General features: G+C 38.9%; 4 protein-coding genes across 6 annotated transcripts in view; 2 read left to right on the top strand and 2 right to left on the bottom strand.

Annotated features, from left to right (window-relative positions):
- Positions 1-64148, top strand: part of STX18 (syntaxin 18) — a 69482-nt gene extending 5334 nt beyond the window's left edge. Inside the window, exons 2-11 of the mRNA XM_075709143.1 lie at positions 30731-30798; positions 42142-42257; positions 43368-43445; positions 43549-43615; positions 47454-47569; positions 52740-52828; positions 60646-60704; positions 61543-61612; positions 62169-62249; positions 64001-64148. Of these exons, the coding sequence (XP_075565258.1) occupies positions 30731-30798; positions 42142-42257; positions 43368-43445; positions 43549-43615; positions 47454-47569; positions 52740-52828; positions 60646-60704; positions 61543-61612; positions 62169-62249; positions 64001-64096 (840 nt within the window). The 3' untranslated portion in view covers positions 64097-64148. The remainder of the gene's footprint in view (positions 1-30730; positions 30799-42141; positions 42258-43367; positions 43446-43548; positions 43616-47453; positions 47570-52739; positions 52829-60645; positions 60705-61542; positions 61613-62168; positions 62250-64000) is intronic.
- A 2798-nt stretch (positions 64149-66946) lies between these two features.
- NSG1 (neuronal vesicle trafficking associated 1) lies at positions 66947-91389 on the bottom strand. 2 transcript variants are annotated; one of them, XM_075709633.1, is made up of 4 exons: positions 91261-91389; positions 87659-87775; positions 72504-72614; positions 66947-67147 (listed from the first exon to the last, which is right to left on the bottom strand). In XM_075709633.1, the coding sequence occupies exons 1-4, from the start codon at positions 91387-91389 to the stop codon at positions 66947-66949; spliced, it is 558 nt and encodes a 185-aa protein (XP_075565748.1). The 2 variants fall into 2 exon arrangements, with proteins under 2 accessions (XP_075565748.1, XP_075565749.1); XM_075709634.1 differs by lacking the exon at positions 87659-87775.
- A 20493-nt stretch (positions 91390-111882) lies between these two features.
- Positions 111883-132086, bottom strand: ZBTB49 (zinc finger and BTB domain containing 49). 2 transcript variants are annotated; one of them, XM_075708913.1, is made up of 8 exons: positions 130691-131309; positions 127440-128545; positions 120730-120776; positions 116841-116914; positions 116008-116090; positions 115756-115917; positions 113029-113747; positions 111883-111936 (listed from the first exon to the last, which is right to left on the bottom strand). In XM_075708913.1, exons 1-7 carry the CDS (start codon positions 130840-130842, stop codon positions 113077-113079), a joined length of 2295 nt encoding a protein of 764 aa, XP_075565028.1. In that variant the 5' UTR covers positions 130843-131309; the 3' UTR covers positions 111883-111936; positions 113029-113076. The 2 variants fall into 2 exon arrangements, with proteins under 2 accessions (XP_075565028.1, XP_075565027.1); XM_075708912.1 differs by lacking the exon at positions 111883-111936 and adding an exon at positions 131877-132086 and having other exon boundaries at positions 112401-113747; positions 130691-130864.
- Positions 132087-133091: 1005 nt separating this feature from the next.
- Positions 133092-142082, top strand: LYAR (Ly1 antibody reactive). Its single transcript, XM_009479133.2, has 8 exons — positions 133092-133275; positions 134098-134212; positions 135218-135325; positions 136790-136873; positions 138772-139108; positions 139375-139479; positions 140399-140484; positions 140801-142082. Exons 1-8 carry the CDS (start codon positions 133154-133156, stop codon positions 140933-140935), a joined length of 1092 nt encoding a protein of 363 aa, XP_009477408.1. The 5' UTR covers positions 133092-133153; the 3' UTR covers positions 140936-142082.
- Positions 142083-144179: the final 2097 nt, after the last annotated feature.

Raw genomic sequence — 144179 nt, 5'->3', positions numbered from 1 at the left:
CACTTGAACTTCTGTCTCAGGACAGTCTTAGGAAATCTCACTATTTAAGCCTTTCCTGTTGCTTTTGTTTATGGCAAGTATGAGCTATTGAGAATATCATCTGTCAAATACGCTTTTCTCTTAGTTATTTGAAAACATTGAAGGAGTGAGAACTTTTTATCATTGCTGACTTAAATATGTGTTGGAAAAATGGTATCAGGGCTCATACAGCCTATTAACAGAAATAAAGATAAATTAATGGTCAAGCAGAATTTCATGGTGGGCTTGATTGCAGCTGTGAATGAAATTTTGTGTTGTGCTAGAGAGATTCTCCTCTTCTTTAAGGTTTTGCAAAAAGTTAAAAAATGAAGTGCTGGAGCATGAATTCTTCAAAAGCAATACCAGACATATCTGAAAACATATCCTTGAGAATGGAAAATTTGAAACGTTAAATGTTTTTAAGTCTTTAAATGCAAAATTTCAGAATGATCAAATGTCTGTGTTTGAAGTTGTTGAACGCATAAGGATGCCAGATTCATGAGGCTACAACATCTGTTATTCATATAACTTCTGTGTATGGATTCTGTAGGATGATTAACTGATTCTTCAAAAAAATTGGTATGATAGGCCAATATTCACGTCAAGAATATGTTCACTTGCTCTGTACAAATATGTAATGAGGAGGAAAAATCCCCACATAAAACTTGCCTACAAAGCTAGTTCTTGTGAAAGCCAGAGCAAATGACATCAAATATAAATTTTGAGCAAACCTTTTAATTACAAGGCCACCTGACTTTTGTAGTATACTGCTCTGGCTACACATATGTTAGTGGTGTCTTGTTTGTTTGTTTGATTTTTAGTTTTCTATACTCTGAGTAAAACAGCCTTCTCATGCATACCTGCATAAGTCCAACATATCTCGTTGTTTGGATGCAGCCCATGGGATAATTCAAAGTAGCATTGCTATTAGAAGAGATGCAAATCTGATGTTTTCTCCTTGGTCTCAAACATAGGATCTTCCTGTGCATCTTTTCACTCTTTGGTATTCAGAGCATTCTCGTAGGAGAAAAAAGGTGTAGGGGTGTTTGTATATGGTGTTTACAATGGCTTAATCTTTGCCACTGTCACTGCATTAATAAAGCCTAAAAAAGCACGGGGAATGCCGAAACCAGTAGCCAGATTGACCATATAGGACCACCTTGAATTGCATGACATAATTATTGACGCAGCACAATTACAAGTGAGTGTTTTTAAACGTATATACTTTCTGATTCCTTTCAGACTATTCAGGATTGTTTGAAGAGGTACCAAGAATAAAATTCAGCCACCAAAATTGTGTAATGGGTCTGGTTATAGTATATAATCAGTAGCCAGTATGTAGCGTTAATAGAGAAAGACAAGTCTGCACTCTCACTGGGAAATTTTTAGGTGTTTACAAATAAAAAAAAAGTTTGAAAAACATTAGGAGATGATTAGATCTAGGTTTCAAATGAAGGATTCCTTGTGCTTAGTACCATTTTAGTATCATAAGAAAAAAGATTTGGCTTGCAGACTGGTCCACAGGCTTTTCCACTGCCTACTTTCAGATATATAGCAGATTCAGTTGTAGGCAGGTACCAATCTGCTGATGCAGGGAGTAACACTGTCCCTGTTCTAAAAGTAAAAGGTATATGAAAATAAAAATGCCAAGTACTAAATGTTTTGTTGGAATATGACAGTAATTATTATGCTGCTGGTTCTGAGTCCAGTTCAGGTGGGTGTCTGCAGAATGTATCAAATTACATCTAAGCTTTTTAAAAGACCAAGAAATATCCAAAATAATGAAGTAACCAGCTTGCTATATTAACGTTTTATAGGATGGGACATGTATTTGCCAGATCTAGAATAGGTCTGAATGGGGCTTAATCCTGAAAACTTCCATATCTGAGAGTGATACCATTAAAGTCCATGGCAGAACACAGGCAGCACATCAAAGACTACATGGTCACATAGTGAACTGCTTCTGTTGTAGTTGAATAGCTGATGCTAACTAGTGCTATGAGGGAAATGTCCAAAAATGGTTAAAATGGTGTGCTTGCTTTTTTTTTTTTTTTTGTTTTATACTCAAACTAAAAAATTCTAACCTGATTTACTAAGGTTAGTTTATATGATCGTTTTGACTCTAATGATTACATAAGAATAATTCCCATGAGAGAATATTTGGATGCAAGGGAAATATATACCGCTTATGGTATAGCCAATTATAGTCTTTATTAGAAATTAATGACTGTGCCAAATTTTGGACAGCAAGTGGTATTTCAGTTCGCTTCTTAACTTTAATGAGAGGTAAGTTCTAATAAATTGGGACCATAGCTGAGGTCATTAGAATTCATTCTGACTTCTCCCAAATACAGTTATGAACAGTCACTTTTTTCCTCAGAGTTCACTGATGGTGCTGCATTTTGTACTCATTGACATGCACATGGGTTTCCCTCCCCCATCTTCTAGGCAGAAAATACGATTCTAAATTACTCTTTTTCAAATGGGGAGTTACAGTGTACTGCTTTCTAGTATTTCAGATTTATCTCTTTGCCTCTGCAAATTATGGTTAATGTTAGTTTTTTATTATGAGCATTTATTGTTTTCTACCTCTCACTTCCTTGTTAGAGAAGAAATTTAGCCTAAGAGATGGAAGGCAAAGAAGTTGATAATTTTAACTAGTGGAGGAGAAACACATAAGAAGCCTGTTAAGGAAATAGAGGAAAGTTTGTTTTTGTTTTTTTTTTTTTTTTTTTTTTTTTTTTTTAAATAGAGGAATGAAATACTGACCTTTTTTAATGCAATAGAATTAAATGCCAAATCACCAGTGTTCCCCATGTGATGCTTCTGGTTTTAGCAAAACTCACATCAGTAACAGCAGTGAGGGTATAGGTTGGCCTTGGAGGAAGAGTTACGAACTTTTATATTTCGGGAAATGTCTGTGCAACTGTCTGTTGTTGTCCTCCCCTGCTTTGTTTCTTTGTTTTAAGTACATTCTTAACTCCATGGGAATTATTTTCTGAATATAACTGAACAGCAGGATTGAAAGTTGGCTTGGGAGACAACTTTTCTTAGTCACCTGTTAGTTTTGTTTTGACTAACTGGACCTCATGTGGTGCTGAGCAGTCCAAAAGTACCTAAGGCTGCAGTTCCCATTTTGAGGACGTTGTTTTTGTCGTCACCTCACCTCCTTCCATGGCCAGGTTGGTTGTGGGAGGTTCTTTCCTGACTCCTTGTTGGAGGAATTGTTATATCATGTAGCTGGTCACTATGAACTCTTTCCCAACTATGGTTGTCCGTTAAATTGACGCCTCCTGTGAATTCTTGATTTGTCATCTTGCCACAAATAAGGTTAAAGTTTATGGAAGTCTGTAGTATATCTGGAAGTGGAAGAAAGCTGATGATTATCATATGTAGCCTCCTCCTTTTCTCAAACACAGGTTACATTAGCATGACATCTGAAGAAGGAGAAGGGCAGGCTAGTGGCAGGGTGGTGGGTCCTGTGGCATCTGAAAAACTGGAGGCATACAATGGAAGGGAAAGTCAACAGAAAGTGAGCAGGGTTAGCTGGAAGAAAATAGAATGACATGGGTTGGGGAAGAGACAGTCTAACATAAGAGGTGGAAATACTGTTAAAAAGAAGAATGAATATCAGGAAATTATATGGAGGTTATAATACAGTACATCTAAATAGGAAAGCAAGGAAGGGAAATGAAAGAAGGAAGAGTGAGAATGAAACTTAATACTTACAGGTTAGTGAACGTAATTGATGCAGTTATGCTTTTTACTGTTTCTCTGAGTTTTATCAAAGATTTTGCAGGAAGAACGGCTCGTTATTTTGAGTACTTCAATACACTGTCACCTCTAGAAGCTTTGGGGTCTTTTTTAAAAAAAAATCTCATTAATTCTAAATTGCTTATTTCATTTCTGTAGTACAAGATGGAACTGACTGGTGTTTCCCATCTTTCTATCTCAGTTGGATAGCAAGTGTGAAATGGGTTTGAAGTGAATGTCGGTGGAGGTTCTATGAGGATATCCAGAAGCTCTTAAACATTATGTTTGTCTGTGGTTGAAAATAAGAGAAGGGGTCTTGGTTTGACTCATAAGTTTATTAGAGTTTTGTCCTGGTTTAGTTTATTTTTTTCTGTACATTTTTTTAAACTATAATCTCTTGTGTGGGACAGACATGAACTTAAAAATAAGCAGACCCAAAAGAATGTCATTGTGATTTGTTAGAGATTTAACTGTTGGGTTTTATTTTTCCAGGTATTAGGAGTGAGGCCAAAATAATGCTAATTTCTCTGGAAGTTAGTAACTTTAAGATTCAGGTTCCCTTCCTCCTCCTCTTTTTTAAAAATAGGACAAATTTTGTGGATAGTAGCCTGGAGAAGAACTTACCTGTGACTCTTCCAGCAACCTGCAGTTCTCATTTTCTGTGTGCAGAAATGCTTGTTAAGTTAGGTAGAGAGGTAGTCCTTACATCTTGGACATTTGAAAAGTACTACTTTTGTTAGCTTCTGCTAAATCTTAGACTTGGACTAAGGAGTTTTCTTCTCTGTGACAATTAGCAAACAGAATTTCTCACTCATCACACATGTTAATTGCTTTGAACTCTGAAGTATATTGAAATATTAGTAAGATGGGGAGATGTTGTAATTTAGGATGCTAGCTGTGCTTCACGCGTGTGATCAGCAAAAAAACCCCAATGTTTAAACCCTCTTAATCTCAGGGAACAGCTATTTCAAAGCATAAAGATTTTTCAGCTTCTCACAAAAATTGGTTACAAATCATTGCTTTCAACAAGTAGTACTGACACTGCATTTTTGCTAATTGGAGCTGGTTTGGTCATCAGGATTAGTTACTGCTGTAATGCTGAGCTGATTCCTTGTGATTTTTGGTCATGAGTGGATTAAGTTTTGTGTGTTTCACGATAGACAAAAAGATACGATTTTTCAGTGACAGATTGTGTAATTATATGCTCTGTCTTTGAAACTTCAGACCACTATGCTTGAAAATATTTTTCAGACTGGCAAATACTAAAACTTGATACGATAGCTTCAGCAGTGAAAGCAATTAAAGGGTGAAAATTTGAGGTATGAATTGTTTCCAGCAATTTTGGGAAAATGTTCTTTAGTGTTGAAAGTATTACAGTCTGATATAATTGCATAGAATTTTAAGTGATGGGTACTTTCTTGAAAATGTGAGTTTCCTGACTTTCAGGGTGGTGTGTCAAAGCTTTCCATCTGCCAAAAAACGACATTTTATTGTGATCAGGTACCAGCCTTGAGGTGTTTGTTGTCCCTTTTTACCCTTTCATTCTGACTCTGCCTTTCCTTTTGATGGAGGGTGGTGAGAGCAATAGAAAAGCAGATGTACTGCATCTGCTCAAATTTAAATCTATTCCATTTTCATAGGTATTGTCCAGCATTTGAAAAACAAACCAAAAACCAGATACAGTTAAATGTAATCCAGCTTCCTTTCAATCTTTGTTTTTCCACTATTAATAGATTGCTTGACATATCCCACTGGGTATTTCCTTTTTTTGGTTGACACTTAAATGGTTTTGAATGTGGATTTAATCTCACTAATTCTAAATTGATTATTTCATTTCTGTAGTACAAGATGGAACTGACTGGTGTTTCCCATCTTTCTATCTCAGTTGGATAGCAAGTGTGAAATGGGTTTGAAGTGAATGTCGGTGGAGGTTCTATGAGGATATCCAGAAGCTCTTAAACATTATGTTTGTCTGTGGTTGAAAATAAGAGAAGGGGTCTTGGTTTGACTCATAAGTTTATTAGAGCTCTAATATGGGGTAATATTCTGATTAGAATTCTAATATGGTCACTCAATGATTTTTTTTAATGGGGGGGGGGGGGGGAAGTAAGGCCTCAAATGTTTAGTACAGGTGAAAGTAAAATATCACTACATTTCGAAGACCAGAAATAATCTTGCTGCGGGACTTCTGGGGGTTTCTGGAACAAAATACCTGGCAGGTAAAAGAGGTGCTGAGAACTGAGCGCTGGGTTCTACGGCAGCCCGCCATGAGTGCGGTGGAGGTTCTGGGCACTGGCTCCGTGGTGGCAGCGTGCTGGGGAGCACAGAACACCCAGCGTCCTGTCCTCAAGCAGTCTCTAGGGAAGCGGAAAGTTGATTAAAGGAGGAGGAAGACAGGGAAGTTCATCAGCAATGTGTTGAAGCCAAGGTGTTCTACAGAGCGTTGGTATTTTGAGGAGGAAAATCATGCTTTTGGAGTTCTGAATTGTTCTAGAAGCATTGTATCATCTTACTGTTTTTCAGACTGATATGTGTAAAATACAGATGTAATTGTGTTATGGGATTTTTTTCAGGTGGTTTGGATGTTCTTACAAAGTAGAAGCAATTTTGCATTCCCAGGCTTTTTGAGATCTCTCTTTCTTAAAGAAATTCCAGCTTTCCTTTCAAAGTTTTTGGCTGAGCTAATGGTCTCATTTTCCCATGTACCTTATCTCCAGTTTAGCAGTGTGGTGTGTTGTGGGTTTTTTTTTTTTGTTGTTTTTTTTTTTTTTTTTCTCTTGCTTTTACTCTTGCTCTTTCCTGGAAAAGAAGCAAAACATTGTGTAGGCTGCAGAGGAACGTACTTCTTAGTCTTACGGTGCTTTATGTATAACATAAGCATGTTATATATTATATCTGTCTTTTTTATAACTAGTTCACTTTTAACAAAAGTAAATGGTGATAGCACACTGACATGTGAAAGACAAACATGTACTGGTGATGAAAACCATTTAATGATTAGTAGGGAAACAAATATTTATTGAAAATAAAAACCATGTCTAAAGGCTCTAATGCTGACTTTTGGAAACACTACGATGTTGTGGTATTTGCAATACCGTATGTCCTGTACAGTAGATATTGTTTAAAATTGCTTGGGAACTGGAGCTTGCAATTGTGAGCTTGGAATGTCCTGCAGATAATTAAGTTGTGGTCAGGCTTTAGAAAAATAAAAAGTTCTCGAACTATGATTTTATAAACATGCTACAATAACATTTCTTTATATTTAACAGTTTCTTATAGAAAGCTGATACTCTCAGAAGGCATTGACTAAAGGTAAAACATCAAGAAAGAAAAAATATTAAATTAAAACTTCACTTAGGATGTTGACAGTTGGCTTGTAATATTAAACAGATGTGCATGTTCTTGGGATATTCTTCTTTCAGAACCTTGTTGCATACCCGTTTTCAAGTGACAGCTACAAATTTTTGATTAATTTAAAATTCTCCTTTCTTCAGTTGTCTTTGTTGTGTATTATTTTCTTTGGGACAATTCAGCTGGACAGTGATGCATACTGTAGTTTCTGCTGTGATAGTCAAGGGAAAGGGTTCCTTTAGGCTTAAATTGAGGCATGGGTCATTCAACTGTATAGAAAAATTATTACACATGCAAAGGTAATACCACACCCAAGAATCTTTGCATACATGTAAGTAGGGCATTTATCGATTCTGGCTGTGGATATGGTAGGGCATATTTGGTCTCTTCGGCTTCTAGTCAATGCTGCACATAGGAGTCAATACCAAAATAAAAAAAATTAAGTTTTTAAAAGATTTAAGTTTAGTGAAACAGAGAGGGAATTATCAATTAAAGGAAAAGAGACAAAATGTTGTGACCAGTTCTGATGTCAGCCTTTTTCAGAAATATGGTGGTGGGAGATTGTTTTGCTTTGCTTTTTACAGAGGAGAGGTACAAAAATGATCTAAAGCCTGAAAAATCTACTTCGTGGTAAGAGATTTTCTCGTCCTATTTTGTTAGGGGACATGATCACAAGGGAAAAAAATCTCTGAGCGTTCATGGATCTTATGAAAAAGCAAAAATAAAAAAAAAAAACCCACAGTATTTGTGGTGTGATTCTGCTGACCCTTGATTTGGTAGATCACTTGAAATCTCAAAGTCAAATGCATATATTGCAAAATACATACGGTACTCAACAAGTAATGCAGGAGTTAATGCATAGGCATGGCTCAGGAATTCCTTTTTACATATGGGACACTGCTTTGTACCAAAGCAAAGAATTGGATACTGGTTTCCCAAATCCCAGACTACTGCTCCAGTGACCTATGACTCTGATCAGTCTGACCTTAGACTGTGCGAATGTATGAATGTTCTGTCTTCATTTTTAATAATAAATGAACTTACAGGAAACAACGTGTTAAAGTATTTCTAAAATAAAACAGCGGTATTAGGCTTAACGGGGTGCTTAATCTAGTTATCTACTACAGAAGTTACTTACTGCAAAATAAGTGACCTCTTTGTACATACGGGGGGGAAAAAATCATTAAAAAGACAGTTAAATGATTTTCTTTTTTTAAAATAATAAAAGAAGCATAACCAGTGTGAGGTATTCATTGGTTAAATAATACTACATTTCTGTAGTCTTCATACCAAATCAGTTTCATGTATATGATTGGATATCGCCTTTCTTTGTTTTTTAAAGATTTGTGTAAAGACACAATGATACACCACAACATGAGCATTACTGTAAGAATACACTTTATTTCTCTTAATGATGTTGTTTCTAATTCCTAAGATTTTTAGCTCACTGTGGAACCCATTAAAGTATAGATGGGAAATACTCAGATACTGTTTCTTATGTTTTTGAACATGATGTAAAGGAGCATACAGCAAATACAGGAAAATACATCTTAGAGATAATCAAAATGTGAAGGAGAAGAAAAAAGGAAAAAATATTGAAGAGTTAATTAGTTGGTCTAAAATGTGACCTAGAATAACTTTTTATGTCATATTTATTTTCTTCTGTGTTATGGCATAGAGAATCCATGGTGCTGTGGTCTGGCTATAACTTTACCATTGCTTCACAGTTTATTGTCTGAAAAATTACAGTAGTTTCAGGAGTGGTTTGTGGGTTCACACAATACACTTTAAATACTTATTATAATTCTATTCTGTAAGGAAAATAAGGCATGTACGTTTTCTGAAGGAAACTTTTTTTTTTGCTTACAATGAATGAAAAGAAGGCTTTTCTATATAGCTCTTAAATAAAGATCGATTTTTATTTTATTGAATTAAGCATATGTACCCTATGTAAACTCTAATCTGAGTATTATTCCAATTTTAAGAAATACATTTAAAAGCATCCATTAGAGATATGGGAAGGAAGATAATGCAAATATTACATGGATTTTATCTTTTGAGTCAATTTGCGTGCTTGTTTTTGACACTAATAAGAAACAGAAGTTTACTTCAAAGAACATTTTTTTATTTGTTTATACATGGTTGTTATTGATGCTTCTATGTTAAAAAAAGAGCTACTATTACAAAAACCCATCGTTTCTTTGCAGACATTTTATGGATTGAACTGTTTTGAACAAACTGATTTGTATCAATCAGTTCTTAAAATATAGTGGAAGAAGTTTCTTCTTTCAGTCAGACTTGTAGTGGGAATAGCCTGATGATGATAGGCACGATCTTCTGTCCTAGCAGGCGTACGAATAACTGTTACTATCATGCGTCTTTCTGTTGCGGCTTTGTGGTGGTTGGTTCTGACTTCAGGTTTTGTCCCTTACGTAGAGGACTTCGAATTAATATGAATAAAATGTTAATCATGAACTTTACATGAGGTAACTTGCTACGCTCTTAAGCCTTTTTCATTAGCACACTTGGAACCAGAGGGAGATTATATTAACATATTTCTTATTGTCCTTATTACCGGTGCTTAAATGCGAAATTTCTGGCATAACAACTCTATAGGTGTCTGATCCTACAAAGATAACTGTTTGATTGAGGCTCTCAGCAGTGGGATATTGTTGATTAAACACAAATGTATGTTGTAACAAAAAATACTTTCTTATTGGAAATTTATAAGCAAGAAGATTGTTGTAATGTAAATAAACTGAAACTCTTGAATAGTAGGTTGTTTGGAATTAAGTTTCCTACCTCTTTTAAGACTATGAACTGAACTATTATATTGCCTTCTGATTGCATGGTGTGTTTTCTGCTTTAAATTGCTCTTACGGTAGCTCTGAGAGTCCCTAACTGAGAGCAGAGCTAGCTATCCTTTGTGGAGCATTTGAACTCGTAACTAAGCAAGACATTTAAAAATGCAAGATGAAATCCTGGTTGTACTGAAACAGGCTGCAGAATTATGGATGATTTAATAGAAGAAAAGGTTTTGCAAAAAATTCTTAACAGAGTGAAAGTTTAATGCTCATTGGTTGTTCCACATTTTATCTTGTGAGTGAGAGTGGGGATGAAGGCTCAAATAATAGAGTGCTAAAAGAGAGGTGTTCTCAAGTGCTTTTTAGGATTCTTTATTAAGGTACATTCCTCACTTTTTTGGTTTGTAAGAAGTGAACTGAATATGTTGGGACTATTCATACATTGTTGAACTGGATCCTAAGAGAGCATTCTCAGAAACTTCTGACAAATAGGAAGGAATTACAAGTAAGGACATTTCTAATTTGTGTTATTTATTTGTATTTCCAAAGATATTCTGTACCCTAAACCAAAATAATTCTACAAATATTTATGTGTAACAGTTGTTGGGTAAAACTTGCAATTTTTCAAAAAAGTGTAGTTTTGAAAATATGTAAGAGTTGTAGCAATTAACCTACATGCACATTTATAATTCTAGAAAATGGACAGCGTATTACATTCAAAGACTGGATCTGATAGACCCAAATTGCTTAAAACATCAGTTATTGAAGATGTCCCCCTGGGACTTTGAGAAACCATTTAACAGATGAAAGTACATTTTGAAAAGTTTGACCTTACAGGCAATCATAAAATGAATCAAAACAGTTCTTTCCTCCCTGAAATGTACAGAGCCCATCTGTATCTAATCCAGTAATTATAGACTGAGTTCAATTACCTTTTCAAACTTGGAGCAGACTGGAGACTAGGCAGTGAACAAACATAGGGTTTTGTCTAGACCTCAATTGACCACAGTCTAAAACTTGAATTTATATCTAATTTTATTTTTAGCTTCATTTGATAGTTTTTAAAGGATTTATTTTGCTACCTAGTTGCTAGATCATGAAAGTTTTTCCTTCTTGACCTGGTGTTTACAGCTATGTTTTTATCCTAGTGAAGTTAATAAAATGACACTGAGTCCTAAGAGTTTACTGGATAAATAATTTTAAATGTAACAAAAATGGGTTAGCCAGCTCTTTTGAGTCTTTAATATTGCTACAATGAAACTATGAAAGAATCTGAACAAAATTATGTAATTTATTCTCTGTGCTTGTATCCATACTTTTAATACTCAGATTAAAAAAAAATTGATGATGTTTTTTGCTCTCTTAGAAAAATGAACCCCAAATCTACCTGACTGCAATACTGCCAATAGTTGACACAGATTAGAAACTGCGCTGAAAATACATTTTATTTAATTATTTCAGTTAGAGAAAACAGACTATCTGTTCAGCCATACAGACAGTGTTAAAAAATACATACACAGCTACAAGTTGTAACAGCTAGTATAGGTTATCCCTTTGACCACCAAGTTGAAGCCCAGGTATCTTTTGATATTATCCCACAAACAAAACAAACAACATAATATACATCTTATAGAGAAGTATCTTGCGCTGTGTTCACTGTCTCACATAATAATATTGCCAACGTGGTGTTCTCATTCCTTCTATGACTGTTTATGTGCAACCTTCACTTGAAGAGTGTTCTTTGCAATAAGGGTGTGTGTAGTTTGCGGACGCCAGCTGTGGTGTGTGAGACTTCTGTTGTTACAATAGTACATTTCCTATCTCTTGGGTAGCAGTGGAGGAGCAATGATTACGGACAGAATAAACACTATATTTTTAACTTGTGCGGTGTGCTTTTGATGGACTCTCTTGGCAAGTGAAGGCTGTGGTAATTGGTGCACTTAGTTTAACTTAACTGATTCTTAATAGTAATCAGTATTTTGTAGCAGTTGCTGTAATTAGTTAAGAATGTGGTTCGTGATGACTTCCAAGTCAACACGTATTTAGCGAGTAAGGCATACTGTTCCAACGAGTAGTAAATTTGATGTGACAAGTAGGAATCTTTTGATGTTTAATTGGTTTTCCTTGTAACACTTGAGGGAAAAAAGCTGATTTAATGAAATGCTGTGTAACTGTAAAGCTGAGAGGCGCAAGAGGTTGCATCGATTATTCTGATGTATTTTGTCTCTATATTTTATAAGCATGGGAAGGGTTCTCTAATGCTTGTCTTCTGGGGTTTTTTTTGTAGTGTATAGTAGTTTCCTGGATGAATTAGTGTTCTGAAAAGTAATATGGAAATATATAAAATTATTTTCATAATCGTAATTTTAAAGCAAGATTTGTAATAGTGTAGATGAGGAAACGTAGTAGTTTTTGGTATATAACATCCGTCTGTGTTTTATTCTTTCAAAAAAGAAGGACCGTCATGCACTCAGAAGTCAGGAAATCCAGTCTTCAGTTTCAGTCCATCAAAATCCTATTTACAACAGCACTGAGAACTTGTTGTTTCCTCCCTGCCTTAACTCCATGTCAGGAGCTAAGACAGCCTTTCAGCTGTTGCTAATGGTGAATGTCGTAACCTGTTGTACAATCGTATTTGTATTAGTAGGTTTATCATAGAAGATAGGACCATATGCTGTCTAAGAAAAGTGAGCTCTTCCAATAAGTCCCATAGCACTTTTTTTTTCTCCTCTTTACCATAATGGCCGTAAGAAATAAACAGTTCATCTGGAAATTCTGGTAAAGCTTATGCTGCCATTCAACATACCACCAGGCTTTGTAATTGAAAGTGAGGATGGTTGATAAAAATTTCTGCATTTTTAAATTTATGTAATAAAATTGTGTTTAGCTTCACAGGAGTAAGAAAAAGGCTGCTACATCCAGGATGCTGAATCTGTTGTGCTCCATTTACGTTTTATAGGGCTTCAGTGTTGCACAGTGTTTCAGAAACTAAAACGTTTCAGACCAACAGCTGAAATGAGTATGTTCTGAGAGTGAGCTAAGGCAATGCCTTTAGTCTGTAGGTTACCTGAAATGAGAAGTCTAGATTTTGCACTGTGTTTAGGTAATTTGAATTCTAAGATCTAGCGACACTCCTTTCACTCCAAATGCTAAGGCTACTAATGGTAATCATTAAAAGAGTAATGCCTGCTACAATAGGCAAAAATTGTGTTACAGTAAAAATGGAAAAATGACTGCTTCATAGTCTCGCTCAGGATTTTCATGACTTTATCAGCATTCTGTTTTTCCCAACTGAGGGTTGGTTGGTATGGTTCCACCTCTTTGCTCATTAACAAAAGGAGTTTGTTTGTCTTGTGACTGTTGCAAGAAAATACTGAATTTCAATTAGGAAGTTGGATTCCACTAACACTGCCTAATAGATTTTCTGCCGTGTGCATTGTGTACATTATATGTTTGTAATATAAGAGAAAAACAGTCAGTACTATATTTTTTAAAAAAAAATCAACCGTGTTTTCAGTTTCATGGAAAGGGAAATTTTAAAAGTGAAAGTATTTGTGCTTCAGTGGGTATTTTTGCGTTGACTGTTTCCAAACCAGATTACTTAAGTCAGGTCTTACAATTGCATGTACATCCTCTGCCTGGGAACACACACTCCAAGCCGGGTGGAGAGCATATGTCCTTCAACTGCCTCTGTTCAAGTAAATGCATTTAATTTTCCTTGTAGGATCATTTTTAAATCTGAAGGGAATATTAACTATATTATAGTCCCTGGACTTGACTTTGGCAAAAAACAGTGGCTCTTCAGGAGTCACCCCATTTTCTCCTGTTTCACTCATTTAAAAGGAGGAGTAGCTTTCTTTTGCTCACATAAGTTAATTCCAACCCGTACTTTTTTTTTTTGATGTGTGCTTTTATTTGTGGCTCTTGTGTGTCGTATTTCATCATAGCTCTCTGTTGAAATCTGTCTGTCTCAATTTTAGTGTCACTGAATTTCTTATTGTTGATAACTTCTTCATTTGCACTCCATTTGGTTCCTTTGTTACTCTATTTGTTTCCTGATTGATTTTCTACCGGCACATATTACAGAATTAATAGTTCCTTGTTTATCTAAATGGTAAGGAAGTTCTAGCTGCACGAAGGATAAATTGGTTGTCCATGAGTATCTAGTCAGTTGTTTTACTTTCTGCAGCAGAAGGCAGGCTTATTCTTTTAGTTGCTGTCTAATTTGTCTTATGAGACATATTAAAAGGAAAAGTGTAGTCCACGTGAAGCTCTGATATATACAATTATTCTTCTTTTGTCTCTCTTTCCCTCTCTTGTCCAGGTCTTGCTTTTTGGACTTTTTCCTTTTCTTGAGTCCATTCATATTAATTAGTATTAATACTGGCTACTAACTGAGCAATAAAAGGATGTATGCAGTCATTAAAGCTATGCTTTTTTATTTTCTAAAGTGCAAATTCCTCAGATCAGTTTAGATAAAGGAAAATTATGTTGAGTTACCTAAACTTCATACAGAGTCATAGTTCAGCTAATTTGATACAGTGCAACTAAATATAACTGAACAAAATTACATTAGTAAAACTTTCTATTTGGACAAGACTTTTTTATTTTCCTTCCCTGTTTTTCTATCATTAGTCATTTTTGTCTCTCTTCCATGCTTATTGATGCTGTAGTCATGTCAGACAGACGCTTGAGTTGTTTGTTGCAGAAACAGTGTTTGAATCATTATGAAAGGGACTGAAGAACATTCAGGACAAAAAAGAAAAAAATACCTTCAAACTGGTTTAGATATCATGGCTTTCAGTATCTGCCCAGCTGCTATACAGTTATACAGCTATACAGTGCATTCAACAATATGCTTTTCCATTGGTATAATATTAGAACTGCAGGCATTTGAAATTGTTTTGTGTTTCTGTGGGGAAAAAAATGATGCTTTTGAGATGCTCTCATTCTAATGCTGATGTGCAAAGGGGTAGAACATGCTATTAAAACCATGAGGTCATGTTAACCCTCTCTTTGCTAGCAGGTAATAACATACAGTGTTCTCTTTAGGCTATTTCAAACACTTTCAAGGAGAATATTTTACATCCTAATAGATTTAATTATTGGCTTTGGGGGTTTGTTTCTTCCCCCTATTAAGAGGGTTTTTTTGTTTTACTACACTAAATAAGGGCCCTATTCTTCCCAACTGCATGCTAGCTCTTGTGTCTCTGGTATCTGCCTCACATTTGCACTGAAAATATAATTATTGTTTTAGCCAGAACGTATCTTACGATGTTTGGGGTTTTTTCATTCTTTACCTCAGATCATGCCCTTCTGCTGCTGTTTTTAATCTCTCTTCCATCTTCAGTTCTTCCCTTCCTTCACTTTTCAGTGTTGCTCTTATTTTTTCACCTCTATGCCACAGTGAGCTTTACCAACTCCTGTTCTATCTATTCATACAGTTAGATATCTGCTTGACGTTTACCATGTAATCCTGACCAGTCTCCTTATGGTAAATTCTCTTCCCAATATTAAGCTTTCATGTTTTAATTCTGATTCCTAGCCTTTAAATTTTCATCTTAAAAGTTGCTAGTGAGATAGTTCCCCGGCAGAGAGGTGCCTCATGTTTACCTCTCTTCCTAAGTACATCATGCCTGTGCATGGGCAGAGTACTGAAATACTGATGAAATATTTTTCAGTAATACTGACTCATCTGTAGTGCAGAGCAGAATTGTGGAGCAGTGGTCTGACATCTGTAAATCAGGTGTTTGTAGCCCAAATAAAAACTGGAAAACATAGTATCACATCTGTCCTTGACACAAGAGACTGTTCACAGAATTCATATAAGAACTGTAAAACATGGGCGTGGCAAATTGCAGTAGCGTTTTACTCTAACCTTGAATGAAAATTTTATACAAACCAGTAATCATCTTACAATAGATACTCCTGTTTCTACATATTCATATCTGCTGAAACACAAGTATTTTCTATCCAGTTGTTTTGTTATTTCCCCCTGCAATGCAGTAGCATTTAGCTACTGCAGCCAAACCTGGGCAATCTAGTTGTTATGGCAAAAGACACAGAAGTAACATTGATTTTTTCACTGTGTACATGTTGGCGAGACACAATGAAACTGCTTGATGGACACTGAATCTTAACACAAAGCTTCTTAGTAACTCTTATGGCTTCATCTATAAGCACAATCATTTTCCTCCAACTGGAAGTTAACACGCTCTTATCTCGGTGTACTTAGGTGCTGGATAACTGAAATGTGCTTTCACTTCAAAGTGCTTGTGAACATAAATCTGTCAATAAATGTAAGCTGTGTCAGTGTGTGTTTCATCATCTTGCTTCCTAAGATAGTCTCATGCCTGGCTGGGCACTCAGTTGTATTTATGGTCAGTAATTTCAGAATGGAGACTGTGTTGCTTTCCTGAGGAACCATGAAGATCACTCCATAGTTTACAGCCCTTTCTTCTTGGAGGCCCTTTGGAGTTGACTACTGGCTGAAACCTCAGGCTCGATGCGGCAGTATACGGTGGTGGTACATCTCGGTGCAGATGCGGTTTCCTTTTATTTCAGCCAACCCTTTTCTTTCTGGTTCTTGTGTGTCCATGCTAACTTTTTGCCTTAGTTTTTTTTGGGCATGTTTCTGTGTTCTCTCCCTATTTGCACGCTGTGTATTTTCTTTTCTGTGGATACATACCATCAAAAAGCTACCCACTACATTAAGTTGTGGGTTCCTAGGAGTTTGAGGCTTTGTAGAGATAGACATAATGCTTTCAGAATTGAGTAATACATTGCAGGGAGAGATAGCCTATTACAGTAAACAGGTGAGTTAGCTAGGAGACAGGAATGGGCTGTTGTATTTTCAGGTGTCTTGTATGGTCTTGCAAAGCTCACTTCATTGAGTTTCTTTTTTCCCCTTTGTATTACAATCCAAGCGTTTGTATGTCCATGTGAGCTTTGAGTTTGGCTGAGTCTCCTAGATCATTCTCCATTACGGACTGGGCTAAGAGAAGGAGACCAGAAGCTTATATCTCCCATGTTAGCATTGGTTAGGATGATGCATATTCATGTGTCTTATTACACAGTTGTGTAGCTTGCCCCAATCACATCCAAGTTTCTTTTCTGCTGATTAATAATAGCGTCATTCCAAGAGCGAGCATCAGTTTGGGCCAGTATGCTCCGGGCCCTAAACATGTGCAATTTTGACATATTTTTGCCACTGCTGCTAAGGAGCATTGCTAGATACAGAGGTTTTCATAAATCTCTCTTTGAGGTGCTGGTAAGAGGAACAGATAGTGTGTTCATTGTCATCAGGCATTGGATGCAGCTGGAAGAAATAGAAATTTTTCCTGGGAAGGGTGCATATGTGTGAAGGAGAGAGTGGGGGAGCATAACAGGAGCATGCAATTTACCTTTCCTGCAAGACAGGAGAAGATTACTTTGCCTGGAATAGTTGCCTACGTTCTCTGTTTGAGAGATGACTTTGGAGGGAGCTCATGTTGAAACGTTGTCAGTGCGCCACTGTGTTACCTTTGGTTTCTTGACAGTAAAAGTTAAAGCTGTTTTAAGTAACACTTTGGTTTCTGGCTGTGAATGAAAAGCCAGGTTTGGGTTTTGCTCAAATGAGGCTTTACAGGGGGATGAGCAGACAAAAGTAGTTGGAGTAAACTAGTAACACTGCAGCTTGTAGTCTGGTTGGATTGATGGGGACATCCTAGAACTGTTCATACGTTGGGGTAGAGAATTTTGTTATTTTATGTATTGACAACAAAAACTTAGTCTTTCAAATCAGTGCTTTTGTAACAGTTGCCCCTCTATGTTCAGCTGTTCACTTCCTTCTTTAAAAGACCCTCAGTCAAGGAGGTAAGGGCAATGCAATTCTGGAAACTCATCTCTTTATCACAGGCAGTGAGAAAAAAATTAAAATTGGAATAAAGTTTTAAATTATGGTACACACTATATTTTTCAGCTGCAAGTATCGTAGCAGCTTGCTGGTTTTCAAATTGCAAAGCTAGACAGTGAGTCACCCGGTATAGAAGGGCTTCCTCAGGACTTCAGAGTTGTTACTGTGGCTTATGAACAGTTACTGTCTTTTTAGAAACTTCTGGCTTTTAAGCAGCTTACTTTTCTTTCTTTCTCTTCTTCAGTTATATATCTGTCGTTGTATAATAGAATAATCCTTTCCAACCTAAACGATTCTATGATTCTATTCTATGATTCTATAATTGGGTTTAGAGTATAGAGTTTAGCTTTCTAGTTGTAAATCGGGCTGAATTTTTTTTTTTTTTTCTGTTATGGTCTGACAATTTCCTATTGATATGATTGAGGGAGGCTTAGAAGAAGGCCTTATATACAGGTAATGTAACAGCTAGAAGTGCCACATAATAGTTTATCATAATCCATATGGGAATTAGAGGAATGATCTGTGAAGTTGTATTTCTTTTGATAAAGATTCCTTCTACTGTATACTTGTATATTTTTTCGCAACTTCTGTTAGATTTACGTGGCTCTTATGGGTGTTCCCACAGGAAACTATTTCAGTCTACTGCGATGTGAAAAAGATTCTAGGTTTTGGGCTATGATTTCTTGTTTTGATGTTATAATGCGAAGCATATCAGTGTTTCCTCATGTGAACTTCAAGTTCTTTTCCTTGCCAAATGCTGATGTTCTTTTAGCACTTACTTAACTGAGCTATAAATGTTTAATTATTTTAACCTTGTAGTTCTTTATGCATTATCATTGGTTTTGAGGGTCTGTATGCTGGAATGTTTCATGCAACCTTGTAAATACTCTTAGTCTATAGGAGAGACTGTTTTTTCTGAACATAATGTCATTTTTTCTAGCTATGCTGACATATAAAAATGTTTCCCAGTTTGTGCTTTTTTTTTCTTCTCTGCTATTCCCAAACTTTTTGTATGAAAAACTCATAAAAAATTTTTGTGTTGTCTTCTTGTTGGCCTCACAATGTCATAGCAGTTTCTCATGATTGTTCTTACCATTAAAAATTTCTTACATTTAACTTCAGCTTCTTTAATCTGAAAAGTCTTTAACTTTTTTCTTACTGATTGACATCTATCTTGAGCAAAATTTAAATACTCAGAAATCTGAATGCTTTGTTCGAATTGGTTGAGTGTGATTAAATTGTAAGAAGTAGCCCATCAAGTAAAATCTTACGACTGCATACAAAGCTGTCTGTTGAATTAAAAAAACAGAAACCCAACTTTCATTTGCAATAGCAGTGTTCTGATTTTCATTAAATAAATTATGTTTTACTCCATTTTGTTTAAACTCAAGATTAATTTCTATGGTTACAGGGGATAGAAAACTCTAGATTGCTTTTAAAAGGGATTGTTTATTCAGAACAGGGCTGACAGTCTCTTCTTAAGAGAAGCGATTACTTAATTTTATTTTCCTAAGTTTAAATGCTTAAAAAATATTTGTAATGATACCCCAAAGGCATCATAAAAATGTAAAAATAATTACACTCTAAAATTACCAAAATTACAGGAAACGGACATTTAAAAAAATCTTACTGAGATTCATGGCTGAGAAAAAGTGAGAAAGGAAGAGTGCCTTACTTCACAGCTTAAATACTTGTCAGGAGTTTCTGCTTTCAGTGATTAAAAATATACTTTTGAATTGTCAGCATTACTCAGATGCAAAAGAATAGCATTGATTTCCCTTTTAATTACAGCTAAAGCTTACTGCTCCCAAATTCTGCAAGCACTTTTCTCAGGAGAAATTTCTGTGTGACTCTCTACTAGAATTTTTTTCATGGAGAAATTATTCTCTCCCATGGCTGGAGGGGACCATTTTTTTTCACAGGCCAAACCAGTGGGCAAATACCCATAGGTAGATTAAAACCAGTATGACCAGCATTTTGTGGTGAACAAATGCAGGGGTCCAGAGATGCTTTTTCATGCCACATCATACGTTACCTTTGGGAAGCTAGTGGTCATTTGGTAGTTAACTTAAGAGAAATATGGAAGAGTGATGTACTCTAAAGGAAGGGATTTTTCTCAGACATTATGCCTGGACTTTGGTCATATCAGAAGATTTTTGAGCGGGGACAAAGTAAGGTGCCTTTGTTCTCAGTGACGCTTTTAGGCCAGCTTGCGCTGTGATAAATTTCTAGCCCTTGCTGTAGAGTTGAGAACCTGTCATGGTTTGCCTTAATTCCCATTTTATAAGACACTTCTATTTCTTAGAAAGGGGCAGGGTGGAGGGAAGAGGATAATATTAGCAGACTGGATTTCAGACTCACTCTGTTAGTATCCCTGTCCAGTCCCAGAGTTATTAAAAGGATTATCCTTTTTTTTTTTTTTTTTTTTTTGCTACTGTTGTTTTCCTCACCTCGGTTTAGCCAAAATTTTTGCTGTTACAAAGACTAGTGGAGAAGAGTTATTTTCCCCAGGGATGGAGGAGGGATTTTTTTTTTTTTTTTTTTCCTGCTAGGTGCTGTAACAGAGGAATAGTAGTTTGCTCGGAAAATGTGGCAAAGCAGTCCATTTGAAGTGGGGCAGTGGGGAAGATATCTGTGTGCCTGATTGAGAAACTTTGTCTAGGTTTCCCGAAGATGTGAATAGCCTCTATCAGTGCATCACTCTGCATCAGCCACATAAGGACTTACAGTGACCAGGTGGCCCAGTGAGTTCCTAAGATTTAGGGCAGATGATCCAGGTCTTGGGGTCTCCTGTTACATGAGGGGGGAAGGGCCCTTTGTCCTAATTCTTCTGCCGATGCCATAAAGCACTTGGAAGAAAATCTTAACGTGTACAGGATTAGCTTCTTTCCAGTATATTTATTTATTTGCTTTTGTGCCTGATCTGTACATGTTCTTTAGATAAAGAATCATAAACTTCTCATTTCTGGGCATTTTCTTGGCCCAGTCCAGTGTTTTAATGGGGGAGAGACTTAGTATTTGGCATAAATGCTAGAGCAACCACTAAAGTAGTGTTTCGTCTGCGTAACACAAATGAAAGCGTTGAAACGTAATGAAAGGATTTTTGCACTAAAACGCTATTGCACTGATGATGAAAATCCAGAAAAATGCTTGAACACTGAAACAGAATGGTGCTTGTCCCCCTGAATCGTGTTTGATGGAGTGGTAGGATTCTGAGACAGAGTAAGTGCTGTGTCAGTTCATGCTGCATCAGCGTATAGGTTTATTAGTGTAAATACACTGAAAATGTCGAACTCTGAGTGCAAAGGGCCTGGCAGAGGAGCTGGTGGGACTGCGCTGTGCGCGACGGAGGCTCCGGTCTGGCCGCGGCTCCAGCAGAGAGCAGGACGGCACAGCCGATGCCACTGGCTTAACTGCTCTGGTGCCCCTGACGGCTTCTGCTGAAGCGGATTCGCTTCGGTCCCAAAGTGAAGCACATGCACGTGGAACTCTCTCTGAATTGCACTGCAAAAACTTGCATTCTGAATTCCATAATGATCATCTGACAGAGTAACCTTTTATTGCTGTATGTCTGTTAAATGAGACTGGAAGTCTTTTTACATTGTAGAACATCTTTGAGTCAAGAAAACATAGCACTAAATGAGCTCGGGCCATGAGAATAAGGGACAAGAAAAACGTCTTGCGGAAAGACACAAGCAAAGCTGAATGGGGTTACTGAAGGGTTGTAAATGGAGCGTTTTGAACAGCAATGGTAAAGGCCAATTATTGCAAATATGCATTTTGACCAATTTACTTTTCTCTCTCAACCAAAACATTCCCCACAATTGTTGTGGGGTTTATATTTTAGTCAATGAGGTTTTGGATGATTGTGTAAAAATATAAATGTTAAAGCAAGTTATGATTAGAGTTGGACAATAAACAAGAAAAAGGGATATAGTAAGTTTTATTAAAATCAGATGTTGCTTTTTTTTTAATTGAAGGTATTCGTTGCCACAGAGAATAAATTAAGACTGGTTACTAAAAATATTTAGCATGATGTTACATTTTAGAAAGCCGATTGTTAATTTTTTCTGGAGGTCGCTTCATGTTCCTGTTGACCCTCTACAGTCCGTTTTCAGAATATTTAAATGTGCTTCTGTACGTGCAGGTATCAAACCAGATTGTTCCCACAAGACCTAAGAAAACGGTGACAAAATTAACACAGACCTCTTTATCTTAAATTCTACATGTATTGCAGTTTTCTGGTTCAGAATTGAAATTCAATGTTCATAAGTAATTATCCTATAAAATATTTCTTTTTCTGTATTTATAAATGGCTGAAATACAAAGCATTAAAAAAGCATAACACTTCAGGATAACTTCAATCTTAAAAAAAAAAAAATCAATGGCTTCAAAATAATTTTTCTATACAGTTCGAGTTTGCTATAGGTACCATATGCATTTTTAAAACATGCAGCAACCCCACCCCAAATAACACCACAGTAAAACCTAAGCCCAGTGATAATACTGGGTACTTTCAGTCTTTATTGTCGTCAGTGGGGAACTGGAGCTTACCCTTAGGTCTTAATTTTGCTTTACTCTTATTAGAAGAGTCTTGACTAAAAAATGGTTTGCAACTGTGTCACAAAATTCCAAAAATAATCTCTTCATCATGCGCTTGACCAAATCTTATACTAACTCTGGATTATTTTTAAGTAAAGCATGATAAGATGAAATGTGAGGCTTTTAGGCTGATAGTGAGTTATTTACTACCACATTTTCCACTTTGTATAATAAGCGGTGAAAAAAAAAGTCAAAATAACCAAGTGCAGATCTAAAGTGCACTTTAGAGGCTAGGTATTTAAGATGTGAACTGACAGTAGCAAAAATCAGTGAGAGACAATTTTTGAACCACAAGCAGTATTTATAAATATATGCTAAGTAAAGCAGGAATTAAAAAACAAACAATATTTCCTTTAAAAGCAAGCTGTTCTTTTTCTTTACTGTGCAAGACAGTGCTTTTTCACTCTTTCCTTTTTGCCAGTTTGATATTAAGCAAAAGGAAGCATTTTCTGGTCCAGACCAGGCATTAGGAAATTGGCTATGCTTCTTACTGCAGTTTAGAGGTTTCTTAATCAGTTTGTTAATGATCACTGAATACTGCCTGTGGTATTCTGCAAACAGGTTTTTTCTTCCAGTATCCCACAATGGCTAATGCAAAATTTTGCCGTGATTCCTTAAATTTTATTTTGGTTTTACAAAAAAAATTATATTATTCTAAATTGGAAAAAAACCTGATAATATTACACATTTTGTTTTTTAAGTATTTTCAAAATTTTGTACCATCTTTACCTTGAAGAGTCAAAATGCCTCAGTCTCCATTTTCCTGGCTTTTAATTCAATTAATTAAATTTTGAATATTCTTACCCCATGTGCCACACGCTAATACAACACCCCCATTCTTGGTTATGTTAATTCCTTTGCTCTGAATGCGAGACTACTAATATAACAAAATGCAGTTAAAATGTTGCCCTGCCCGTTGCTGCTGCTGTAACATATATGCTGATGTAAAGCAGAAACTGAACAAAGTCACAATTTTCCCGAGATTAGAGGTAGCCAGGCTGGCTGTCTCCTCGCCTCCTGCTACCCGCTTCCAGCGTCGGGCCACCCCCACACCACAGTTTAGATACTATTTGCTCTTTTGAGTTTCAGATTACGAGAGCAATTGATCTGTGTGACCTATTTTAGAAACTTTCACGTTTGCTGGGGAAACCTAAACCAAATGTATCCCCTCAAGAGACAAATCAGCTGAAAACTGGCCAGTTGATATTTGGAGGCAGCCTGTGCTCCTCTGCAATGAATCCTGGTAGGACAGCACCACCTCATGGCCTACTAATAAGTCACCATTCAGACCCCTTTAAATTAACAGTTTTTACACTATTTTAATCTTTGGTTTAAATGAATTTTGCATGTCGCTGTAGCAGGGAATTATCTCACTTTGTCTTCTGAAGGTTCCAGTTTCTGAAATGTAGAATCCAGGTAATAGTGTTTAAAAACAAAATCTCGTTTGTTCTTAGGCAGCATCCTGCAGGAGCCCGTGTGAATTCAGGGGGCTGACAGTGCTTAAAATACAACCTAGAAGGAAGCTGTGTGGGACCTAGCCTTTCATGTGTTGTAGTTTTAAACAGTTCATAACTCTATCCAATCAAAGGTGGTTTGTAGTGGAAAACTTCTCCATAGGAGTCGTTTCTCCGTCAAAACTTTTCTAACTAGTCTTCCCAACTGTAATTGTTTAGGTAAGAGCCCAAGCTCTTAATTATTAAATAAATTTTAAAATTATGAATGGGTTTCTGTTTATAGTATCTATTCTGCTTGGGTTTTATTCCAGATATCTGAAAATGCCTGCCTTCATTACATGCACTAACCACGGAAAATTTCCTCTTTTTATATGGTTTAGACATTGGAAACAATTTTTTTGTAATAAAAACAAGTTTATGTTCATACACCAATTACTGTATCTCCTCCTAGTACTGAGACTGTACTTTTTTTGGTCGGAAACATGCAGTGCCTGTACATCACCTAATGTCTTACTGAAATTTTTAATTTCTTCTGAAATAGGCAGTGGGTATGTTGGGGTTGACTGCATGTTTGGAATCAAAAACATGATACGTGTTCAGATATTAACATTATAACAATCTTAAATTTTCTGCTCTTTGCAGAGGGGCTTGTAGAATATAGTCACCTCTTCATGAATCTGTAGATGGGATCTATTTAGCTAAGATATCCGAAGATCAGGCTTTTTGGACATATCGAAAAATTAAATATAAAACTACTTTATTTATTTAAGGGTTTGGTTTTTTTATTTACATTTTTATGGTTAATAAGACACTTCCATCAGCAGTGCTTGTCAGTGCTGCTGAATCAACAGTAAATGTGTCTCATGACTTTTGCAAGAGCCTTTCTCTTATGTTTTGGTTTTAATTATTTTTAAAGTTTTCTTTAACAAAGTACATCTTTTAAAAATTCAGAATGGCAGTATAGTGCGAAGTGTAACAGTCAATTTTAAATGGTAGTAAATAGTTGCTTATTGTTCTGTCAGAAGAGTAAACTTGATAAAATGCTATGTTTGTTCAATGAAAATGACTATTCAATGCTGTCGAATTCTCCCTACAATATGTCACGGGAACCTACTCCAATCATTTTAATCGTAAACAATGCTGCTGCTTCTTGCAGTGGGTTAAACGTATGCAAATTGGAACCTACTGTTTCATGAGTGATCAATTCTTTGTTGGGAGTGGAAAGACATGTTGTATGTATCGCTAAGATACTGAAGGAAGCAGAGTCAGCGTCTTTGTTCTAAAGTATATGCGTCTTTTCAAGATGCTGCTTTGGAAGGAATGCTTTCCTGTTTTCTTATTTAAAAATAAAGCCTGCTCTAAAATCATAAGAAAAATCTCCAAATAGAAGAACATCTACCATTTCTAGTGAAGGCCCCAAGTATAAATAGAGCTGTGCATGCCACCTGTGGTAGCAGATGGCAGCCATTCACAACTTCCTTTTGTGTTGGACCTGCATTATATGCAATATTTGCTTTTATGTTTTAATAAGAGTTGTTTAAAAAAATCAACAGTGGCAACAAACCACAGATATGTGTGTTAAAGAGGTAGTTTACAAAGAAGATAAACTTTTTGAAGTGCAAACTGGAACCTGAATTAAGTTTAAAAAAAGTTACATTACAGGCTTTAATGTGAATTTATAGAGTGGTTTTTTTTCACTTGTGTGATGCTGACACTTTTGTTGCCACCCAGTGGAAAATTGCTGCTGCTTCACTGTAGAAAATCAATTGTTTTATCATGATCAGAACTACACTTTGGAGTTTTTAAATAACACCTGGAGTCTCTAGCTTTGGTAGCTGAGCTTAGGAGCTTATAATTTCAAGATTCTTAAGTTGTAACTGAATATACCTCCTTTCACGCGTCTTTTAGGAAGTTCCCTACTGGTGCTGTCGAGCTTCTGCTCTCCTTGTGCTGATACAGGTATTTGCGGAGCTGAAATGAAAGAAACCGATTCTTTGTATTTGGTTTTAAGCATTATTAACCCCCATTTCCAGAAGAGTAATTTTTTTTTTTTTTTTAAAAAGTCATTTCAGTGTTTTGGTGTGTGGTTATTGACCCTCAAGGAAGTGCCAGTGGGAATGGGAAGAGAAGAGGGAGAGCCTGGAGTTTCGTAAAGCGCTCTTTGTTGTCAGAAAGAAAGTAACCCTCTGTATTCTGGTAGTGAACAGAAGCTCGAGAACATGCTGTTAGTATAACAATATAACTGATGTTAGCAATATTGGGAGGAAAGGTATTTTTTTCCCATGATTCTCATAAAAATGTGAGTTATAGCTGGAAATTCAGTAGAGTTCTTTCCCATAAGGTAAGTTTAGTCTTAATGTAGTGCAAGAGTGCTGCAACTATGAAGGGCATTTCTCTAAGCCCTCCTATCCCTTCAGGGAAAAAAGGAAATAATTTCATTATTTCAAGGTTGAAGGAGAGGCTTTTTTCCCTGCTCCAGACGTTCAGAGAAGAAGAAAGCTAATTTCCAGAGGCAGAGAATGGGAACCATGACAAGAGGCCAACACTCAGATGTGTTTGTGCTTCGTCTTCAAATTGCTTTCATCTATCCTTTTGACGGCTGTGTCAACTGGTGGTATAATTGTTTTGAAAACAGGCATATAGAGCAAATAGGAAGTTGCAGTTATGATGGATGAGTAAATGGAGTGGAAAAAATTGATATGCTGAAATGCAAGTGGGATTTAAAATTGTTCTAGGTCTATTTGAAAGATTACTTAGAGAAGATACAAAAAATTAGCCCAGAGGCAGTAAAAAGGAGGGGGGAGAGAGGGAGACTGACTGGCCAAGAAAACTGTTGCAGAAGGGAAGACTTTGTAGAGATAAAGTCAGGGTCAGGTTTGGCAAAATTTACAATGAGTTAACTAATGGTATTAAAACCCCCCAAAGTTAAAATATTCTTTAGCTGTGTAAAGAAAAAGAGAATTAGCAAAAAAGTGGATTTGTCATACAGCTGGAGTATAGGTTAAGAATAATTTAGAGCAGGATCTCCAGGCTAAATTAATAAGGAAAAAAGCCATGGACCAGCAGGGTAAAAGCAAAATATGTTTTAGGAACCAGAACACAGAATTGGAAATTTGTACAAAATCTCAGACCTCTAATGCAGTCAAACTGTGGTTATCAGATAATCTCTGGGTTGAGTTCAGACACGATGGATTTAAAAAATCCCAGGTTCTGAAGGCAGCTATTTTTAATGAAAATACTTTGAATTGAAGATGGTACCCTTTGATCAGAGGGAAGCAAATTTAATGCCTATAATTAAGTCAGCAGAGGGAAGCTGATAATGGCATCAGCCAGGCCTGACCCAGAAGTGGTCCAGGATTCAGAAAGATTTTAAGGGGAAAAAGATAAATAGAAAGCAAGATACAAGCAGTATAATTTGCTATCTTACTAAAAATAGGATGTGCCCAACCAACTTGATGCTTTAAGAAAATCTACTTTCCCTTCATTAAGATGACCTGGTGTCTGATGGTAAAGTGTCTGATAAAGTGCTAATAGGAAGTCTAGAGGAGATTAGCAGAGAAAATATTAACTGAATAAGCCGAAGCAGTGCTTCTGTGTTGAAAGAAGTGTTGGGCTGAAGAGAGGTTAATAGTGGAATTACTTTTTGCATTTCCCAAAATAAGAACAGTACTAAACAAGATGAGTTTTAAAATCAATCTCAGAGTAAGATGAATTGGTAAAATTTACTGATGATGGAATGCGAGAGGGAGGAGCATGATACATTACAGCAAGTGCTGAATGACTGGGGTCGGGAGTTGTGGGGAGGAGAAAGAAATTCAGCAGTAGAATATGTATTTAGAGACCAAAACAAAGAGTAAGCTCAAAACTAATCAATGAAAACAGTGGAAGAAAAGATATTTGCAGCTGAGTTACAAAGTAACTAACAGCAGTGAATGCCCTTCTAGTCATCTGCACTGGAAAAGGATGGATACAAACTGGAGCAAATGGAAAGGAAATTTATGGGTTAGGCAACTTCAGAACTATCTTGTGAGAAGGAACTAAAGGCTTGGAGTCGTTTGTCCGGGGCTACAGAAGTTAGAGGGAGATAGGATTATTGATGGTTAACTCAAACACACATGCAGGGAAGCAGAGCTTTTAAGGGAAAGGACTGTTTTGAAGCAAGAACAGATGGATGGAAGTTGGTAATCAGCAAACCGGGAAATTTGATGGTTCTTATTCATAATAAGAGCAGTAGGATTCTAATCAAGCCATTCAGTTGGAATAGGGAGATGCTTTATTACCTTTAGGCTGGAGCTTGATAACTTTGTAAAGAGTGTATGGTGTGCCTCTGATAACCCCAGAACAATTGCATGTTGATGGCATTGGAGATATCTTCAAGATTTATATTTGTATAATCAGGGATTATTTTGTGTCTGCAGCAGATTAAGCATTGTACCAAAAAAAAAATTTTTTTTTTAAAAATTCACATTCCTTGTTATGCGAGCGAGACCTTCTTTTTTGTAAAAAAATTGTTTAATTTTGTTGATATGGTAATGAAAAACTGAATTAAAAACTATGCCAGTAGTACATGGTAAGAAAAGGCAGAAGAGAAATAGCAGCAGTGCAGGATCGCAGAAGATGCTGTTAGAATTTGAGGGAGAGTAGAACAAGAAGTCTCACTTCTGATGCAAATCTTGGGAACTAAGAGCTTGATGCAAGTATGGGCATAATGGTGTCATTCTAAATTCATGAAAATAGCTTTACAAATGAAGGAGAGGCAAAGTGGGGTCAGTGCAATTCAAACACATGATGACAATTTTAGCCTAAATAGAATGCTCTTTGTGACTAGATGAATTAATTACTGTAAGACAGTGTTCTTGCTTGTCATTCTGATTCTTTCTGCTTGTTAATCACTCCTAAATTGTAGCTATTGCAGTAATATTAAGATTTATTACTTATATAAACTTTTGCTAATCTCTTTTCTAGTTTAGTGTTTGTTCATATATTAATGTAAATGTTTTGAAATGTTTCTTACTTTACATTTCTACTCTTTGTCCTCTGTAGTACATTCTTTCTGCCTATTAAGTATTATTGTTCTACTGAAACACTGTATGACTGTTTTAAGCGTTTTGCTTTCATAGTCAAGCTTAATTTACCTATTCAGCAAATTTCACGACATACCAAGTCTGAGCTGAGAAGATTATTATACAAAAAATAAGTTCCAATGGTGATAAGAAGCAACGTCTGTAGAATGGTTTAGCGTATTCTTTGTGCCTCGCTGATCTTATAGTGATTTCAGTATTTCCCTTCTTGTTGCTTATGACGGTGCTGATGTGCTTTAGGAAACTTTGGATCTACTGGAGGTACTAACAGAACCCAGTTTGCTCTGTGAATGGGATGAAATTTCCCGTCCTGTTAATCACATGGAAAACTTTAAACACGAAAACTGGGAAAATTCTTATCCGATACGACGAGCTGTAGTAAAAGTGAAACGGAGCAACTACTAATAGGGAAATGTATGCATATTTATTTGCACAAGGAAGCACTTATTTTTAGTCGCACAAATCACTGCGGTCTTACTAAGTATATTTTTTCCTATTACTTTTTTCAAAGCGCTGCTGATCTTTTGAAGAATTGATTGGGGGAATTAATCTTCTATTTATCCAAACTATTCTGTGTTCTTTCTCTGTGTTTTTTTTGTTTGTTTAATTACAAGGAACATTTGCATGAAAATAGGATTTTAAGACCTGAACAGCTTCTGATGCTTTTTCCCAGATACATGGAGTAAACCACATTTATTGTATTTGTAAACTAAAACAATTATTGTTTTGTAAAATTCCTTGCATGCTTTTTTACAATGAATTATTAATGAATATTTGAGAATATGCTTTAGAAAGGTTCCCCCATCTCCCCCTTGAAAATATATACCACTATATAGGTAATGTATATAATTCTCCCCCCTCTTCTTCCCCCCCATCATGTCTCCTTCAAGACCTGCCAAGGAAGTCATATTGGTAGTCATCTCATTTCTGTGGCCAGTTAAACTCAGTTTCTGTAGTTCCTCCATTCTCTAAGATAAGCAGCATCTTATGCTACACCAAATCTTTTAAATCAGACTGAAGTTTGCAAAAGTTCTTTCAGATTTTTAGACTTTTTTTTCATCTTTTCAAAGGATCTTTGTAAAGATTTTTAATAAAGCAAATCAAGTGGATTTATAGCAAAATGTATTCACAGTGAAGTGGAAATCCATAAATAGAAATTTGATAGGGATGTATGCTCTGGCAAAACTTACTAATGATTATCAGATGATAGAGATACTACTTTACTTTGTGCACAAACTGGTCACTTCTGTTATGGCAGAAATAGAAAGGAGAGGGACAGCACCTTGCTCTACAAGTTCTAATAACTGAACTTGAATATTTATATCATGTCTTATCAGTAAAATGTTTAAAACTTTCTTGCGTGATCTTCTAAAATGAATTTATTTTCTAAAAGGTACATTATCTAAACTGGCAATCCAGAGACTAATGTTTCGTATTATTATCATGTTTTAATATTTTTAATGTTTAATATTGTAGTTATATTTAGTGTTCAGTAGTGTTTAGTGTTTAGCTTATGCTTTTTGGATAGAAGATGTATTTTCACTACTTTTCTCTGAGTTGTACTTTCATACAACACATCTTTTTTACATTTTTATGTATTGACTGCTTGCAAAATGTGAAAATTCTCCTACGGAAGAGTAAATGTTATGATTCTGTTTAATTACAGAATAAATAATTTTACAAATTCATGTTTGAAGTGTGGAATACTGAACTTTAAACATAAAAGTAATCAGTTATCTGACTGAAGTTTAATTATGATTTCTATTCATTTAGATTTCTCATATTGGAAAGCTGAAAGATTTTCTTCTGCAACACAGAAAGGATTACATTAATGCTTACAGGTAAGTGCGCATTCTGTTTAAATAGATTTATTTATTTATTTTCAAACGTATAAAGTGAACTGCTTAAAAATCTGTAGGCATAATGACTAAAAAGAAAATGTAGATTGCTTATTATCCTGTAAGCTACTTAAGATGAAGAATAGTGTTGTCGCAAGAAGAAAATGGTCCTAAATAAAATGAGACTCAGAATTTGAAGATTCCTGGCTCTTAGGAGTGAGTTCTGAAACAAAACAACCTGGCAGTCCAAACCCAACACCTTTTAAGGACCTGCAGTGTAGCTTTCTGAAATGGTTCCTGAGACAGCGGAATACTAGATTCAGTGATCCAGGTTTTCCCTTTCACTCTGTGACACTAAACCTACCTGTTGTCACTAAGTGCCCAGTCAGTAGCATCAGCAGGTCCTGGAGGAAAAAGCTGTGAACTCTTCAGACTTCAGACTCTGGAATGTGAATTCCAGATGAAGGACACCATTGAGAACACAGTGTCAAGGGACAGCAGTGCAGGATTTGCTTTTCTGTGACAAAAACTGTAGGCTTCAGTTCTAGTAGTTGTTATTGTGTGGAGAAAATTTTTATTCTCTTCAGCCATTAGGAAATATTCAGAAGTGCTGTATCTGCTTACTTGCTGATAGCTTTAGTAGTAGGATTTTTAGAAGATTAAGACACAAGTTCACAGGTTGGTGTTAGTAAGAAAAAATAAGAGTATCTTGTGATCTGCAGATTTAACATTCTTAATGAACTACTAAATCAAGTTATCCTAAGATCAAAATGTTACTGCAACTTGTATTTTGGTGAACTGAGTACAAATAATCATATCATGTGACAAATGGAAGACTTGCTTTTAATGAAACTCTTGTTACGTGCAAACTTAGTAGTCATGTTACAGGCTGCACAATATTTCATTCCAGAAATAGAAAATATTTCATAGGTATCTCCACCTAACTAACTTTGCTGTTGTAAATAGAAGTTTAACAGTTCCAGTTGAACTAATCACCAGTTTATTTTATTTCATATTGTAGAAGTGGGTTTGTGACACACTTAAAACTGCTATAAATATTTATTTGAAAAAAGTAGATATTCTCTGCATGTCTTCATAGTGCAGACCCCACAAAGTCTAACTAATCATTCCTTTCCTTTCTTCTCAGTATCTAGGTATGACTAAGATTAAAAAATGAACAGTGCGACGTAACATTCACTGTATGTTGTCTTTTGGGGAAATATATTTGTGTGGGAAAAAATGCTCACCAAAACTGCCTGGCCTTCGTCACACTGTCATTTAAAGCAGGTTGATCTCCCACCTTGGGTATGCCTAGGGAAAGAGGTGTTCTCCAGGGTTCTGGGACACCAATTTATTTGAAATTTGTGGTTCAAAAATAAAACTTTTAAAATTCCAACCAGATGTAAAATTGGAAGAAGGTAGTAGTGTGTGTGCAATACAGAATGCATCCCAACTGGGATGCTTTAAAGAACTGGGGTGCACTCTTTATAAAGAAGCCAATAAATTTCTACCAAGTGAAGTTTCCACTTTAAAGAGAATGTCAGCAAGTTGTTCTTGAGATGACGAAAGGTGTGGCAATGCCCCTCTTGGTGGGATGGGGGGGAAATACCACTTAAAACAACTAAATGGCTTTTTTCAGTCATCTGAGAAGCACACAACCCATTTGGTTGGGTTTTTTTTGGGGGGAGGGCGTTACGCCCAAATAAAACAGTGTAGGTAAGCTTTCCCTTTTAAAGGATCTTCTGAAACGCCACAGTTTCCTATGTTGTATTTCTCCAGTCCCTCAACATAACTGCAGTATTGCATGGGGCAAGTCAGCCCTGTCTGCATTCTGATTCTGCCACCACCCTGACTAAAGCTAAGCTGTTGCTGCAGTCGAGGTAGAGAAAATGCAGTCTAAAGTCATCTTGAGTTGAAGACGCTGAGTCCCAAGTCAGTGTAATAATACCTTTGTCCAAAAGGCTTCACAGGTACCAAATAGGAGCGTTATCCCAACAGGTATCCATCCTCCAGGAGAAGACAGTAGGAGCAGATGAGCCATCTGCTATTCCTTAGGCTTGGTCCATATTGGAGGAACAGTCTGAGAAACAACTTCTAGGCCTGAAAGGGTCTGTCACAGTAATAGCAATACTGTACAATCAGTGGTATCAAAATGTGTCCCTAAGTTGCCAGAAGATTTCTGGCATCTTTTTTAGTCTCTCTGAGATTTTAAAAGCAGTATTTTGTTGTTTCATTTTTGAAACAGCAGGAGAAAAAAAAAAAAAAAAAGATTATTTTGGCATGTTTCATAAGTGTAAGGCTGTGAGAGCTATTCGTAGTCGGTGCCAGTGAAAATGAAGCTCGGGGTGTGGGTGTCAGTTCTGTGTGCAAGGTGTGTGAGGAACTGCTTTTCCAAGTAGAAGGCAGAAGTAGTGTGTAGCTACATGTTACGACTAGCTCTCTGCTTTCCAATTTCTGTTGGAATAGGTCATGAACAACACTAGGTGGAGCTACCAATTTAATACTGAAATAGCCATTTTTACTGTGTGAAAACTTCATGTTGAATGCATAAGCTAAGAAAGTGCAAATAATTGCAGTAAGAGCAAACAGTCAGTAGCAGTTAAATTTTGGGTACTATTTGTATTTTATTAACAGTAGTGTGCATAAAATTGAAGTGCTAAGAGGAGTAAAAATTTGTCCAAGCTATTTTAGTTTCTAAAAGTTTTTTAATGTTCTTTTTGTAAACTCTCTTTTAACCAGTTATCATGGTAATTCTCAGTGATTTTCACCTCGCATATTCACCAAGGAGAGGGAAAAAAGAAGTGTCATTTCCTCCAAATCTCATCTGTGATTGCAGTTGATCCTGTCCATAATGGTCAAACTTAAAATAGATAGTACTGTCAACTTCCATACTACATTGCTTATGTTGTTCTACTTTGTGGATGCAAAGAGGATCATAGCATCCATACTGTCAGTCTCAGTCTTAGCAAATGCCTCACTCATGCAAGACAGCAGTTTTAATAACTTTTCAATACTTGAGCTATGGGGAAAAGTTTTAAACAATTTAATACCAAAAAGCTGTGCTGGAATTTACGTAGGAGGTTTAATTTTGTTAATTAAATTTGACTACTCTGTGTTTTGTCAATCCTGCTATTGATTTTTCAACTATAGCATGACGTGTTGGTGAAATTCGGCTTTTGAGTCACCAAGTTGAATTATTGTATGCCTTGTAAAACTTCTCCATAATGTGTTATGTCCAGGTCCTTGATTGCTTCTTTGACCTTACTTTTGCAGACTATAAATTCTTTAGTAATAGAGTTTTTATTTTTGGCATTCATAAAATATCCTGCTACAGAGGGGATGTCTTTAATTCATTTTTAGAGGAAGATTTTTAGCAGTGCGAAAGAGAAATGGAAGAAGGGTTAATTGAAACTAAGGCCCTGACCCATTTTATCAAACTTCAAATATTTAACTGAAGTACCTAAATTGAGTCCAGAAAGCTCAAGAATTAGTAATTGCTTATTCACCTTCTTTCTTCTTGATTTGACTGTTAGCTATAAAACCCCTTTGGCCATAAACTGTTTCCAGCAGAACAAGTTGATCACTCTTCCTGGAAAGGAGAAGGCAGGGACTCTTGGTTCCTGAAGATGTTAACAAGATGTGGATGCTTTTTTATTTTTGCTTATTAAGAAAACTGTGATCACTCCTTTCAGATAAGGGTTGTTACCTGTCTTCTCATTTTTAGTGTATGACTATACATCTATATATTCTTCTCGGTCCATTTGCTATAATGCATTCCTACATTGCTTTCTACACTGTGCTGTGTGAGATCCTGCCTTCGGTCTTTGGTAAATTGTCTAATGTTTCATCTGTGAACAACTTGTGCCTTTGCTTTTTATCATCGGCTCCTTCATGATTTTGATCACTGAACCACCAAGACAGTTTGTACGTTTGTGTTAAATATAGTTCAAGGAACTAGCTTCAAGGAACTAACACTTGGGGAATTTGGTCCTCTTGGGATTCTTTCACAGCCTTCCAGTTTCTCTGAAGGATCTTTCAAGGTTTAAACAGTTTAAAGACCAGTAGTTATTCCTACTGTTTTAATCAGATATTGGACAGGAATTGAGAGAATTCTGGATTTTGACCACAGAACACCTCATACTTAAAAGGAAAATCTTTGGGAGAAGAGCTTTCCATCTGGGCTTATTAGACATCTAATTTATTGTCTTTTGCAACTACAGAGATGCTTTTGTAGTTCATCAGTGTAGCATAGATTGGTTCTGCGTAGAAATGATGCTTTTTCCACAGGAAAGGCTGGATGGGTGGCTTTTGATGTGTCTTCATTACATGCTTCTGTGGTCCCTCTGTACAGTTAAGTGTTGGAAGATTTCATATGTTGTTAATTGCAAATAATATACTTTGAAAAAATTCTTAACAAAGTATCTTTCTGTCTAAAAAATAATGTTGGTGCCCAGTAATTATGCCTCTTGCCCTAGCATTTATCTACCTAGTAAAGCTGGGGGGGTGGCGGGGAAGAAGCAATAAATCTGTTAAATGTTTGCCACCTAATAGAAAATCGTTGAATGCTTACCCTATGTTTTGTGGAGAGTGTTCTCTTGGCTTAACCAATAAAAGAAAAAAAGTAGGCATTAAAGGATAGTGTCTTACTGGCTCCTGTACAATGCCAGACTACTTTCTTGTCTTGACTTAACCACATTTTTACAAGAAGCAAGGTGTTGTTTATTGTACTAAGATAGTAAAACATGTAGATGATCTGTAAGGACTTTCTTCATGGAGGGGTATATAGTATTTTCCCTGTTCTCCAGGGAATTGTTTTCAAATTATTTCTCTAATTTTTTGGTTGTACTAAGTTCATATATCACATTTTAGAAATAGTGATTCTTCATAGCAGCATTCTGGAATTTCTCAGCAATATTTTACAAAACCGAAAATACTAATTTAGGTATGCCTGTACTGCCTGTTCTAGTAGCTGAAGTTTCCCCACAGACTTTAAAAAAAAAAAAAAAAAAGTTTTAAATATTTTGTTGTGGAATGTTTTGTCATTTGAGTAGACAAGTTTTTACCTTGGATTTATGTCAGACAGCATTTGGATGGAAAAAGGCAGTAAATTAAAAGGCACAAAACATAATAAATAATGTTTAAATTTAGTAGTTAAATAAGAAATACCCCCCCACAATAGATGCCCAAAGGGAAGAAGTTTAAAAATGTCTGCTGTATTTACAACTAAGGTTATACATACATGTACATATGTGCATATACCCACACACTTACGTGTGTGTGGGAATATTTATGTACATGTTTGTAAGGCAATATCTGCAGCTGGTAAAATGGGCCTATCTCTGCTAAAACAGTACATATCAGTATTTTAGAGCTGGTTTATTTCAGCATATTGCTTCTCTCTCTTTTGTAATATGTTTTTGGAGGAAAATCAAGTTTTTCTGCTTGATCTGGCGTCTTTATTGAATCAGTAAGCAGAAAATATTTTATGCACCAGCAGAAAGAGTTACTAATTTCAAAAGCTGGTGTAATACCTCCATCAGTTCTGGTTCCTCATGCTTTGCCAGCAAAATAGCATCATAGAAATGATAGGATGGAAGGAGCATGGCTGACACATTCAAAAAAAGAATGACTATGTCATTCTACCACCATGGATTTGCTTGCTTTTAAATATTTATTTCAGTGGAGATCCCATATCCTTCCTCTGCTTTTTCCTGTTTCCTTATCCATGCTACTAGAATTTTTTTTTACACTAACTTATTTTGGTTTCTTCTCAGTCTCTTCTGGAATCAAGAATTACAGTATATATGGGTTTTCATACATGTTCTCTTCGACCTTTGATCATACTTTTTCCTCTCCTTTGGACACTGTCCCAGTTGGTGTTGCAGTGAGGGGCTGAAATGAAACAAAACTCTAGCTGAGGCCTTGCCCAAAGCTAAGGATAGCAAAAAGATTACCTTTCATTCATAATGGATTATACTGCGTTTATGCATCCAGTTGTAATGATGACTTTTTATGCAACAACATGTTGTTGTTCAGTCTGTGAACCAATATGATCCCAGATGACTTTCTGAAGAACTGTTCCCTAATCAGTTGTTCCCCAATCTCTGTGGGTTCAGATAACTGTTCCTGCTGCAACAAAGAGCCTCTGACCATTCCTTATTCAAATTCTTCATGTCATTTCTCCAAGTTGGCAGTACTGTTTTGAATTGAAGTCTTGTTCTCTTGATACAGTTTTAATTCACTTAGCTTTATGCCTCTGCAAATTTAATAAGTGTGTACTCCACTCTACTGTCTGAGTTGTTAATGAAAGTATTAAATAGCGTCAAATTCAGGACAAACCCCTGCGGAACACAACTCAATGTGTCCTTCTGTTTTGGTATATAACTACTCCAAGTTCAGCTTTTCAGTTTCACATCCATATGGTGCTTGTTTCTTCTAACTCATTTATTTGCTGGTAGCTTATGAGAATGTCATGTGAGATGGTAACAAAAGCCACGCTAAAGAGAAGATATATAGCAGTGATTGCTTTTCATCCATTCATGAGACCTGTTACTGCATCCCACAAGTAACTAACACTGCGTATGACTTATTCTTGATACATCTTGGCTACTGGTTATCTTTTTGTTCTTTCCTAAGCACTTAAAAATTGTTTGATTATTTGTTTCTATGTTTTCTTAGGCTGAGTGGTCTGTAAGTCCTCTGCTTTTTTGTCTCCTTAACCCTATTTTTTAAAGTTGCTACACTTCATCTTTTCATAGACCTAGCACTCACTTATTCTCCCCTAGTTTTTGGCAGTGAGGATACATCCTTTCATTTGACGCATTTCCTATTTTAGGTGTTTCTCTTAGTGATATTTGCAAAGTAATCTCTTGTTATCATTGGCATCCCTTGCCAGTTTTGTCTCATCCTGCACTTGACCCTTTTCTGATTGTGTCCCTACACATTGTGTTCCTGTAGGCTTGTCAGTAGCAATCAGAACTACTTTGTACTTTGTGTTCTGCTTTTTGTGTTTGAGCTCAATGAAGAGCTCATGAAGTAGCTAAGTTGATCTCTTACTGCATTGCCTATTCTTCCCTTTCATCAAGGGTAGAATTGCAAATTATTGTAATGTCATTTCTGTATGAAAACTACTGGTTCACCTGAATTCTTTTCTTAAAAATCACAAGTAACCCAAGTTGCCTTCTAGCCTAAGTTTCTCATGAAGCTTTCTCCTATTGATTAGGATAAAAATCTAGAAGAATTTCTTTTAACCTTTTCTCCCATCTTTATCTACATGCACTAGCCAGTGTGTGTCTTGGCTAATGCTTCTGATTGCTTCTGAAAACACTGGTACGTTTGACCTTTCTTGATTTGGTGAGGTATCAGCCCATTGCTATGATACTGCCACTGCACTTCTGAGCAAGTATTTGTGTCTTAGACGTACAGGACACGGCTGGATTTTTTATTTTTTTGGTTCAGTTGGGTTTTGGGGGTTTTTTGTGGTTTTGTTTTTCCTTGGCCTGTTCTTTTTAAATGAATGGTTCTTTTATGGTAAGGCTAGAGGATGGTGATTAGATGGATTTTCAGTATAATTTCCATGTGCAGATTTTTTGGGGAGTGGAATGGGGACTTCAGTACCCTGTTAATACTAGTGGATGCCATATGTGTTTTGACATAATGGGATGTGATTGTATGACTCCATTCTTGCCTTCCCAAGGAGGCTGGGTTTCAGGTATCCTTGCCTCCGAGTGGCTTGACCAGCTCTTGTTCAAAAGTGCTGGTACCAGACACTATGTAAGATGTAAGCAGTTATAAAAGGAAAAGTATTCTGTTTCTTTTTTACTGGATTAAGCTGCATTTTGCTGCCTTTGAAGCTGTGAAACTATTTAAGAATTTGATCTACCATGTTTTTGTATTAGCAACTTTGAAAAGTAACCGAACAACTTGTTTCTCAATGTTAAAGCTGTTACAGTTATCCTCAGTGTATCACTATATTACTACTAGTTACACTGTTAGTAAAAAATAAAGCGTGCCTGAGGCAGGTTTTTTCATACATAAGTCTGATTTAAAAGAAAATTCTGGTTTGCGTTTTGTAATCTTTATCTTACTTTGTAATGTTAAAAAGTGCATTGAAAGCATAGAACTCTGCAAACACCACAAAGCTGGGCAGGGTACAAGAATAGACAAATAAGGACAAGAGCTTTATACTCTGTTCAGTAGCAGACTGGCCAGAACTTATTCTTGTAATCTGAAATAGAAGAGTGAAGACTTTTTTGCTTTATCAAGGGGCCATCATGAAGCTGTTACTTGGTCCTCACTTTTCATCTGAATCTGTGTGCCCTAACATGCTCAAGTAACTCTCTCGGCATGGATTGCTGAACAATGTTATGCATTATCCCATACGGATGATTTTAATGGTCCCCTTCTGTCTGGACCTGTGTGGAAATGGATGTAAGAATGGATTTTCTGGCTTTACACAGGCTGAGAACTTGGTTATACCACAGACTAGTAATAAAAAGCCCTTTCTATATAAGCTGTTGTGGTGGTTTAGCCCCAGCCAGCAACTAAGCACCACGCAGTCACTCGCTCACACCCCCTGCCCCGATGGGATGGGGGAGAGAATCGGAGGAGTAAGAGTGAGAAACACTCCTGGGTTGAGATAAGAACAGTTAAATAATTGAAGTAAGTAAAATAGTAATGATAATAGTAACAATATAATAATAATGATATACAAAGCAAGTGATGCACAATGCAATTGCTCACCGCCCACCGACCGATACCCAGACAGTTCCCGAGCAGCGATCGCTGCTCCCCGGCCAACTCTCCCCACTTTCTATACTGAGCATGATGCCATATGGTATGGAATAGCCCTTTGGTCAGTTTGGATCAACTGTTCTGGCTGTGCCCCCTCCCAGTTTCTTGTGTACCTGGCAGAGCATGGGAAGCTGAAAAGTCCTTGACTAGCATAGGCAGTACTTAGCAACAACTAAACCATCAGTGTGTTATCAACATTCTTCTACTACTAAATCCAAAACACAGCACTATGCCTGCTACTGGGAAGAAAATGAACTCTACCCCAGCTGAAACCAGGACAGCTGTGCAAAGGGAGTAGGGGAGAGATCTATCCTAATATATTTAACAATATGAGTTATCTTTTATTGTATATGTAACTGTCAATATGTCATCTTAACCAGGCTGTGGAAAGCCTTTCCATCAGATGTCTCTAAAATCAGACTGTTTCAAATCCATTATCATTCAGAAGCTGCTTTCTCAGAGGGTGCAAATTAGAGTTACAGCTTAGAAGACCACTGATTACAGTTGCGATAGGGATTTTGCCACAAATTTATGAAACACACCTGTCCTGACCAAAGGAGAGAAATTCAGCTAGTAAAATGTAAACACTATACATGGCTACTTTTCTACAAGTTATAAAAAATAATTTTATAACATTTAGAATAGTTTTAACGAGAGGCAAAAAAAATCCTGGTGTTTAGATGTTTGTCTCCAACGCTGTCATGTATTTGACAAGTAAAATACAGAATATTACTTCTAATTAGTTTACTGGCTAACCTGTGCTTGTGTACTAGCTGGCCAGTAAGCAGAAAATAATTCTCAAGCCAGATGAACCATGTGCTGCTTTTTTCATGTGCAATCAGTCACATGGGATGGGAATGAAGACATTTTGGTACAATACTCAGGGACATTAGAGTAAGCTTAGAACTTTGTGGAGGAGATCTGGGAGACCCATGCTGACAGTACGTTGAAGGTGCAGGAAGGAGATGGTGGTTTTGTATGTGATGAGCCATGATGGGATGAGGGGATGTGAATTGGGTGTAGGCGTTCCCATGGCAGGGATTGCAGCAGGCACAGGGAAGATTTGGCATTATTGCAGTGAAGTATGTAAGAGATCTTTAAGGGTGCAAACTGAAGATCCCTTCTTTTTACTTGCATTACTGCATTAATGTAGTTGCATTATACGTACCTTGAACAAGTGGGGAAATTTCCGCTTATAAATAAAAATCTAAATCGAAATGAGGGTATGAGTTAAGGTTTTTTTTCCTGTTTTTAAAGGCAAATATAGTAGGCTGTGATGACTGTATCATCAGGAAACCCAAGATGAACATAAGATAAGGTGCTGTAGAAAAGTTTTATCATCCTGTCATCTATGGCTGTGGAAGCACTGTTAAATACCTTTATACAGTATGCTTTTCTGGTGGTTATCTACAGTGTGTTAATACTTTACTAACAGGCCTCCATTTTTAATCATTTAGTAACAAAACGATATATTAATCCTCTTAGAAAATACTAAATACATAATATATAATCTAAAATAGAAATAAACAACAGGAACAGGTTTTAATAAGTCTTATAATCAACTTGATATTAAAAAATGTGCATTATTTTCCAATATTCTTCTTTACTGTGGTTTGAATTCACAGATTTCATGGTACAGCTACTTCAAAAATGAAGCTCAGTATTTAGGATAATGAACACATACATTTAAGTAAAATAAGTTCCAATTTTTTTTTACTTCTTTCAACATTTGAGCTATTCCTTTATCCTACTTGTTTTTGTGTTTTTAGACTTGAAATATGCCTCATTGGAATAAGTACTGAGGGTAGTGATATATTTTCTAGTTGTATTTCTCCATACAAGTCTTATGAGGAGCGGCTGAGGGAACTGGGGTTGTTTAGCCTGGAAAAGAGGAGGCTGAGGGGAGACCTTATCGCTCTCTACAACTACCTGAAAGGAGGTTGTAGTGAGGTGGGTGTTGGTCTCTTCTCCCAAGTAGCTAGCGATAGGACAAGAGGAAATGGGCTTAAGCTGCGCCAGGGGAGGTTTAGACTGGAGATTAGGAAGAATTTCTTTACGGAAAGGGTGGTCAGGCATTGGAACAGGCTGCCCAGAGAGGTGGTGGAGTCACCATCCCTGGAAGTGTTCAAAAAACGGGTAGATGTGGCACTTCGGGATATGGTTTAGTCTGGTCTACCCTTGATTAGTCTAGAGTGGGCTTGGTAGTGTAGGTTAATGGTTGGACTGGATGATCTTAAAGGTCTTTTCCAACCTAGATGATTCTATGATTCTATGATTCTATATCTTCTCAGTATTTGATTATGTACGAGATGATAGCATATATTGCCTTTTCTACATCTTTTACTAGTCAAAAAAATGTTTTAAAAAAACCTCTCAGCTTTATAGAAGTGGCATTTTTATCAGTGGTGGTTATTGTACTTTTTATTTCTTTTTTTGTGAAAATCAGTGTTACAAAAAAGCTTCTGTGGAGATGAGTGGGAAGGAGGTCTAAAATGTGAACTTGTAGATTTTATGTTGGGGACTTCTTAAGTGACAGTTTGTCTTGTTTCTCAGCCATATTATGTCTGAGTATGTGAGGATGACAGATACAGAACGTGATCAGATAGATCAAGATGCTCAGATATTTATGAGGACATGTGCCGATGCCATTCATCAGCTGAGAACAGAAGGTAAACTGAGCAACCCTTAAATGTTTTTTCTTAGTTATTGGCAAAAGCTAATATAATGCTGAATATTGGATGGTGAATCTGAACTGCTTTTGGAAAGAGATTGGTGAAGCCTGATTGCCTTTTTGTTTGCATCTGTGTAATCCCATTGGCTGATTAGTACTGTACTTAATTTTCTTTAATGTTAGTGGAAGGAGAAGCCAGAGCATAGAATTTTATTTATTTGTTCAAATACAGTAATTAGCAAGTGTAAAAAAGATAGCCTTAAATATTTACTACTTGAATAGTAACTTAGCACTGTGGCACAGAGGCCTGAACCAAAGCTGACTAATTTCAATGGTTGTCTCTTTCTTGCTTGTCCACCTGTAATGTATTACAAGTATGATCTTTCCAAGTTCGAGATAATTAAATAACTTCAACAGAGTCCTAGTAAAGTAACGGTGTTTTTGACAACTTGAGTATGGGATCATACCTTTACAACACTATCTTATGAAAGTTGTAGAGAACTTCTGTTTTGCCATTTTCCATTGACTTGCTGTACGTGTTTTGTTTCATCGATATACCAAAGATTTTCATCAGCTTTGAAATGCCATCTAAACATAGCTGTAGCATTCTTCAGAATCATTGAAAGTCAGTCATGCATGGGAACTACATAGTATCAAAATAAGAAATATTAATATATGTGAATTAAAAGGATGCTTGACACAATAAATCACAAAGTTTTCCACATAGTCTATATGCTGGAGAATTTAAAATGTTAGAAGTTCAACGTTTTAAGCAAGTTAAATCTCTAGATCTGTTTTGCTATGCTTAGATTGGTGACATCTATTCTTGTTTAGCAATTTAATTGACATGACTCAGTGGCATATATAACAAATCAATAACATAAACACTGTAAGACACTAGTTGTTTTCAGCTTTTGATTTGTTGTAATGATTTGCAGTTGTACAGAAGCTATATTTAAATAGAGCTATGTTTAAAATAATTACTAATATGTAACATATATAAAATGTTAATAGGCTCTTGAATATACTTGTGTATCAACTGAAAATGCAAACTTCTGTGCAATTCAGTAAAAAGGTAAAAGATTGTTTTATATCTTTTGTATTTCAGCACACAAGGGTGTCCAGTCTGCTCAGGTAAAGGAGCACAGAACAGCTGTCTTGGACTTCATTGAAGATTACTTAAAAAGTACTTAGTAATTATCGAATGGTTACAAACAAATTATTATATCTTCCAAGTAAGAAACCATGCTCCTCTAACCTGAAATTTTGTTTACTGCTATCTTGAACAGGAGTGTGTAAGCTGTATTCTGAACAAAGAGCCATCCGAGTTAAGCGAGTGATAGATAAGAAGAGACTGTGAGTATTGTCAAAAAATAGTTTAACTGTGCCTTTTGTTTGTAGGACATCCAACAAGGCTATTATCAGTGTTTAGATTCTAAGGAGATTGTTTGAATGGAAATCTGTAGTTGGATGAGCAACTTCTGCTGTCAGCAGGTGCATTCCAGGGCTCTTTTACGCTTCTGGCACGTGAAGTTAAGTCTGTAAATGTCAGAGTGCCAACATAGTGTTGTACTTCTCATTTGTGTAAATGATTAAAGCACCAAATCAGTAAAATGTGGGTTAATAAACCTACTGGACTTCTACAAATGCAACAAAATATTTTTGTGTGTCCCACTAAGTAATATTCTACATAAAATAATTTAGAATGAAATCCTGCACATTGGTAATATGTCTCAAAGATGCTATTTAGGATACTGCCTGCTTAGGTACAAGGGATGCTCACTTTTCTCTCCCATTCTTTCTTTTTGGTTTTTTTTGTTTGTTTGTTTTGGGGGTTTGTTTTTTTTTTTTCCTTCTTTAAGCCCCTAGCTTTCTGCTAAAGCAAGTGATTATGTTGTGAATAAATGCTACTTCAGATGGTGGGTCTTCATGACAAGTAGAAACAGGATTAAAATTGAAATCTTGAATGTAACTTCTTAACTAAAACAAAAGAGTTTCTGCTTCCTATTCTGGCATACGTTCAGGCTGCTAACATAGCGGCGAAAATGTCTAGGAGAAGTTAAAGATGTTGTGCTTGCTGGCTTTTTGGTCTGTGGTTTTTTTTGGTTTGGTCCCCATCATCCCCCGCCGCCCCCCAAGTCAAGTATCAAAAAAAATACTTTTTCAGTTTCTTTTTCTGCATGCTCCCAAGTGTAAGAATGACAAGGAGAATGAACAGGTTTGCAATTTACTTAATACCAGAAAGGCTTTCCATGTCTTCTCAATCTGCATTATTTGAATTCTAACCTTAAGTTCTGTTACGTACATTTTAATTTAAAAATAACATATTCTAGAACATACACATCAATAAATAAATTCTTGAGTGTTTTTCCAAGACTTGATGCTGCTATATCAGTTTGGCGTTTGGCTCAATCAGCTATTTACATTGAAACTAGAGAGATGTTTTCAAAAGTCTGTAAGTACATTTTATTCAGAGTGATTCAGCATGATTAAGCACAGATTCATTCAACTGTATCCTCCTGAGACCTAAACAGTAGTACAAGCCAAAACCAAGTAAACAAAATGCCTCAAACCAGTTCTGAGATTTGGAAAGAAGTAATGAGAGGAAAGTAAGGCATTGGTATATTTGTAACTCCCATAACTTTTCTGAAAAAACACAGAAACAAACTGTGTGATATTTTTTTGTGTGTTAAAAAAAAAATACACAACCGAATCAGTATTCTTCACACTAAAAAACTTCAAAGAAAGGTAGCATGGTTCCTGCAGTTATAGAATTGGCTAACAAATACCAGCTCTTCTGTTTATTGTACTCTTATATTATTGTTTCCATGTGAAATACCAGGTTCAAGATTTCTCAGATGACTAAACAGAGAAAACAACTCAATTTGATGTATGCTAAACATGTGTCATGGTTTCTGAAACCAGGACAACATGGAGCAATGAAAGAGCTATTTCAGAAGTTAGAATGCCACTTAAATAAAGAGCAATAAGACATTAAAAAATAACCCAGAAGATGCAGTCCTTTTATGTAGTATTGGAGGATACTTCTTTGCCTCTTTTTACAGATGTAAGAACTAGAAAACAGATGTTGACCTGGTGGAGTCTGTATGCATGTGATGCAATGGCTAAGTTGTCATTTAAATTAAAACTCACTTTAAATAAATAGGGCATAAACCAATCTTTATGATGACTTGAAAACGAATTGTCTTTTTTCATATGCCTTCTACTAGTTGATTTGTAATTTCCACAAGGATTTCAGCAGATGCTTTATGTGATAATAAGAACGTGTTCCATCACTTAAAAAGAACTAGGTATTCTTTAAATAGTGAATCCCAGGCATTTTGTTTGGTTTTAATTGAAAACTTCGTACATTAGCATACTGTGCAAAGTAAGGACAACAAACAATAAAGGAATACATTTCTTTAAAAGTAAATTAATCCTAGTGCAGATCTTCTTTCCTGCAATTTAGTCAACTTAAAATATGTGCATATCAAACAATACTGAAAGGTTTGCAGTAGAAATACACTTCATCATGTTTCCTTTTATATTGATAAACATCCTAAGCTCTTCAATAAATTGTCTGTGTGATAATTTTCTTACATAAGTTGCCTTTATGTATTAACTAATATTTTTTGATTAAAAAGTTCTGCCAATTACATAGGACTAGTTCCCCAGAATGAGAAGTTGAGAAATAGAAACACAAGCAGATTTTTCTGTAAAGGTACTTGGTTGTGATTTTCAGTTTTTGTGTTTGTTGGTATTCAAATTTATATTTCATTTCAATTTTAAACTTCTTTTTCCATTAGAGTATCCTGTGAATTAGTTAGCAATTATTAAAATATTTTTTAAAATATTTTTATTATTTGGGGAATTGGTGTTTTGTTAGTATCAGAACTATTATTTGAACTGCATGGACATCCAGATAAGTCTTTTTTTTTTCCCCTCATTATTAGGCAAATTAGGGACTTGAGAGGGAGGAGATGAGAGAAGAGTTCTTTTTTGTAAAATTACCAAAAGCACAGTACTTGCAGAGTTTTTAGAACTAAGAAAGGTTCCCTGTTACTGTTTTTCTTGTTTAAATAACATAGTCACTCAGTGATGACTAATGCATTATATTCTGTTTTTCTCAGAATTTTCTAATTATGGGTTAGAATTTAGACCCAATACAAAGAAGGAAAGGAACACAAAATGCAACACCTTCTGTTAAGCAGCAGGGGAATATTGCAGATCACAAGGAGATTAACTGTTGATTAAATTTGAGAGGGGAGGAAGTGATGAAGGCAGCACAGCAGGTGATTCAGCCCATTGCTTTTTGTTTTTTTGTTCTTTAGCTTCTCTAACAGCATAATTGCTAAGCATTTAACTGTCTACTACATAGCAGTTACAGAATTCATTGTAGACGACAATAAACCACAGAAGTTTACTGGAAAAAGTATGTTACCACTAATTCTAAACTTTTTTTTGTGCCACAGTGAAACATACTTGACAAGTACTTAATATATAATCACTGAATATGCTTCTCATTTTTTGCATTGCCTTTGTATTAAAATTACATAGCAGGGACTTAGATGTAGTATGTATCTGTCCGCTGCATACAGTTTTTCTTCTTCTTGCTTCTAAATGGTCTATTGTGTCTTTTGGCAGACAAGGTAAGGATCATTTTCATTCTGGCTAAACTATTCTTTAAAGTATTTTTATTTAACTAACTTGTTTCATGAAAAAGCTAATTCTGTTGCATTTTCTTACTTTTCCTTTATGATAATTGACAATATAAAGTAAAATTGTAATTATTACTTGAAAAAAATAAAGCAGTGATGTTGGCTATTGCTACTAAAAAGAATTTTCAGTATGACCAAAATGTTGTTTGGTTGGGGTTTTTTTTAAATATATATATTCTAATACACTGGATTTCTGAAAGGATTTTTAACAAAATGTCTGTGTTCTTATGCTATAACCTTCAAAATTCTCCTCAATTCTGAACATGTAATGTGTTTTGTTCAGGAATACTATTCGTGCTTTCTTTGCTTTTACAATAATAAAAATTGCTAAGTACATTTTTTTATCTTGACTGGGAAATCTTTAATGTGAGGCTTGTAGGAGTTAAAGTGTCAAATTTAATAATCTGTGGTTGTTCTCATTTTAGAGAAATTCAACTATGTAATATCAGTTAAATTACAGGCTGTTGTGCTTCTAGGTCCAGACTTGAACCTGAGCAGAGCAATGTGTCCAAATCGCCTCTTTCCCCTGAAAAATCTTCACAGAATCCTTTAGATGATTCTGAAGAAAAACTTTCTGCTGAGGAAAGCAAAGGTAAGAATAAACCAGTTATATTTTACTTTTTGTGGCAAGGCCTGTCTGGTCAATAGTACTTCCTTCACATTACAAGACTCTGTTCCTGTGACTTGGACCTTTTCTATTTTCATCTTCCCTGAGCTGATCAGGCTTTTGTGAAGCGCATTGTGAGACTGAGGAAGCAAAATCTTAAACTTTTGGACGTGCTTTTTCCAACCAGCTAAAGTCTTATGCCTTGCTGGATTCCTCATCCTCTCAATAAACTATGTGTGAACTCTTTCTTTATTTTTATCAGTATCCATCTACTTGCTTATCTTCTGAGATCTGTCTGACTTTTCCACATTCCTTTCACTGATGGCAAGGAATTGGAAAGTAGCTCAATGACTTTCTGGGAACATTTTCTGGTTTTTAGGCACAGAGACCTTGCATTGGACACCTCTACAGTAGTAACTTGGAGGTAGAATATGCTCATAGAGGGGAGGTTACTGGCTGGCCAGATCCAGTAGTTTTGGGTATGTTCTTCTCCACAGCATTGAGTTTCCCTGCTGGAAAGATTGTATCTCATCTTCGGTGGACAGGAAAGAGCCAGAAGCCCAAGGCAGTTATCTCTGACCCCAGGGCCATTTCAGCTGGTGCTGTTCTTGACAGGACTTGTGAACATTTCTTCTGATTCCTTGGTGGCCTGCTTCTGAGGCCAGGAGATGGCAAGTCCCTTCTCTTAGCGGTTTTGGTCTGTCCTGGGGTGAGTTTGCTGGCAGAACTTCGTTGCGGAGTGCCTTTCGGAGTACCACCACTATGCAGATAATTTCAGGTTGCATACCTGAAGAGAAATCTTGTTTCTGTGGTTCTGGAGTTGCTTTCCCTGGCTTGAGTTCTCCTGCTTGTGCTTCTAGGGGGGTGCAAGGTACCCTGTGATTTAAAGCACGAAAATTATTTTTTGAGAGAAACAGAAACTGTATGAAGTGTGACATTACATTAGGATACTACTTCATCAAGATAGAAGTGCGCTGTATGGCCATATGTCGTGGTTTAGCCCCCAGCAACTAAGCACCACTATGCCTGCTACTAGGAAGAAAATTAACTCTATTCCAGCAGAAACCAGGACACAGTATTATTCTGATAATCAGTTATTGTTTCTTTTGGTGGTTTTTATTAAGAGTTGTCCTGGTTTCAGCAGGGTAGAGTCAGTTTTCTTCCTAGCAGCAGGCATAGTGCTGTGTTTTGGATTTAGTAGGAGAAGAATGTTGATACCATGCTGATGTTTTTAGTTGTTGCTGAGTACTGCTTATGCTAGTCAAGGACTTTTCAGCTTCCCATGCTCTGCCAGGTGCACAAGAAACTGGGAGGGGGCACAGCCAGAATAGTTGATCCAAACTGACCAAAGGGCTATTCCATACCATATGGCATCATGCTCAGTATAGAAACTGGGGGGAGTTGGCTGGGGGGCAGCGATCGCTGCTCAGGAACTGGCTGGGTATCGGTCGGCGAGTGGTGAGCAATTGCATTGTGCATCACTTGCTTTGTATTACATTATTATTATTATTATTTATTATTTTGTTATTATTACTACTACTACTATTTTACTTCAATTATTTAACTGTTCTTATCTCAACCCAGGAGTGTTTCTCACTCTTACTCCTCCGATTCTCTCCCCCATCCCACCGGGGCAGGGGGAGTGAGTGAGCTGCTGCGTGGTGCTTAGCTGCTGGCTGGGGCTAAACCACAACAGAGTAAAGTTCTTCTGGTTGGTGACTTTAGGGCCATGCAAAGGGTGGATTCATGTGAAGTGGGTACTCCAGTTCTGGATGAAGACTCTTAATACTGAATTACCTCACAGTCAGCGTACGAGTGGTTTCATTTTCTGATACAGCATTGCTTATCTTCCTAACCAGTTTGTATTTCTGCAGCCCTATCGGTATGCTTTCCCCCCCCCCCACCTCCCCAACACTGAATTTACTGTAAGAAGTAAAGGTTTTGATTATGTGTAGTTTCTAGTGCTTACTAGGTTTTAATAGTATGTCTTAAGTGATGCAGCACACAGGCACATAGATGAGTTTCACCTTAACACGTTATCAGTGTTTCGCAGCTGTGAGCTAGTGCCAGCAGAGAAGCGGCAGCGTAGTAGCATCTGCATTGCCCTCTGCTCTTTCCTTGTTACTGAATGTCTCCACAATCTCTGAAAGTGTGCACTCCCACCACATCGCATCGTTACCATTTTTTAGCTCCAAAAATCTGTGCCATACCATGGAAAATGCTGTTCTTTGGTTGCCTTGGACACAGCAAACCACTGCAATAAACAGAAATGAAGCTTTGTTTCTTGCACATTAATTTTGATTGCTCCAGTTTTCACTTTTATTAGTTTATGCTTTAATTTTTTATAAGAAAGTGGGGGTCCTGTCACATAAGTGATGCTGATGCAGTACTTATGAGGGATTGCTGACTAGTCTTTGAGAAAACTATGAAACTTGTATATCAAAATAAATCTGTCTGAAACAGTTTTGTACTGTTCCTCACGTGTCAAGTGTAAGTGTTGGTTGTTGCTGTTTATAGAAATCAGCTTTGGCTTTGCTGGTAGGTAGTTGTTGAAGCATGGGAATAGCACGAATGAGATGACTAGGAAACAAGAAGCTCAGTTTAAATCTTGTAGCCTTTACTTGTTTTTTTTTGTTTGTTTGTTTTACAAGTAACTTTTCAAATTTTTAAGAAATTTGAGAAATTATCATGTTTAGAAATAAACCATTTCATCCTTAGGATGTTGGTGGTTTAGAGAATGGTGATCATTTGTATTTACAAATTAGCCATCATCAGTGTGCCTGGGTCCGTTGCATAAATATCTGGGGTGTAGAGATAGCCCTTCTGAGAGCAGCTTCTGGTCCTGTCTTTAAATTGAATGTTATGATGAACAGCTGAATGAATGTCCTACTTGGCGTGCTGAAGCACAACTTAGGTTTTGTCTGTTTTTTTGGCAGAAAACAAAGGAAAACATGATTACTTTTTATTTTGAGGCAAAGCACCTTACATTAGAATTATACTGGACGTGCCTCATGGTAGGAAAATAGTCTCTCTGGAGATTGCTTTTCTATGCTGACAGTATTTATTTGCATATTACAAATTTGACATTTAGTTTATGGAAATAAATGTAAACAATGAGTAGATTTTGAACTAGTCCGTAAGCTTAGCAGCTGTCTTCTTTTCAGCATGGAAAAGGGTTCAGACGATTTGATCATTACTTTGTATCTCTGTCATGCATTAACTACTTCTCTTTCTGCAAAGGAATGTCGTTTGGCTTTTGCTGGATGAATTGTAGAAAAGCGTCAATGTCAGCTCCATGAAAGCTGCAGAACAAGTTTCCCAGTAGCCAGAAACATACTGCAGTGACAGGAGGAACCCTGGGGACATATGTGTTTCTCACTTACCTCTTACCATAAGTATATTTGCTTATTAGCAATCACATTGGATACAGGTGCTGGTTTTTTAACAGTGCTGACAGTGCCTGAAAGTAATTGATTCCTCTGGGATAAAATAGGAATATATATTATTGCTTGGCTCCATAAACTAATTATCTTTTCTTTGAATCCAGTAAATAATTCATTATAATTTTGATATAATGTAAATACATTGATTACCTAAACAAATAAGTCTGTGTTTCTGTGAAACAGACTTGAAATACTGGTGGTACTACAAGGAAAACATAGAGTTGAATGCTTTCTAAACAGTCTTTAAAGATATTCTTGGTTTTATTTCTTGTTACTTGTAAGAAAGATCTATTTTTGCTTTTTGTTTTGTTTTTTTTTAATTTACTATATTCCTTATCCACAACCTTCATTTGTAGCATTGTCATTGTACATCCTGGTTTGGTTGTTGCAAAATACACGTTCATAAAGGAGACATACACAACAATACTCTTTCATAATATTTATTTTTCAAGAGTTGTCAGAAATATTATAATGAAGAATAAAGGGGAAAATTTCTGCTTATAATCCTTTTCATATATTTGTTTATATTTATAAAGGACTATTCCTTTCAGAGGCTTCCCAAGAGAAGTCAGTGTCTGAATGATGATGCATCAGCGCTGCTTATGCAATTGAAAAAAATTAGGTTTAGAAGGTTATAACAAAGCAAATGAAAATACTTATATATGCCTGAAAAAATTGACTGGGATAAGTAGGAAGTCTGAAATCTATGAAAAGTAAAAACTACAATCGTTCTGTATTTTTATTTGCAACCTGCATCTGATAGGTCAAAGCAGGTTCAGTTTGATCCGTTGTGGGGCGATACACACCTCCCTTTTGGGTTTTGTAAAAACGTCACAGTCAGTGGGGGAGAAGAGGCCTTCTCAAGAGTGCGTTCTTATCGTTAGGATTTTAAACACTGATGCTAGAACAGCTTCAGAAACAGTAGGTTCCTGTAGCATAGTTTCTCTTCTTTCCCATTCTAACTTCTTCGTCTATAATCAGAAGTATATAATTAAGCCTAAAAATAAATCTTCCAGAAGGGAATATCCCAGAAATAGCCGTTCAAGGTCTTTTATGCCCAACTCCTGCTAAGATTTATGCAGATGATTAGCTTTAATGAAAGGGGAAGTACTGCTGAAATCAACGAAGCAGCTATGATGTGTAAGGGTTAGTTTGTGGGATCTGATCTGATTCCTGTTATACGCCAGAAGACCCCTTGCACAGTGTGCGGTAGGATTTGCACAGTAACATGCAGTTCGAACAGTGTGAGGAAATTGAGTTTGTCCTGTGAAGTTTTCTCATTTTTGAGATTCTGTTTTTACTTTTTGGAATGAGGAGCTGGTGGTTCTGTCAAGTCTCGTTGGAAGACAATAGTTTGCATATAGACTGTCGTTTTGAAAATTGTGTGTTTTCTTCTGTTAAAAGACAAATGCTGCAGTATTTTGTGCCCTAACAAGTCTTAGTACTTTGTGAGTTGGTTTACATCCTTCACTGTCAGTATATTAGTGCAACTCCTCGTAGTTCATGAAATTAAACGTATGTGTAGACACTTGTCCCAGTTTAGAAGTTAAATGTCATTGGTGTAATTTTGTGCTGTAAATATAGGGGGAATCTCAGTTAATGACCAATGAAATATAACAATTTCGTCAGGGTTCTGAAATGTGTGAAAAATGACTTTCACTTCACTATTCAGTGTCCTGCATTGTCTCAAGTGTTTGGTGGTTCTTTTACAGACAGGAATCTGCCTGATGCCCAAAGTAACCTTGGAGTATGGGGGGACGGCAAAGGTGAAGACGAGCTGTCACCTGAAGAAATACAAATGGTAAGTATATCTTGTGTTTTATCATCCATTTTATTATATTTTCTGCTGTATTCATATGTGTTAAGAAAGTACAGATTCAACCAAATTCATTATCAACTTTCATTTTATGCAGAATAATGCCACAACCTTGTGTACCTGGCTTCCTGGTTCTTCCGGTAACAGCTAATACTTAAAATTGCTACAAAATACTTACATGGAGCCACGAAATTAGCAACAGCTATTTTTCAACAAGTGAAATTAAAATTGTTTTTAAAATTACAATTATGAATTGCTTTTTTAGTCAGGAAACAATAGAAGTCAAGGCAACATCAGAAAAAGCATTATGAAGCTTTTGAAAGAATAAAGTGTGGGCCACTTTTTACTTCGACCATTTCTAGAACACACTGTTTAAGTAACTATGAAGTTATACTTCATTCTGTTCCCCCTTTTTTTTTTTTTTTGATTATCAAAATCAGATTGGTTTACTAGAAGGAATAGCTACAAGTTTTCTGTCACAACAGAATCTCACTGATTTTACCTTTTCTACATTTCCCTGTTATCAGCACACTTATGTATTGTTTGATCCAATTCTGCTTACAGTTGAACTGATATACTACAAAATTTCTGACATAGGCATGATTGCTGACAACCTGTTAGACTTTTTGATATTCCTAAAATTTAGGAATTTTTGAATTTTTTGAACATGGCTCAAAATTCATAGAAAACCTCTCTACATTAGCAGACATTGCCTTGTTTTACATAAAGAAAAACTGACATAACTAGCCAGTAGATGTGCAGTTTTCAAAATGGTGAGCTTTACTAAGGCAAAGGGTAGCTGCAGTATGAATATGTGAAGCTTCCTGGGCAGTGATTAGAGATGTTCCCAAACACAATACGCATCACTCTTCCTGTCAGAGATGAGTAAGTTGCACATAATTATGGTACAGTTTGTCAGAGAGAAAAGGTTCTTCAGAGGCTGCTCTTGACACTCTCATATTGTTCTTGAGTGCCAGCCTGAAATCTGAAGGCGTATTCCTGCTTTCTGTTTTCTTTTTAAAGATAATTCTTTACGTATTTTCATTATTCTGTGTTTAGGCACAATGTTATTAGACCCCTTCCAGAGGATCAGGAGGAAACAAGCATCAGAGGTGATGACTCTGATAGGGCTTAATAGTAACTGACTACTAAATGTTGGATTGCTTTTTGTAGGCCCCACACTGTAAGTTTTAAACATATTACATCCCTTGCTGTGGTACTTTAGGAATAAACACATTTCTTTTTCATGAAACCCTTTTATACTTCTTAGAGTGAGGCCCCAGATACCTCACGACTTCAATGAGTTGCTGAAGTCTGTGAGTTTTGTTCCATTTCTGTTATTGAGACTGAACAAAGATAAACATCTTAAAATGCTGATTAAGGATTTGAATTTTTCCCTGGAATAAGTTCTCTTCATTGACTTGTGAGGGGGAATGATTCCAGGCCTAAGTAAGAGAAAAATCTGTGTTCATAGTTTAATGCTTTGAAGGATTTCTAGAATCCTAAATCTCCAATCCTAAACTGCTTCCTGTTAGGCATTTGGACAGCTCTTCCTAGGGGAGAACCAACAGAGGTTTTTTAAAAATCCATTATTATTCTTTACCCATTCAGAGCTCTCCTGTGCTATGCTTTTTTTAATTTTTTCTATTTTTTTTTTTTTAAACTTTTACTGGTTGTTTACTTCTGTTGTGCTTTCAGGAGTTGTACTTCCTGTGAAAAGGGGTATAAAAATAACACTGATGCTCCAAATTAAATAAACTTTTAGCTCGGACTAATATATATTGCCTTTTTCTTAGCTTCTGCCTATAGTTTGCAAGAAAATGTATGGTATATAACAATGCCTTGATGTCAGTGCCATGATTAAGCCTAGAAAAATGACTTGTGCTGGAAACTTTAGATCTCAGCTTTATCAGTCTGCTCTGTGGGAAAAGAGAGACAAATTTACTAGTCTGTTTAGAGAAGCAGAAGATCAAAATGCTACCAACACAAAAATAACATACTTTGAAGTCCTATATGTATATTAATACACTGAAATATTATTGCTGCTCTTGTGCCATAGCTTATTCTTCCATGTGTGAATTTACATTTAAAATGTATTTTTATGTACTCTGAGTACTTGTGTTTTAGTACAGGTAGTAGGAAACTAGAATTGAAAAAAGCATGTGAAGGGAAATTACCACTAGAACAGTCTCCTCTGCTTATAATTTATTCTAAGTTTTGCAGAATGCTGGTTCTGAGCTGGATGTCTGAATCTCCTGTTGAATCTTGCTGTGGTTCTGATCTCGCGCAGAGCTTTCTCTCCTGTTGTACCTCACTGCAGGCTGGCAGTGTGACCACCGGTAGTCAGGGCTGTCTGTATCTCAGCTTCTCACACTGACTACGAGTCTGTGGTTCTGGTGCTCTTGTGAAGAAATACAGGGTTGCTTCCTACCTCTCCTAAAACTTCACAAGCATCAGCTACTTCCACATTATGCCTTGGAAGGAGTCTACATTTACTATGATTTAAAAGTGAGTCAGCATTCATGGCAGTGTTAATAGAGACTTTTTTTTCTTTCTCCACCAGTTGTCAAGTAGAAAACAAGCTGATTGTTTCTAGTTACAGTTAATGCCCCCCAGTGAGGGTTATTTCTTGTCAGGTAATTTTTTTTACTGTTATATTGGATTGCATATTATTGGAGTTGTCAAACTGTAAACAGAGAGTTACATATTTCTGTAATATGTATGTGTGTACAGCAGGGTTTCAAAGGTAAATGTTGCCATTAATATATTGATGCTCAGAGCTGAGCAAGCCATCGCTCTGTTCTGTGGACCTAATGTGATTTTTTTTTTAGGGTTTTTTTTTTCATTTTATAAATGCTATAATTAGCTAATTTACAAAGGCTAGGGATGTATGTGGTGACTATTCCACAGCCAAACTGCACTTTCAGTGCATTTTTGAGGAAACTTATAGCTAAGAGTTGGCCTTTATTAGTGAAAGTTGGATACTATATAATTTCACTACTAACAGACTTTAAAGTCACTGGAGCCATTATTCTAATTTTCAGGTAAATTTGGTTCTAAGGTGTAAATATAGGTGTAACTAGGAAATAATTTGAGTATTTGAATGTGCACTGCTTTTTTCATTGGACACATAAATCCGTCATACTAACTTGGCAATATTTAATGACTTCATTGTGCTTTTAACGCGGGAATCAAAGGGTCTTTACAAAGGCATAACAAACCCTCACAGCTTTAGTTAATTTATTCACTGAAAGGACAGTTCATTATTTCTCCTCTGCATTATGTTTGCTGTTACAGAGAAGTTAATTTCTACTTTTTGAACATTTGGTTTATGAAGCGTGGACCAACTGCATTTAAGTTACTCAGAAAATCCAGCAGTTCTCAGAAGAGGGTAGGTTACAGCGTAGAGATTGCTGCGTTGGTTTTAAATTGGAATGTGTTGTGTCAAATCATACTTAACAATTCTCAGTCATGGTTCCATGATCCTTCCTGTGGGTAAAATAATGAATTAAAGCCCTATCATATTGCTACAGCAGCAATTTCTGTCAGTATTTTACCCACAGGAGAGCGCTTTACATTGTTCAAAATGGTTTCAGGCTATTGTATGATTTGCACAATAAATTTCAGTTTATAACCCGGAGTACAGGTATACTAATGGCTTTTATAGTTATTGTGAGCAGATGTCTTTTGGTTGCATTGAGTGGGAAAAAAATCTGGCTCTGCTGTTTGAGTTGTGAAAATACCTAATTTTCCCTGACTTTATCTTTTTTGTTTGGTTTTGTCCTAACTTCAGGTACAGTACATATAATGACTTATCTCATGGGATAACAAAAAAGAACTGTGATTATTTCTTCTGTGCATTAGATTTTTCAGACATATCTTCAGCAGTTTGTCATTTTGTGCCATGCTTTGGTAACAGAGTATTTTGCTGTCATAAAAGAGGCTACTTGAATAAGCCGTAAATCATTGAGCTACAGTGATTGCTAGAGTTTGGTTTATGTTCCCATCATGTAAATCCCTTTGTGACACACTGGTATATATGAGATGTGTTCTGCGCTCTAACCTTTTGTTCAATTGACTGTTTTAGCATATCTTACTGCTGTCTGTGCCAAGCAGTCCATCAGCCATGATTTCAAATTGCAAAGATCATTTAGCAGTTTAAAAGGCAATCCGTGCCAGTGGAGGGTTTTAAATATCAAAGGGACTTTTTAAAGAATACTTTCTCATGTGGATTTATGTTCTTTGTAAGGGATTAAAATCATTCACTGTTTCTTTATTGAAAATTTGCCTTCTAAATTAGTTATCATCTCAGTTTTACTAAGGCAGCAAAATAGGGAGTTTTTGATGTTGAGCATTTGTGCAGAAATACTTACCCTTACAGAAGTCAGAAAAACAATTACAGCTTGCTGGCCCCATTTAGTCACTTAAGGACCAACCAGTTGACTCAGTGCTAACTCTCGTGGCTCTGTTTCATTGCTGAAACACCTTTAACCATCCGCCGCCGTGAAGTAAATATCACTCTATTAGTCAATTATATTTTAATAAATGCTCTGCTCTGTAGGAGACACTATAGACAGCAGTGACAAAGACATTTGAATGTATTCCAACACTAACAGTTTTTTATTTAACAAAACCGTTGGATCTTTGGGGTGGAAATCAGTGGGACTTGAGGGAGCTGTGTTATATGTTCCCCTTTGTTCCCCCTTGACCCGTGGGGTTGGGCTCCTTCCCCGAGGCCTCTACCCCACAGTGAAGGTGACAGTGCCCAACAGCCCTCCTCCTCATCTGTGACCTTGGACTCTGGAGTCCTTTAACCAAGGAGAGAGAGCTGTTCTTGCCAATCGGGTAGGTAGTGAACCTCCAGTACAAAAAGAAATTTGTATTTTAAAAGAAATTAAAAAAATCACTTTTCATTATTCTTTATGACTTAAATTACCTATGTCAGAAGACTAAACCTTTTTCTGTGAGATTCACTGTTACCCTTCTTTAAACATACCTGTCATTTCACACTTGCTTCTTCCAAATTAAACCTACAAATTTCTGATTTTTAACACGCTAACCATTTTCCCCTTAAGTCATGCAGGTTGACATTTAATTTGCTATTGGCAGAAAGTCAGGTACTGTTTCTCTGTAGGCCCTGATGGGCCTGAAGCAAGATGAAAAATGTTACAGCACAAAGTGTGGGGGACAGTGGCAATGGTGTGGGGTGTGAGAAGGAGGGAAGGAAGGTGAAGGGTATGAAAGGTGGTTTGCCTCTTCTTGTGTTCTTGCTTTTCTGTGTTGCTCTGTGGCAGTGCAGAAGTCTTGCTCGGCTCCTGCTATCTACTCTCCCTTAAGCCAACCCTATCGTCTGGTCCTGTGGTGGGATTCAGTTTACTGATCTACCAGAAGACTCAGGAGGAGAAAGTGGTTAGTGAGCTAAAATGTCATACGGCGAAGTCAGACGAGCAGCAGCACTTGCTTAGGACTGTGTATGTGGGGAGAGAGAGGAGCAGGACAAATTCCTCGGTGGCTGCACTAGATCTTTTTCACTTCACCCCAAGTAGTATACACACTTCATTTCTTCTCTGTGTTAGTATTATGAAAGTACTTGACGTGGCAGAAGTTTCAACTGGAACATTCTGGATCATTTCAAGGGATGCAAACATCAGCATCTGAAGCAATGCGCACGAGGAGTTGCACAAGCTGTATAAGGAAGATCTTCCAAGACCTGGGATAGAGATGCTGGTGGCACGATTGGGGCAGGGTGGGGTTCACAGCGGTGAGCCAAAGGTCATCACCAAACATAGCAGCATAACAACGTTAAATTTACGTACTCCTACAGACTGGCTTTGTGAAAGAAACTGTGGTCCGGTTAACTCTATGTTGTATTACAGCCATTTATTTTCATGTTGCATCTTGATGATGAACTGCACCGTTGTTTAAACTACTTTGCAATACTAAGTGCTTAATTTTCAGCTATTTTCAGTAGCGCTGCTCTAAAAGCAAAATGCCCATTTGCCTTTCACTGAGGTAACATGACCCTCATTGTTATCATAATTCTCTGAGATTCAGACTTTTTCCCCCTCCTTCCTTCCTGCTGCTTTTTGCACAAGATGATAGTCATTTTCAAATACTTACTATCTTCTCTGGGCAACACCTCCTTTTCTTGCACGCTTAAGCATTGGGCGTGTGCTCAGATAGTGAGCAATTCCTGTTGCACCGACTGAAAACCAAGTCTGGCCTGTAAGCAGTGGTGCTCTGTGGCGTTTTCATCTTTGACATCACACTGCTCTGTCTTAAAAAGGATAACAAGACCTTGCAAGGTGGCTGAGAGGACTGCTGCGCTTTTACTGCTAAGGAAATTGTAACATGATTGAATTACGCAAAACTCCCAGCGTGTTACATAGGCTAGTTCAAAATAAGGAGACTAACTGAAGTAGAACAGGCCTTGCTGTCTTGCACAGCTCCTGTGTCAAGTTCTTTGCGTTCTGAACCCTGTCTTCTGGTATTTGCGCTGCTGCATGTATCACTCGGGCTTGCCAGAGGCACGTAGCAGGTCGTGTTTTCAGTAGAAATGTATATATCCTGTGTGCTGTTTCTGTATAACCGCGTAAACCGGGTCTTTCCCAGCTCTGTGAGAAAGCTGCAAAGATCTTGTCAGTGGTGTCCATACTGCAAAGGTCCAGCTGTTACCGAGGCTTCGGCCGTGTAGAATTAATTGGCAGAATACCTTGAGTACGCTTCCCCTCATTCCCCCAGAGCTTGTGACCCTTCCGATGCGAGGTGCTCTGCTGTCCCTGAGGGCAGGAGCCTTTCGGCTGGGGCAGGCCGCAGCGCTCCCCGAGCGCGTGCTGCCCGGATCCCGGTGGCCGTGGGGCAGGGAGCGGCACGCTGCAGGCCCCCTCGTGCTTTTAACCAGCCGTAGCTGGCTGCCAGCCTGCAGGATCGAACTCGTCCGGGCACCTTGGAAATCCCAGCTCAGTTTGTCCTAACGGGTTCTCTCTAAAACAGAGTCCTTATGACGTGGCTTCCAACAAACTCCACTACGACATGGGACACTTTTCTCAGCTGTATTTTGGCTGTGCAGATTTTGTTTCAGCAAATCGTGTCATCGTACTTGCTGCGTGATCACTTGTTCTGTAATGAATCCCAAATGATCTGACAGTCAAGTACATCTAAGCAGTCAAAGCTTACTTTCCTGTATAAAGTCGTCTTTTTATGCTTGCATTTTGAAAAATGTAGTGCTAAAAGTATATTTAAATGTTTCATTGATTTACTTACGAGTTTTAAGTGGAAGAGGTCTGCTGGAATAACTAAAACCAATGCATTTCTAAAGTATGAAGTACTAGATGTCAAGATATTTCATACTGTAGCAAAATCTGAAAGCTCTTAACTTCATGCCATGGGCAGTACATGAATAATGTGAATGACAGTGCAAAGATATCATGAAGAGAATCACATGCTTGCACAAGCATGAAAGCTTCCCCCACTTGAATTTCTAAAATAATAAAAAGGAGATTTCATCCACTATATTTTTCCTTGCTGCAAAGTAACTTGAGCAAAATCTTCAAGTTATTTGGGGGTTTGTTTCATTAATGTGAAGAGAACGACAAGTGGTACAGTGACTGGTTACAAATAAGCAGATTCATATTGTTCATTTAGGCCAGTATTAGTAATTCTTGAAGATCTTTTTAGTTGAGACATATTGTAAATAGACTGCAAGGAAGGGTGGAAGGTGGTTGATCGGGGTGGGGGTTGAAGAAAGTTCCCCGAGTCCAACCATGTGAGCTCATGTGTGTGTTTTGCTTCCTCCCTTCTAGTTCGAACAGGAGAACCAGAGACTTGTTGGTGAAATGAATAATCTCTTTGATGAAGTCAGGTACAATTTTCTGTTACTTGACAGATTGCTGCGCGTGCCGGTCCCATAACCCAGGCAACACCCGCACGCAGTGCATTTGCTGCAGGCCACCCGGCTGCGTCAGTTGTAGTGGTGTGGTAGAAGGGACGAAACCGGAGCGCTCAGGAAACAAACTCTACGAGTTTACACATTGTGCTGTCCCACAGTGTAAGGGATGGTTCTGAGCAACATACAAACTACCCAGAATAGTGCTGGTTAAATTTGGAAGGTTTACGTTCTATCTCCCTTATCTGAGTTTTAGAAGATTAGGTTTTCCACTTATCTCGCGCTGTCCGCTGCACAGACAGACGGCGGTAGGGGAGGTGCAATCACCGCCCCCCCCCAGAGACCCGTCTTTATGGCAGGGCTGCACTGCCGTTTGCTCTCTGCTTGCTGTGCAGAAGACCCGAATGGCTAACTCAAGCTAGAACTTTACTTTTGGATTATTAGTACTAGGCAAGGTGAATTCCACACTTCATAGTCGCATATAAAAAGGATATGTCAAAACTAAGTACTTAGGGTCCACCATCGATTTTGTCGTATTACATGGAAGAAGGAGGATAGCGTGAAGCCCTTGCAGTGAAGGCTGCTATCTGAGAATTTCCGGGTGGTGCCTTTCCCAGAGCTCCACTGTGGGCCGGTTGTCTTCCAACCAGGAATTGTCAGAGCACTAATTACAGGCTATTGCCGCACAGTGGACAGCTAACAAAATAGCCGTGCCTTCTGAATAGCCCGCTTAGTGGGTTGGAGAATCTGAAACTGCAGGAGCGAGAAATGTTTGCCCTAGTTTCTAACAAGAGTATTTCTGTTCTTTGCCAAGACAAATTGAAGGAAAAGTGGTGGAAATCTCCAGACTACAAGAGATATTCACTGAAAAGGTCTTGCAACAGGTTAGTATAACTTAATACTACAGCAGCAAATACAGCTTGCGGACTTTCTTGGGGCTATTTTCGTCTTGGTTGCATGCAAGATGTAACCATAAGATTAATGAATCTTTGATGCAAATGTGAAGGAAAAGATTTTTTTGTTTGTTTTTCAAATGCAAACTCGAGAAATTTACTTATTAGTATGTACTGGGAATGGAAAATGCAACATATGTGTTAGAATAATCCCTCTGCCTCAGAATTAGTGTCCTGTTAAATGTCTTATTTAACATCTTTTCTGTAAATGGTGGCACCTCTTCCAAAAGAGCTGGCAAAAATTAGACAGCTTAGATTTCATGCTAGATAAATGGGAGACTTCCTACTGATCTTGGTGGTCTCCATTCAGGCTCATAAAATCACAGGTAAAGAAATTACAACTTAATTTCCTCTATGCCTTTGCATCATTGAAACTAAGATGTTAATAATACCAGATTTTATTTTATATTTGAGTTCTGCTTGTTCTCCAAATCCTTGGAAGTGTTTTTTTCCCTACAATTCACCACTGTTTCATTTTTTTTAATAGGAAACTGATATTGACAATATCCATCAGTTAGTTGTGGGTGCAACAGAGAATATCAAAGAAGGCAACGAAGACATAAGAGAGGTAATGTCTCTAAGTTGTGTGTTAAACTCGTTTCTCTTAACTGTGGCAAAACTCAGTTTTGCCTAGGTGTTGCTTTAAACAGCGTGTGTGAGCTCACCTACGGTACAGGTGCAGCGTGTGTTGGGGTGACAGGACACGATTTTGGAAAAATTGCACAAGTTAGCTAAGGCTCTTAATAGTTTGCATTGCGTGTCTTGCTGCCCGGGATCTGAACAGCTGATGGGTCTGCAGACACCTACTTGGCCTCACCTATATTTTAAACATGAAGGTCACCTGGCATGCATTTAAGCACCTGTGAAGTTTGTTTAAAAAAGAAAAGGGGGGGGGGGGGGAGGGGGAGAAATTGCAGACCCAAGAATAAAAGATGGTGCTGAAACTGTTGAAACTGGAGTTAAATGCTGAGCATTAGCAGAAGAGTCTCTACCATGCTGAATGCATTTCACATGCTCCTAGTAAACAAATCTATCCCATTGTCTTACTAATTAGAATGAAATTATGTTTTATTTCAGGAATTTGAGATTTCAGTAAAAACAGAGTTCCTAAATTAGGCCACTGAGTAGATGGCTCGGTTCTTTTTTTTTTTTTTTAACTCCCTTCTGAAAGCACACAGAATACATAACTCAAGGATGAGTTATCTACTGCTCGGCTCTCCTGGAAAGTGCATCAGACATACATTAGCAAATGTAACTTAGGGACTTCTGATTTGGAACTTATTTCTACATTTCTTCAAGTACAGTAGAATATCTAGAGTATTCTTTTCAGTAGCTGTCCAACAGGCATGGTGGTATGGCACATGGTGGGGAAGACTTTCGGGTTTTTTAGACTTAAATCAAATCAATAGATTTACTAATATTTAGGATACAGTTACTATGCCTTTAAATCGTGATTCTTAAGCACTTTGGGGTGCTTGGGGAGGGTACACAGACATCAGCTGATCATCCCAGTGTTCACAGAGGTTGGTATTCAAAACCATGGCGTGAACTGAAGTTATTTTTGCTTCATTTCTCACATTTGTAGGTAGAACTAAGTTTCCTAAACCACAGTGAGAAACAGTAGAAAAAGGTGATAAATACAAAACCTTTGTCAGTCACATTAATGTTTGTATTGCATTAAAAAAAAAAAAATCTATTGCATGTATAAATCTGAAAAATGAGAGAGAAAAACCAGTCCTCTGCTATATGGCAGTCTCAATTTTGGGAAGGAGAATAAAAAAAAAAATACCTGCAGTACTTGCTTCTTGCTCTGCTTGTTCTGAGACTGAAATACGTGTTTGACAGTGCTAAATCAAACTCCAGAAATAGTTGTAAGGTTTTGGTTCGTGGGGGGGTTTATTTATTTATTTTAATTTTTATTATTATTATAAGTCAGAAGATGTTTATTAGAATGATGAAGGCCTGATTTTTTTCTAATCACAGAATTTCCCTTTTGGAACTTAAAACTAACATTTAGGCATTTAAGTTTTGATGTAGTTCTTAATGTTTTGAGTGTATTTCCACTGTGTGGGATCTTGAATTTTTTTGTTGGGTTTGGTTTCTTTAAATGGCCAATTTAAAGATTTTATGAGAAATTTAGTGTGATAAATCTAAAGAGAGATAGCCAATCTGACACTTACTCACCTGAAATTAATGGCAAATTTTGTTCTTTCTTGCGGGAGGGAAGAGTGAGCCACTAACAGTCATCTTGGGTTGCCGTGTTGAAATTCTACTGTATGTTTACTGGTGATGGTAATGGCGATAACCTTTTCCTCACAGGCCATCAAAAACAATGCTGGATTTAGAGTATGGATCCTGTTCTTCCTTGTGATGTGTTCATTTTCTTTGCTTTTCCTGGACTGGTATGATAATTAATTAAAAATGTAATACTGTCTACATGCTTTGTTTGTAAAACTTTTGACTTTTGACTTTTTTTTTTTTTCAGTGGAGTGGGGCGTACCTGTATATTTTACGCATTTTTTTCATACTCCTATGATGAAGTATTTTCCACTAAATAAGCACATGTATATATCCATAGTGCAGAGGGAGTTGATAGCATTCATTTTAAATCCCTCTATTGAACATAAAACCACACTTAATCCTGCAAATAACATAGAAACTTTTGAAAGAGCTTTCTTACCAGCTACAAGCTGGAACACAGCTAACAGAAGAAAAAAAAAAATGATAACTGTTTTATCACAGTCACCCACACATCTGTGATGCTTAAGAGTTCAGCTCCCAGGGCACAGACCAGATCAAGAGAAAACTGTTACTATGCAAAAGCATCTGCGCTGTCTCAGGCTTTTACTTAATCACACCACTTCAGTACATAGTGATCATTTTGCACATGTATGACTTCCACTTCTAATCCTTGCCTGAGTCAGAGATCAGGCTGATTTAATAATGATGATAATAATGATAAAAAGTCAACTAAAGAGATTTCCTTCTAGGTGAAAAGAGAGAATACAACAGAAACAGATTGTGCAGTGAAACAGATGTTCTGGGATGTCGGAACAAAGCCAAACTCTTCAAAGCACTAAAATTGGGAGCTATTTGTTAACTAAAAAAAAAAAGTCTCAAAACCAACTGTAAATAAGAATCAATAAACTCCCTCCTGTTAAATCAGAGCAAGAAAATGGTTCCGACTTCAAGAAGCATAAGCAATCTGTTTCTCTTAGATTGTAAAGCTTAGTATTTTTAAATGTTTATTGTTGAGAGAGAGAGAGAGAGAAATAAGTTGTTTCTCAGAAGTGTTTACTTGTGCATTCAAGTTTTTATTGTCCTGAATTTAAGGGGAGGGGATGTACCATGAATTGTTTCTATGTAGGACAGTCTTGGGGAACAGATTTTTCTGTCTTGTAAAATCTGAATGTCCTCTGTAAATATGTTGATATGAAATGTGTGTTTTGCTATCTCTCTGAAATGTATATTTCTACACATTATATGCAACAAGCAGCACCATCCTTACGCTTTACTCTGCGCAGAGTGAAAATGTCAAAAGTTACATGTGAATTAATTACATTCAATAAAGCATATGCCTGTTAGAAAATGCAAACATAGTTATGTTTTGAGTATCTTAACACAAGCTTGAAATTTTTAAATGCAAAGAAAAATTTGGCACATAATTTATTGCTTTTTATGCCTTCCACATACCATAATGACTTAATAAAAAGCCTTCCACAGATATTACTGTGTAATGCACATTCATATCAAACCGAGAGAAGTGAGTAATAATGGCTATTTTTACTCTACTGTTGATAAAGCAGTTCTACTGGAGAAGAAATAGAAGTAGAGCTGACCATGTTTGTTCTACTACAGATCTTGAGAAACAGCCCATACTGATGTTTTCACTTCAATTTTGTATAGTGTCTACCAAAAAAAAAAAAAGGTAAACTTTTGACATGTCCACTACAACTTGTCCCATTCAAAGTGACTTGCTTGCCCAGATGCTTCACACACTGAATGTGTCTGATGTCTTTTTTTGTAACATATTTTATAATAAAAATGAAAACATGGTTTCACATCAAGAATAGATAAGTTTGTAATTACAATGGAACTTGAACGTGCATCCACAATACTATGTTCTTCTACATCTTTTCCCCTCCCAAGCCATACATAAACAGTTCTACTCTTCAGTTTCACATATAGCTTTAAAATAGCCAGTTGTGTTATCTAATATGCTATTGTTTCACTTGTGATGCTCTGTTTTAAAAAGTATCAAACCGTAAGCCATACGTAAACTGAAACCTCTTTCCAATTAATAAAAAAGGAAAATGTTAACGTAATGAAAGAGACAATGTAGATACATTACTCCCTCTGTCGTATCCAACAACTTACATAGTGGACTACACCTACTGTGAATAGGCTTTCTGCCTCTTAAGTATGATCAAAAGATGTTGTTTCTCATTAGAACATCCTGAACTGTGTATTTTTCACACTATCCTCAACATCCATCACTAAAACTGTCTGTGTTTTTCCATAATCTCTACCTAGTTTGTGTTTCAGTGCTATCCTTACCAAGATGCTAAAGCCACAGTGGAAATGCAGTTAAATCCTGTTGACAGCAGTAATAAAACATTGAGCATGCCTTGTTGCAAAGAACTTCATTATCACTTACAAATAAACAACAGTAAAGAAAATGTAAGAAAAATGCTACCTGACAGTTTCTTTCTCCACACAAGTCATTACATTATGCCCTTGACATCAATGCTGACTATCATTCTTGCTGGAGCCAAAACTAACTATAAAATATAGCATTCAGCTAAACAAGAGATCACTCTAGTTATGGCTGAGGTGTTTCAGTTTGCAAAATGACAAAGAATAAAAGAGTTAATAAATAAAGTATCAGTTCAGGCAACAGAACACATGATTTATCTAAGGTCTAAGCCCTGAAAATCCGGCGAAGAAATCTGTCAGTATTCAGTAAACGGCAAGAACATATCTAACATTGGATTTTTTTTTTTTTTAACATTGAAAATGGTGTCAAAGCTCTAAAGCAATGCTGATATGCACCTTGTTTTATGCCCATGAATGTTCTGCAGCAAGGTTTTGTTTTGGGTTTTGTTGTGGTTTTTTTTTTTTTGCGAAGCAGTATCAGCAAACAGAAGCAATTGCACCATAAACATGAGTAACCTCTAAATTATCCATAATTATATTTAATGAAAAGTTCCTTAAAGTCCCTTAGTTACCTTCAAATGACATAGTGTTAATAATTAGCTTATCATACTAAGCTGATTTCTCAGCGGCTTCAGTCTCCTGTTCAGATAGTTTCTCTTCTGACAGTACTGTCATCCACGGCGACACTGAGCGCGTGATGGTTTGTTTGGCCAGATTGTAGTGGTTTATGACCGTGTAAAATTTCCCTCGAGCACTGGAGTCTTGTTCAGAGTAGTAGTTTTCCAACCCAGCTGGAATGCATTGATTATTCTGAAAAGAAAATTCATCACTTAGATTACGGATACGGTCCCATACACACCACAAGTAGATTAGGGTGTTTTTTTTTTTTTTTTCTTCTTTTCCTTTTAGTCTAAGCCAGTGTTCGCTTTCTGTGAGTCAAGTTGCAACACAGAGCAATTAACTGCAGCGTTATCCTACTGTGTTCAAAATGCAACCCTTAGACTACTCGTGTATTTGCCAGGAAGACCACTCTGGGTTTATGTGCCAGAATAATTAACATACAAGAAACATGCTTGCCTAAAATTATTTTTAGAAGTACTCAATCTCCAGTTCCAGCCATATTTTGCTGGTTTTTTTTCCTCCCCACCTAGTTCCAGCTGTTTGGTCTACAATTACAGATGTCTGTATCATACTGTTAGAGTAGCTTCAGGCACTTTAACAGTGTTTTCAGTCTGAGGGACAGAAATTAATAGAGATATACTTATGCCAAGGTATGAACACTTTTATAGCCCAGTAAATAAGCCATACAGGGAAAACAGTGTGGGTGGCCAAGCTTATGTGCAAGTGCACACACACATGTACAAAAAATACTTCACTCTTGATTGCCAGAAAGTTGTAGCCAACAGCAGGCTTTTAAAAGCTATCTTTAGCTGTAGGACTACATTATTTAATTTCCCAGAAGTGTAAGAGCACTACATAGAAACTGCTAGATGCTCAGAGCTTTTGAAAGTGAAATACCTGATTTAGAGAATTAAATACGAAGTAGGAACCAAACTTTGCCATCATCTTAAAAACCAAAGGGAATGTGCACGTGCAGTGCATTAGTCAGCAAGCATCATCTCGCAACCGTTCCGGTGATGATGCAGTATAAGCCTTCGGAGCAGCTAGTTGCACTGAAGGAAAAAAATACTTAGAAATATCCTGTGACACCCCCCCCCAGGTTTTGCTCCAGGAGGTCCCGGGGTCTTCTCCACAGGTCCTCTGCTGTATCTGCCAGTCCAGGCGGTCTCGCCTGATACCGCAGGGTGCTGGGGCAGCCACTGGGACAACTGAACCGACCCTCTAAAATGTAAGCTATGAGTAGCTGCAGCTTGAGGAAAAATAAGTTTAATCATTTCTACTCTGACTGTTTTAAAAAGAAATAGGCTGTTCAGTCTTCCTGCTTCTAGCACCGAAAGACTAAATTTTATAATACTATAGCACAGCAACTTCAAACCGCTACTGTTCTCATAGAACTTGGCAAACGAAACTTGATATTGGAAATTCCTGAGCACAAAAACACATGCAAAAATGTCATGGTTTTTAGGACCAGCTGCTCTCTCAAATGTGTCCACACTTACTTTTGGGTTGACTCTTGTCCTCATCAAAAAAAAAAAAAAAAAAAAAAAAAGAGAGAGATGTGGCATAAATAAGCACCAGTAACACCAGTTTCACATGGTTTAAATCATAAAGCACAAAATGACTGGGGGGAAGGTCCAGCAGATGGTCTTGGCTTAATATAAATGTTGCATCCTAAAGATGTTATAGTGAAAAAAAAGCATCAAAAGGCATGAAAGAAAAAAGCAAGACTTGCCAAAACAACAGGCCTACAGGTAGTCTTATGAACCTGCCTGCCCCCGATGAATGCACTCTTGTGGCGGATTTGGCTGCTGAAAGAGGACTCGGCTGTCACACGACTAACAGTCCTCCCATGGCGCTAACACCTTGTCGGGTCTAACCTGCTTGTGTGACAGAAGCCTCGACGTGTCAGACTCACAATGGCGCTCAAAGTTACCACATCCACCCAGGTTCAGTTTATTTGTTATCTTTTTGTAGCAGCCAGGGCACATCTTCCCTCACAGTTTTGTCTGAAGTAGCACTACAAAGCAGGCGGGATTCACCCCCGCTACGCAGACACTTGTGCCTGTTCAGCACTGTTTAAGTCAACAGAGGTTTCCCCATGGTCATAGTCATCGTATATGCCAGCTGCAAGACTGGGACCTAGATTTTAGAAAAAAATAATCCAGGACAACTCTGGAATATAGCTATTTGATATACATGTTCGCCTACATCAACCGTGCCATCTTCTAGAAGTATTATCCATGCTTTATCTGGGATAACTGACACTATTTCCGGTGTGAAAAAAACCGACTAACAAGTACATACACACAGACATCTCTGTAGTGATTATTTCACCCAGTCAGGGGATGTAGTCACAATTCTAAATATTTAAATGGGGGATGGAACACAATCCATTGATCTAATGAAATCTGCCAAGGAAATTCAGGAAGACAAGCCAAGATTACTGCCAGGCTAAAAAAAAAGCCACAGATCTTTTGTTGCTTTTAGAAGCAATTTGCTTTGTAACAGGCACAATGACTCAGTAATGTTATTTTTTGTAGTCACAAACATGCACAACATCTGACAGAAGAGCCTAACGAAACAAACAGCAGAGTTTCCGTCTTGACTGCATTTTTGCTCCTGGGATTTCATGCTTCCAGAAAAGACGGGAAAAACCTCCCCTTGTACTCACTGTTCCCTGTGTACTGCCCAAGGACAGCCCCCTTTCCTTAGCTCCTAATCAAGGCAAACCATGCAGCCCTCGGGAGTGACTGAGCGATGGGAACTGGTGGGGATTCTCATCCTGATGCTAGCCTGAGACCTTCAGCTTATGCAGAACATTTCTCTCCATCCTTTTGATTTGTTCCCATGGTTCCCAGGTAAGAGAAGTAATAAGGAAGGCCACGAGGAGAAACTGGGATGCTCTGGAGTGAGTTGCCAGTCTTTTGTTTCTTTCACAACCCTGCTATTTCAGAAATTAGTCATGGGTTAAGGCTGCTGATGCCAGAGAAAATCCTGGTTGCCAGTCTATATCTGGCTGTATTAAGATGACTCCTTTTGTTCGTATGACATATAGACCCCACTGCTGTTCACTTATAAATAGTATCTTCTGTCACATTAACTTTGCTGGGTCAGTAATTCCAAACTTAATAGATGCTGCTGTTGTCTTTAATGCATTGAAATTACTTTGTTGTACTGTCCATGAGTCTGACAGAATGTAGGTGCCTTGGCAACAAAAGCTGAAGGGTAACAGATACAGTATGGAGCTTAGTGAAGCCCTGCAGAAATTCCTCCAGGATGTAAGTAAGTGCACTCAGATCTTTGAGGAAAACTCCATTGAGTCTCACCAACAGCCAGTAAAGAGCACTTCAGAGGAGTGCTCTGCACAACAGCAGTATTAGGGCTGTGTCAGAAAGCTTGAGCAAGCACAAAATTGAGGCTCAAGCAGCGTAAGACTGCTGTGCAAAGGAAAATAAGCACCTTTTTAAGCACACCTTTAAGCCCTAGATGCATAGGACAGCAGAAAGGCTGAAAACACTGAAACCTTTGGAACTGCTCCATGTATGAGAGCATCAAAGCAGAGAAGAGCGAGTCTGACTCACAGCTGCAGTAGCTCAGCCTTTATGCAGAGATTCCCATGGCACCAGGCTTCCTGCGGCAGGAGACACCTTTGCCCTTAACGAGGAAATCACATCAGCATCCAAAGCCTGGGAACATCCAGGCCAGAGAACATCACTGAGTCCACCTGAAGCACGAAGCCAGTCCAGAGAGACGTTGGTCACAAGGTGACAGACGACTTCATCACTCTTAGGACATCTGTACCAAGCTATGCCGTGACATACAATGGACTCTCCGGAAAAAAAGATGCAAAGGCAACAAATACAAATTCATGTCAACACTGGTAGTTTTAGGCCTTGTGTCAGTTGTTAATGTGTCTATCCTGTAAAACTCTTGAAGAGTTACAAGACCAAAGATGCTATGTCTCCTGGCATTATGCCATCAAGCAGTTAGGAAACAGGCTCCACAAAACCCAGCACTGGGAGAGTAATGGTAATGCAGCCCTGTGTGTGTGCTGCACCTTAAAAACAAAGCATGAGCTACGGGACGTTCTGCCCAACCTCTGTTTCAAGCACAGGGCCCTAAGGAGAGAAACCCAACCGGATTCTGTTCACGGTGCAACTGAAATATAGCTAAGAAACTGTTCTCCCCTTAACTGTTTGTGACACTAGGAAGAAAAGACAAAAGAATCCAGAAGACTGCAACTCAAAGGAAGGGACAACGTGGTATGAAAGGAGGCAGAAGCAGCAGACTGTTACTAGACTTAGACAGGAGCACGTAACTGGCCATTCCAGTCAAGTCAGGGTTATATCAGGATAGGCTTGGTAGGAACATCCAGTCCTTATTCCAAATTGCTCAAAGCCAAGAGAAAGCTTCGGAAAAAAAGCTTATGGTCCCATGAGACATGAGCACAGCAGGGTTTCAGTGCTTGTCTGAGACAACACAAAAAACCAACAGCAGAACCAAAAGCTGGATCTCCCAAGTTACAGCCAAATATTCTAACCACAGTATCTTTTGCCCTTGAACCAAGGAAAAGCAGTAACCTAAAACTGAATGCCTGGAGCCAAACTAATCCAGCAGGGCATCACTGATTGTAACTCTGGACTAGATTCTTGTAAGATATTTATGTGCCTGAAGTGACAGAATCAGAAGTCCTGAACAGAATCGTGAAGGAGTGCTGAGGCATCCATTCCTTCTGACATCCTTTTGAAGATCATACGAGGTACCCATTTGATTCATTACATGACTAAATATTCTTAAAAAATTAGAGGAAAGAATACCATCATCACTGCTACTTTTCTTATCTGATTACAGCCAAGTTCAACACTGCTGAATTTGCAACTGAGAAATCAGTGTAACCTTCCTGACTTTCAGCCCAGGTCACAGCTGAGGAGCCAGCGCTATCACCTCGCACGAATGAAGTGAGCCCCAGCCTCCCTTTCAGTTAGCACCAGTATTTTTTCCAATAAATGTGTTTTCCCTTTTTTGGCATCACTTCTGGCCTGAGGTCACTGTTCTAGAACAAGAAGTTCTTTCTACAAAAATAACCTTAAGGTAACTCTGCTTCTCTTAATGAGAACATCACTCTACTGTTTCTTTGACACATACTCCAGAGTAATTTTTTTTTCCTCCAGGTTTTATCATTCTCTTCTTTCCTAAGCAACATGAATTTGGAGGAACATGCAACGTTAAACTGTGTGACCCGATAAATGAGGGCTTTCTCCAGACAACTGCAGATGAAGTAGGTTTGAAGGACACTGGTGTTGGGACTTTTGCTGTATTTTCAATGTTTAAACCATTAGCAAAGTAACAACATTATGAAAATTGTGCAATAGTACAACTTCAATTATAAATTAAGGAGAAAGAAACATAGCAGGAAGCACACTAACCAATGAAAACAAACACAAATTTCTACACAATATGGCATGACTTAATCATGGTTATGCAGAAAACACCACAGAGAATATTACATCCTCTCCTATTTTTCTAGAATGTGTATGCAATTTACCTTGAAAACAAATCCTTCTGGACAGGTATGATCATACTTGTAAACCTTGTAGACTACCAGAAATACAACACACGTTAAGAACGCAAGGGCAAAAAGCACCAGCACAGTTACCTGTAAAGAAAAATAAAACATGCTTATGTTAGTAATGCACTGCTTATGACATTGCTGTTTGTTACTGTAGCCAGCAGAAGCGAGCTATGAATGCACTTTACAGTAAAATCAAGCAAGGGTTAAAACCAGCTTCTGCATTATTGAGGGAGAACAGGGAAGCAGCATGTAAGTGCTTCTACCTCCCCCTTCTCGGATGATCTGGTCAGTGGCCCATTGCCTCTGTACTGCAAGGGTTTTTGTTGCATTTCTGCCCAGTGCACACGAGGCCAGAAGGACACACTGAGGTACCTTGGGTCTGCTGCTTTTGCAGTATTTGGATGATGTAAGTGCTATCTACTTTATGTCAGCTGGTAAGCATGTTTGTTTTCCCTGTGCCTGTCCAAGAATGGAGTCAGGTGACAGCAAGGTAGCACAGGTGTCATCCAGGTCATACAAAGGTGACTCCAGCAGGGAAGGAGAAAGTAACGTCTGCCCTCTCTTGCCAGGATGAGAGGTTGTTGCACCTGCTATGAACGTGCGGATAGCTACACCAGTAGTCTGCATGCTTGGCTGCTCAATGCTCCTTAATTTAGAGGTTGAAACAGTACTTCTTTATCACACAGAGACTGTACAGGAGTAGTTCACTGCCAGATCCATAAGGGAATACACCACCTTCAGCACAGGGCTAGCCCTGAGGAGTTCTGTTGCACCTCCTTCCACAGAGAAGCCATTACAGACTGCGTTACATGGCACTGACTTTTCACCATGTCCCTAAGTATGTCTCTGGTCCTGAATGTGGGCTGGAGGAAAATCCAAGACACACCTTAAGTTGAATCTGAAATCAGTGTCAGTATCAACCTAACCCTTCCCAGGAATAAACTCTGAACAGCTGGAGACCCACAGCCTTTTTAGGTGAGATGCGAGACAGAACTACCTCTAGAATTACCTCACCCACTGACAAGAGAAAGCACAAGACTTTGGCCTAGCAGTTACACTACAAAGCTCCCTAATTCAGGCCTGGTTTTGTGGAAGGTGTGAGCTGAGCAAATAGCATTCATTACCTGCGAGAGCATCCCAGATGTGTGTTTTTACTATTCTAAAGCTTCTACTGATAGACAAATGAGTAGCTCTAGGAGATTACAGAGTAAGACTGGTTAAGCTTTTTTTTTTTGGCAAGTTAGAAAGAAGCCAGCATGTGCTACAGCACAAGAAACAGTAATAAAGAGAAATAAACATGATTATATGATTAATTAAAACAAAGTATAATATGATCTAAATTTTAAACAAAGATGAGTACGCCAGCTATATGCACCTTCTGTGAAGAGAATTTAGGCACATCAGGGTCAATTATGCAAACAAGAATAATCTGGTATTTGAGAAAGCAGCAAAAAAATGTAGCTCTGCCTCTTGGTAAAAAAAACCACCACACACTCCCTTTATGATAAACCGCAGAACTAATAGGATTTGCAACACTGCAAACTGTGTGTGGCAGTGGGACTAGTACACTGAAGGACTGAGATGAACTTTTAGGGACTTCTCATGCCGGCGAAGCAAACTTCACCGTGGGCAGACAACAGCAAGTGCTGTATTTCCTGGCTGAAACAAGGCTGGGGAGTATCGTGTGCTGCTGAGCAAAGGATTTTATACAAGACAGAAAATAAGCAAAAAAAAGAGGGATGGAGGAGAGGCAGAGAGAACTGCGGATCAAAAAGTAATTTAGCAGAAGAAATGTAGATATTAATGTAATAATGCAAATCAAAATGAGACATGGAGCAAAGGAGCTTTCTGGTTAATAGCAACATCTTCAGTTTCTCAGAACAGTCACTGGATTACCAAAAAAAAAAAAAAAATCGTATTCTTATTCACCCTCTGAAAACCTCACACTGACATCAATTTTCAAATCGAATTAGTCTTTCCCCAAGTTCATTATTCATTTGAATACACAAAGGTTAACATGGACAGATCGCTCTGTCTTGCCAACCTCTTATTTTTTGCTCACATGTCCCATGTCTCAGTATATCCTGCATGAATCCAAGAGAGAAAGCACATTTTCCTTTCTGGTCATTCTCTGTGGCCCAGTTTAATAACGAACAGCACAGCCCCCCCCATTCCTGGCCAGTCCATGCCCTAGCTCACCCCTTCTCATGTGTTTATAGCCAGGCCTCTCCCTTTGTAATTCCACGGTCGTTTGGGGCCCCTTCCTGTGTTTTCTCCGCTATCACACCCGCACACATGTACAAGGCCCTTCACCCTCTGGCTTGGCCCAAACCTTGCATCCCATCTTCCAGTGTTTTCGCCTCCCCACAACTACAACGAGCCTTATTCTCTACTGTGCCCCCCAAATTCTCCTTGCACTCCAGGCTCTAGAAAAACTGACCTTCCTCCCCCAGGTTTGCAGTTCCCACTCGGGGCTCCTTGTCCCGCCTCCCTCCCGCCGTGCTGGTATCTTTACGTCCCACAGACTGCCCGTGTCACGCTGCAGCCGTGTGCAGGCGTCCAGGGTCCACCTGCCCCAGCAGGCCAAGGGGCACGAGCCACGCCTGGGCCCCAAGGCAGGTCCGCAGCCATGTCGGCCTGTGGGGCCACGGGCCCAAGGCCGCCTTCCCCCGCTGAGCTCCAGCTGCTGCTGGGCAGCATGGGAGATGAGGAACCAGAAAGGAGGGAGCACTCCTCGCCCAGCCCAGCAGCTCTACAATACGCACATGGCCGGGTCCAGTTGGTTAGAACATGGTGCTAGTAACACCAAGTTCACAGGTTCAATCCCTGCTCACTGCAGGGGGGTTGGGCCCGATGATCTCTCAAGGTCCCTTCCAACCCAAAGCATTCTATGATTCTATGATTCTAAGTTGCAGGTTTTGGGTCATTCACTTCCCACAAAGTGTATGTTATACCATCCCTTTTGCTCTGACAGTCACTGCTCTTTCCCTTAGAGAAGAAACGGGAAAGAGAGACTAGAAAGTGGGGACAGAAAACATGAACTCCAGATGGGACTACTGCTGTGCCTTCCCATGCCCTAGAAGATGTATTCCACACAGCCTTCAAGAAAGGCTGCTCTCTCTAGGACCACAGGCCTGTCACATGGGACACGGACACCAAGCAGAACAATCATAGAATCATAGAATCGTTTAGGTTGGAAAAGACCTTTAAGATCATCCACTCCAACCATTAACCTACACTACCAAGTCTACTCTAAGCCAATCAAGGGTAGACTAGACTAAACCATGTGCCGAAGTGCCACATCTACCCGTTTTTTGAACACTTTGCTTTTTTGAACACTTTGTGCTTGTTTTGAACAATTGCTATGGTACGGACTGATTCAGCTCACATTTGTCTCCTCCACAGACAGGAGTAAACAGTTTAAAATGCTTTGAAAAATATTCTCAAATCTCAAAACATTTAACCATATTCCCTGGCCATCCTACTAGCAAGGAATAGTAGAATTACAATATTATTTCCTAGTCGTAACCATTCTGACATACAGATGAGGCCTCAGGAACATGCTGTAAAGCTAACAAGCTATTTTGCAGTTGAGACCAACTATTAGACAATGGAAAAATGTTTGTATTTCCACAACCACTGCAGAAATCACTCTCTCCAAGGCTCTGAAACTGTTTTGGAAAGTAATTATGTTTTTTGAAAGAGGTCAAAAGCCCAGTGTTGTGCGAATCGCTGGAGCCTGGCAAGTTGCAGAGCCACAGCCACAGGGATGATTTGCTGTGACATGGAGCATTTACCTGTTTCACCGGCCTACATGGAGCTGTGAGTTCTCACTGCTCATACAAGTCACGTCCAGCACGGTTCTTCCATTGCCACACAGCCACTGGCAAGAGCTCTTAAGGCTCCTGGTTCATAATTCTCGTGGAATCTTTCTCTCTCACTTACTGTACTTCCTAATGTTATTAATTTTGGTATTAAATGTAAATTTTTCCTCTCATTATCTCCAATAATTTGCAATCACACTCCATTTGCAAATCCCTAATCAAGTAAGCTCTTGTCTCCTTCCTATCAGAAGAGATGCTCCCTTCTCTCACCATCCTTGAGGATATGAGTAACTTCTATTTAAATAAAGGACAGTCACACATGCAAACAACACAGCTGGAAAGAAATCCATCACTGGATTCCAAGGTGATCCAAATCACCTGTTAATCCAATCCACTTCTCCCTTATAAGCCAAAAATCCTTCTCTTCCTTCTAATAGCCATTTTCCTTCACTCCCATAACCCACCACTGATGGTCCGCAATTGTCAGATCCACAGGTTCACTTCTGAACCTGAGACAGTCAGCTTCACTCCCCTGCCGGTAACACAGCGTGACCCTACCTCTCTGCCTCACCTTCTGAGCCCTCTCCTCCCAGATGCCTTTCAGAAAGAAAAGCACGGGAAGGGGGAAGGTGAGAAGCTGCTCCTTAGACCACAAGCACTACCAAACCTGTCATTTTATTGCTTTCTTCCACAGCAACTTTCCACACTCACTATAAACTAAAGAACAGTTATTCTCTTCTTCCTACCGAGGCACTAGCAGCAACTTGCCCTCTTCCTCTCTTCAAGGTAGGAGAGGATGCAATGCATGAGCAAGCACCGCTTCCTCTCTTCTGGAAGGAAATCTTGAATCTCTTCTCCGTGTGGTAGCCAGCTGGCTGAGTGCAGGACCCCACACAGTGGGAGCAGGGGTCTTCTGAATTACTATGATCATTCACTGCTATGTACGTCCTGCAGAACGCCAAGGCGCCTGTCACACCACATGAGTGACAGGCTTTTAAAATACTTTTTACAAAGTAACTACAAGATAGCATAACCAACCATTTCTTTTAACTAGGAACTCAAAGTGTGGTTTTGTTTTCATCTTGAGAGTGTCCTTTAAAGTTGGTTTTAAGGGGATCTGGCAGCAAAACTAAGTGAACAGAAAAGATGACAAGATATTATGTATGTGGCAGATTTTTGAATAGATTGTTAAGTGAAGAGCTGAAGAAGGACAATGTCTAGCCAGAAGCCATTACAGTAATCGAAGTGAGAGATGACTAATGAATGAACTAAGTGTACCCACAGTAAAAAAACCTGTCTTCAGTCTCTGTGAGCATGTAGCTGACACGTGAAACTCACCAGATCTGACAACTACACTAACATGTAAACATCTCATGATAAGGCCTCACCATCAAGATCTGCTAGATCTCCCCAGTCAGTCTATCCTACTTTGCTACAGCTGCTAAACACTGCAAGCTGTATTTTCTCTGCCTGGCTAATGCAGTCTCCTCCCTCCTCACTTCACTAACATTGCTTGCACTCCCTTTTTAATCAAGCCAGAGTATTACAGCAAAATTCATCAACTGCACCAACTGTGCCTGCTTCTCTTCTCACCTTTTCCTGGCTCCTGTCCCTTTCTGAATAAATTACAAGCCATGTTGCAAGGCATGCACAGGTCTGCCCCTTTTGCTCCTCTTAGCTCTATTTATTCCATTTTGTCTGTAACCCACTGTCCCACTAAAGCCTGGGTGCCATCTGTTTTCCCTCTGCCTTCACCTCCACCTTTGTCCTCATGCCTCCTCCTCTTGCCTGCAATTCTTTCATTAACCCACTCTTACTGTGCTGGTCTGTACCGCCTTCCTTCATGCTTTTCCTTCTGTCATGAACCTTTCAGCATACAAACCCACCGAGGAGCATTCCTGTTATTATGAGAAGTGGAACTAAAGCGGAACTAACAAGACATGCAGTAATTTTCACTGCTCAATCACTGGCACTTGGTCACATCTTATCTCTGCTCTACATCTATGCATTATCTATTTCAATTGCAGCCTCTTGGGAACACAACTTTCATTTCCGATTTGTCTGTAAAGTGCTAGGCACAGACTTGGTGCTAGGACCAAAGAAAAACAGCGAAGACATACATTTATAGAGCACCTTTCATCTGAAGTGATTTACAACCAATTTATGCTTTGCTCACCAGTGAAATGCAAAGCCCTCTGGGATGAAATACAGCAACTCTGTACAACCATTTAGGACAGGAAATTAAGATTATTGCTATCCAATTTAAACTACAAGAGAATTTTAGGCAGGCAGACTGTAATTACAATAGATTGTGTCTGGCTGCATCCCACAGACTAAAATTCGTAGAACGTCACACTGACTTCCCTGCAAATGGCTGTGACCTCCATTTCACCTCTCTCCACTAAAATCCTGCATCTCCAGCTGCACAATGCCCTCTACCAGCACGTTAGAGAACACTAAAATCAGCTCTCCAGTTCCCCTAACATTCCTGCTTTTCCAAAATTATATTCTTATTTGCTATTACCTGGGCCTGTCCCTAGAAGTTTATATGAAAGATGTGTCTGAAACAATGCACTTAAGGAATAAGAAATGTTCAATCTGAAGTAAATGGCAACATGAAAGAAAAAAAGGAACATTCACATCTATACATGCAACATTTGACTCATATTCATTTACAGAGCAATCCAAATTATACAGAACAACTTGGCACAATTTCCCATACTTGCTGTGGGAATGAATATACATACATATACAAGACATTGGAAGGAACAGGCGGACCCAATCTATTAATACATTGCTCCGTGGCTGGTGCCACCATCACAGCTTTGGGGTTTTTGACAATGGGATGGCCTACATGGCACCAGGCTTGCTGGCATCAAATGGGAGCCACCCTTCTCAAAGGGGAAAGAGGGTCTTTGCTCAGGAGCTTGCACAGCTCATTGACAGGGCTTTAAACTAGATGTGAAGGGTGAGGGGGAACATATCAGGCTTGCCTGTGACAAGCTGTGGGATGGTATGCAATGGTTAGAGAGACGGCATGCTACTATGAGCCCTCAACCTGCTGCCCACAGGCGCGCTGGGGACACTGCAGCACAGTTGAAGTCTTGCGGAGATGAGCTGGGGGCTCCTGAGGTAGTAGGAGCGAACAAGGAAACCTCCATGAAACACCTCAAGGGAAACAAGGGATATTCTAAGAAGGTGACATGACCAACAGCCCAGATGAAATGCCTCTACACCAATGCACACACCATTGCACACAGCATGGGGAACAAACAGGAGGAGTTGGAAGCTGCTGTGCTACTCGAAATCTATGGCCTGACTGCCATTACTGAAACTTGGTGGGACGAATCCCATGACTGGAATGTGGCTATCAATGCCTACAGGCTGTTCAGAAGGGACAGGCGAGGAAGGAGGGGCGAAGGCGTTGCCCTCTACATAAAGAAATCGATACAGTGTGAAGAGCTGTCTCTGAAGAATAGCCACAAGCAGGTCAAAAGCTTATGGATAAGAATCAGAGACAGAGGCAACAAAGGGAACCTTGTGGTTGGTGTCTACTACAGGCCGCCTGATCAAGGGGAGCCTGCTGACGAAGCCTTCTTCCTCCTGCTCCAGGAGGCTTCACGCTTGCAGACTCTTGTCCTACTGGGGGACTTCAACCACCCCGACATTTGCTGGAAAAACAACACAGCGAGCTGTAGGCAATCCAGGAGGTTCCTGGAATGCATAGATGACAATTGCCTAAGCCAGGTAATAGACACCCCTACCCGAGGGGAGGCAATACTGGACCTGATGGTCACCAATGCAAGTGAGCTCATCGGTGACATCAAGACTGGAGGCAGCCTGGGCTGCAGTAATCACGCATTGGTGGAGTTCACACTCCTGAGGCATATGGGAAAAGCGAAGAGTATAGTCAGGACCCTGAATTTTAGGAGAGCAAACTTCCAGCGCTTCAAGAAGGTAGTCAGAAAGACCCCCTGGGAAACAGTCCTCAGGGACAGGGGAACAGAACAGAGCTGGCAGATCTTTAAGAAGGACACCTTCCATAGAGCGCAAGAGCGCTCAGTTCCCAGGCGTAAGAAATCAGGCAAGGAAGGGAAGAGACCAGCATGGCTGAGTCAAGACCTGCTGGTCAAACTGAAGAGTAAGAGGGAACTGCACAGGCAGTGGAAGCAGGGACAGGTGCCCTGGGAGGAGTACAGGGAAATGGCCCAGTTGTGTAGGGAGGAGGTCAGGAAGGCCAAGGTGAGGATGGAGCTGAATTTGGCAAGGGATGTAAAGAATAACAAGAAGGGCTTCTACGGGTATGTCAACCAGAAAAGGAAGGTTAAAGAAAGCATATCCCCCCGATGAACAAGAATGGTGACCTAGTATCAACAGACAAGGAGAAGGCTGAGGTACTCAACAACTTTTTTGCTTCAGTCTTCACTGGCAACCTCTCTCCTCACCCCTCCCAGGTTGATGGGCCACGAGATGGGGACCAGGGGGGTAAGGCCCCTCCCACTGTAAGGGAAGATGAGGTTCAAGACCACCTGAGGAGCCTGAATATACACAAGTCTATGGGACCTGATGAGATGCATCCCAGAGTCCTGAGGGAATTGGCTGATGGAGTTGCCAAGCCACTCTCCATATATTTGAAAAGTCATGGCAGTCAGGTGAAGGCCCTGCTGACTGGAAGAAGGGGAATGCTGTGCCCATTTTTAAAAAGGGAAGAAAGGAGGACCCTGGGAACTACTGACCTGTCAGCCTCACCTCTGTGCCTGGGAAGATCATGGAACAGATCCTCCTAGAAGCTATGCTCAAGCACATGGAGGACAGGGAGGTGATTCGAGACAGCCAGCATGGCTTCACCAAGGGCAAGTCCTGCCTGACCAACCTAGTGGCTTTCTATGAAGGAGTGACTGCATCAGTGGACAAGGGAAAAGCAATGGATGTCACCTATTTGGACTTCTGTAAAGCCTTCAACACAGTCCCCCACAACATCCTTCTCTCTAAATTGGGGAGATATGGATTTGATGGGTGGACTGTTCAGTGGATGAGGAATTGGTTGGATGGTCACATCCAGAGGGTAGCGGTCAACAGCTCGATGTCCACATGGAGACGGGTGCCAAGTGGAGTCCCTCAGGGGTCCGTACTGGGACCAGTGCTGTTTAACATCTTCATCAATGACATAGACAGTGGGATCGAGTGCAGCCTCAGCACGCTTGCAGACCACACCAAGCTGAGCGGTGCGGTTGACACGCTAGAAGGACAAGATATCATCCAGAGGGACCTGGACAAGCTGGAGACATGGGCCTGTGTGAACCCCATGAGGTTCAACAAGGCCAAATGCAAGGTCCTGCACCTAGGACAGGGCAATCCCTGTTATCAATACAGGCTGGGGGATGAAGGGATTGAGAGCAGCCCTGACGAGGACGACTTGGGGGTACTGGCAGATGCAAAGTTGGACATGAATCAACAATGTGCACTTGCAGCCCAGAAAGCCAACCGTGTCCTGGGCTACATCAAAAGAAGCGTGGCCAGCAGGTCGAGGGAGGGGATTCTGCCCCTCTGCTCCACTCTGGTGAGACCCCACCTGCAGTACTGCGTCCAGCTCTGGGGCCCTCAGCACAAGAAGGACATGGACCTGTTGGAGCGGGTCCAGAGGAGGGCCACAAAAGTGATCCAAGGGCTGGAACACCTCTCCTACGAGGACAGGCTGAGAGAGTTGGGGTTGTTCAGCCTGGAGAAGAGAAGGCTGCAGGGAGATCTTATTGTGGCCTTTCGGTACTTAAAGGGGGCCTATAGGAAAGATGGGGAGAATCTTTTTAGCAAGGCCTGTTGTGACAGGACAAGGAGTAATGGTTTTAAACTGAAGGCGGATAGGTTTAGACTGGATATAAGGAAGAAATTTTTTACAATGAGGGTGGTGAAGCACTGGAACAGGTTGCCCAGAGAGGTAGTGGAGGCCCCATCCCTGGCAACATTCAAGGTCAGGTTGGATGGGGCTCTAAGCAACCTGATCTAGTTAAAGCTGTCCCTGCTCACTGCAGGGGGGTTGGGCATGTCATGTTCAGCTTTATGACTGGTATCTATCTATTAAACACGACTTCTTCACCAGAACATTCCCATCAAACCTTTGTGCTCAAAGAGGATGATAGTCTTGGGGTAGACTGTACAGAAAAAGCAAGAGAAATCAAAAGACTGTCCTTCTCAAACAGAGATGACAAAGAGGAAGAGAGAATTGGCTTGGATGCCTACCTGGAGATGACTGGGAGTAGCAGCAAGGAAGGCAGATAGATTCATGAAGGACAGTAACTGAAAAGAAGCTACAGACCCAGTGCTTATTAACTGTGACAGAGCAAAGCAACAGAACCAGCCTGCAAGGGATTCGATTAATGAAACCTGAGGGAAATACTGTTACACAAAAACAGGTTAACAAGGCAGTGGCCTTGAGAGTCTAGCACTGTGGCTTAACGCAGCTGTTCATGACAGTGTTCTCATCACCCTTCATCACACGGCACCATATATTAAGTTTCTTAACTACAGAGATCTGAGGAAGCAGTTTAGGAAACCCTGTGGCCCTGAGGTAAGAACCTTGTTACCTTCCCATACAAACCTAGAAGATATTACTGAGGCTAGGAGAAAGGCTGGAAAAGGTTACTGCAGAAGAGAAAAGGCTGTGTAAGCGTTACATCTGGAGAGACCCGGAATACCTTCTGTGTCACCAGTGTCTCTGGTTCTGCTCCAAGAAAAGCATTTCTAATTGATACAATAGCAGAGGACACCTGACTTAGGGCAGGGGAGCTGCTGTTAGGCATCCACTTTACTTAAATCTTCCAGCTCTGACTGTAAAAAAATTAGCCAAAAATTCAGCAGGAGGATTGTCAATGTCGTATCAGGGAATTATCAAACATTTAAAAAAATGGAAAAGCAAGTTGCTGTGCAGTGCCTTTATTTACATCAATTGTTTTAAAATAGCAGTTACATTGAAAGAAGGCTCTCCTTTATTTTTCTTGCTTGAAGTAATAAAGGAAAAATTCAAAGCCTGCCAAATGCTTATGCTTGTGAGCAACTTTAATCCTGTGAGTAGTCTACTGAAGAAAACAAGTACTCATGGCAGTAAGTACCTGTCACTCTTCCAGCACTAAATGACAGATACAGAATATACTTAAGGAAGTGATTTCCTGTACAGCAATCAGCTGACATCTCATGCACCTAATGGACTTTTTTAAGTGGGAGCAAAGACCTACTCAACACAGAGTAATCACATAGAAATCAACAGAGAAGTATCTTCCTTGTCTCTGATTATTTTTGCAGCAATAATCTTCATCAGTATTACTAAGAACAAAAGGTAAAAAAGTCTTGAGGCAGAAACATGTTTTAAAGGACACCCCTGTAAGACAGATCAAAAATGGAATATTTAAATGTTACATACAATTTTCAGTCTTAAAATGACCAGGCAAAACTGCGAGAACTGACTTTGAAAGGAAGTCTTGATTTCTCTTCCAGAACCTTATGCAGGCGTTTCAACAACTGCTCGCTACTTGATAGCACATGGCTTGCACCATATGGTCTTACCACAGAAATAAGCTTGAGGCTTTGGCTCTGCAGTTAGATGTATGCAGAGATGTCAAGGATAAGGGCTGAAGAATTGAACTGCCTTTGAATAGAACCAAATGGTTTAAGGCATACTACAGCTCGGGTTTATTTAAGGGCTTGAAATTTATTGGGAAACTTAAGTGTTTGCTCTCAAAATACTTCTGAATGTTCTTTATTCAGGTTTCCCCAAAGACAGAAAAAAATCTCATGCTTTGATACAACAGACTTTTTTTTTAAATTGGTGTGTTTGTGCACAGCTGTCAATTGTAGCCCAATTCAATGGGTGCCAGAACAGACATCCCACTACAAAATCCAACTGGAGTTTGTAAATACGCTGCTCTGTCAATGCGGGAGGCAAAGGTTTGGTCTTGGGTAACCGATACCATCAATTTTCTCCTGCAATAGCTTCTTTGTATGTCCTGATTCATAAGACTCCTTTGAAATGACATTTCCAGACTTCTTGTGTTATTCTGTACAGCAGACAATTTACAGCAGAGAAAAATCTGCCTCATTCAAAGTTGCTTTCCAGATGTGAAGGACCAACTCCCCACATTAGCCTACACTGTTCAAAGAACAAAAGCAAGACTTCTATTTCTCAATGAAAAATAATCTTCAGTGAAAAATCACATCTTCCTTGGTGTGGTTAGTGCCATAAAACTAAATTAAGACAACAGGGTTCTCACAATCAGGAAGTCTTCACATTCTTCTGACAGACTCTGATTTGAATTCAGAATGTGGCTTCATACAAGAAAATTACACTTGCAGTTTTCTTTGTAAACATTCTCAGCTCTGTTGTAATAACTGTGGTAATGTGGATTGAATGCAGAAAATATGTTTTATGATTTCTTATTCACCCAGCTGCTAAAAGACCAAATGATCTACATGACATATGCACATGCTGGAGTTGCTTCATTTGTTATAATGTATAATTTCTCAAGAAGAACAGCTTTAGATGATCTGCACTGCTGAATCCCAAAAATGCAATCTGCTTTGTCCTTATTTAAGAAGTACATCTTAGAATACACATGTGAATTATTTGTAAGTATGACTGACTTTTTTTATTTTTAGCACATTTAGGCTGTGTCTTGTGGCAAGCTTATGCATCGGTGATGCACAATATTAAAGTCATTAAAATGGCATCTGAAACTTTTTTCATGAACACAAGCCAAAGTCAATATCCTACCAGTTAAATAATGCATTTCATAATTATAGCAAATATTTAATTTTCAAACAAATATCCTTTTGCTCTCTCAGAATCAACAGCAGCAGTTAACATGATGGTTCACAATTAATAAGGACCCAGGAGAAAAACCTCAGACAATCGGTACTTTTCATCTACATATTTATGAAATTTCATCAATTATTCATGTAATATTTACTACTGGGAGTGGTGAATATGACAATCATCCCTGTTGGAGAACCAGTCAGTTCTCTTTAAAATGTTGCAAGCAGCATAATTCAATTCTAAAACTGTTATATTGAGATTAGGGGATGTTTTTAGGACCCGAATGTTCTGCATGAAATTACTGTTTTCAATTAACTGAACCACAATTTTCCTAATTGATCAACCCCCACACTCTTCTTTAGAAGCCTAGACGTACAGCCACAGTGTGAATCACCCTGCAATTCCCAAGAGATAGCAAATCTTACTGAAACCTCTCTCTGATGCAGTAGTTACCTAGCAGCAAAACCTAGCAACCCTGTAGTATGAGATTAATCCCAGAGTGATCATCACAAAGTAATATCTAAAAGACATTTTATTTAAGTATGCCATCCAAAGGTATATAAAAATGCAACGCAAAAATGCTCAGGCTTCTAACTGTTCAGCTATACAAATTAGGAAAGACTACCCAACAGCATGACACGCTATTTATTTGTTGTTCAGCGAGGTTTCATTTGCTCAGCTCTCCCAACAAAGACAGAAAGAACCCAGATCTACAGAGAGATGTGCAAAACATTTAGATGCAACTATTCAAAACCCTTCCTTAGCTACAATTTAATGTTCGAGCGATGAAATCCCTTAGTCCCTACAGCTAGTGGGTAAGTGCAAATTCCTCAAGCACAGGTTCTGCTCAGTTGCTTGGAAGCGAAGTCCTAGAAGGGTACTCAAACTAAACACTTTCTCCCCTTTCTCTTCTACAACATAGTAAGCATCTTCAGATCACCTTAGTGTGACCAGGACACACACAAAACACAGCCAGACGTTAAGTCCTCCTTGTTCTGAGCTGTCCATCTGCATCTTACCCAACACCACAGTGTGCACAACCCTCACCCAAGAGGAAGAGGATTACTCTCAAGTACCGGTACTATGGTGCAAGGAGGAAAAAGAGAGGACGTTAGTCAGAATGTAGCATTTTCCCTGAGGGATGGCATGCCCTTGCTCCAAATCAGGGAACAGAAAAACTGGAACTAGTTTTCTTACCTCCTCAAGAATCCCTGCCACACCCCATAACGTCTTTTATTAGCTATCTGGGGTGGTTGAAGACTCCACCAGGTGACCTGCAGTTAAAACCCTGGCAACACTCTGCAAAGTTCTTTTGCCAGTGTAGCCCAAAGCATCTAACCCCTCCTTGAGCCTCCACTTTGTTTAGCATGCTTGGATTCCACAGAGAGCTGTATATATACTTCTGAGGTAGGCTTGGGCCTGGGCGGCTTTTAGAACCACTGGTCAGGCACGGCTCCTGTGTTTTATTCTTCAAATTACAGAACTAGGATCTTTGGGTGTGCCCTAAAACTCCTTTCATGCAAACAGAGGTTAAAAGGGTGCAATATAAAGAGAATCCACATCTTTACTGAAACTCTGTATTTTTCCCTCATACTAAATATTAGGCTTTCCAAATGTATTTGTACTTGTGCACTGAACAGTGTGGTTGCCTACTGTTTAAAAATGCTTTGGCACCCTTGGGTAAGATGCCAAATTAATAGCACTGAAAAGCTGTAGTCTTCGTTAAGAGAATAGGTAGGAAAGCATGAGCTGAAGTGCCAACTTTCCTGCGTTGCTTTACTTACACAGAGCAAGAAAACCTGTCCTCCAGTGAGAAGGGGGAAAAGTAATTCAATCCGTGCACCAGTTAAACTCTCAGCTTTCCTCTGGGACTACTGAAGGGAGCAATAGGGGTGTGGACACTAAAGAGTAAATCTGAGTCAGATTCTTGCTGAACTGCCATCTGCCAGTAACAGTCATCACCAAGCTGTAAGATACAATTGGACCAGGAAAACTGATAGCGAAGAGATCTGGTGTGCATCCCTGAGCTGCCAAGTCATACATTTAACTATAAGAAAAAAACATAATGGACTATGACAGTGCTTTTAAGAGAATGGTTTGGCCACAGTGAAAAATAATAAGCCAAAAAGAAAAAAAAAACACTCTTGTGGTTTTGTCCTTCAACACTAACACTAGCTTTATCCATGCCATGAGACCTACCTGCGTGCAGCCCACGTACAACCTGACCAGCCACATTCTGAAACCCACAGGCTGACAGAAGTGTCTTCTGAATTCATCTGCCAGTGACAGATTACAAGCAATAATGCTGCAAGATTTCCTTTTGCTTCTAGTTGCTAAATACTGAACTACTGTAACATTGACTTTATTTTTCTCATGTCCAGCTATACCCACAACAGCCACTCCTGTTAGTTATAACCAGTTTTGACTACAATCAGCAATTGATTTTAAGCACTTCTGTGAGCACAACTGAGTCATTAACATCTTCAGAGAGCACTGCTTACCTTAAATCTTTCTGAAACCCCTTCAGTGATGCTGATTGTGAATTCAGCTATTTTAGGAGTACGGAACTTTCCCTTCTTGCGATCAGGTTCATATTCTGTTTTCGTTTTGACCACAACCTTTAAATAAAAAACACAACAACAAAAAGCTGTCAGCTGAAACTAGCCACAGGAATCTTATTTATTCATCAACTCCTCTTTTACCTGCTTACAAGCGCATCTAGAGCAATGTTTTTTTTACCCCCACTTTTTGTAGTTGTTCTTTGCAAGCTGCTAGTTATTTTTCCTCTCATAGCAATCATCAACAAAATTATCTCTCAAAGTGGTTTAGATGGACCTACAGGAAGACTTGTTATAAAACAATTTCACAAATGTTCAATTTTTTTCAGCTGTGGTGGTACTGTGCTGCTATACTAGGCAAGCAGCTACTGAGTTCAAATCCAAATCATGAAGCTTCCCACTTCGTATAGTTTGAAACTAGACACCTCCATTTGGTTCAGGAGATCCCATTAATGGGATTTCAAACTGGAGACCAATAGGATGAGACGAATATTGAAGAGTGCCCATAGAAATCTAGCAGATGATGATGCCGCCAGTAGCCATGTTCTTTGACGGCAGGATTTTGGGTTTAAAAGAAGTGAAATGACCCATCTAGTTGCTATTCACTAAGTGCCAGACTATAGCTCTTGGCACTCTTATTTTTAACATCTAACTTCTGAATTACCAGCTGTGAGAAGCAAGATGCACACAAACCCTTCTGTTAATGAGATTTACTGAAACACCCAAGGCTCTTCAACTTAGTTTATTCCTTGCTATGAGCTATCGCTCCAAGCTACACAATTTAGCACCTTACCTGTATTCCTAAAATATTCATTACGTCAGTCGTCTCTCTAGTGTTCTCCTAGGCATTCTAATTGTACAAATTTTCACATACCTAACCTATTTGCCTCATTTTTGTCTTCTACAATTTTTCAGGATCTTTTTCAAAGTACCACTCTCAAGGTAGCCTGCAGTTTATTGTACTGACGGTGCTAGTAAGATTTGCTCAATTTTCTCTGTTGTTCCAAAGAAAGATTTCTAGACCCTTTTAGATTTTTTTAGAACCAGATTATATCTTTAGAGCAGCCCACGGTATCTATAGCAACTACATTATTCTGAAATTAAGACTGTGACACTTGCAGGTAGCCAGGTACTGAAAGCTAAGCTTTGGGTTCCCCTCTCCTCACTTCCCTGAAATGGTATCTAGAATGTGTAACTGTACCTAGACCCAGTACCACAAAGCTTATTAGACACTTTCACAGCACTATACACCTAGGTGCAGGACATAGGTAGTTTCCAAACCTGTTTCAGCTATAACTAATATGATAACAATTATAACTATGTAACTTTACAACTGCTCAACCGCATCATGTAAGTAAACCGTCTGAAGATTTTTGGAATGGTTTTTAACATTTTACTTCCTCCCCCTTTATGTTGCATAATCTCAGGCAACTCAAATCACATTCAGCTGACACTGAACGTACAGTTCTATCTGCTTGGTTATGTAATGTCTTCTTTTGTTTAACATACCTAAATGTGAATTTAAATCAGTTCATCCCTTTAATTTAGAAGCTGTCAAAATCATCAAATTCTTTGCGCTGTAGTCACTACTGTTCAAGAAGTTATGCTTCACTGCCATACTGCAGCCTTGTAAGTGAATAATAAGCATAGATATATGAAGTATGTACTCCTATTCATTATACATGAGTGTCTTTGTACTTCAGAATTTGATCTGTGTGTCAATCTTGACTTAATGCTGTTTCTTTTTTTCACATCATTTGCTCTACTACTGCCTTGGAGTCTGTAGCAAGCAGTAAAGACCCACTGACATGACTAACCAGACAGTTACAGAAGCAAACCAGTAGGACCAATAAATACATGTTTTAATTTTTCCCCTCTATGTTTGCAAAAGGAAAGGAAAGGAAAGCTAATATACAAATAGACAGCAGAAAGAGCAGAAGACCCAATCAAATATTCCTTTATTTAAGCTTCTAGCCTAGTTGTACATTTGTTTTCGTTCAAGGCAAATGCTGTGAAGGTGGGAGGCGTTCTGCCCCATTCTAGTAGGAGCAATCAGGCTGGCACAGAACCTCCTGGGTTCACTACAGAGGCTCCGCTCAGGTTAAGCCCATTCCCATACAGGTCCCGAGTTCAGACTTCTGCTTAGCAGTGCTGTAACGTAACAAACTCCTTTGGACGCTGGTCCTTGGTAATCGGTTATGTCCAGTCACCAGTTGGCAGGCGTATCAGACACAGTGAGACTTAACTTGTTTTAAAGCCTTAGGGTGCAATTTTGTCCTCAGTTACAAGATTTACACCCATGTAACTGAGGGCAGAAAATGGACCCTCAGGCTAACAGCTGTTATGGCTTATTGCATTTATGCCTGCCAACTGGTCACCACACACAACACAGAATGATGTTGATAGCAATTAAAATGGAGGTACAAATTTATTTGTATTGCCTACAAGCAACACTGTACCAAGGCAAATTTCACAAGCTAAAATTCTTTACCCCAAGATAAGATTATGTGATTTTTCTTGAGCTAGGAGGAACATACAGCTATTAGTTTATCTAAAAGTAGAATTGAGCTCATGGAGGGCACAATGCCAAAAATAAAAATCAGCACAAAGATATTACTGACCGCTTCCCAGTTAAATTTTGTATTTTGCAAAGACCATAAAGCTTTTTTGCCAGATGCGTACATGAGAAATGTGCAAGTATCCTACTAAAATAGGATGCTGAAAAAACAGGATACTGAAATACCTGAAGAAGTATCCTACTACCGTATGTCTTACCTGTAGTAACACTGAATTCTTTATTGTGAGGAGAATAAATGTATTTACAGGCTATCACATCACCTTCCTTAAAATTAAATCCTTAGTAATCAAGCCATATAATGAGGAATGCAAGATGCACACTTCCAACCTGTGAGCAGCACGTTGGACTGCTCCCTTCCAGCTACAGAGCATCTGAATCACCTCTTTCGAGCGTTCTGAACCAACTAAGTTGCCAAGGAAAAAACTTAGGGGCCTCTTCTCATCTTGTTATTTCAGCTTGTCTGGGGCTAGCATCAATTTCGTACTGAAGCACAGAAAGAACATGGAAGTTCTTTCTCTCTGTGGCCAGTCTGCCCATGTACATCTTGCAGAGACATAAAGCAGTGCTTTATCCCTCCATGAGGGGGGCTTTTTCTGGACAGAGAAAATTCACGTCATTCGCAGAGAATACACAGCACCTTCCAGATGCAAAAAAGAAAGATACAGAATAGGAAGGGCTATGACAATACAGCATAGAGAATCTTGCATTTGTATGTTTATGTATTTCACACAGCAGCACTGAAATCTATACAATGCTTATTTCCCGCTGCTTTTTAATGCAAATCACTAGTACTGGATTTTCATTACCTTAGCTGTTAGGTTTTTTTCCCCAAAGGGAACTAGCAAGCCTTAAAACACTCCGCGTTTCTTGACATTTCTAAGCTGCTCGTTACACGTAACCTATTCTTTTGTTGTTTGCCTGAGATTTGGGTGTGATTCTCCAGGGTGGAAACTAAAGCCTACTGTACCTTATCGGGAGGTGGGAACTGGAGCTGATTGACATCCAGGGGTGTGATCAGGGGGATGGTGTCAAATCCATCCTCCAAAAGGGGCTGCTTTGTGCTCTTCTCGCTGAAATTATTCCCCAGTTTCACCATTCTTCCAGGATAGAGGGATTTTCTGCTGGCACACACATGCACACACGCACAGAAACGCAAAATGTCAGAAACTCGGGATGCACCAGACCTTTCCCCAGCCCCCGGGATCCCGAAATATCTGACAAAAAAAAAAAAAATTACGCGTTGGTCGCTGTGAGTCGGTTACATTCTGGCGTTTTGGGAAGTAAGCACGATGGCCAGCACTTTTATTGTCAAAGTTTAAAAAAAAAAAAAAAAAAAAACCCAAAACAAAAGGCGCAAATCGCGGGCACGCCAGCCCGCTCCGAGCGGCAAGGTCCCGCACGGCGCCGTGCGCCATCGCCCCGCAGCCCGCGCCACCGGGAGGGCTCCGCCGCCGGCCCCCGCCCCCGCCCAGCCCCGGCCCCCCTCGCCGCCAGCCCCCGCAGCGCGGCCGTGCCCGGGGACACCCCGCGCCCCTCTCCCGCCGCGCCGCTCCCCGGCCTCCCCTCGCAGGCGCAGGGGCCACGGCCCCCCGCGGCGGGCGGGCTGGCGGGCGGCGCCGCCGCGGCTCCCGGCCCTTCCGCAGGGGACGGCGAGGCGTGGGGCAGCGGCCCCGGCACTCACCGCCGCGGCTCCCGGCCCTTCCTCGGCGGGCGGCGAGGCGTCGTTCCGCCGCGGCCCGCGCAGCAATGGCGGAGCGGGGGGCGAGGCGGCGGCTCTGCCTCCGCGGGGTGGCTCTGGGCGGCCGCAGCGCCTGGGCCGTGACGCAGCCGCCGCCTGGCTGAGGGCAGCGCTGGAGCAGCAGCACAAAGGGGCCCCGCGGGGATGAGGCGGGCGGCTCCCCCCAGCCGGCTACTGGCGCAGCGGCAGCAGGTGGAGGAGGCGGCGGCGGGGGGACGGGACGGGACGGGACGGGACGCGCCGCCCTCCGCGCCCCTCCCCTGGCGGCGCCGTGCGGCGCGGCGGCGGCCGCCCGTGCCCTGCGCTGACGGCGGGCGGGGGCCGGCGCCCTGCCCCTCACGGCAGCCCCTTCTCCCTGCCGTGGGGGCCTCCCGGCCGGGCTGCCGCCGCCCCGGGGAGCCCCGGCGGGGGCTGCCCCGGTACCTCGGGCGGGGAAACTGCGCTAAATGAGGCGGCGGCGGCGGCGGCGGGAGGGGGCCCCGGCCTCGCCTTCCCCGCCGGCGGGGCTGGGCGCCGGCTGCCTGAGGCGGGCAGAGCCGGGCGTGCATGAGCCGTCGTTGGCTCCGTGCTTAGCGCGTCTCCTTTTCCCCTCCAGTCGTTCCTGCAGGGAAGGGGCGAGCGTGCCTGGCAGGACGGTGAGACCCAGTCTCCTCTCTGCAAAGGGGGGGAAAAATGCGAATATCGGAACCGGCGCTCGCGTCGCTTCAAGGTAAACGCGTATTGCAGAGCTTTGCAGGCCGGGTGAGAGAGGACATCTTACGATCTCGTCTGTCCTGAGGCAAAAAAGCCAAAAGATTCAGATTCACTGTGCTGTCTCCTATAACCCAAGGCACCAGCATGCTCATTTTGTAGTCTTGCCGGTGCGTTGTTTTCCACCGTGTGGAGGGAAAACGGCTGTAGGCGATGCAACAAGTGCCTTGGATGGTAGCAGCTCGCTCGCTCGCGAAGAGGCAGACGGGTGCTCAGCCTGGAGCCAGTTTTATGTTTCAGACCCAACCAACCTCTTCTCACGGACGATAGCGTGAGCAGCCCCTCTTTTCTGTGCTTTGAGTGAGCACAAATTATAGGCAAAATACTGTAAAGTATTAAAAATTAGATTGTAGAACCTGAAAGTGACTGCAATTCTTATTTCAAATTTTCTTGCTCTCAGAGCATCACTGTGTTAGTTTATTCCACCATCCGGACAAGATTTTTCTTGGTACCACAAGGGTCAGGGAGTGAAGGTTTGCTTCTGCTCGGGCTTCAGCTGTCAGTCCACAGAAGCATTTAACAGTGCTGATGCAAATGCAGATAAAAGCCAAACCATGCTGATCGCAGCTTCTCTTATCCTAGGAACTGATATGTTACAGACATGGCTTTCCTGCTTTGCATTTAAAAGCACCAGACACAGGTCATCGGTGGCTGAATTTGGGCTAATGCTGAAATGGGCAAGGTTGTAATGTATGTAGATAAGAGAATACCAGAGATATTTCAGCAATGAGCCCTTCTACCTACAGGTCAGAATTTCGTGTCTTTAATGGGAATTGAGGCTTTTCTATGCAGAGCATAGCAAAACTAAGGGGTTGGGGTGTTTTTCCAAACCTCAAAAAACCCTCTTACTTTTGTGAGTATTGTTTTTAATCTAAGAATTTTATTTTGTCTGAAAATCACGTTAGCCACCTACATCCTTTTTTGGCTCTTGTGCAAGCTCTTCAATAGGTGTTGAATGCAAATGAAACCTGAGTGCAATTACAGTCACTGGAGAAAGTCCTGTTGACTTCACTGGAGTCATGATTTCACTCACTTCACATAGGAGAATCTCAGCAAATCTGGTCCAGAGTTAATGAAAAAAAATGTACTCAAGACTGTTTAACATCCCATTGCTATAAAAATAAATCTCAATCTCACAGTTTAAAATGGTAATACAATTTTTTTTTTGTTGTTGATCTCTTAAATAAAGATGTTCTGGTTCTTGTCATCTCTTTTCCTTTCTTCTCTTTGGCAAATAATTGATTTTTTTTTTTTCTCCTTTCTTTCTCAGAGGGCATAGAACAATGGATTTTCCTTCATAGGCTTTGTTTTTTTGTCATAAACATCATTGATAACACCAGTGTCGTCAGCACAGTTCTGGGAAGTATGACTTAATTAGTTAAACTGCTGGCTGGGTAACTACCTTTGCAGCAGCCAAATAAACATACTGGAAGATGAGAATGATCAGTGGGCTAATACTTATTTTTAAAACATCCTCAATGGAATAGCTTACTTCAAATATAGAACAGAATACTCCCAAACCAACACAAAACATTTTCAAGGTAGAAGTTGATTGTTGTGCCTCTCAATTACTGAGCAGGCAGTTCTGATTTTGATGTTGTTGTTGAAGATCATACCAAATAGAGAAGAAGACTCTGAAAGGTGAATTTACCTCTGAGCATTATAAGCGCAGCATCATTTGTATACTTCTCGATACCTTGTTTTTGCAGCCTTACATTTTCAGAGCATCTTGACCCGTGTCTGGCAGATATGACTGGCGTTCAGTCATTAGCTCTCAGTACATACTGATTTCTTACAAGGTTTGTACCAGTTGCCCAATCCAAAATGGATTCCATCTCTGTTTTTTGAGGTCGATGGTCTGTAATGCAAGAGGCCCAGATTCCCTTCCTGGCTGTGGCATAAAGCAACACATGTCTCTGACTATGGATCATCTTGTCTATCTCATTTATTTCTCCCATCAGTGTTTGGTTCTGAGTAAATAAAGTGTAAAAGAAGCTTGTCTTACTTGAGTAACATTTCACAAATCATACTTGGATGTGGTAAGTAGAAAAAATACATTATTCTTTTTATATAGAAAATTGTACCTGTAAGTGGAAATTAAGGGGTTTCTCAAAAAACAAAAAGCACTTTAATTTTGGCAATACCCTTGTCTTAACAAGCAAGTGTTCTAGAACAGAACAGATGAATAACCCACGGATGGATGAGTCTAATCCATTCATTTGAGTATGAAGCCAAAGTCATTCAGAATCCAAGTGACATCAAAAGTCCAAGTGATCAGAAGTATATTTGACAGTATACTGTAGGGAGCCAAAATAACATGGCATATGGTTTAACAAATTGACTGACTAGGTCCTTTCGTTTCCAGCTTATGTGATTTTGTATTTTGAGCCCTTCTGTTGGCTGAAGATTGTCAAAAGCAATGGACAATTGTGCATTAAGTATGTGCCTGAGGAAGTATCAGTATCAGATTAAGATGAATGGATGTAAATTCCCCAGTTGACTGGTGAGGCATTTTTTTCAGTTATTTGGGCATATTCACAGGGTACTCTCTTTTGGTGTCCCTTGTAGAGAAAAGGAGAATTTTGGATAGCTTATCTGCAGTGTAAGTTATTCTTCGCTTTGGCACTGTGCATTTCTTTAATGGTAACCTGCCTTTTATGAACTTAGCTAACGAGGCATAGTCTTACCCAGTTCTCTAGTTTTACAGAAAAATCATTACATAGCATTTTTGTTAAGCAACTAGATACTGCACTGTTGCCACTTGGTACTAGTACAAATACTTGGCTTACCGTTTTTCATTTTAAGTGCATGTCACCCCATACACTGATGTAATGGAGAAAAGAGATGTCTTTGTGTGTGCATGTGCATATACATACACACATGCAAATATCTGTGACTAATAAGTGTCTTTATTTGCCAGGTATGTGAAATGAGCAGCTAAGAGGAATTAATTTCTGATATCAAATAACCAACTATAGTTTGCTATTGATGGTTTTAGAAGAAAGAATTAGGTTAACTTAGGAAGAAAACCGGCATGCTTCCTAGTCAGAAGTTACTGCCTTAAGGATGTAAAAAGGTATATGTTAACATAAAGAATATTTGAAAATAAATGTGTCTTCAAAACTAGCACACCTTTTTCCTCCAGGGCTTCTACTGTAGGTCATTTTGCTATGGTTATTCAGGGGGTTGTAAATTTTGGGAAAGGACTGTCCTCCTCTGTGCCTTCTACAGAGTAACTCAGCAAGTTCCAGGTGCTTAACAAATAATGCACATCCTTGCTGAGGCACTTAAGTGTCATGGCCAGCAATCTTTATCTAATGTTAGTGATCTCTGAGGAAACACGATAGCTCCTCATGGGTTTTGACTGGTACGTAGGCAACAGAAAAAGCATCCAGTGCACAGAATTGATGACCTAGCGGCTAGTCTCATTAAGTCAGATTGTACCCTGATTTACTTACTCTGAAACCTTAATGGTCTCAGTGAGGTTAGAATTCACTGCGTGTACCATCAGCCTAACTATGAAAGCAGAAAATTTGCACTACCATCAAGCAGATGTAGTTCTTCCTAATGAACTAATGGAGGAAAAAAAAAAAGGAAGTAATGCCAAGCTTATGTCTCCTGGCACTTGGCCCAGGAAATGATACAGAAGTCTTCCTTAAATAACAGTAGGTCTATGTCTCACAAAAGCTGGAGAAAGACCAATTGCATGGGACAGCCTGCATTTTGACCTAAACCCAGAACGCATGTCCAGTCCTTATTTTGTAGCAGAAGTGTGAAGAATAAAGTCACACGCTCTCTACATACAGAAATGAAGGGAATAATATAAACGGGTAAGCACCATAGGGCTGGACTTTCGATTCATCACAGGCAAAAGCTCTAGAAATTACAGGGTTTTTTTCCTGCAAAATACTTTTTTTAAAAATTAGGACAAAAATTGTGACCATTAACCTATTATTTGTGATGTGATGATGCTTTATTCAGGTTGGCCACCTGTCTTTTTCTTTGTTGGTTGTAGTTTATTGACACAATCAACCGAAATGGCTCTTCTGGAGCCATTACAATTTGTTGCGTTAATGCAGCTGAAAACACTTCAACATACCATGTGTGACGCTTTGTCAAGTTAACAGTTGATGTTTCCAAATCAGGATTAGGAACAGTGCTGATGCAGTGCAATGCAGCAATTGCTTGTGCAACATAAGCATTCATGAAAAGGGACAAACTCTGCTGAAGTAAAGAAGCACTACCTATTATTTGTCAGGTGTCCCAGCAGTTCATTTACCCTAAAGCATCAAGTGGTCCACCCCTTCGGTATCTGAGGTTACTTACAAATACCCACTAGTCCGTTTTAACAAGCCAATAATCTTCAGAAATTATATTAAACTCTTAGGCAGCAATAGGGAAACACAGAGTAAGTGATGTACCAAAGGAGATAGAAGAAATGCATGGCAAAGTCAGACAGACAGAGCCAGCTGCATGGCTATTAGTACATGATACAAACAGGAGTTCACCTCACCGGATAGTGGTAAGGTTTATATAGCCCCTTTAGTCCCTCTCTCTGCCCAGTAAGTCCACATGGGGACAGCAATGAAGCTAAGCCTGAACTTCCTCTTCAGGATTTTATTCTCTGATTTGTACATGCGATAGGCTTACGTGTGAACAGCTCTAGAATTGTTACATTCATGCTGACATGGATAAACGGATAGTGAACCTGTGCATGAACAAAAGTTATACCTTGTTGATGACAGAAAACAGCAATATGAAAAAATCGTCACTTTCAGTTACTGTCAGATTTGTAGAATTGTCAAATGGAAATAAAGGTATTGATATTGAAGAATGCATAGCTGTTATTTCTAAAATCACTGAAAAGGAGGAGATTTGAGTTCTTCTTTGGGGAAAATTGAGAAATGGTCACTGGAAAGCTGTGAAATTCTTTAGAACATCAAACAGTTCTTCAAGCCTAGCTTCCTAATGTTAATCATCCTGAATTCATATGTAGACATCTAAGTAAGATTTTTCAGAAGGAAACCAGTCCACACATTGGAATAACACTGAGACACAGGAAGTTCTAAGCACTCAGATTCTCAACAGCAGCATTTCTCAAATGGTGAAGCAAGCATCCGTGATATACCCACGTAAAATACAGCACGGTAAAAGCCAGAAGGATTGCTCTGAGAGTCAGTATTCTGAGTTGCAGATGCAGCAGGAGGGAGAAATTGTGCTGCAAGGCAGATTATGTACTGTACCTGCTCACGCCGTCTATAGCCCTGCAGCTTCATCTCTTAGTGAAGAGAAAGTGCCAAAATGCAGTGGGGGAGATGAGTGCTCTGGGTCTGGGGGAGAAAGGGAGAGGCAGTGCTGACGGACGAGTTCTTCTCCAGGCCTCTTTGCTATTCCCAGCTACCAGGCCCACTGCTTTGCTAAGTTGGGGCAGAAAGGTGACGGTCCTGATGATGAAGAGGCAGAGCTCTGGCGGAGGGATTTGGGGGGACAGCAATGATGGGATATACTTAAAGGCAAGGAAGCACTGCTTTAGGGGTAAAGTGAGGTTGATCTTTTACTGATCTCTTCGCAGGTTAATCCTGCTTATGATTTAAACAGTCATTTAAATGGCTAAAGTTATCTGATTTAGGAAAGCACAATAATGTTTTGGCTATTTATACAAATGGATTTTAAACAGCATCTAAGTAACACAAGGTCATGCAGCTATCCAAACGATCCTCTATTAATTTAGAGTATTACATGAATTTAAAGGATAAGATCAATTTCAACAGAAGATTGACTTAACCACTGAACCATTTGTTTAAAACAAAAAGTGCATAAACAAGCCTTTTACCAGGAATGCTAGGATGTAATCCTGGACTTCTCTTTGGCCTTGAACCACTTCAAATTAATTGGTTTGGAGACAAAGGAGGTGCATAATATAACATCACAATTTATATTTAGGAAAACTCATTAGAAATGGAAAAAGTTATGTAACTCCTCAGAGAAAGCAAAAGAAATATAGGACAAATTATACGCAAAACACTGCAGTTAAATTATTTTAACAGCAGGGTAGCTTTAAAAAAAACTGTTAGGACAAAATCCTACATAGCATGGGGGAAAAAAAGCTTTCCATCTTACTGTACTTAGAAACTCATCAGGTTAACGGGGCAATTTTTCAAAAGCTGCCATTTAAGTTTTTGCACATGGCACTGATCTTGCTGTGTTTCAGTTTGCAAACAGAACTTGTCTAGGGGAAAAAAAAAAAAGCAATCAGGCATTTTCTAATGTACACATAAATTCAAAGGTCTGTATCTTTGTGTCTGTGCTTTTTCATTCAGTTTGTACTTGTGATAGAATTCTAAGACGACGTCACTTTCACTTCAACATCTACTGACTGAAATTGCCAAAAGCACCAAGCGATTTTGGGGTATCTCAGTCTTTAGCAGGGAAACTGAAAGGCTTCAAGAAAGCAAAGGGGAGCCAGCTATTGAAGATCCACTCTCAGTTTGAGCACTTGAAATCTGAGGCATAGGAAATTAATGACCACTTTTGATAATTTAGGTCAGCACTTTAAAAAGTTGTTTGATATCTAAATACATGGTGAGAAGAAATGCTGAAATGAATGGAGAAGGATGCAGTATAATGGGAAAAGTTTTCTGAAACAGCCAAATGACAGAGGAGCCTAAATCTGTAGGGATTTCATTTATTGACTATGGCAGTTCTCGTATGTGCTGTTTTGTGGCTCCTAAATATGCTTCTTCTTTACAAAGATATCTAAATGTTGAAAGACAAAGAGGGGGGGATATACAAAACATCTGCTCACTCCAGATGACTAACAAGTAAAGAGTAAGAGGGAGCCAGCAAAGCAAGTCATGAATGAGCCAGCTACCTTTACTGAAAGGATGAATTATTCCTTTTACGATCTAATGAATTATGAGAATTAGGTGCCTAGACTGCAGCAGCTCTCCACTGTAAGTAATTTTTTTTTTATATAAAGCTTTAAATACGGTACACGGAAAAACAACTGCAAACAGAGATGTTACTAAACTGCAAGGTACTGTGCTTACTATTATATTCATATTTTTCAGGGTAGGTGGAGCAAAGCAATGAAGTGAGTACAATGGAATAGAATAAGTTGGAAGGGACCTACAATGGTCATCTAGTCCAACTGCCTGACCACTTCAGGGCTGACCAAAAGTTAAAGCATGGTATTAAGGTCATTGTCCAAATGCTTCTTTAACACTGAGAGGCTTGGGGCATCGACCACCTCTCTAGGAAGCCTGTTCCAGTGTTTGACCAGCCTCTCGGTAAACAAATGCTTCCTAAAGTCCAGTGTAAGCCTCCCTTGGCACAACTTTGAACCATTCCCATGCGAAATAGAGTAACTCCATGAATGAAGTAGAACTGTGTAATTAGCTAACTAATGTCAGAAGGGTCCTCTTGACTTAAAAATACATTGCTATTAACATATAATATCATTAGTTTTATATGCTGGATGGAAAGGGTTTTACATGCGCAAGTCTTGCCTGTTATTAAGAACCATAAAAGCAAAACCTCATTCACAGCTTATGTGCACTGCATATCACACTCATTTGTAAGATTAGAGCTTTATCATGGCTTTAGAACAGCAGGTTTTCCTATCCTGCTAACCCATTTTGCGTTCCTTTAAACTGACAATCCATGCAAGAGAAGATACTTTGAAAAATGGTGACAAAAAGATATAGCAAGCAGTATCAGTAGTAACTTCAAAGAAATAGTATTAACCCTGCAGGATCTCGTTGCCACAGGAATAATTCCTCTGCTAGCTGCAAAAATGAAAACCAAGACTAGCTACATCCAGACAGCACAGATGTTGACTGCCACAGGATTCCTGGTACTTCACAGCAAGAGATCTAAGAACTTAAAAAACCTATTTGTGTTCTGTGAAATACACAGCATTGTCACCACTATATTTGAATTACTTATTTTAGGAAATTATTTTTTTACTTTAGGAAACTGCAGCTGAGGGCATTAAGCACCCTAGATGCTAAGACATCTAAACCCAGTACTTACAAACTTTAAATCAATCAAATCTCTAAACGTGGTGCACATTTGAAAAAGAATTAGTCAAAATGAAGATGCAGTGAAAAATAGAAAATAAAAATGACAAGTGAGGAACAATTCCAGAAAGATAGGGTTCCCACTGAGAGTTAAAGTACAGCTGCTGAGGAAACCTGCCAAACATATTCAGGACTCTCCATAAACTGGGTTCTTGAATTGGTGTCTTCACTCAGAACTGGCAGTAAAGACATCCAGTTGCCTTGTGGGAACAGAAGGGGAGCGAGAGCTCCTTGAATTCTCAGCTAAGGGCAGGCTGTGGAGAGCAAATGTTAGATTCCTTTGCCTGGGAAGAATATGGGCAAATGTACCAAGCAGTTTCCAAAAATACTTTACATCTTCAAAGCACTGGATAAAGATGAACTAACAATTCCCTGCTCCATTCTGCATTATAGACAAAGCTGAATTCCAAAAGAAAAGCAAATCAGGCCTGAGGCTTGAGAGACAGAGAAGGACGATTTTTCAGCAGTGTTGGCCTGGCCAAGCTAATTCATGGTAGTAGTTCAGTGACAATTTTCAGGTTATAATCCCTACAAAGAAGTCCAAAGTGGTGTATTTTAATACTTTCCCAAACGCCTAACTGCGTTTTGCTCAGCTGAACTCTATCCAACTGGCCTTAACAAAAGAAGAATTTGCAGATAGTCATCATAAAGCAACAGCTCGCCGGACACAGAGAGGAGCAGATGGATATTTTTGTTTTTTCCCAGTAGTCTGTTGTTTTCATCTATCTCCAATTATCGTACATAGATGTTAACTACTAGGAAGTCAAAAAGGAGTGCTGCATAAGGAAGTACTTGGCAAAGACAAGGAAGTATCTATCACTACTACTAAAGGAGGACATCAGCCATTCAAGAGCTATCCTATCTGTTCTGCCAATCTAGTCCTACTGTGCAGCTATGGATATTATAAAACATTCTAGAAGTAGCAGCAGCAGGGACTGGTTGCCTTCTTCCCACTGCAGGGGAATAAATTTTAATCTGTATAGACATTATTTCTTAACTAGATCATGTCGAGCTTCAGTAAGTCTAAGTCTCTAATATTTGCTTTTGGGGAAAAGTTGTGATCTTCATTTGTAGAGGCTTTTAATTATTTTCTCACTCAAGACATTTTTCTAGAGGATCAGCATATTGATTCATGGAATTTCAGAGAAAGTTTAAGCCAGGTCAAAACACGATTTTTGCTCAGGCTACAACTATGTCAGTTTGGGACATGATTTTTTTTTTAAAAACCAGTTACCGTTATGCCCACAGAACACCATAGTGCAATGGCAGCTCCATTTGTATAAAGACATATCATCCTGATCAAGCTTATTCTTCCTCTCATTTGGGAAAAATTACACTCATGTCAAGCCTAAATAATGGTATCGACTACAAATGGATAGCAAATATGGTTCATGTGTTCCTTCAGTAGTCTCACCAACCCAACCTACATTGTATACACAAACTCTAAAGAACACCAATGTCCAGCTCAGCTAGAAACTGAAAGCCAACTTTTAAAGATATTTTTACAGATGTCTATGGGTACCTGTATATAGGTAGGTACAGGAGGGTGTCTTCTTGAGACACTGAAGTGCTTTTACAAATCTAACAAAGAGCCTGAATATCCTTAACAGCCTTGTCCAATGTATGTAACTCATTTAGATTAAAGAAAACCCAGTTACCAAGACACTACTAGTACCAAAATATTAAAAATATTTGGAAAGTAATTGTTTTCTACAAAATAATTGATTCAAGTTGGTTTAGAATGTTTTTGGAGAGCAGTATTTTAACAGAACTCTATTGCAAACCTGTCTATTAGTAAAGCAATTGACAGTTCTGGTAGAGCTGAGTACTTAAAATACTTAGGATAAAAAAGTGTAGCACTTGTGGTTATCAGCTGCTGTGCACTCAGGAAACACAGATAGCAATATGCTTTCAAAGAGTTAACTAACACATAAATAAACACATTTACATTTAGTTAAGATTCACTTGGAAAAATACTACTGAATGGAGTTGAAAATGCTATAGCAGTAAAATCCCTGTTGAAGCGAGAGGGAGGTGCACATTCTGTTTCAGTTTAGGCAATCTGCTGTTCTTCTGGCAGTGTCACAGGTAGTAACAACACAGGAATACCAGTTAAAGTGGTAACAGCCCTTACCACAAATGGTAAAGCAATGAAATGTGGTTGGGTTGTAAAGCTAGAGTACTGACAGAGTCATACTGTTTGACTCATAACACTTTATAGATACCTTTATTGCTGCCAGACCTGTAAGGAGGTTTAAAACCAGTGGTAGTGTTTGATCTGCATCTATTACTAACCTGTACAGTCAAAATCACAAAGCCAAACACTGCAACTCCATATCAAGACATTCTTGGAAATTACATGTAAGGACCAAAATCCATATTTTTCACTTAGATTTTTGGCTTTGTACATTTTTTTTTAAGAGAATATTTGCTTACTCTTAAAGGAACCACTTTCAGATTTGTTTTTCTTTATTTTTGACCTTTTCTCCTCCATTCTGGGGAGGGTACAGCTAAGCAATTTCAATCTTGCAATTTCCAAACACTCATACTTTATTCTGAACACAGGCAACTTCTCTCTGTTTATGCTTTGACTGGTTTCTCTGATCCCTGCCCTTTCAGCTTGAATACATGCAGCTGTGCAATACTTTCAGATCCTTGCCAGAAGCAGAAGCCAAGACATTTGTTCTGCAGGGAGAATTAGTGGGGAATGACTTCCTAAGTTAGTCGGTGAGTTGGCAGGCGGGCGTCATACAATCGCAGAGTGGCAAAAGGTGGCTACCAGTAAGTTCAAAGCAGAGTAGTGTTAAAACTATGTAGTGTGCTGAGCATCCTTTCAGGTTAAGTGAAAGAAGTAATTAAGGGTTTCTTTAGAAAACAGTATCAGGAAACGGTAAGAGGTCCCCAGAGCCCACAGCGCTCCGCCATGGGGTCGGAGCGTTTCCCACGGGACCGCTGCATGAGTGCTGGGGTGCTGCCCTACTCTGTGTAACAACCTGCAGCAAGAGGAACAGTTGCAAAGTATTGTGGCATAAGGTAGGAGCACATGTTCGCAAAACACCCGGCGATAAAGCGCATTATAAAACTAATGATATTTATATCACACATCACAATATCCACAAGACTGAAGCACGGGCATACTCTGGCTGCTCTTGGCAGTGCTGTCTCCGGCTCTGTTTGGAAGGTGTGCCTGGGGTAAGAAATGATTTCCTTACAGTTTGTTAACGGTGCAGATAGCAAACCAGTTAACACGTTATCGCTGCCTGACGCGAAGGAGCGAGGTTCATGGCTAGCGGTGAAGGCGCAGCCCGGTTCCCCGGGCGCGTCCCCGTTGTAGCTCGGGCTGTCACTGCCACCCGGCGGACAAGCGGCTTTGCTCCGCCGGTGACTCCGAGTCCGACCTACTAGTGACGATGCATCAGAGACACTTGGTCCAGTGGATTGATAGGAGACAATAAAGTGCTTAACCTAAATTCACGGAGGAACAAGGGAGAGATGAAGGAACCTATTACTTAATACAAACCACACATTCAAAAATCACGTGGGTATATCCTAAAGCATGATGAATGTGACTTAAAAACAATGGCTACAAATATTTTGAAATGCTTTTTCTCTTCTGATTTCTAGGCACTTAAAATGTGTCAGGCTTTCCTTGCAATACCAAGGGCTAACCCCTTTTAATGGTCGGTTTTACCTAATCACATCTTCAGAGGGAAGAACCTTTGAGAACAGCAAATCGCACAAATCTTATAATTAAGCTGCTGAATAGTGGTGATATTAATGGTGGTTGTCAAAGCTTCCTTGTTTAAAACAAAACTTTCAGAAGTGATTAACTCTTTGATGGTTCCACTACAGCCAGGTTACGAACAAAGACAAATCATATATGCAGGACAGTCAGAGCGCTCAAGATGCTCGTCCATATTGCAGTCCACAAATGAGAGCGCTCCTTATCAGAAATACATTACACAATATGTCACAATATTATACAATTATGTCGTAGACTTTGAGTATTGTTTAGCATTTTGTCACACTAGGGTTCTTCTGAGCACTTAAAAACCACAAAGGGATGTGACATCAAAGCAACAAGAAAGAAACCCAGAAGTTCCAGGTGCAAACACAAAGTGGAAGTGCGTGGCTCATAAATACTGTTGTGTAACACTTGCATTAGGACTTCAGTCAAAAGCATCCTTTAGGGTTATCGCTTCCAGGCTTTGGAAAAATCAAAACTAACTTGGTCCTAGGTATTGAAAAGCCACATTTTATTTGGAAAGTTCTTTCTAGCTGGGTACAATCAGGATTCCTGTTCCCATGTGCCAATGTAATCATTTGGATCTGGATCTCAACAACTTTTATTCCTGACAAATACTCGAATTACCAGAAAAGTCACTTACTAGCCAGCGGAAGAAGAACAAAATACACTTTTCTCCCTATTTGACTTGTTACTGGATGATTCCAAAGGCCTTCCAGGCACCTAGGGAAGATCCTTGGGTCCCTTAAGGCCCCAGAGGGCATCCTTCTGCCAAAGAAGAGACGAGAAAAGCAGAAAAGCTTTTAAGAGCAAAACCTTTTTGGTCAATGTCCTTTTTCTGGTAGGTCTGAAACTCATAATTACAAGACAAATAATTTATCAGGCTCCATGATTACGTTCTGCATTTCAGGCTGCAAAATACCTGTTCTGAAGCAAACAGGGTGTAATCTAATCTACTTTACCGTAACAGCAGCTGAACTAAGCTTTGACAGTGATTTTCTTTTTGTATGCTCAATTCCTAAACTCGAACTGAAGTCTGAGCTTGAGAGGGTGCAGACTACAATGAGTGAAACCAAAGGCAACATTCATATGAATCTTAATGAAGTGAAATTCTCAAGCTTCAGGCAACTTCACATCTTCTGCAAGTCAGACAGATCTGCATTACATGAGAACTTGATGTAACATTATGATACTCTCACAAATACAAAAGGTTGTATTTTCCAGTACCTGATTCCCCTGTGACCCAGCTTTTAAAATCATGATTATGAAAGGTTTTGGGAAGTGAAGAGAGTGTATGGAAAAACAGTGCAAATTGTTTGCTTAACAGCATTTGCTTTTAGAGCACGTCCAGAAGTGTTAAAAATATGCTTCAGATGACAGGAGTGATTCATGACTAGACAGCTGCTGAGAGAGACATCACCGACAGGAGAGAGAGGGAAAGAGCACGGATGAGAGAGGCAGAGAGATTTGACATGCAAATTACTTGGAGAAAAAGAAATTAAATATCTTTTCTTCTGAGCTTTAGAACTTAGGAATGATTTTAATGACCTTTGGATTGAAACGAAGTTGTTGCATCTCCTGAAGCTGTCAGAACTTCAGCACCCCTCAGACCTGTTTCATTACTCAGCTGACGTGATGACTGTCTGCCGTCGCTTTCTGGGTAGGAAAAGGCGATGTTCTTTTGTCTATTTGGTGTTTTGCAGTATTAAGAGACTGACTGCTGAATTTCCTGTCAAGACCTAACTTCATAAATAATGCAATTCTTACATAGGTGTCAATCTTCAGACAAAACGTTTAATAAAGTTGGTTGGAAGCAAGTCCCTGCTCAACAAGTAGAAGGGATACTTTCCCCATCCTGGATCCATGGAACAAATTCAGAAAGTGATTGATTGAAATCCAAATCTGAAAGTAATGACTAAACCATTTAACACTTGAGTTTGAACTTTGACGTTCTAGTGATCTCTGGCATTCCCCATCTAAAAAATATCACGGCAGAAGTGCTCGCCTCTGGTCTATACCTACAGTCCCACTGCTTTTCCCTATCCAGTTAGCACAGATCTGGTAGCGCAGCCCTCAACCTGTGGACACAGGACTTAACTGTAACAGCCTACCTCTAAACAGCAATCTTAATTGATTTTCTGCTTTGATATTGCTAATTTCATATATACTTACAGTGGTATGATGTTCCCTGGAAGCCCAAGCTTAAATTTTGGTATTTGTCAAAACTAGTCAGCCTTAATCTTGGCCTTTTCATGACTCCACATCTACATACCTCCTGGATGATTTAATGCTTATGGCTGTTCTGTATAGCTTTTCCCTGAAATATTGTGCTTTACTTTTTGTGTGGGGCAAATGAAAATGCGGAGGGCCTTTATTCTGAAGTGGAAGTAGAACACAGTAAAATCAGCTAGAACTCTCTGTACCTAAATTTACAAATTTTCAGCCACTTCCAAAATAAGCATTTCATACATTCATATATTCGCATGGAAAAAGCTAAGCTGATTTTAGAAAACCAATATGATTAAATCATAGGCAAATTTGTGTCGACCACCCCCTTTTTAGAAGGGGCTTTTTTAGCTTTCTTTGTTTCACCAGAATACAGATTATCTATTTGAAATACATGAATTGAATGGACTTCCCATTGAGGTTAGTGTATTCTAGCATTGTAATAAAGGTTATGAAAAGATGTCCGAGCACCAGCTGGCCTTCCTTTGATCCTCCCCATTCTTGTGATGATACATTTTCACACTTAAGACGATTCCCTTCTACCTCAAAGGCTGAGAGCTGCTTTGGTCCTTACAAATATTAACTGCAATCACAATGACCTATCTTTCTGGTTCCAGTCATCTGTTTAATATAGAGTGGAAGGTCAGAACTACATTAAAAGGGCCTGAAAGGCTTTATTTCAGTATACTGCCCCCTGCAGAGCTTCACAAAAAGCCGGCAGACTTGTAGTTCATGCATGCACGCTCCTCAGCACCGCATTGTGCCGTTCTGTTAATGGGCTTTTGTAACCTTCCAGGAAAAATTCCCTCACCAAGAGAACAAAACTGTTGTCAGATCTGAACACACATGTGAATATCAACTACAAAAAAAAAAAAAAAATTATATTTAAACAGTAGTCTAAAGACTACTGTCTTCAGAAAAAAGAATGTCTGAGTCACTAGCTTGTGTCTGCCCTAGGTTGCGTTTTAAAGGTAATTTTTATCTATTTGCTAGGATGGTGATTTAATAACAGAGATGGAAGCCAACTGTTTAGAGAAAGCAAATGCAATAATAGATGTCAGTAAGGATTAATGAATAAGGCTATGGACCAGAAAGCACAAGCCTGTGTGTACCAATACAAAGAAATCTATTTGCAGCACAGTGGAGCACAGGTCACTTTGAAGTCATTAGCATACTGAATTACAAAATAGCTGCATCTAAGGCCCTTCAGTTGTCATTGGAACACATTTCCCAAGCTATCACATTTTCCTCCTTCAAATCTGCCTATAAAGCTCACGTTCGCTTGCTTTCTATTAAGCCTTCTGTACAAGCAGGACCATCTACATTTCTTTTTGTGTGTGTTTGATGTATCACTTCTCAAACAAGCTCTTTAGCAAGAAAGCTAAATATCCAAAATCCCAGCACACACTCCAAAACATGGAGACTGGAGATTTTTATGGAGTTTTACAACTATGTGGGACTCTGTTTACCTATATGCCTCTACATTTTTCCTCACTGAGCTTGAATATGTTAACCTCTGGTCTGGATTATGAGGGGTCGGTAAGTGGCATGAAGTGAGCAGCAAGAATTGAATGCAGCTGTCCACGTATGAATGGAGCTACCCACAGTGGGGAAGACAATGAAAGGAAAGAAAAAAGTGGATTCCAGAAGCAAATGGCCTATGGGGCCAGTTCCACTTGCTTCACACTGATTTTGTCTTAAATTTGGCTTGCTCTTGTATATGCCACTTAGATGTTTTGGGAAGACTTCATGTGTAGCAATTACTTCCCTATAAAATTATCAACAGGAGTTTAAGCCTATTTGGGCTTGCTGAAGAAGCCATGGAAACAAAGCACAAGTGCTCTGTTCTAAAGCCCAACCTCTGAATTCAAGAAACTGCAAAACACCTAGTAGACCAGGTTTAAAAAGAGTATGAGAGAATGCAGATAAAGTCTCAGACCACAAAAACACTACACGTGCTCAATGGCAACAGGTAATAAGCAAGTGGTAAGTCCTTCCTAGTGAAGTTCTTTAAACAACTTCCGTTAAACAATTAAACAATTAAATTATTTTCAGTTCTAACTAAACTAGATCATAAGTCTCAAGATAAGCAGAGGATTTTTTTTTTTGAGGGGGAGTTATTTGAACTTAGACTTAATTATGTGATGTATCATTTTCCTATGTACACACAGAAAATATACCCACATAAAAATAGCAAGTTAAATTTTGTATAGATTTAATGCACTTAAATCATCCAAAAACCACAGTAATGCCTTCAAAACTTTAAATGCTACTATCATTTCATTTTTTTTATATTGTGCAGGAGTCAAATGACAGAGAGATCTCTGCACTGAACAAACCCAAACTAAGTCCTGAGCAGTTACCTCCATCTTCTGGAAACAAAAGTGATTCAAGTTCGTGAGATGAACTGAACAGCACCTCTGAACCGCAGAATAGCTACTCTAATAAATAACAATTAGAAGTCCTTTGATTTTACTATGCCAGGTTGGTTAACTTTTTTTTTTTTTTAAAGAGCATGCCATTTACATCGATTATAACGGCACTTCAGCAGTGCTTGCTAGTAGCCAATTGACTGATGCTTATTCATACCCTCAGCATGCTGGCTATGGATATTTATGAGCAATAGCTATGGCTGGGCGTCTGCTGCTTGTGAAATACTATTGGCTCAATAGTCATGTCACGGTTTCCACCTGTTCTTCAAAGTCACGGGGTAGCTGCTGTTTTCCAATTGTGCCAGCTTTATGGCAGCATTAGGACTATCAGACCGTATTTGCTATTACAACTCAAAACATCCTCTTCAATATGGACCTACGGGCTGGCGTAGGAAATTCTTAGGATACAGAAAGAGATCCTCTTTCAAGGTAATTTTCTACAGAGGTCTCGCTGCGAAAAGCACTAGACAATGTCAATTATTGATATGACATACTATATTTGATTTTGGAAACGCAAAAGCAAAATACATCTTCTTGCAGTCAGGCAGTGATATTCTCACTGCAAAGTGGCTGCAGGGATGGGACTTCTTAATTCAAAACTTCTTACTCCATACATAAAAATTCATTCTTGTCCATCTGACTCCACCTCTCTACTCACCTTTTGAGTTTTCTCTTTTGCTCAGCTTTTCCTTCAAGCCAGCTAGAAATACCAGTTCTTAGTGCTCCCGCCCAGTGCTGCAACTCTTGCTTGTTCTCGTTCCAGCTGCACAAACTCGGATGGACTGCTTTCTCCTACCAGTGTTTTCTCTACTTCCTTCTCAAAGATGCCACATTGCAACACGGAGTTTTATCAAACTCCCCAAACTGCAAACAGTATGCACCATCTGGTAGCAGGTTAGAGACCCTTCATGGTTTTGGTGTGAAACATTCTCACAGAAAGAAATACTGCCAAGCAAAAGAAATTATCCTTTGTGCAATGTGGCTGTCCCCTGGGCACAAAGCACTTGCTACGTAGCAATCTAATCTATATTTTAGAAGCATCTCAAGATGCCATTTTCACTTTAAGACAGTCTTCAGCAATAACACATTCCTCCAAAACAAAGCATACAGACCTCCAATACTCTGTTACAAGAGCACAAAGGTTGCACCATGGTCTGTTTTAAACCTATCCTGTACTGACTCCACCAAAATACAACAGAGAAAGCAAAACCACTGCAGAACCAGAGGCAACTAAAAAGTTAGGAGGTTCACAAATTGCAATTTGTCCTTTCCAAGCAACAGAATCCTTGTGGGAACAGAATCCAATTTCTTTTCTCTTGGGATAAGTAAATCTAAAAATAGTTTCTGACAAGGGGAAAGCTACAGAGCTCGTGACTGGCAGATACCCACATTTTGCCTTAGGCACTAGTGCAAGGAAGGCAGAGTGGGCATGAGCACACACGGTCAGGGACAGAACCGTAATACATGGATTGTTGAATAGCATGTGGATGATTTCCACAAAGATCGTCAGCGTTCATCAGCAAATAATGTGAAAGACAAATGAATAAGAGAAGAGCTAAGGGTTCAAATACACAAACTGTTCCCTGCTTAATCCTATGTGGGACTGTGTTCTGCTAGCCTACATGCTATTTTTAAAATTAGGCACTGCAAAAGCTTCTTTGTTTTGACTTCACTGGCTGGAAAAACATACATGTTTTAGAGTTTCCTAGTACATGTGCATTACAAGAAAAGTGAAAAAACAAAAAAAAACCCCAATTTGCTCTCCACTGCATCTGGATTTTTTAACTGCTCTGTTAATGTAGTGAAAAAGTTTTTCAAAACATTAAATGAGGACTGAGAGAAACTTGTACATTTCAAGACTTACATACACAGTGTAATGTTCTGCCCCTTTTGTTTTAAGGAGTGCTATGCTCTGGCCAGCAATATAATCTTTCTCATTTCAACTCAGGTTGAAAGCAGTTAAAACCAGGGAGGTACAGAGCCCAAGTAAAGGAAGGGAACCCACAAATTGCAATGGATGGTGTTAACACAGCAAGAAACTGAACAGCTAGTTTTGAATTCCTGAGGGAAACAAAGTGGTGAGAACTTTAAAAATATGAAAAATACTGTATTTTCCAGGCTCTGAACTTCCACAGAATTCAAGCAATGGACTATAAGTCACCTGTGGTCTACGTTCCTGTTCTATCAAAACTAATTCTTGTTCTATCAAGAACTAGCCAATTATAATAATTTGAATTTTTGTGCTTTAGTGGGATACAAGTGACAATATCTTTTCTAATACCATGAAAATGTGACATTATATATAAATTACTAGACAGTTCCAGCCATTAGTTTTACACAAACACGATTTTTTCAGCAGAGGAACTGTAGTGTTATTACAATAGCAGTGATACCAGATCTTGTTAGCTGTTGCAAAACACTGAAATCTACTTCTCGGCCTACAAACTGCTTCTTTTGACAACCAAAATTTTTATATAACCAGTTGTTTGGAGTTTTTATGTGATTTTGTAGTCCCAAATAAACGTTGGACTATTTTTCATGCAAGTGCAACTCCAAGTCTTGCAGTCTTATAATACTAGAGATACCAGTACTCACAGCTGTCTTGCTAGTGGTGAACATTGAGACTCCTTATAGGAAACAAGAAGTATGTACTTCAAATAGACTTTCCAGCCTGTGAATTAACTTCAGAAAAAAGGTTAGTACAAGGATATTTTCATTTCAGAAACTACAGTATCTAAGGAATGGTTTAAGCATAAAGCTTGACAACACACTGCTAAAACTTTTTGATGGGTTGGAAAAAGTTAGGCCAGTAAAACTCATGTGACTGTAGCAAGCAGTTTCAAATGCAGCAACAGATATATACTGAAAATGAATACAACCATTCAAAGCACCAAAGCAGAAAAAGGCCCCTAAGCAAAGTTTCTATCCTGTAAGAGTCTATTCATTCCATTAATTAGCCAATGTTTTACTCTAATTCACTGAAATGAAAGACAATCTGCTGGTATATTGACTGCACTTATTTTACAGTGCAGCTCTTCTTGTGGTGGTATCACCATTAGTACTGTAAAGATACCTGGAACAGGTGGAATTATGTTACTCAAAAATCTTTCATAAAAAGATGGAACACATTGAGCAATTAAGATACAATGTAAAACAACTTCCCTTTATTCGCATTTCCTGATCTTGGTCTTCTGCTGTGCAAAATAGTTTATAAAATACTAAAAAAAAGCTTTTATTGTAAAAAAATAAAGTTTCTAGATATACAGTTACTTTGCACTATCACAAATATTGTCCAGTATTTAATATTTAAATTTAGTATCACAATACTCAAGTCATGTAAACCAATGATCCTACTGGTAAGAAAGCCACTACTGAAACTCAGGTTCACTACGGATTTGTTAAGTATTTTCCCCTTTTCATATCTACACCCTTACACAACTCTGATGATCCATACTTGAATTACACCCATATCATGAAATTAGACATTGGGCCATCCCTTCCTCCATTATCAGGTAAAAAATACCAAGTTAAATAGCAAACTTAGTAAATGGTGAATCTTAGTAAATCCTGGCAACACAAGCTACACAGTGCAGTCGCAGAACAACAAAGGTCCTTGAAATAGATTTGAACTTTGCGGAGAAGCAGTGTGAAGGCAGCCTGCACTGGGTTCTGGGAATGCGTATCTTGATTTCTACCAGTATCCAAGCTAGTTGGCTTAAAAACTAGCTCTGATCTCTCTATGCTGCAGTGCAATTGCAATCACCTTAGCATGAAACGCATCTAAGAAGTTTTGATACAGTCACCTGAGCCCTCATTGTTCCAATTCACTTTCATTCTGCAAGGTCTTCATAGCTAAACCCCAGAGGGTCATGCTGGAGAAGAACGGTCCTTCGTTATTCTTGTATGTAGCAGATGATGTTCGACTGCCCAGTGGATCATTACAATGACTGTCCAAGCTAACCATAGAGGAACGAATCATGGGGATATTATCAGAATGTAAGGGTTCTTCTGCAGAAGATACATCTACATCTGCATAAGCATAGGGGGGTGGTGGTGTTTGTTGTGTCTGAGCTTTTGGGAGTTTAGCAGAATCCACATTCAGTTTCTGTTGGTTTGCTGAGTCATGGTGTTGAATCATTGATCGCAACTTACAGTAAGAATCTGCAGAACTATCAAAATCAGTTGAATTTGCAGTTGGACGAATGGGAAATTTAACGGATACTGGTAACAACGTAACAGACATTTCTTGGCCAAAAGAGTCAGAACTCTGAGATTTGTCAAGATCAGAAGTTTCAATCCCTTGAGTAAATTCATCTAGTGTGTTTGGACCTTCATCAGTGGCTTTACAATGCATTTTCTTGTGCCGCCGTAGAACAGCAGAGCGAGTGAAGCATTTGTTACAAGTTTCACAGGTATAGGGTTTTTCTCCTGTATGAGTCCTCACATGTCTACGCAGGTCACCAGAGCCTGCAAAACATTTCCCTACAAGACAGAAGAATATATTAAAGATACTGTTCTTAACACAAGTGCATAAACATGTTTTAATTAGAGAATATATCAAGTGATAAGGTATGGTATGTCCCACTCATGGTACTTCATTTATCTAGAACAGTTTCAAACAAGTTCCATCTATTTTTTAGAATTCAATGACTTGTTTCTTCTTCTTGATCTGATTTTCTAACTTGTGTTTCCCAGTGCTTTAGTTTTTATCTCCAAAGATGGGAATATCCGTTAGTATTTGAAAGCTGTGAGTGCTCACAGTTTGTATTAATCTTCATGGAGGAAAAAAAATTAAAAATAATCAATTTAATTCATCTGTCTGGAAAAACAGTGTGCTGATAAGCTTCTAAATATATTCTTCCAGTGACTGTGTCATAGAAAGTAATGGTTTGCTCATTACTAAGGAACTATTCTTGAAGTGCTGACGAAGTTAGCTTTTTGGTTAACTTTGAGCTAAGATAATGCAGCAGTCCATTTTTTATATTCTAGCCAGAGAATGTGTCAAAACTGCAATTTTTGAGTGCCATAAATATTAGAATGCAATAAAATATTCAACTGTTTGCCTATTTTCAGAACCACAGGCTCAAGTAAGCTCAATTACCACACTGCAAAGAAAAAAGCTGAACCAAGGCAACAGGTAGAAGAACAAGCAGAACAAGAGAGCATTAATTTCCAGAATTGCTACATGATTCAGAGACCTCACATTCTTCCGGACAGTAGAAATAAGCTGGTACCTATTTGTGATTTTATCTCATTTTACCTAGGTTAAAGATTATTTTATTTTTTGTGGACAGATACCAACTAAAATGAACTGTGTTATCTGAAAGCCCAGTAAGACTGCAGTCGCAATTTTTGGTATCATACTTTTCATTCTACTGCCCAGATTTCTCTTCAGAAAAGCCATTAAACAGCAACAGTAAGATTACAAATTACTGGAATAATACATGTGAATTTTTTGCATAGTGTGAATGATTTCTTAATGATTAATCAGACCCTCTGCACAATTTTTGCCTTCTCAGTACAAGATGATCTGGCTAAGATGAAAAATAATCAAAAGACCACTACAAGACAAGATGAAAATAAGCCTATTTTAATGACAGCAACACAACTGTTTGTTTATACTTTCATACCCTGCATGTCTATATTTCCTCCCTCTGATGCAAGGCCTCCTGATAATTTTAGGTTTTCTTGTGCCTCGAGACATTATAAATAAAACATACTGCAGTTGGACATTATCATATGGAGCTGCCCTCCTCCAAAGCTGATTCCTCAGAACATGAATGAAGTTATACCAAAACTGCATGTAAGGGCAGAAAAGTCATATGCAGGATGCTAAATAACATATGAGATTAGGATAGACAATGCAATTTCTGAGAACTATGTTATACAAGGATGAATCATTGATCAAAGAGCAATTTTCCGACCACCTGAAGTATGACCTACCTAGCAGATTTTGAAAACGGGTGTTCTCTGGTATGAAGCATTGATCAAGTTTTGATTTTATTCCAGAGGTTGAAGCAAAGTAGCAAAAGGTTGTTATTATCAACTCTGTGGTTGAATGCAGTTAAATCCGAACAGCATTCAATTGGAAAAAAAAAAAGAAGAAAAAAAAATTCCATGGACAGCCAAGTGATGCCAAACCTAGCTTTCCATCAGAAAGGTCTATACTGAAATAAATCAATTTTTGAAGCAGCTAGTATCAGTACTTCTCTAGCAAACATGTACACGTCCAATGTTGATTCCTCTTATTTCCTTTCTCTATTCTCCAACTGAAATTCACTTTTCAACTTATTTACAACAGCTAGAGGAGTTTAATACACCAAATGAAAGACTACAAATTATGCAAGGCAGAAGATTTTGTGAAAAACTTTCACAACATGGTATTTCAATTTAAAATCATTTTGGTTAATTGTTATTCTGCTGACACAGGAACTTTTACTTATCATTTAAAAAGGAAAGACACAACCAAGCTATGCACAGTAAATCTTACCACATGCTGAACAGCTGTACGGTCTCTCTCCAGTATGCCTAATTCTGTGCTTTACTAATTTTCGTTGCATGTTGAATGACTTCCCGCATTCATCACAGGTGAATACTTTATCTGCTGTATGGGTCTTTTTGTGCTCCTTTAAATTACTGAAGTTACTGAATCCTAGAAAAATATGATGGACACTGAGATTAAAATGACTCCTCACATTTCAATCAAAAAAACTCAGAGGCAGAAAGTTTGGCTCTTACATACCTCTGCCACAGATATCACACAGATGAGGCTTTTCTCCAGAATGAATAATAATATGACGCTGAACATCACCAGAAGCAGCAAATCTGTAACAGAATAGGGAAACCCAGTTACTGTCTGCATAAGCCCCTTATTCTCCTAAACTGAGTATCATGTGAAAATCAACTATAATGAATGCCTGATGTTCTGAACAAAGATTAAAATCTAAACCACAGATAAATGGATGCATTTACGAAAAACTTTTTGAAGCTGGCAATGTCCAATTGAATATATGCTAGGAAAAGAAACCCCAAAACCCTTTTCACCATTAATGTTACTAATTTATTCTGCATTTAACTTAAGTATAAATGCTACTCCTAAATTAGTGTATTTTCTGTCACCTGTTAGCAGAAGGCAGAAATATTTAATGCTTTGCTTACATTTGTCAAATTTCCCATATTTCATAATTTCCATAAAATGTAACAAACATTATATGACCAAATAATGAAAAAAAATGAGAGAAAGGTACAAACCAGCATAATTTATTGTGACTCACACTGTTCAAAATACACATAACAGTATATACTTAAGCAAAGATACCAATATACAAAAAATTAAGTGAGACCACCGACTATATATGTGGTGACATGTTTATCTTATTACTGAGACTTGCAGCGAGACACTTGCAGACATTTATGTATTTTAATCCCATCAGGACACATTTAAACTCAATGTCTTTTAAAGAAATTGAGCAGCATGCTGCCTTAGCTCTTGGCCCTTAGTTTATCATGAAGATTAAAGAAAATATGAACAAGTTTTATCATGTTAACTCTACTAAGATGAACAATTCTACTCACCTTTTCCCACAGATTTCACAAATGTATGGCTTTTCACCAGAATGTCGACGTAAATGTGTCTGGAGATTACCTGCCTGAAGGGACAGTAATTTAAACATTTAAATTGAGCTAGCCTGTTGTTGTACACAGATAAAAAGACAATGATGGGAACTATGAGTCTGGCTTTTTATTGCTAATTCTAAGGCAGTGAATACTACAAAGCATGTAGGAACTCAAGCATTCTTATTTAGTAAAGACAGACTACCATGTACTTCAAGATCAAACTGCTTATGTATGCAATTATACATTGACAAGAAGATGAAAAAAAATAAATAAAAAAGAAGCCTGGAATCAAATGCTAAGGAAAAAGAAAGACCTATAGTTGAAAACAGATCCAATTATAAATGAAAATTACACTACCTAGATTGCAGTGAAGAAGAAAATTTACTAGTATTATGGTTCATGTTAGTCTTGCTTTCCCTGTCCTACAAATAAAAGTTACATCAGGATGTCTGAATTCACCTACCAGGAGGTTAAAAAGAAAACAATAATGTAAACATTTTTCAATCCATAAAATACTCAGAGCCAAGTGCTCCAAACCTATAAATATTTACTCACATAAAAAGAAAATAGAACAGGAAGTACAAAAATTAACAAATGGGATTGCTGGTAATTAATTTTTATTACATATCTCTCCTCTACCAATCCTATAAAAATCATGCTAGTCTAGTAGGCAACCCAGATAATGACTAGACAAAACCATCTTACTCATTCCAACTTTTTTTTTAAATTTTTTTAAAGCCACTGGTGCTTCTGAATGGCTAATCCGCTAGAGACCAGTTCTCAAAGCACAAGATACAGCTAGTCTGGATAAAAGAGCTGCAGATGTTCCATAAATTGTACATAGTTCCACGGTCAGTTTTTAACCCGTCTGTTCTCTTTGATGGATAACTGCCTGGTTTTATCTAAGTACACTAAAGGAACATCAAGTCCTTTCAATCAGGAAAGAAAACTGGGGATGCAAAGATTATCATGTCCTCCTTAGTCACAGAGTAAGACAACAAAAATATGGCCTGCCAGTAATTTCTTCTGACTCCTTTAGATAATAAATTACCTGTGACGATCAATCACTATAACAGCTTATAATATACCAGAACTAAAGTACTGCAGACACACACAAACAGACACAGAGGACAATATTAAATGGATCACCGTTTGAACACCGAGAGAGCTTTCTTTAACCCCTATAAAGTTTTTCAGACAACAGTATGACTGAACCACTGTTCTCTCAGGCCAAACTTCGTAACACTGATACCCATTCAAGGAGAGGCATTAGGCACCTATTTCTGAGGAAGAAGACTAAACTGACTTCTCCATGGAGCAATTTGTGCTTTGCAAAGACAAGGGATTTTATGCACAGGTGCATATGAGAGAAACATACAAAAGAAAGAACCTTTACTTCTATCCACATCACAAACCAAACCATATCATAGGCATTTGAAAGTTATTCTGGATAAAGACAGAGGCTGAATTTGAAGTGCAACAATTATCCTGAAATAGTTCCCATACAGGCATTTTATATTTTACAGACAGTAGCAAGTAGATCCATTTCTTTATTACAAGGCTATGTCACTTCCACCTAATGAGGGCAAAAGCTTGTTATTAACTGTGCTGAGACCAAAAAAAAAGGTAAAAACATCAGTAACTTGTATTCTTCCTAAGCTTTTAAGGTGGTACACAACCTTGGTTAAGGCATAATATGCCATCCCAACGAATTAGCGTAAGAGGGCTTTTGCTAGCATTTCAGTGAAAGAAAAAAAATGCTCAGAAGAATCCTCTTACTGATACTGGTTGCATACCACTCCTCACAAATTTGGAGACTAGAGAGATGTGCTAGACTTAGTCCATTTGTAACTGGCATGTTTTTAAATTGAAAGAACTAATGCATACAGTCCCCCAAAAGAAGCTCTGCAGGAGGAGGTGCTCAGGAGGTAAAACACGACATCCTGGATCACCAACCAGAGAAGAACCACATAGCAACAGGCTGTGTACTGGTAATAATGGAAGATGCAAGCCTGGAAGTACAAAAGGAACCTTTTTCTCCAAAAATCAAAGACACTTACGGTTATTTGTTCCAGACTATGAGTTCCTATGTCAATTTTCACCACTGTCTTCATTTTCTGTTTCACATTCCAATATATGGAACAAAAGTTACATTCAGCAGGAGCAGTCATACTACCAGGCACAACTGCACTGTCTCAAAAGGACAGAACATGAAGGCTTAAATAAGGAAAGTGTTACTATTTCTGAGAAGATCAAGAACAAGATCAGAGATGGTCTTCTAAGAAAAATGTAGATGGTAATTATCCTTGCATCTTACTTTCTGGTAGGTGGAGTCTTACTTATTCACACAATTCAAAAGCAAGTACTTCAGAAGAATGCAAGTTCGCTTTTATGACCAGAGAAAGAACTGCAGCACACAAGCTGAATGCTGTGGCTCATATTCTGGACGTGTAGGTATTGTCCATCAATATGTATCTACCTATACCTTCAGGCAAGTGAGGTAGTGGGGAGGGAAGAGAAGGGAAGGGGAGGGAAGGTGTTTAAGAGTGTTTAATTAAAAGAAACTTCCAGTTTTCTTGGGGGTTTTGTTTGTTTTTAATTAAAGAGGAGCAATGCATGTTGCATGAGGAGTCTGTCATGCCTCTCATACACTCTGAGTGTGTGAAGCTTTTTTATTCCCTCTTCCCCCACAGTACTGGTACAGAATACCACTCCATTTGCCAAAAAGTACTTTTAATGGAATTTGTAAATATCCACTTTTTAATTTGAATAACTAGAAGTTCAGCCATCAAAATGAATGAAAATGCACTTTTTTCGCCTAGTAAGCAGGCCCCGTTTTGCTCAAATGGCTTGATAAGCGTGATGAAACAGTATTGCTCACTGGATGCAGTGTTACATTCGTATTTAGTAAGAGAGTGGAGGATGCAACTGCATCAGATTCATGGGTCAAAGAAGTCCCACTGGTGGACTACAAAACTGGAGCAAAAGAAATGCAAACACTGGCGGGTGGGTAGGCAAAGACCACATAATTCTAATCCTTAAACCACAAGAAAGACCAAAGTTATTCAACAGTAATTATTATTGAATCTTAGTATAAAATTATGCACCTGTCTATTGTCTCCTGTACTTAGATGCACATATTCCAACCAAGACAACAGAAAAGAAATAGACATTTTGGAAACGTGAGACACCTAGGCACCAAATTTGTAGAAATACAAATGAATTGTTGTACCCAGAAGAGTAAGCAAGCATTGGAAGGCAAATTAAGACAGCTAAAGCTTAGGCCTTGTATGTAAGTAGGGAATTTCACAAGAGTTTTTTTAAATCATAGCTGAGTTTTGTCACTTCAGACAGACTGTGCTGCTCTTCTTCATAGAAGGAACTAAAACCAAAATCTGCTTAATAATTTATGCCATTTAGGAAGATGAAACTGTATTGTTAATGCAACATTATACAAAATTCTAACCTGTATTTTTTTCAGACACTGTAAAAATGCTATTCATAACATATCGCTAAGCATAAGGCAAAAACACAGTCTGAGAATGAATGTTTTGTGCATTTCACATATAGTTGTGGCTCTGTAGAGTTAAACAGTCATTTGAAGGTAAAATACATAACACATCTACTGAGAGCAGACAATCAAAGGTGCAAAACATATCAAAGAAATCTAAAGCATTTAACATGTTATTTTCAAATAAGATATTTTAATATTTTATCCCTAAAGTCAAGTCTGTCTTTGAACAAAAAATATCTAATCTACAGACTTAAAACCAAGTTTGTTTTTAGAATCAACACATAGATGCATTTCATTTTCAAATGTAAGTACCATAATATAAAATATTCCCACCTGTGAGAAGTGTTTCCCACAAATGTTACATTCAAAAGGTTTCTCACCTAAAAGGAGAAGAAACAGAACATAGAACTTCTAATAGTTGCAATAAAATACAAATGTTTTAAATTGGTATGCTTCCTTTTAAAACATCTAATGTAAAGAGTAAAAATATCCCCAAGACGACACTTACCCATGTATTTAAGGGGAAATTCAAGAAGGAAGTACAGCATTTACCATTAGGCTTGTAAGGCAGACTTGCTCAGAAACAGAATTTGTCTTTCAAAATGAGGAGGTAGGAGAGTTTTGATATGAATGGGAGTGTTTAGTAATTTTTTTAAAAATACTTTTTTTCCAAATGAAAGGAGTACCATACCTCCAGGAAGAACAGAATAGACGACAAGGTCCTACAAGAACGACAACAAAAGCTATGGGAAGTGCACTTGGTTTTCCACTTCCACACAAAGGCCCACTGTTAAAAAGAATAAGGAATGCAGAGAAGCTCATCTGGAAGGATTCTGCTCTCTCTGTTCAATGTGTACCACACATCTCTGATAAGCACATAGCCACTCACTTCCAGCAAATACATACTTGCCTTCAAATTAATCCTATACAAGAGTATCTGATAATTAAATCAAGTATTTTGCTCCAAAATTCTGAATTTTTACATATAAAACTGGTATTCTTCAATCTCCAAAAACATATGAGCAGCTTTAGTAAAAAACTAGTGCAGCCCACTTTAGTTTTTCAAAATAACTTGACTCTCAATCTAGAGTATGATTGCACAATACTTCAATTCTCTACCTGTCAATTTGAGACAAATACCTTTTTCTAATCACTTTTTCTCCTCTACAGTATTTCATAAAGGTAATTTTTTTCCCTGTGTACTTCTTGGTTTCCTAGTTTTTACACTGTTGATAAAAATCTCTGCATCTTCTAGAATCTTTAAAACAATAATAATTCTCAAATACCATTGAATTCAATGACAGTCAGACTTCTAATGATATTTTCATGAGTCTAACTGTACTTTAAAAGGACATATATAATCTGGCCCTACAGGTACAGGGAAGCAAAAGAATTAGCGTAAATCCTTGTGATTTTGAATGCAGATCTTTCCAGAAGAAAAAGGAGATCTTACACTGTGTTTCATCTTGGTGCTGATTCAAAATCTGTCTAAAGATTTTTTTTTTTACTTTTTTTAATTATAATTTTAATTTTCCTGATTTTACCAAACACCTCTTGGCTATTTGTAGCCTTCTCTTCCAGCAAGTATTCTCTACATCAGTATTCTTCCTCCATCCTTGGAAGTGTTACGAGCAACATCTACAGTATCCAGGTGTTGAGGTTCCATTTTCCTTCCCTGCTGCCAAATACAGGTGATGTTCTTTCAACGTATTTCAGGATCAAGGACTAAATGAAACCCCCTTAGATTTTAAAGCACAGAGTAAACATACACAGTTATGTGGCTTCACAGATAGCAATCTTGCAGTTATTCGGACAACTTGAGTCTACATCTACTTTTTCTACTTAATGAAGAATGGAAATCTTACGGCAGTTTCAAGAAAGCTTTTATTCAATTAAAGATAAAAATTAAGAAACCAATAACTCAGCTATAAAGAGTACTGAGTCTTGATTTCAATATAGCTCTAAATTTGCAAAACACTAAAAATTCTAGTACTGACAACACAAATATAAATGAAACCAACAGGGAGACAGATCTGTGGCAACTGGGAAGGCTTCTGACAATCATAAAAGTATCAAGGTAAATTGAATTGGGGGATAAAAAACACTAGTAGCAATTTCTGCAGAAATTACCTACACAAAAAAAAAAAAAGCTACTGTTGACACAAAGGCTATTATCTGCACAGAAATCCACCCTGAAGGGAGGGAATTGGAGGCTCAAATTTGTCAAAACTATTGTTATAGGCCACATGCAGCCTCATTATAACTGTACTGATGTACAAAGAGTTTGAGGTTTTTTTCCCCATGATAAAGATAGAACAAAAAAGTTTTGTTCGAAAAGAAACATCAAATTAGTTTTTGGAGAACAACTCTGTACCTGCACAAAACTCCAAACCACCGGGCATATCAAGTAGCTTATTCAAAGAATGAATTCTAGCAGAAATACTACATGACTCAGTGTTGTAGTATCCCTCAGGTAAAGTGAAGCTAATTGCTTCCTAGAGCATATTAGTGTAAGTCCAGCTAGACAGCTGAGGATGATTCTTCTCTACCAATCACTGGTGAGACCCTATATGGAGCCTTGAGAAGAGAAGGCAAACAGGAAATCTTACTACCATCTACATGTAATGGGAAGACAGATGCAACCAGGTTGTTCTTGAAGGTACACAGTGATAGGACAAGAGGTGACACACACAAGTTGGATCATGAGAAATTCCGATTAGATATCGGAATATCAGCACAAGAAGGACATGGACCTGCTGGAGCGGGTCCAGAAGAGGGCCACCAAAATGATCCGAGGGCTGGAACACCTCTCCTATGAGGCCAGGCTGAGAGAGTTGGGATTGTTCAGCCTGGAGAAGAGAAGGCTGCAAGGAGACCTTATTGCAACCTTCCAATACTTAAAGGGGGCCTACAGGAAAGATGGAGAGAATCTTTTTAATAAGGCCTGTTGTGACAGGACAAGGAATAACGGATTTAAACTAAAGAAGAATAGATTTAGACTGGATATAAGAAAGAAGTTTTTTACAGTGAGGGTGGTGAAGCACTGGAATAGGTTGCCCAGAGAGGTGGTAGAGGCCCCAACCCTGGCAACATTCAAGGTCAGGTTGGATGGGGCTCTGAGCACCCTGATCTGGTTAAAGCTGTCCCTGCTCACTGCAGGGGGGTTGGGCTAGATGACCTCTAAAGGTCCCTTCCAACCCAAAGCATTCTATGATTCTATGATATAAGAAAATAATCTTTTACCCCATGAGGGTGGTCAAACACTGGAACTGGTTGCCTGGAGAGGTTGTGGAATCTCTGTCCTTGGAGATATCAAAAATTTGACTACACAAGGTCATGAGCAAAACAATCCAACGTAATTTTACCTGCCTTGAGCAGAGGATTGGACTAGATGACCTCCAGAGATCCATTCTAATCTAAATTATTCTATGATTGTATGGCTGTCATAAAATTCCAAACCACAAACCTCATCCAAGAACACTAACCTTCTCAAAGACCACAGCTGGATCAACAGCAATAGAAAAAATTTGGGCAAAAGTAGTAACTGAACTACAATTAAGACAATGCTTAAACAAACATCCAGGGGACTTTACTTTTGAATCCTCGGACTGCCTTGTGTTTTCTGTCTTCTGTTGCATCCTTCTTGTTCAACTCCCTACAAGAAGAGATGAAAATAAAGTACACAGTAGTGGGATCAAAGCAGTGGTGTGTAAGCTTGAGAGGAGAAAGGCTTGAAGGCAGAAGCGCTGTTCCTGAAGAGATCACAAAGGTGAGGAGCAGGACCCACTAAAGCATTGAATGCTGGCAGCTTGCTCAAGCAAAGCTCAGAATGAAAGGGCTGAGGATCAACAGTGTATTACATGACAGCTAACTCTGCTCCTGTTGTTTTCCATCCTGCCAAGAGTTATTTCCACAGGGTTAGGTTTTGGGGGTTTTTTTGAGACATTTCCTGAAAATATTTAAAAAAAAAAAACCCAAACAAAAAAAAACCACCCACAAAAACAAAACACTGGATGTTCCTGGATAGGTAAGGACTGTATAAGAGAGATATATTTGCTTCCTTTTTTTCAGACAGGTCAATCTAATAAAAAACAAATTATAACATTCAGTCAAGTCAAAATCAATCTTAAAGTCAATGCAATAAGCAAGATTCCTTTACATATCTGCTAGCAATACAAATAAAACAGCTAGGCAAGCCAATACACTGACTTGTGTTGAACACAGTATGCCCGTCCTTCACAGAGACAACTCATCAATACAACCATGTTAACCTGTAAATTCTTTAGTAGTTCCTAGTGCTCAGGGGCAGAGAATTTCACTTGTGCTTTTTCTCGACAACCAGGCCACCACAGCACTTATGTTGAAAGAGCTGTCATTTGTGGGTTAAAAACTGGCTTGCCATTGTGAAAGGTCCATTTCAGCAATTTGCTTCCTTACCTCTTCAGCAAAACCAGATCTGGAGGACTTTCACTAAGGACAGTAATACTTAAATGCTTGCTAACCCTTTTGCTCAGGTCTAGAAAATGAATGTTTTTAAATAAAATTGACTAGCTAGCAATTTGCTATGCTTTCTGAAGTGGCAGAAGAATGGAAATGGCTTTTAGCATACACTTGTATTAACTACCAGTACACGTAATATAATCATACAGATGTGCCCTGTACCTTCAGCTACAGATCCTTCCTATATTAACATCCTACTCGCTATCCACTGCAATTTTCCAAGTATTCTTTTTGCATTAGTTGGATATTTAAGAACAAATTAACATGACCCAAAAATAAAAGGCAAGCAAACAGGCATATCTAGTCATACTCTTGCCTCAGTTTTTCCATCCTTCTTTCATGTGCTTCTTATTTGTTAAACTTATGCTCTTAAATTTTGTCAGTTTAGCACATCTATAGAAGAACATTAATGCCATGTTAACTAGCATTCAAGTCTGGAATTTTTTGAAAACTACCGGAAGAAAACAGTGTATGAAAAGCAGCATGGAATTCCTGAATCCAATGTATACTCAGACTGGCAGAGAAGGACAGCAACAACAACAAAACCAAGTCAAGGATCACTTTTCTTACACAAAGTATACAGCTAGTTCATATCAGGCAGTGTTGTGGAATGTGAAACACCACCTACCAGAGCTTAAGTGGTGTGGAAGCACGTGTAAATACACATACCTCAAGTAAGAACAAAGAAATGAATGGCAACACACATAAATAACCCTGCAAAGCTCCTGCGACCCTTTTCCTCTTTTCCTTTTCCTACACTTGTAAACATTTGCTGGCCATACTGTGTCTAAAGAAAAAAAAAAAAATTTGTAAAACACTTGTATAGGGCTATAGTCTCTTTCTACTATAAAACTTAGTACCCAGTCCACTCCCCTGACCTTTAAGTTATAGTACATTAAAAGAAGTAAACCAAACTTTGAATCTCATGCTTTAAATGGTTTAGCAGACTCAGAAACATACAATAATTGAGTCTATCACTTGTGCAACACGCTCTTGTTAAAAAAAAAAAAAGGTAGTTTTATGGGCACCAGAACTCACAAAATCCAGATTCCTTCCAATGATTAAGATGTCTAAGGAAGGATAAATTCTAACAGGTTTCTTCTCATAGTTGGGAACTCTCTCTCATGTAGATTCTATAGCACAAACTCAAATTACTGACTTCAGAGTCTCTCCCTCAGTTGGGACTTCTCTAGATGCTCTATCTTCTATCTGATCACCTATTTTCCTGAAAATTCTAAGATACTAAAATATACCTGGTGATGTCAGCTCAAATGAGATAATAGATTCAAAAAATACAAGGCAAAGAGAAGATCTAGGTAAGAGACATATGCAACTCTTTCACAGGAGACCAAATTAAAAAAAAAAAAAAAGAGAGTATTAGTAATGTGAACATTCAGAAGTAGTCAAAGATAGCAAGTGAAAACTTCAGGAAGCTAATGCAAAATGTCTGTATTTTCAGGTTCTGGAAAGATTTTTCTACTAATAACGTGGAAAAATAAATTCTTAATACTAAGGATCAATTAACAAAATAAATTAATATGTGCTAACAAGGATTCCTATTTACTGTCAAAATACTGATACATGTATGCTCATTTGCAGAGTGATGTTTATTTTACAAGACTGAGAGAGATGCATTTGTAAATTTAATACAGGGAAAAAGAACAGAAAAAAATATTCAACAGCTGAGTCAGGAATAATGCGATCTCATGGACTTGAAATCAATGTTGTTACTTGAGTAGCTAAGGTAATTCTTAAAAACCCTTTTAAAAAAAACACCGCTAAAGTTGTAGAAATATAATAGAACATGCTGGTTAAATTGAACAGACAAATTAATTCAAAGTTAGACTGGGTCTTGTTTTTCACTAGAATAAAAATATATTTAGAAATAAATCTATGCCAGATTTACAAATAATATTACCTGTGAGTTTTTAAAACAAAGTAATTAAAAATTCCCATTCACTCTGCGGCCTACTTGTCTGCAAGAGCATTACTCTGGGTAAACGCAACGAAAGCTGCTCACACTAGGAAAAAGGTATAAATTAATGACAGACCATATTTCTACAGGTTAAAAAGAAATGACAGCCAACCCCTAATCACTTGTATCTTACAACGAATATATGATCAGAGAGAACGGAGGTCATCTAGAACACTTACAGTATTGTTTTCTACCCATTTACACTTTTCATTGTTATCTGACTCAGACTTCTGGGCCATCTGACAAACTGACTAGAAATGCCTCTTCTAAATGCAAGACAAAAATAAAATTTTCATTGAAATATTACACATCATTTTTTTTTGAAAAAGAACCCTAAAAAAAACAAGTATGAAGGATAAATCTTTAATACAACTAAAACTCCCAGCTAAACTTAAACTGTCTTACAGTCTTTATTCCTGTATGATTATTCATTTAAAAATAAAAAAAAAACAAACCACAACCTTTTGAAAGTAGAGCCTTAACCAGCATCTCTGAATCAACAGATACCATGAGACATCCCCTTTAACTGAAATACTTGATCTGCACGCTAAGTTATTGATAACTGTACCTGTATGAGACCTTTTATGGAGCTCCAAATTGCTTGGATGTTTGAAAGCCTTCCCACATAATTCACAAGTATATTGCCTCTGTGACTGTAGAGTGTGTGATTGCCCTTCTTGTTCCAAAGGACCTTGAGATCTTTCAATTTCAACAGTTTGTTCAAAATTCTCAGAATTCACTAAATCTTCAGCTTCTTTTTCTTCAGTAACTCTAACATTTGTCATGTCCACGGTACTTTCATTTACAGATTCAATTACTCCTGTTAATCTACTGTCATCTCTTTTAGGCTCAGGTGGCTGCTCTGCAGATTTCTGAGATCTTAGAAAATTTAACTTTTTGAGGTGTATTGCCTTTTTCAGCCGCATCTGTTTGGTGGGCTGCATAAGTGTGCTTTCTGCATCTTGGTCTGGAGCAGCTTCATTCAAGGACTGAACCAGAAAGTTTGATGGTAAATGATCAGAGGTTTCCAGAATACACTCAGAGTGATTGACAGTACAAGAATTATTCTCTACTGTGTTTATTTCTGCAGGCGTATTGTAAGAAAAGGATTGTTCTGCTACTCTCTCATTATTAGAGCAAGCATTTTGCTTATAGAACTGTTTACTGTAAAAGCTGCGTAGTTTAGAATAGTAATTTGGTTGTTTAAACGGAAGTTCTGTGCAGTTGCCATCTAAGGAGTCTTGTGGTTGTTTCTGTACATCACCTGAGGGTGCATGAAGATTAACAGACTGCGATGTGTGAGAATGGTGGTCAGCCAAGACTTTATTAGCTTGTGTGTCAGATGAGCCTTCATGCAATAGGTTTGTTCCATAACTGTCACTGGCACAGCTAGTATCTGCTGTCAAAGTATTCTGCAGCGAAAATACGCTATTACAAGGCATGCTGGCTGTTTGCTCTACAGCTGTAGAAGATTTTAAAAAGGTGTGGCAAATGTTCAGCACATTTTGCACTTGGAGACACTGTGCAATATCCAACATAGCTTGTACATTGTCCTGGCTAAGATCCAGGTGAGAGGTGTACATGAAATCCAGTATCTGGCCTATCCCACCTACATTTTTAATGTCCAAGTGAAAGACATCATTCTTCTGGCCTGAAGAATTCTGGAAAAGGGTCCTGATAAAATAAGGCAAATATGCAAACACAAATAATTCACAAATACTTTTATAAAAAAATACACATACACCTCAGACAAACTGCCTGGTATGAAACAATTTACACTATATGGTTATTTAGATTGCTGTGTTTTTTCAGATGAACAAAAACTGCTCAATTACTTGTCTCATATATTAGTCCTACACTAGTACACTGAAAGTATAAATCAAAGCAAATGGTCTTTTATATAACTTTAATTTTCTATTTTTAATGTTTTGAAATCAGACCCTATACTTGTGACTTCCTATCCAATGTTCTTTACATATTAGGTGCAGTGGTGTATTTATGGACTATTGCCAAAAGTCGGTTGACTCGGAATGGTGTTTCTCCTTCCATCACGGCAAATAAAACAGGACATAAGAAATTTTCTACTAAAAAGGAGAAGATAGACCTCAAGGTCAGCTAAGCTATTCTCTTCTGGCAACTGAGCTTGTCCATCAAACTTACTGAAGTTATTATTATTATTAGTTCTTTCTCTGCAAGTAGATGAGAGGATGGTAATAACAAACAAGAGGATGGCATTATTTTCAATCTATTCTCTCATATCCAAAAAAAGTATTTTTTTTACTGGTACTGTATGACAACCAAGTAAAAGAATGCTGAAGATTACAAGTACGTGAGCCTAAAACAGCAGCCCACCCAATACCCACTGAATTATCATTGAATCCTAAGTGTCTGAATTCACAAGACTTCTTACTGTTTAATGTGAAGTATTCTTAGCATCAGAGCTGTAGTTCTTCACATGCATAACCAGTCGTAGATTAAGTGGGTTCGTACTCTGCCTCAGTCAGGAACTTAACACCCTTCCACTAAAACCCCCAGTCCCTAACCTGATACTCTCACCGTAAATGATGATGTATAAATGGGGTCAGGTCACTCCTACATAGCTACTTTCCTACACTAGGAAATGCCCTGAACTTGATGATTCCTCTCCCTGGGTCAACTCTCAAATTAGGTTTTGTTTAAAGGTGGGCATAATATCAATGAGCACTGAATCTCAAGTGAATGAGAGTCTAGGCTTAAACTTTAGAAATGCAGAGTTTCAGACGGAACCCCATATTTAAGTTGTCCTACGCTGATAGTTACATGTTACTCTGAAGCCAGTGCCCACATCCAAATTCTTCCATGAATCCAGCCCATACTATCTAAATTAAAACCAGAACTATAAGGAACAGATCTGGGTTGAGGGTCTAAATTAATTAGTCACTTATATCCATTTTAATTTCAATAACAGTTGGGCCCTTAGTTCTTTTTAACTACTTCAAAAATTCAGTCTTTGAGCATAATTTCATTTCATCATCAGGATTACTACACTAGAAAAGAAAAACAACCTCTTGTCTTTTTTCCGTGGTCATAACATAAAAATAATTTTCTTACATAAGAATTGGTAGTCAAGCTTCAGAGATGTTTCAAGAAACAACATCTAAGGACTGCCAGATAGATCTATTAGAACGGCTTACTCATAATTAATGTAAAACACTAAGTTGGGAGATCCAGCATCCCCCCAAATTTGGAGGATCAATGAGAGCTACACACAGGGGAAAGAAACGAGTGATGTGGCTTCATGGGCCACCTGTACGCTTTAAAATACAGATGTTGTCTCTGAGAATCTGTTCTAAATAGAGATTCAATAATAACCTATATAGTCAAATTTTATTTTGAATATGTAACTGATGAAACAATTCACATTGTCTGGAAATGGATAACGTGAATTCTTCCATCAATTACATCCCTTCTCTGGCTCTGTTCATCTACTCTACTATGCTCCTTGTAAACAATTATCTTTTCGTTCTGAAATACAGAATGCAGGTCCATGCCGGAATCCATTATATGAGGCACTGTAAGCAAGTAAGGATCAAGAAAATGCCAAACTCAGTGTAGTAGTTAGCTATGTCTATCTAGAAAAATAAATTAGAATGGCCACACCTTTTAATTAGATTAAATACTTGATACAGATTTATCTCTGGACAAAGAATTTAACTTTTCCCCTTACACTGCAACAGTTGTTTAGCCTGCAACTACCAGAAAAAAATACCCTTCTCGGAGAAAACCTCAACCAACAGCATTTAGTTCACTTTTTTAACAGTAGAATTTTCTATCACATACCTGAAATATTGACTGAAAGCAGCTAATACATTTTTGTGTGCTTTGAAGCAGACACCTTTTACCACCAGCATGCAGTCACAGAGAAGACCCTGAATACGCTGTTCATGTAGCTGCTGGAGAAGATGACAACTATGGCTAGCAACAGTGTCCATGCTAGAAAGTCACTTAGATTACCTACAATGAAATAAAATGCTAAGATGAATTTTAAACATTAAATTGCAAAATGAATTTAGAGTATGAAGAACATTTTTACAATATGTTTCAGCTCCCAAAGGAAAGAGACTTCAGTTTACACCTGCAATGTGAGCTCTAATGACATTTTTCTGATTAAAGATGAGTCACGGTATTGCTCATCAGTAGAAATACAGCAATACACATAGGAAATCTTGATTTTAATGAAGTTTTGCTTACAACAAAGAGCTTCCACAAAAATGTGCTAATGGTGCTGCCAATAAACTGAACTTCCAGAAAAAAAAAAGGCAATTTGGACAACTTCGACAAGAATTAAATTCTAAGGCAAAAAACCACATCACACCTACAAAATCAATAGAATTTGCAGAGGAAAACCTCAGTTTCTTCACCCTCTAAACTGAAAAAGGAGAACATTGTAGTAGCGTTATTTATGTAGCTAAGCACATTTCCCACGTGGATCTGATTCATTAGACAAGTTAGTATGGTAATTTATTTTTTATTTAATACAATGTAAAGTCTCTTTTAAAAGAAGTCACTTCTTTGAACAGGTTGAAGGGAAGACAAGTAACATTCCCACACAACACATTCACATTCAATTCTGTACTTCCTTTTTCTGGAAGAAAGATGAAACTCTTCCCCTGTGCACTCATAAACATGAAAGGAAAATTCCAACTATTAGGACAATTAGAACTTCTAGTCTTCGAACTAGTGAATGAAGCAGAAAAAACACCTTGGGTTAAACATGAGAAGAAAGTGGTTGCCCCCATTCTCAATTCTCATGAGCACTAAAGGCTCCATATTTTAATTTATTCTGTTACTCTGTGATTCACCACCTCCTGATGTATTCAGATGGGCTACTATATTGTACTTTTTCTATTTATTCTTATTATGTCTTTTACCAGGCTTTAAAGTAAAGAAACCAGCTACGTTTGCCAGACAGCTGTTTTCTTGGCGTACATCTCCCACCACAGCATCTTGCAACTACTTTAACAACCTGTGAATTCAGAGTCTCTCGGCGGCCAGGTGCCCGTCTCCCAACGGGAAAGGCAGGCACGCCGAGCTGCTCCCGAAAAGCGGAACCCCAGGAACACAGTCACTATTTATGCTTGAGCTGCCACTTCCAGTTCCCCTCCCTCTCGCTCAGCTAAGGCTCGGGCTCAAGGCGCTGCATGGAGAGGGGGACAGAGGCAGGTTTGCCTCAGAAGACAAGACCGGGCACCGAGGGGAGGGCGGGCTCTGCCCCGACAGCAGGCGACGAGGCGGCGCCGCGGGGAGGCGCGAAGACGCCGCAGCCGGAGCGGGGCGGGCGGTGGCGGGGTCCGAGCAGCCGCTGCCGCGGGGGGGACGGGGCTGAGGGCGGGCCGAGCGCCGACCGCCGCGGCCGCCACGCAGCCCTCAGCGGGGGGAACGCGGCGCGGCCTGGCAGAGGCGGGCAGAGCGGCCGAGGGGAAGGAGCCGGCCCTGCTCCGCCCAGCGCTTACCGGCTCCGGCCACCTCCCAGCTCCATCCCCGCGCGGCCGCCCGGCGGCAGCCCCAGCCCCACCATCGGCCTCCGCCCGCCGCTTCCGCTGCCGCTCCTTCCGCTTCCGCTGCTGGGCGGCCGGCGCGGGGCGGGGCGGAGGCCGCGCAGGCGCAGAGCGGCAGCAGCGGCGGCGGGGAGGGGCGGGCGGACGGAGGGGGCAGGGCGGCGGCGGCGGCGACGGCACGTGCCGCGCGGGACGGCGGTTGGGGTGCGGCGGTTGGGGTGCGGGGGGGCCGGTGGCGGGGGGGGGGGGGGCGGCAGGGCAGCAGCCTACGGCCGCCGAGGAGCGGGGCTGCCGGTGGGCGGCGGGCGGGCGGGCGGGCCGGCCTTCCCGCCCCCTGCGGCCGGGCCCCCCTCAGGCGGCTCCCGCACAGCGGCGCCGCTGGCCTGGACCCGGCGGAGACGGGTGTGCTGCGGGGAGCGGGGCGGGGAAGGGCGAACCGGCGCCTGTAACGCGTATCGGCGTGGGGTGGGGGGTAGGGGGGTTGCTAGTTCGGGGGTTACGAGTTTCCCTTGCGCTCGCGGTGTCAGGCGAAACGAGATTTTCCTTCTGGGCTTTTTTGCAGGTGCAGAGTCAAACTGCGTAGGTTTTCTGTTGGTGGACGCACGGTTGCGTTTCTTTTCGGCCGTCCATGTGCTTCTTTCAAACTGTAAATGTCAGATCTCCTCCCTGTACTTCTAGGGCTGTGCTTGCGTGGGGAGGAAAAAGGTTGTGCCCCTTTCGTAGAAGCTACTGACCGCTCGCCAACATGGTAGTTTTCACATGCAATGCGTGTGGAGAATCTGTGAAGAAAGCACAAGTTGAAAAACATGTGAATATCTGCAGAAACTGTCAGTGCCTTTCTTGCATGGATTGCGGCAAGGATTTCTGGTAGGTAAAGGATGGGAAATAGCCTTGCTTGCTCTGCAGCGGTCGTCACAAATACAAAATTTTCCTGTGGTGTATTAGAATTAAATTTGGCAATTTCCTATGGTGTATTAGAATTAAATTTGGCAATTTCTGAATAATTCCTATTTGTATTTAAAAGTTACACATATTTTTATATAATTTCAAGCTTAATCATCCAAGTTTGAACTGCAAGAACAACTAAACCACGCAGTAAACAATTGCAGTTGCTTCTTTTACAGTTATAAGTGACACTGCTTTCAGCTTCTGATCATCAACAACTGTTACTTATTCTGCTACTGCAGAGAGTGAGATTGGCAATAACATCAAAAATTCTGAGTTTGGTTGTCACTTACACATTGGTCAGAACTACACTACCACATTAGTATGTCTATGTTTAGGAATTAGGTTTTTGCAAGCATTTTTCAGCTGTTTTTCTAATTTAAAATTACTACTCAATGTGAGTATTAAAACACAGATGCGCATTAATAGCTGTGCATATGTTACATGTAGAAATGCCTTAAGTTATAGAGTCATTAATAAAAGCAGTGGTATACTGAGGACTCAGATCTGATTTTGCAAATCAGAAATGTTCGCTGAAGGCTGTAGTGTGACAGAAATGTCAGCAGTTTTATAAGTATGTACCTTAAGCACGTCATACTTTACTCATGTAAGCATTGACAGTATTAAGGTTTAAATGTTAGATGCTAGCATCTGTTACTTCAGTGCGTTGATTACATGAGTCCTGCATAGTTTGAAGGACTGAAATGGTTTAGTGAACTACAGTTAAAACTCTCCTGTGTTCAGGGGTGACGATTATAAGGAACATGTGAAGTGTGTAAGTGAAGACCAGAAATACGGTGGAAAAGATTTTGAAGCCAAAACTAACAAAGAAGGTGCTAAACAACAGGAGTGGATTCAGGTAAGGTTTGTACTATATACAGATATGATAAATAACTATTGTTTGTAATCGTTAAAGACACAAGAGAGGCTATACTGGATCAAACCAGAGAGATCTCTTTCCCAATACCCACAGCTTTCTTTTGGCAATTCCTTGATAGGTCTATCGCTTATCCTGGTAAGAAACACACCTTCTGTTTGTTTCAAATCTGTTTCCTACTAGTTTGGTTTGATGTTCCCTAGTTCTTGCATACAAAGAGGCATTGATCATTGTCCACACTCTTCATGCCACATACACTTTCGTAGACCTCTGTCAGCATCTCTCCTCATCTCGTAGTCTCTGTTGCAGGCTGAAAAGTCCTACCCTGCTCAGTTCTTCATACGGTTCTCTGAAGTCTTCCCAGTTGTACTGTGTCCTTGTGAAAGGAGGTTACAAGAACTGCATACACTGTTAAAGATATGGGTGAACCATAGATTCACTCTGTGTCATAATGATATTTTTTCTGTCCTTTATTCCTTTCTTAAAGAAGTCTTAGGGGATTAATGGTTGTTGAAGCTGGCACTGCTACCAAAAGAAATGCATGTCAAACTGTGGCCTGAAAGGTAGCCTGATTTTTCACAATTAATTCTAGAAGTTTGCAAAAACCAATCAGTTTACAACTGCTTTTCTTGATGCAGGTCTTTTTCATGCTGCAAGAATCCCCTATGTGATACAGTTACTTTACTTTTAAATGTTTTTTTACAGGTGGTAACTCATACATCAGAAAGCATTGGTTAGCAGTCCTGCTTGCCTCTGCTTACTATATAGGTATAAATATTTATATAGATAACTTCAATGCATCTTACAATCTATGATAAAACCAAAAGTTAGTGTTTTTCCCATGCATATTTAAGAGTTTCGAGCAGGCTATACAGTCTGTGGGTACTGGGTGATTTCTGTCCAGTGTGTTTCTGACTTGCATGCCTTGCATGTATCATTTGATCATTATGCTTCTTTGCTGATTTAATGCTGATTTTCTTCATTCAGAAAATTCATGAAGTAATGAAGAAGCCAAACATAAGCCCCAAAGTGCGGAACATTCTGGAGCAAATGCGTGTCTTTGGTAATATTCCAAGAAAAAAAGTAAAGTTTCAGGTATGTTCTAATGGAGATTTGTAGTAATCCATGCAGTGAGCTTAAAAATAGACTTTCTTAGAGAGTGCCACTCTTTTAACAGAGGTGGGACAAATTGCTTATTTGGGCATTGATAAATAGATGGTGTAATAGCTGAGTTTCAAACAGGCAATGTTTGTAAAATACATCTCCTTGCTTAAAAGGATGGTCTGTGTGCCATTTTAATTAGGTATTAAGCCAGAGACTCACCATTCAAACTTAAATCTCCATGTGTAGGCCTGTTCTTTTATAATACCTCTTTTTTTTTCCTACTTGCAATTTCTATTCAATGTCCAAATTCTTAGACATACTTTCAAAGGATTCTTATTTCTGTGGCTTTGTTTTTTCCTGGTAAAGGCAAGAGTTTTCCTGTTGTTCAGTATTCTGACAGAATCTCCCACACCGCATGCTTCACTAAACTTTGCATCACAGCTAAAGCAAATTCCAAATGTTTCATGTGGTATCAGTAAAGAATTACTGACAAGCTGGCCTGTTTTGTCCCCCCCCCCCACTTTGTTCTGTGCCTCAGATTGTGAGGCTGAGAGAAGATCATGATTGCTTCCAAAGCAGTCAGATAGAATCTAATAGAGCTGCAATGAAATTGCTGCTCGTGAGCTGAAGGTTAGAATACTTTTCTACAAAGTTAAAGTTCTAAGCAGGTGTTGTGGTTTAGCCCCAGCCAGCAACTAAGCAAGGTGATATTGTCAAGAATCCTCTTTCTTTTGGGTAAGAAATGTTGCAGTGGGAAATCAAAAGTTTTCGCGGTTCATTTTTCCAATTTACTAATGCAGCTTTCCTGGGATTTTCATTGCAATGCAAAAATCTCTACGTTAGGTTTTACTTAGAATTCCACATTCCTGAAAGCTGTTCTGTTGCTGATAGTGTGAGCATATTATAAGTAGAAATATACTGCTTTGTTTTCATTTTCAGCAGGAACTCCTGCAATAGCTCCAACAACCTTCAAATGTTTGCACTGAGATATTTGCTTAAATTTTACTTTTCTGTAATAAACTAAGGTAGCCATTTAGGAGCATGACCATCTGTCCAGTACACAAATAAATAAATAAGATCAGATCCTTAATGTTTCAACTCCTGGGAACAGTTGAAAGGTTTGGTAGGACATTAACATAACCAGCTGTATTCAAAAGCTTGAGGATAATCTTTTCTATATATTTACGTCTTCTGGATTACTATCAGTGAGGCAATTGAGAGGCATGGTATAGCCTTGTAACAGTACACAGGCATTACAAGAAACAATTTAGCATGGAGGTTTAAGAGATTCATGGAGAACAAACGTCTAACCAGATGTTAATCAGAAAAAGTGATTACATTCTTAAATGAAAAACAAGATTTTTTTTTTCTCTAAATCAAGAACCAAATACATAGTAATCAAGAAAAAAAATCAGATGCACCTTTTCAGTTACTGGTTTTTTTTTTCCTGCACAGAATTGGATGAAGAACAGTTTGAGAATTAGTGACAGCACTTTGCAGGACCAGGTGTGGGATATTTTCTCTGAAGCAACCAGAAATGTAAGTTAAGTTAGAGGTACAATGTCGTACAGCAGGAATGCAGGCAAAAATGCTGGAAGGAAAACATTTCAGACTCCCTTTGTAGATGTTAGCACAAATATTGTCTCTCATTGTTACAAGGCATTGTGTTATAATGTAATATTCCTAGACTAAATTGCTAATTTGTTGAACATACTGTTGCTGAAGTAGTTGTGCATACTGGGCAGGTTATGATTAAAAATTTGGACACAGTGACATGTACTAATCAGAAGGCTAATTTAACTTAATTCTGTGCTATTAGTACGTAAGAAAAGGGAAAACCACTACCTGTGTCTTTGGTTCCAATCTTCTATCACACACTAAGAAGGAATAAAAAAACTCTTCTCAGAACTTTATTGGCCTCAAATTAATGTGTATTGGAGTGGGAAGTTAGCAGCACCTAGTTTACCTGTTTTATTAGTGGAGAGAGATGAGATCTTCCAGTTTGTAGTGCACATTCCTCCCACTGACCTTTTTTCTCAGCGCCTAATTCTTTGCTAGCTCAGTACTAGCTTAGCATGTTTCGGGAGGGTGTAGTTTTGATTGTTTACATCTGCTACTGCTACTAGAAAGCTGTTACAGAAGCTTACTTCTCTGTTGATGTAAAGATTGCTCTCCCCTTCTGCCCACTTCTCTTGAGAAAGAGTGCAGGCATAGCTTTGACACTAATCCCTTGACAATCATGCCTCATGTTCCTGATTTGATGATTCCTGTTGAATCTATTTGTAGTTTTTCTGAAGAATCCAAATATAAGAACCAGGAAGGAAGGAAATACTTTTTTTTTTTTTTTTTTTTTTAAGGATATGAACATAACATAAACTCTGGGTACTGAATTTCAAGTACATTGTCTTGCTGGAACATTAATTCTGAGTCGATACAACTTCACTAAAGCCATAAGCAGTTCCCTCTTGATTTAAACTGATTTAAAACAAAAAATCTTGAATCTGAACAATTATTTTATTTAAACACAAGTAAACAATTTAAATTTTCCCTAGAATATAGCATTAAAGTAAAATATGTAACACAACTTTCTTGCTCAGATTGTTTCGACACACCTTTAAGAGTTCTTAAAAACATCTCAAGATATTCTGTGTAATACATGCTTTGAAGTGTATGTACTCAAAGGAAGTTCTTAAGTGGAATTCAAATTGAATTGAAATCATTCTTTACAAAAACATGTTGGTATTAAGTTGCTTGTATAAACATGTATTCTTTTTCTAAATAGCCACATTAACATTTCAGTAATTGTATTTCAATTGTAATTATTAAAATCAAAGTTTAATTTACATATAAAAATGTTCATTAATATATTAATTCTTCTACAAGAAAATTGTTATAAGCCCAGGAACATTAAAAGAAAACCAAATACGTTAAGGTGAGAAAACAATTAAAACAACCAGCACTGCCTTTGTTGACATCCTGCAATAATAGTTTGTTGTCCCAGACATATCCTAAGACAGGGAACTGGGTGACAAAGCTAAGATTATTACTCAAGGGCCACATATTTGGGAATAGGCTCTGTGTCTTGCTGCAATGTGCTGTATTTTTGTCTGTGTAAATCAGAGTTATCTCTCCCTTAACTTAATTACATTTAGCAAATATGTTAAAAAAAGACAGAGACAATTATTTCAAATAGAAATTTTATGTTGTAAGGTAACATTTCTTCTGTGATGTTAAGGTAATTAGCATTTAGGATGTTAAGTTAGAAGAAGAATCAGCCACGCTAATTAGTGCTATTTCTCAGGTAGCTGGTGTCACCATGTGTAAGCAATTGAATTGAATTCAGGATATTAGTGTTCTTCATGAATGATGTAGTAGGGAAAAGTTGAAATGTCAAAAAAGGCATGTAAAAATTGTAATAATCTGTCTTTCAACAAAAGATTTCCAGTGAAAAAGAACAGGACAAATCACAACAGAAGGAAGAGGGGCAGTCTGCAGAAACTGAGGAAAAAACAACAGGAGAAGAAAATGGAATTACCGATGATAAAATTGAGAGGAAAAAGAATAAGAGAGAACGAAAAGAAGAGAGACAAAAGAACAAAAAGAAGGAGAAAAAAGACTTGAAATTAGAAAACCAATCAGAAGTAAAAAAGAGTAAAAAGTCAAAAAAAGGAAAGGAGAGCTTGGAGAATGAATCTGAAATAAATGGAAATGGCCAACAGAATGAAATAGAAGAGGAAACAAATGTAAAGAAACGCAAACATAAACATGTAGAAGGTATCCATCCTACACTTTATATTCTTGTTCAGTTTCAAGATGCTTTTTCTCAATGCTCAATAATCTACTTTAGTAGAATTTTTTTAGTAGTAAGTTACATATACAAATTAGATTATTTTTTAACACTGTGGTGCACAGTCCTTTTATAACATCTGAACTTAGCAAATATAAACTCGTGTTACAAGAACAGAAACTTTTAAGTCATGTCAGACCTCTTCTTCTAGTTTTACAATGTTTTGTGTATGTTTATCCAATTCCATCTCTAGAGGAACCTCATATCACAATAAAGAGAATGAAAACTGAAGACATTTCAGAAGACATGGAAACAGAAAACACCAATGGCAACGAAGAAAATGTGGGAACAGATAAAGGTATTCTTAAAGGGGGGGTTTAGATAGTTACAAAACTATTCTGCAGAAGACCTCATGCCGAATATAAAATGGTGCTTTTGCAGCAAGCCATGAAACAAATTGTGCCTCAGTGTACATATACATATGTGTATTCAGTTATACATACCTGTTCCTGAGTCAGTAGCCTGTGCTACGCTTAACACCTGATGCTGAATTACTTCTCTCATTTGTTGCCTCTGCTGTGCTGGCAACCTTTGGCTACGCTTGCTTTCACTGGGCAGTGAGGAATTTGGCATGTTTGTTTCACCGCAGCAGGTCTCTTCCCTGCTGCTGTGCACATTAGCCACCTAAGAGGAAAAAAGGTAACAGCTCTCTTACATCTCTTTGTGTCTCATATATCTCTGTTTTTGCTCAGTGAATCGTAAATTGGACTTCAGCTGTGTTTCACTTTAGTTTATGCTTAGATAAACCTACTTATACCTGTCATCCAACATACTGTTACTGTTGGGGAATGTCTGTACTTGAACATACAGATTGTTTATTTGGAAACTACCAATTAATGACCTCTGAAGTGGGTACTGTGTGCAATTCACTACCTGTGCTCTAAGGGTGAGGAGACAGGATCTTTCCAATGATTCCTGGATTATGTAAGAGTTGCTGCTTAACAGCTGAAGCACAGAAATTAAGTGAAAGCAATCCTGAGCCTAGTTGTTCAAGTCGTATGTTGGTTCTTCATGTCTATCCTATTACAGTCTTCGGAAATGGCCTACCTGACTTTATGCGTAAGACACCCTGCTGTTGTAGGGTCAGTAAGATAACAATTCTTGTGGTAGCTGAACTGGTTCCAAAATTAGGAGATTGAAGGCTGGTTCCTACTAGAGAAGAAGACCTGGACATACCTAATTTTACTAATGATATTGTACACCTAATTGTTTTCTAGGTAAATTCAACTGGAAGGGAACCATCAAAGCTGTTCTGAAACAGGCTCCAGACAATGAAATTTCAATAAAAAAACTAAGAAAAAAGGTACTGTACAGCCTGGTTTTTAAAATCTCGTTTGGTCTTGTGAATTTTTTTCTGTAATGCTTAAGTTCATAAAACTCTGCCCCACATAAGCAAAAAACTTTGGCGTTATTTAACATAATATCAATTGACAGAGTGTCAGCTGAAGGGCTAGTTCTTTATTGCTTACTGGAGTACAGAAGAAATTCAGTGCTAATTCTGCAGAGGAATAATAGCATAATAGAGTTCACGCTACTTTGAATACAGTAACATGAATGTATTATTGCTTAAAGTGGAATCATCTTTACTAACTCAAAACTGTTCCTCTGTCTTTGTGCAGGTTATAGCTCAGTATTATGCAGTGGCTGGTGAACATCACAAATCAGAAGAGGATATTCTCGTCCTATTTAATAAGAAAGTGAATAACAATCCCAAATTTAAAGTTTTAAAGGACAAAGTTAAACTCCTGAAATAAGAGTTTGCATACTTTTCATAACCTTCGCATTTTAATCTTGCAGACTGAGTCAAATTCTTGTCGGCTGTACAAATATCATACATTGTTCTCAAATTGTGTACATGAGAGCAGAATTTAACTTTTAAGACTGGATTCCTCTTTTTCTAGATTTATCACAGAACATTTTCAGATATCTTATTTTTTGATTTTATGGAAAATGTATATTTTTTGGTACAAGTTTTAAAAGGCATTGAAAATAATTGCTGCCTACTGTATTAAAATTCTTCCAGTAATGGATATAATTTATAGGCATGAATGTTTATCAGGGCCTGGATTGTGTGGCTTTTTGCAGAAACTATTGTAAGACCAAACAGGATTTTCATATTCAAAAACCCACCATAGAATAAATGTTTTGTTCAAAATGGTATGACTGATATCCCCTTTATGCACTGTACCTAGTATATGCAGGCTTTAATAACCTGTTAATTCTGTGTTGCAAGATGCATAATTCAAGTGTCTGTCAGGTTTGTGTATGTAATATTGCACATTCAGTGAAAATCTAAAGACTGAGTTACCTGTATATGCATAGCTACTGAATGTTTTAATTAGTAATGCAGTCGACTTCAACATAAGTGGTCACACAGACTAAAAATTGACTGATGAAATAAATTACTTTAAAACACCACCTTAAATGTAATAAATCTTGCCACTTTATGATTGTATAATAAATCCACAAATTAGACAAAATTTGAAGAGGCTGTTATATTGCAGTCACCAAAACAGTTTAGGCAGGCCAGAAATCTTACACAGCTGTAAGAGACAGAGTTACCTGGGGAAAGTTACATGAAGTTAATAGAGTTTTAATCAAATGCAAAATACTTCCAGATAGGGAGTTTCCTACCATGAGTAATCTGTTAAAAACAGTGGTAGAAAGCCAATGAAAATTTCTTGCAGTAGATGGTATGGTGTTTTGGAAAGTTGCATAGTGATCTCAAGCAGATACACTTTTATAAAACTCCATAATGCAGATGTCTGAATTTATAGAACTATTGAATATATTAAAAGTACAAATATGAAAAAATTAACTGTCTGATACACTGGGTCCAGTTTTTCTGAGTACATACTTGTCTTGTTTATTATAAAAGCTGCAACAAAAATACCTAATAAATTTGAGATCTCTTTTAGTAAGTGTTTGTTGTTATTTCATGAAAATGGCTTTGGAGATAAATAGAATAAAATTTATGTACAGACATGGATAAACTTTGAGAAGTTGTTTGAACACATTTCAGAAGCTTAGATGTTGTGGTTTTTGTTTTTAATTTAGGAAAGGACATAGAAAAGAATAAGTCCATGTCAGTGAAATTGAAATGAATACAGTGCTGCTAATCTTTTTACTCACTGTATTTATTTTACAACAAATATTGTTACATTAAGATCCTAAATTATTTTGTTACAGTAATTGTTCAAAATTTTTTTTTTGTTTAGAATGAATTCCAAATTATGCCATTCTCTCATACTTTTCATCCTCCATTGATGTTGACGACAGCAACATTTGCTGAGCTTCTCCCGATGATACCCTGAGTTCTTGCGATGGCAGCTGCGGTTTGTGCCACACCCATCCTCTTCTCCCCACCCTCGAACTAGGAGCTAACCTCTCTTGCTGTCCTGCGCTTCAAAACGCCGGCCCCGTGTCCGCACGCCAGGTTTGCCTTCCTGCCCTCTGCCTCTGCTTTCGGCCGCCAGCTGCCGCCAGCTGCCGCCAGCTGCCGCCAGCTGCTGCCAGCTGCTGCCAGCTGCCTTGTGGGAGCGTGCCTGGCAGCTCAGGTCGCTTTCTGAGAGGGCAGCAGGAGCGCTCTGCCCGGGGAGTTGCGGGGAGCGCTGCCGGCCCTGCTGCTGTTGGCAACCCGCATTACCCCCAGCTGCTTTCAGTGAAGGCACACTCTTTTCTTGACGTGATCATAAACACATCAGCTGCATCTTTTTTCCCTTTTCAAGCTGGTAAGGGCAGTTTGGATTGTTTATGCTATGCATTTAAACATTCACAGCAAATTCTTACTCTGGAGTGTTGCAAATTACCTTTTACAGCTTGGGAGAGTGACAGTGTCCGGGACCGAAAGAGTTAATGCCGCAAACACTGTGGTGAGGTGAGTTACGGTCTGCAAAGAGACACGTGAAGGCGTCCATAGCGATAAATTGGGGTCTGTGCGGCACCGCAGGTGGGGAGCCCATGGGGGGGCACCGGGAGGCCGCGGGAGGGCTTGCAGGGCCGCCCTCTGATGGCCCACGGCCACGCAGAGTTCATGTGAGGACAGGGCGCGCGAGCACCCATGCGCCTGCGCAGAAGATGGAGAACATTCCGGAACATTCTGGAAGAAGCCTCAAGGCGGGGCGAGACTAGGGGCGGGGACTGGCCTATAAAAGACACAACTTCGAGAGTACGAGGCGCACCCCCAGCCCCAGAGCACCTCGCGCTGCCGCCCCTGCCCGCCCGTTCCCCCCCGGGCGGCCCCCGCTCCGGGAGCCGGAGTATGGTGGTGGTATCTCTCCTCTTTCTCCCTTTTCCTTTCCTTTCACCCACGTTGCTTATCATGGCGCTTTCCTGGTTCGGGTTGCCTCCTTATTCACACAAACCGTTGACCGAGTCCGAGACCAAGACCGGACCCAGCCGCACCTCAACTCCTCTGGAAAGGAGTTCAGAAAGCAAGGGGGTCTGTTCTGAACCTCCTGGCTCAGCGGGAAGGGCCCCCTTATGCCCTGCAGATCGTGGTGCTTTCCAAGTTCAGGTTGGTGTTTACTGTCAATAAAGTATTAATTGATCGTTCGGTGTCTTTTCACCTTAATTTAGCCCAAGGGAGTCCCAGAACCTCGACGATCCTCTCTGGACAGTCCAGTTCGGGTCGTGACAGTCAGTTTCTGCTCATGAAAAGCACCAGCATTTTGTAATCCATAGACAAAAAAGCTGATCTTTATCAGATGGAAACAAGAGTCTGAAAGAACCTCTGAAGTTGTACAGCGGTTCTTTTTATGCAGTCTAACAGACAACCAGATGCTTGCTTGGTGCTTGTCATTGCAGAGTGTCCGATGCTCAGGGTTTACTTCAGTGATCACTGAATGAAGGGAAGCGGCAGACTAAATGTTCAGAAACACCATGCATTGGTTTAAAGCTGCAAATAAGGAATATTGTATCAAATCAACAGTATGCAGATAAGCTGTCTGAGTAGGATTTGACCTGGCATTTTTTTCTTTCAGAATCGCAATGTAATTA

Source organism: Pelecanus crispus, chromosome 4 (assembly GCF_030463565.1).
Source record: "Pelecanus crispus isolate bPelCri1 chromosome 4, bPelCri1.pri, whole genome shotgun sequence".
Taxonomy (NCBI): domain Eukaryota; kingdom Metazoa; phylum Chordata; class Aves; order Pelecaniformes; family Pelecanidae; genus Pelecanus; species Pelecanus crispus.
This window is presented reverse-complemented; position numbering and strand designations above follow the sequence as displayed.

Excerpts from the sequence above, each read along its gene's own strand:
- NSG1 (XM_075709633.1), bottom strand. The coding sequence starts at position 91,389 with ATGGTGAAACTGGGGAATAATTTCAGCGAGAAGAGCACAAAGCAGCCC. Across the intron at positions 87,776-91,260 it reads AGTTCCCACCTCCCGATAAG|GTTGTGGTCAAAACGAAAAC; the intron begins GTACAGTAGGCT and ends TTTTATTTAAAG. Across the intron at positions 72,615-87,658 it reads GGGTTTCAGAAAGATTTAAG|GTAACTGTGCTGGTGCTTTT; the intron begins GTAAGCAGTGCT and ends TTTTCTTTACAG.
- ZBTB49 (XM_075708912.1), bottom strand. The coding sequence starts at position 130,842 with ATGGACACTGTTGCTAGCCATAGTTGTCATCTTCTCCAGCAGCTACAT. Across the intron at positions 115,918-116,007 it reads GTGTGATATCTGTGGCAGAG|GATTCAGTAACTTCAGTAAT; the intron begins GTATGTAAGAGC and ends ATATTTTTCTAG. Across the intron at positions 113,748-115,755 it reads GTACAGCTGTTCAGCATGTG|GGAAATGTTTTGCAGGCTCT; the intron begins GTAAGATTTACT and ends TCTGTCTTGTAG.
- LYAR (XM_009479133.2), top strand. The coding sequence starts at position 133,154 with ATGGTAGTTTTCACATGCAATGCGTGTGGAGAATCTGTGAAGAAAGCA. Across the intron at positions 134,213-135,217 it reads AACAACAGGAGTGGATTCAG|AAAATTCATGAAGTAATGAA; the intron begins GTAAGGTTTGTA and ends TTCTTCATTCAG. Across the intron at positions 139,480-140,398 it reads AAATGTGGGAACAGATAAAG|GTAAATTCAACTGGAAGGGA; the intron begins GTATTCTTAAAG and ends ATTGTTTTCTAG.